The sequence below is a fragment of the Pagrus major genome, chromosome 2 (genome assembly GCF_040436345.1).
Source record: "Pagrus major chromosome 2, Pma_NU_1.0".
Taxonomy (NCBI): Eukaryota; Metazoa; Chordata; class Actinopteri; order Spariformes; family Sparidae; genus Pagrus; species Pagrus major.
The window spans coordinates 30,331,561-30,451,542 of record NC_133216.1 but is presented as its reverse complement, the minus strand read 5'-3'; the positions used below and the strand labels follow the sequence as shown (position 1 = coordinate 30,451,542).

The following is a 119,982-nucleotide window of genomic DNA, read 5'->3' as shown; positions in this document are numbered from 1 at the left end:
TAGTGCCATAGGTAACTTAAATAGGGCCCAAAATCTGCATAAATAATCTGCCCCAAAATAAGGTTTAAAATTGCTTTTTTTCCCCACAGGTTATACTATGCATGCACACGGTTTGACAACAGCAAATTGTTGTGAAACCCAGACTGCATGTAGTGAGGCACCTGTGTGTCCCAATTGACCAGTTTCAAAGAGCCACCTAATTAAAATCCAGGGCTCTGACCAGATTGATTCATGCAACTAACTAACTAGTCTTTTGGAGTGGATGATAATGAACAATTTCCTCTCATCACTCTGTGATTGGGGAGGTTTGTCACACAAGAACACCCCGTCATGTTTATCTTTCCACAAGCTCCCAGTCATTCACACTTGGCTCCATATCGAGCTGAAGCACGATTGTCCCTCCTCTCCTGTCCCCTGCTGGCCTGCACTCACATTGCTCCAGCCGCAACCAGGCCTGAGCCCGGTTACCTCTTGTACATACGTCATCACGTTGTAGCTCGGTCACAGCACAATGGAGAACAACACAGAGAACATGACTTTACTGACTGTTTTGTTGCTTCTTTTGTGTTGTTTTGGTCATAGACAGCCCTCTCACATTCCTGGATTTCTTGATTATGCAAGGCAGCATAACACACATGATCATACTTCACGTCCATGTTGTGCACCTGTGCTTGCTTGAGCAACTGTAACGTGCCGAAGCACACCTCTTCCAACCCTTGTCCCTTGTCAGGGCCAAGAAAGTGTACCTTGCTCGGGCATGGTACAGATTGCCTAGTGTGAGTGCACCCTTAGTCTTCTGTCCTGGATCTGTGCATGCATCTCACACTGAAAGCAGTTCAAAGCAGGGGAAGTACATGAGTACAGTGTTTCTATCTTCACTGATAATTCAGCAAGCCAAGCAGACAAAGTACATGTTGTTAGGAAACAATGTATTTTGAAGAACTGGTTATACAGAGCATCAAGGACCACATACCTGTCCCTCAGTAAAGATGAGTACCACTGTTTGGATCGCAATGTGCTCCTTGCAGGTGCACCTGGCTCTTAAAGGGAATGAGAGATGACACTTTGCACCATAGATTGTTGAAATAGGGCCAGCAGTGTCTGTCAGGTCCGAAAAGGTCAGACTCTTAAACAGATGATGAAAAGCAGAAAACATAAACGTCGACATACAGACACAGCAGATTACAGAGGTCACGGCGTCACAATATTCTCCAAACCTTCAATCATTGTCACATTTTGCATATCTTTCAAAATGATCCTCTATCATTCTGTGACATGCTCTTTTTTCTTTCAGAATGCAAATTCAATTTACAGTTTTACTTTGACGACAACAGATATGGAAAGAAGGGGAGGGCAGTCATTCTGTATGCCACTACAGCCAACGGCAAGATGAAGATGGTGTCATGCAATGAGAGGGATGAAATTGATCCTGAGGAAATGGTGAGTATCATCAAATCATAAACAGTTTGTTACAGTGTGTGATGGGAAGGTCCACTTTGAGTGGCTCTGTTATCACAGCAACCAAATAAATATTTATTTATTTCTCCTTATTCTTAGCTATGTATTATTTATTTTTCAGTGCATGTACTATTTTTGTACAAAACAATTAATTTTGTTCCCATATACACTGTCACTCTTTTTTGTTTTGTTTTGTTTTATATCATGTCTCATTCTGTATGTCATTATTTTCCCTTTCTGTCCATGAACATTGAATCCATGTTTATGACAGAATTGAGACACTTTCTTCGGAAAGTGTGAGTCACACTATAACTTATGATATGTGAACAGTATCATGTCTGTGTGGTTACATTTGAGTTATGAGTGACTCAGTGGTGATAAATGGGCCAAATGACTTCCTGTTGTTTGTAGTATACCAACATACGCCCTCCCCCACACCACCCCCTCCAGCACTCTCACATTATGAAAACCTCTACTGTGGGAAGTCTAAACCGGTTTTGTTCCATTTTGCTGTCACAGGGCCAGGGTTATGTAAAGTATACCTGCTGTATGTTTGCAAAGTTTTGTCGGAAAACAGGCTTTAACTGAATGAGGAAGTTAAACCTACACATTCTCCAGGGAGGGAAGTTAGGACGAGTTTATCTTATCTGGACAAAAGCAACATAGTGTCATTAACATCAGTTTATACCTGAACAATTACTTTCTTTGTTTAACATTGGCTGTTTCCAAGGGAGGGCAAGTTTACCAACAGAAGAATTACCAAAAGGCGTTATGGGAAAAATACATAACAACAAACTGAATCACAGGTAGATGAGGCTGGTTGGGACCAGGCCTTGGTTGGGGGGGCAGTAAAAAATGTTGATTGGTCACCAACTGCTACTGTGTTGAGTGCCATAGGGATGACGTTTTTTAGTATGCCTACCAGTCTATGATGCCATCCCAAATGTAAGCATCGCTAATTCGCTGTGGTTCCATCGGCAAAGCTCTAATGGGAATCCTTTTTCTGGATTGATGAAGAAAACAAAGTCTGTGGCCAACAAATTCTTGATGTCAGTTTACTAACATATTGTGGTGAGCGATCTTCAGTTCAACGCAGATTTATTGACATTAGACACACCCCTTAGACACAAACATTTGATGAACGTCATTACCCGCTATATCATATTCGGCCATGGTGGCACAATGTAAAACTTATATTTATGCTAATTTAACACACACATCCTTAGAACATAACAGGACACAACCACAACCTCATTGCGCCACATAGCCCTCACTGTCCGTGACTGGTACTCCTCCAGTCACTACAATATTTTCTATTTAAATGTGAAGCTACAATGTTATTGGCATTGTCAATTTTAAATGTTAAACCCACCTCCACCCCCCCTCTTATAGGAGGACAACTTCATTTATGTTATATCTAATTGTTAGAAAGGTCTAGACTGTAATGGGACTATGAAAATGGAAAGTTTATAATTTATTGTTCTATAGTAGTTTTTACTGTATATTAGTTGCAGCTCTCTCGTTCAGATAGCCTACCGGTATGTGGGTGCTGGTAGATGTGAAAGGAGGATGGGAAATTTGGTGGTGGGGCAAAATGCAGGTTTCTTTGTAATCTGTGAAGTAATCTGTGACAACGCAATTTTGTAAACAGCGCTATAAAAATAAATCTTGAATGATTGATTGATGCTATATTATTGTGCACCACTTTCTCGTGCTTCAGAAAGTCGTGTGTGCCTGCCTGGGTTCCCTGTTTCTCCCTGCTTGATGCCAGCACCCTCAGATTAGCCACTGTCGGAGGCTCTGGCCCCAGGAAGTAAACAGTGGCCAGCGGCGCTAACCTGAATTTACGGGTAATGGAGTCCCCTATCACTAACGTGTGTTGTTTAATCCTGTCGGCGGGGGTGGGGGAGGCTCGCGGGTCAACAGGACTAACAGAGGGGCTAGCAAGGGTTGAAAGTTGAAACCCGCTTAACAACCGGTACGTAGCCTGCCCTTGTGAGGCTTCCCATGCCTCAGGGAAGACAGAGACAAACTCTGCAGCAGCTGCCAATGGGACTATGCTACTACTAGCAGTTGCTAGCAGGCATACTAACAACTAACAAGCCTGTGGCTAAAACTATCAGGAGTGCCCGTGGTATCTAATGTGATGCTAGCCGAGAGAAGCTGCTACTGACTGTATGCACGGTGCAAGAGAGAGAGAGACCCCGGCTCTGATGGCAGAAGAGCCGTGGACTGTGATTACTCTGAGCAGCATTTATGGGAATAAATTACAATATAATATATTTAAATATACTTTAATTTATTTATTTTTTTTTGATTTTTGGAATGAAGCGGGGTTGGTTTGGTGGGGCAGTCGAAGCATTTGGGGGGGCATTGCCCCCCCGTGCCCATGCCTAGAACCGGGCCCGGTTGGGACTAGTATAACCAAAGGGGTAATTCCATACCAACTCACCTAGGGCCTCCCAGTTCATACAGGTGACATGCTGCACACCCCCAACTTATCATATGGGTAACAACTGCTTTTCCCTCATTAATGTGATCAGGTTATGACTGAGTTTAAATCTGACACGTTGCCAAAAAGGCGCTTTTGCATCTCGCTTTGACAACAAGTCCCACTCTTCCATTTTTGTGTCAACTCCCAGCTCTTTCAGTGTTGGTTGAGCCTCCCACAGTGACGGGAACACTTTCACCTCTGTTTTCAGAAAAAGTTTAAGTTGAGCTGGGTACAGAGAATTAGCTCTGATGTTCATCTCCCTTCATTTTTAATTTTTTAATCACCCTCGCATTTTTTTTCTCTTTCTTTGTACCTCTGGCAAGTAGTCCTGATCGAAATACACCCGCCGACCCTGGAAAGTAATATCTCGTTGTTTCCAAGCCTGCTGCAGTGCTACTTGTTTCACGCTGAAATCCAGAAATCTTACTATTATGAACCTCTGGGTGCTGTTGCTTTCAGCTTCGGTGTGGTAGCCCTGTGTGCTCTCTCCAGTTTAATATCCACCCCTTCTTACAGCTCCAGCGTTGTACTTAAGAAGTTGGTTATGAACGGTACCATCTATTTCCCCCCGATGTCTTCTGGTATCCCTGTTACGTGTGGGCCTGTAGGGGCGCTGTTGTGCCCGGCTGGTTTTCTCTCTCCCTCTGCCTTTTTCTCTCCCGCTGCCTTTCTCTCTGGCTGTGTCCAAAATCACTCACTCATTCCCTACTCCCTAGTCACTACATAGGGAGACCAACATAGTGGACTATATAGGGAGCTTATCAGCAGAAAGAAAAAAGCCCTTTAGGACACTACGCAGGCGCCATTCGGACAGCACTACAAAATGGCGTATTCACTATGTAGTGCACTATATAGGGAGTAGTGAGTGATTTCGGACACAGTCCGTATCTCTCTCCCTCTGTTGCTCTCTGGCGCCCTCTCTTCCTTTGTCTGTGTTTTTATCTTCCAGGAAGTCACACCTGCCCAGGTGTGTTGCAATCACCTGATGACAGCATTTAAAATAAACCTTTGTTCCACTGTTTATTTGGTGTCTGAACGTCCTTTTTAAATATGTTAGAGGGTCCGTAACAATCCCGTACACCCTGATGTTGGTCCGCAGGAGTCTATTCTCCATTTCGCTTTGTTTAGCCATTAGCTTAGCCTCTCTCCTCAACAGGTAGCCTACAGCCCTCTCCTGATGCAAGCTTCTGTCTTCAGTGGCCCTCACACGGTGTTCAACTGTAGATTTTCTCTCGTCCAGTTTTTCCATTTGCTGCTTTTTCACCCACAGCTGTCTCTGGCCTGTTTAGGGATTATTTGGCGTCCCGGAAGGATTCACCATTCTCCTGCCAAAGTTTCTTTAGCTCTGCTAGCAGCTCTGATTCACCCCCGTTCTTGTTGTTAGCCATGCCAGCTTCCAGCAGTAACTGCTTCTGGCTATTCTTTGCTTCATTGCATTTTCCTGATTTATTGTCTTTCTTGTGTTGTCTCTGACTTGCACTCATCGTAGTAGAAGTTCTGTCATTCAACCATCTGTTCATCTCTTGTGTTTCTCTGAGTTTTAGGCTTTTTTATTTATTTTTTATCACAGAAATATTGCGCTTTCTTGTAGTACTTAAATGCTGTACTGACCCTCCTATGAAATGACAACACTAACAGTGGCCCCCAGATAATTTGAGTTTGAGACCCCTGGTCTAAGGAAACTTCTATTAATTTAAATAGTTGTTGCTGAATGGTTACAGGAATCCAATTAATAACAGGAAGTCATTTTTTACCAGAACAAAGAATCTGTCGTTTTCACTTTCTTGCAACCAGACTATGGTTCTGTGAAATATGAATGTAGTTCTGTCACATGTAGAAGTTATTTGGTCTGTAATGACATAATGATACTGACATGCTTATATCTGCAGTCATACTGCCAACTCAGATTATTTTAACACAAATAAGTTTTTAAGTTTAATTTTGTTGACGAGAATAAACTGAATGTGTATTAAACAAATGATGAATATGTAATGAATTATGGGAAAATCAACCTTGGCACATGTGTTTGTCTGTAGGAACTTCCAGCTTCCATTGGGGAAGATGCACACAGGGCTGTGTTCTACCGGACTGAAGTCTCAACATCCAAGTATACGCTTGAGTCCTCGATGTACCCAAATAAATTCCTGGGATTTAAGAATGATGAGGACGACCACACTCTGAGCAAACTGGTCCTGATTCCAGTAGGTAAAGATGAAGTCGATGATGATTGCGAGTTAAATTTTTCTCCAAAATCGTAAGAAAACCACTGTAACCACATTAAATGTACTACAAGGAACTTTTTACTGGTTATGAAACAGTCTCAACTTAAAGCTAATGCCTTTTATATAACCTACATAAGCAACTAGACCATCAGAATATTGGCTATTCCTGTATAATAATAGTTATGCTTAAAGCCTGTCACCAGGTCAGACTCTGACTTACCTAACTTGGATAAGTGATGAATTAAAACAATTTTCTACAGCAGAGTGCTGAGGATGAATTCAGTGTTGAAGCCTGAGGAAGAAACAGAGTTTACTTCATCACTGTCATCTTTTGTGCAAAGGGGCCGGCAGAATCAACAAAAAGTGAAAGTTCCTTGTGGTATCTTTAAGGATAAATTGCTATATGGACAACCTGCGGTCATTCTTCTTTACATTTTTTTTCTATATTCCATTCAAGAGTTATACAGACACAGTGTGGAGTATAATTACTGTATAGTCAAAGCTAGGGTTGGTAAATCATTCCGACAACCATCAATAAATTAAATGCTCTGATAAGAGAACATTCCGGTATCCGTGGCTGGGTGGAGCTAGTTGCACAAGAATGGAAGATGTGTACACCAAAATTCTGTAATGCTAACATGTTATCTTTACAGCATTGTGTACTAACATGTTTGTTAGTACACAATTATACTAACTACTTGTACTAACTAATTATGATAATGTTAGCTGAATGAGACATGAAGAAGTTATACGGTTAGCGATGACAACAATGCGCTACACACAATACGAAACCTCTGGGCCTGTTGTTCAGCAGCTAACCCACGGTATCTTTCCATTACAACTGCCAGCCTGGAGCGATTATAGATCCTCGTCCTCCCCGCAGTACTATTGAAAAATTGCTAAGCTCCGTTAATTCGATGGCAAACACGTTTAATTTCCTAGAAATTCTTCATAATAAAAGTTCTCCTTTATTTAGATATTTAAAACATTTATTATGAAGCACCAAAATCAGTAACTTAAATGTACAATGAAGGCTGCAGTTGACAGTAAATAAAGGCTTTTCAAGACCAAGCTGAAGACTTCCATGAGCTGCTGGTAAAAGTGAACGAGTAAAGCACAAACAGCTTCAACCCAGGAGGAGAACAGGGATCTTCCCTGTACCCCAACTACAGTCTGGACACAAAGCAGGAGAAGGCTAACACAAAGATCCAGTAATACCCCTTTCGCACTGGCCAAAATGCACTTAGACCCGCCAACATCTGGCTTTTGGGTAAAATGTGAACGTGTATTATCAGGATTTACTCCCTGGTCAATTAACCCTGCAGTAGTCACCGGTATTTATCACCTCCAGCTCAGCTCGGCTGTGATGTGAACACAACTACCAGGTGAACACGCTAATTTTACTCTGCTTCTCAGGCGCGATGTGATGACTTGTTGAAGTTAAGGCCGTTGTCTGGATGTAGACGGGACACACAAGGGGGAATAAAACAGGATGGGAAACTCGTCCACTGGCAATGTGAAAGGAGTTAAATGCTGATTATTAGCGGGTTTACCTGTGTTTAAAAGACCTGCGTATACGAAGCTACAAAATTACTGAGAGCTGAAACCCAGACTTTTAAAAACGCCTTTCTCTCAGGTTTCCTGCACAGACACGAGAAGAGTCTCAGGACAACACAGGCTCATTTAAAAGAGAAGGGAGTTGTCACAGGTTGGTCACAGACGCAAGACGTCACTTTCACTTTGGCTGTACTCCAGAGAGTCCATCCCGGGCATCCCCTTAACCTAGCGCGGTAAACCCTGTAATGGAAATGCAAATCAGGGTGCTGTGGTTTGACTCACCATGGCCAAAACAACAGTAAAGAGTAAGGCCCAGTCCCAAACCACTCAGCATGACTCCCCTTCATTTTGACATATTTCAATGTTGCATTCACCCCCTTTGTTGACATAGGTTGTTGAAAGTTGCTGCACCGCTCCACTAATATCAATGCAGGGTCTTGACGGGTTGTCCTGCTTTATAGGGTTTCAACCACTACCCCTTGTAACTCTGAACTGAGGGGCAAGGGAGCTCAAATATAAGGTTGAGGTAAACAATGGAAATTGGATTAAGTCTATGTTGGGCTGGGTAGTCTTTATGGACTGAGGTATGCTCTTGACAGCTATTTTGCTTGTTTTATGTGATTTAAGAGTTGTTTTTTTTATGTTTTTATTATACTCAAAAAGCTAAGAGAACCTGTGGAACATAGTGAATGTGAAGTTTGGCTGCTCTTGCTTGTTTCCACAATCTTACCAACCCAAGCTTTAATAGTAAAAATACAAAAAAAGACAGAATCCATCAGAATGAGTGTAAATATCTTGTGTATCAGTCAGCACAGTTCAGCAAGTCTACTGTTGTGTATTTTCTAGAAACTGGAGTTTTGACTTATTTTCCTTCACTGTCAGTCACTTTTGAACATATGGAAGTCTAAAGTTGTCAATATTGATAATAAAAAATAAGACATTATGTAATTCTTATCAACAAGCTATGTTAAATATCTATGTGAAATAATTGAGAAAATTGTTCAAACTCAATGTGGCATTCATTTGTATTCAGTTTTATGGGACAGTTTTTATTTTATTAGTCATTTTTGTTCCAAAATTTTCAAGTCTGTTTTTATTTCTTGCTAGTTTGTAGATGTGTTTTTATACTTTTCTAGTATCACTGAATTGTATACCTTTTGTACTCTTCTGTCATTGTACTCATCGTTTTTATTGTTTGGTAATAAAATATGAAAACAAATGTAAAGCCAACTTTATTTTGCAGAGGCAGGAAAAGCACAATTGTTTTGCCACATTGTATTTTGTGCGTATAATGAATTCAAATGACATTAGCGGGACAGAGAATACAAATTGAAAATTGCTGTAAGAAGCAAACAGACCAACCAAGTTTGTAAGCTCTCATCGACAGACTGAACGCAGAACTCAATGAACTCGACCTGTGATGCTCATTCCAGCAGTACACAAAAAAATTGCTGGTATTAAAATAACTGCATGCAAGGAGCTGCGTGTGTGATTGCCAATTAAATACTATGAATAAATGTTCCAAAATCACATGATAACATCAACAGCTTTTGATTAGCCAGCCATATTGAATGTTGAATATCATACAGGCTCGCAATGATTTCAGAACAGTGCCTGAAAGTTTTTGCCTCGTTTGCCAAGAGGTTGAAAAACTTAGAAGAACTGCCAAGAATCTAGAATTGGTCAAAATAAATAAGTGGAAGGAGTTTGTAATTCATGCATGAAGTACATGACTCAATATGTAACAGAGAGATTCTTACGAACGTCACTGTTACTGTCTTGAGAGATATTTTATTGGCAGAGGACGGCATTGTGCAGCTGTTACTTTCAGACTCTGCGTATACACTGTTAGTTGACAGGAGTTTGTACACTGCTAGACTTCATAGTAGGCTGAGTATTGCTGGATGGCTTTAAATTATGATACCCTTCATATCTAGCCTCCCTTACCATAAATGAACCTTCAGTAGAGCAGCAGAGCAGATCTCCTCACTGCACAAACAACAGTACTGCACACTTGACTTCAAAATACAACCTCTGACTTTAAGTTGCTTACAACATAGCCAGTCAAGACACGGGAGTACACTGAGGCTGCGTGAAAAGATGAGGCTGTGATAACAAAAGACACATTAAGTGGACATGTTGAATCATTTGTAAACTGGGGGTGGAGTGGAGGGTGGTGTCAACTCTTCTATGAACACTGCTCTAATCTGTAGTGCTGCTCTGTTAATCCTGATGGGTTCAAGAGCAAAAGGTAGTATGTAGACATATTGTGATGGAAACGAGACATTTAAGAAATCTTCCACAAAAAGGACCTGAACATGAAAAAATAAATTAGATGTCAAACAGCATTGTCCTGTAAGACTTGCTAGAAGTCATGGCTGTCTTGTTGAAAACATGCATGTGCCCAGTAAATAGAACAAGTACATGTCTCGACACTGGATCTCTTATTTGTGAATCTGGAATTGACATTTTCAAAAACTGGACATCCTGTTGCTTGGGATCAAAACTATAGGGAAACGTAGCTTTAAGTCCACAGTGAACACTAGAAGACGCTAATTTCCCACATATTTCAACAGAAAATGGATCCCAGTCGCAAACCATTGTATTGATCGACGTTACAATTACACAATTGTGAATCACCGTAATATTGTCAAAATGATATATTTATAAGAATTTACATAGAACACCTTGAATTTTTACAATCAGCCAGGACAAGATTGCTCCCGTCCCAGTGTCTAGGTCCTCCTAAGTTTTCCAGTCCACACTTATATTTATTTGCTCCAGAGCAGGGCAATAGCTTTGCAGATGCCCACGTCGTTGTAGTTGAAGTAGCAAAGGCCAGCGAAGGTGACCGTGGACAGGAGGAAGAGACCTGCATTGGCCATCTTGACCTTTGCATCACCGTGAACGTAGTCTGTTAACACCTGCCCGATACCCCTACAAGACAAAATACATGCAAACACAGAAAAAGTGAGCAGTCACTGAAGAGACGAACAGATCTTGTTTTCAGAAAAGGCCTCAGTGTGCTTCATATGAACAAGGTAACACAATGTCATCAAGAAAAGTGTGTATGACCATCCACACAAACTTTTAACAACGCAACCAATCTGTGCTAAAGTGGGTGTGATTGTAGAGCCAAGATATGTTTGGGTCAAGTGCTGTAAAGCGCTTTGAACGGTCAGTAGACTTGAAAAGAGCTGTAGAAATGCAGGTCCATATTTGCTGAACTCTATTTCAGAAGTGGCAAAGACCGCTTAAGCTGCTTAAGTGGAGAAGCCACTGATCCAGATCCCAATTCACTCGAGCATCCCTGCTACGTGCTGGGGTTGTATGCCTGGCTGATCGTCTTCATTTCTCGCCCCTCTGAACCTACTTTTACCAGCGACACTGCCTTCAGAGATTACAGCAATCATTTTGGTGAGTGTAATAGTTTTTTACCCAATAAAAGCTACAACCAACAACTTAAACTGGCAATAGACAAGTTTTTTGCTTACAGCCTGGCACCACTTCTATCTGCTTTGTGTCTCCATTATAGACTAAATGAATGAATAAAACCATTTTGCCACCTAAATTCAAAAGGCTTAATGACTTCTTGAAGCCATGTTTAACAAGTTGGCATTCAGTTCCAACATTCCTTAGAGCTTATAAAATCCTATTAGGCACCGACGATGCTTATGCTTCAACTTATGTCACCACTGACACTAAATGACATTATTCATCAAACTGGTTTTTGTCGAAGAGGGCATGGCTTGACCCTTCAAGATATGCACCCGCCTTAAAGCTGTCAGCCACAGACTTATCACTACTCATGACTGGGATTTATGGCCTACACCTGCCATGCTGTTTAGTCTGTGCTCTAACTGATGGAAGAACACATCACTGTGACACTAAGCTAAAGCCACCTTCTCAAGTCTGCAAACAGAGCCGGAACTAACCAGGGCTGGATTAATAGGTGCTGACAGGTAAGGCAACGTGGCTGAATTCCCCCCACCAAACCCCCGTGGTACAAACTTTGCCTTTTGTCCTGTAAGGGTCCGTGAAAAAGCTACATCTTTGTACTAGCTGGAGACATTTGGGAAATAACAGGGTTCCCGCTCTTTTCATTTTCCAGGACTTTTCCAGGACATTTTCAGTGACGATCTAACTGGTACGACAGACAGGGAGTGCGGCCATATACTATTATCTTCCTTAATTAATCAATTTACAACCCCAATGCCTTTTTCTCTTGGGAATTACAGTGTATTATCCATGGCTGCCTGAACACCAATAACCAAGGGTTACTTAAAAGGGAGTTTAAATAATGTTTCAGGACATTCTGCTTTTTCTCTCATTGTGTTCTCCCATGTGTTTTCCATGACTGGAAAACTGGTCAACTGTTTTCCAGGTTCTCCAGGACACGTGGGAACCCTGAATAAGTTTACAGTGGGTTCAGAGCGTTTTGACTCATACTCCCCAAAAGCCTGTGATCTATTAAATCACAATCTGCTAGTGTGTGACCACAGAGGTGAGGATTGACAAGTCTGACAAGTCACTGACAAGTCAAATTACTGCCCCAATTTGCACTGGTGACTACAACTACCTGTGGAGCTTGTCATGAAGTTATTTACCCATCACGTTTGCATTTATGAGGGTTTACTCATGGGGGAAGAACTGAACTGATAACATTGCCAGAGATCCTTTATTGATTTGTTTGTGAAGAAGGTTTACTCTGGACAGATTTGAGAAAACAAATTTGTAATAAACTGAATTTTTATATTTTGTTGTTTATTGTTGAATCTCTGATGGATGCTATTTTTTGTTGAACTCAGGAATCTTTATTTTTGGTATGTATTATTTGAACTTGTCTAACCCTAGACTGCAAAAAGCCACCAGGATAGAGTGAAGCTGTTGTAAGTTTCCCATTTTCTTTTTAAAGAAGAAATGAAAATGTAAATAACAGTAATGACCGGGCACAAAACCATACACATACAGATGCAATAGTCAAACAAAGACATAACCAATCAGTGTGATAAAAGTGTTAAAATCAAAAATCAAAGTGTGACCTTAATCAAAACTAATCATGGATTTGGAGAATTGTGACACCTAATCAATTAGGACTCTTTAATGAATTTTTGATCCATGGAGGTTTTATGTGTAAAACTTTCCTCAAGTAGAGGAAAGCCATTTAAAAATGTGTACATATATACAAAACTTTAACTAATGCAACCAGGGTTCAGGTTAGTGTTTGCCAGTCGTACCAGTGTCCATGCAGGGTCAAGGCAGCAGCCAGGGAATAGTCAATGGCAGGACTGGGGTTAAAATAGGCTACAGGTCCCATGGCCAGCAGCAAGATGCTCAGCACTCGCTCTGCTGTCCAGTGCAGGGAGGCAGCTTTGGAGCCAGAGCCAGCTATGGAGGAAGAGAAACAGCAGATTATCAGCAGACTTAATAATCACCACCGTTAAAGCAAACACTGTCAGATCCCAAAAACTCTCCAAATAAAGTCCTAAAGTAGGGAATCTGACTAATTATTTTCATTTCAACACGTCCTGATTGATCAGCAACTGAAAAGACAATGGATAGTGAAAATCCAGGAAACATTTGGTCACATTTTAAAGGTAAAACAGCATGTTTGATAACCTGTTAGCTTTGGTTGGACAACAGCTAACGTTAGCATTCAGCCACTTAACATTACTGTTTGATAGTGGTACATGATACGATAGGAAAGGTGTAAATTTATTCTAAAATATCAACACACATCTAGGACACATGTACTTAAACCTGGATGTGAAACACACTGGATTTAATCAAACTAGGAAGTGACTGAATGCTAACGTTAGCTAGTGGGTTATCAAATATGTTGATCTACCTTAAAATATGGCCAGATTATCACCATCCATCACCGTTTCAGTTGCTGATCAATCGGGAAGCAGTGAAATGATCATTTGTCAGATTCTCTACATTTGGACTTCTTCCCACCCCGAGCGTGACCTCAGAGGAAAATGGCCGCTGTGTGAAAGTGGTCTGTGGGCCTCTGAGCACAGACATGTTCATACATAGGAGCGAGACCCCAGACTATAATGGCATCACAAGGCTGTGTCACTGTTATACAGAAGTGATGAAGGGTGCAAAGAGGTCTTATGTTCTTGACTGAAGCCTCATATTTAACAGGTAAGTGAGTGGTATCAATCTTATCTAATCAACAAAGAAGCGAATAAACATAGTCTACTTCCAAAATTGTTGAACTATTCCTTTAATATGTGACTGGTAGAAGTTAAGACAAAGGCAATACTTGTAACTTTATACACATCTTTTACCTGGAGAATGAAGTCTAACGGTGACCCAATACTGCACATGCAGGTGTAAATATAAATTCTAGGTGGTTAGACCATCATCAAAACCATTTAGCCCACATAACCCTGATGATGCCATCAGGGTGCTGACATGATAACCGAGTTTTGGTGCCAATAAATCAGACCTTTTTTAGATATTGTTTGCTAGTAAATATATACAGTCCTGGTCTGAAGTTTACATACTGTTGTTAAGAACATGTATATCATGGCCGTCTTTACTTCCAATGATTTCTCCAGCTCTCATTTTTCTGTGATGTAATGAGTGTAACACAAACTACTTTGTCACAAAAACATTCATGAAGTTTGGTTCAGTAATTAATTTATTATAGGTCTTCTGACAATGTGACCAAATCTGCTGGATCATAAATACCCACACCCACTGGACTCAGCCACAAACACTACAATGGGAAAGTCTAAGGAGCTCAGCATTGATCTGAAAGAGCACATTATTGATTTGAACAAGTCAGGAGAGTCACTTGGATCCATTTCAAAGCAGTTACAGGTCCCAGGTCAACTGTACAAACAGCTGTTTGTAAGTATAAAGTGGATGGCACAGTTGTGTCACTGCCACATCAGGAAGAAAACACCAACTATCACCTGCTGCTGACAGAAAACTGGTCAGGATGGTCAAGAGTCAACCAAAAACCACCAACAAGCAAGTCTGCAATGAATTAGAAGCTGCTGGCAGACAGGTGTCAGTGTCCACAGTCAAGTGTGTTTTATACCAACATGAGCTGAGAGGCTGCTGTGGAAGAAAGAAGCCCAAAGACATAGATCCAAATATCTGATCAAATATCAACCAATTTGAGAATGTAACCATTGACACACTGATAGTCAGTGCTGCAAACATATTGAGCTTTGGTAATGTTGGTTTGGTGTTATCAATTCATTAAGTTTATTGATGCTAGTGCCAACTTAACACCAAACGTTTTTTATTTAACAATAAAAAGATTATACTTCAGTATCTTGGAGATTTGATGAGTTTTTTCTTTTTACAAAACAAGACTGAAGACTTGGTGAACAAGAATAAGAATTTGCCGAAGCTGAGCCAGCCTTTGGTTTCTGACAGATACATCTAGCTTTCCAGAGAAAGCCTCCACCCTTCTGTCACACTGTTCGTGACTCACTAACCTGAATAGTGGGTCACAGCGGATGAAACCTGCTGCCATGAAGCCGACCTTACATGAACCTGGTGTCAAAATACTACCACCACTGTTATTAGGGCTGCTAAATCTGAACCACAAAACGCCAGTCATACATCATCAAGGCCACCTGCTTTCGTGTTAACCTAGACAAACTGTGCTTCCCGTTATCTGACATGCAACTCTGTAGAAAAACCAACTACACCGACTTTATCACCATAACAACAGAAAAGGTACCAAAATGACCCTGTTAACACACAAATCAGACATTATCTGCAGCTAGAGTACAGTACACCAGACTTTACCGTTTTAACAGGTCACTATCACGTCTTATATTATGCATAGTTGGACTGAATATTGCTTGGTTTAATGAGATCTCATTTACAAATACTTTCGCAGTGATAATGGAGTTCAGTTAAGTCAAAGGTGGAGAAAGTGTAGCTAATAATGTTAACGTGACGAAACTGTCAGAAATGTTAATAATTCAGCTTAGTGGTCCTTCCTGAGGCTGTGGTATGTCACACCACCAATTTGCAAGACATATTAAGGTTTTTCTGTTCTCTATACATCCCGTATAGGGATCAAAGACAAGATGTGTTCATTTTATTTTGCAGGGTATTAACTTTTTGGTAAAAATTTAAACACACACAAAAATACTCAAATTAATTTATTGTTTGCTCTTATACATTAATATATTAAAAGTGAAAGGCAGAGTTGTCTCATGAGAAACAATATTTTAAAAATGTACAAAAATATTTAAAGAAAACTTAAATGAATGCTGCTGAAAGTGTTTTCATAAACATATATTTTTATTTAAATTGTTATAAAAACATTACAATATGTGATATAGGAGTGTATCTAATATCACATTTTTGAAAATTCTTACTTGTAAATGAAAAGTAAAATTAACTTTAGAGGTCATGGTCATCACTTGACATAAGTGGACAGTTAACTGCCTATTTTCAAATAAAAAGGTTTGTCATTCAGTGCAACAAAAATGTGATGTTATGCCCCAATACCCTTTCTCATGCTAAATGACAAAAGCTACCATATAATGGGTTTTTGATGATTAGATCACTGTTTGGATCAATAAAGCTTTTTCCCTTTTGTAAGAAAGACAACATTAATATTTAATTAATTCAAGGTACATTTAGTCATTTTAAAGCACTTTTGTATTCATAGATGTTACTGCCTGAATACATACATACATACACTTAGGGATGTACAATATGGCCTTTTATCAGCCAATACCGATAAGATGACCGATAATTTGCACACCTGAGGGTAAGAAAAGATGAGATGTAGTGAGCAAGATGGATGATTTAACATTTCATGGCTCAAATAAGATTTGTTGTGCTGTAACTCGTACACCTTTTATCCCCACTTGGAACCCTTGAGGGACATGCATTACATTCTTTTATTTCTTGTTTATTCTTGTTGCATAGCACCACCTACTGTAGCAGATGTTGTGCTTGTGAAGTCCATGAATGTAATTTGGTTTGAGTATTACTACCTGTAATGATCAGCTTTAATTTCTCCAATACTGATAAATAGCCGACAATATAAATTTCCAAATATTGAGCCAATAATTTATCAGGTCGGTATATATGGTGCATCTCTAACTATACAGGAGTGTAACACTAAAAAAGGGTCATTTTTTCTGGTCTTTGTTAATTGCAAATGTCTTGCATATGTTTTAAACAGCTCATTTTGAAAATATGACTTAAATCAGTTTTATCTGACTGAATTGTTTGTTCACTTATTGTAAGAGAAGCTTATGAAAAGTTCATCTCTATAAACAGATATCTGTATATTCATGCAGAATATGTGGGCAAGGGATACGATTTTGGTATTGTGTTCTGAAAGAGTAATTTGTGTCACTGTGTCCGTTAGATTTCTCCACACTGGTCGATCATCTGAATTTGCAGCAGCATATAGTTTTAAGCACATTAAAATCTGACATAGGGAATGTAAAAGTCCAGTCCCTTGATACTTCACTGTTTTTCAGATCTATAGACCTGATCTACAGCATACTCCCATCTGTCAGCACTGACCGTACAGAGCCTGCGACGCATGGATCCTTGCTGTCAGCATGTACGGCTGCTCCTGATGTTTGTGTGGTATAACCAGCGGCCTGGCCAGCAAAGTGGTTTGGTAGAATAGAGCTGAAGAAAGAAGACAAAAATATGTTTTCGTACAGGCACAAATGACGAAATTCAAGCACAACGTTTCTGGAGTTATGTTGTTAAATACATTTTACCTTAAAAGATAAAAACTCTGCCAACACATGATTCCATTATATCAAAAACGTACAAAAATTAGTCGATTTTCCCCCTCTTTTTGCTTTCTTCACTCCTCTGTGACAGTAAACTGAGTATGTTTGGGTCGTGGACACAACAAGACAACAGAGGACGTCATCTTGGTCTTTGGTAAAGACTGATCGACACTGACATTTTATAGACCAAACAACTCATCTCTTTAACAAGGAAAATAATCAGCCCTATGTAAACAACAATTATCTTGAAAACTTCTCACTCCAGCAATACAAGGAACTCTATCAGCATTCAATCAGATTAGGTGACACGGGGTCAAAACTATCTTATTGTTCTTGTGCAACTACGGCAGCCTCGGTAGGACAATATGTATCTCATACTTTCATTTGGACTGGATGGCATCTTGTTTGCTTTTATAAAACCGTATGCTTGGACTTCAATCAACAGTGGTGACAAAATAACGTGTTCAACGAATCTTGTTTCCACACATCCGATCTGAGGGTTGGTCACCGTCGACCCAAACAGTCAAATGAGGGCGGTGGCGTGCAGTCTTAGCCTGACCTAACATGAACTTTAAGAGCTACTATGCTCTTTGGCTTGTGTTATATACGCCGAATTACAAACTGGGTCTTTACGTCTCAGAAAATGTCATTACTAAAGTTTTTACTGTAGGCGATTCATTCTATATGTATGTTAACCTACAATTCACAAAGTTCTGAATAGTGTTTGGCGTACAGTTCTGCTTCTATCGTGCGGCAATAACGTCATGGTCGGACAGTCTGATGTCATCGGTGAAAAAAAAAATCAGTTCCCCGTCAGTGCGCCTCACTGTTAAAGCGTGTGAGAGGATGGAGCCCACAAGCTAACTAACGCCAAATACACACATACACGGAAGATTTGCTTCACTAAAGTCGTGAACTTGAAAGTAGTAGTCACTGCCCGCCGTGGTTTGTTCGTATACAGCTAATATTCGTCCTCCCCTCTGTTAGAACAACCTGGTCTCAAACCACAACACGTAAGTAAGCACACACATTGAAACACAGACAGAAACACTGAGAACAGACAGAAATACTCACGTTTGACTCCTCTGCGACACACAGCACTCAACCTGACGATAGCCGCCATGATGATCAACCAACCAAGGTCACCACAGTTACCCGGATGTAGTTGTTGAGTCGTCAGCAGCACAAAGATGTTGGATGTTTGAGAAGATCAGCAAAACACTGTCATCTCAGAATATCACGGCCTGCTACATGCAGAAGTAGCGTCAGAAACAGGATGAAGTTATGCTGTAGTCGTGGTGTTACAGATCCTGCACAACGCTGCTGTGCTTATTACGGACACTCTCTAGTTACAGGGCTCGGGGCCCCTCAAGTCAAACTAGAAAAGAAAATCTCCAGTGAAGTCACTTACTACTTCGGTGTTGGACGTACTCCAAAAAGTCTCACATGATATCATTACTAACTGCCCTGGGCACAGTGTTCAGTTTAAAGCCAGTCTACAATGACTTTATTATAGCCATCATTAATAAATGGTAAAATTATAGTTAATTGATTTCACTGTGAACAAACAATGAATACTTTATAAACCATTTGTTAAGTAATTATTTATGGTAAAGTTGCAACTGATGTTTATAACACGTTGTAAATGTAAAAGTACTGTTACTAAAGTTTAAATAACTATAAATGTACAGTTTATCAATGAAGCCACTGCATTATACTTTATTAATACTCTTGTCTGATATGAACTGAACAACGAAATTATTTTAAATCTACTTCCTTTTTCAATAAACTTAAAAAAAAACGGTATAAAAAGTATACAGCAAGTAAGCAGTATTATAACTTTGGCACACAGAACGTGGAACAAGATGATCACATTAAAAACATTTTTTATTAAAGGAGCACTCTGTAGTTTTGTTGAAGAAATGTTAATGAGCAGAGAAAGATCTTCATTTCATTTCTGTCTAAACAAACTAAATAATCAAACTCTCTTTGTTTTCATGACTGAATAAACTGAATAAACAAACTGACCTTAAAGACAACACAAATTATACTGTTTTACTTTATTTATATGTGGCGGACCCTGCCACCTTTCTAGCTTTAAACAGTGTTCTGGGACCTTATTTTCCTCTGAGAACAGCTTGGTTATTTACTTATGGAAAAAAAATATATTGATGAGTTTGTATTATTACCTTATTAATATTTGAATTTCTTGTCTGAAGTTACATAGTGCTCCTTTAAAGAGTGCAGGTGTTTCAGCAGCTGATCCTTTTGTTGATACAAGCAGCTCAAGATGAAACGCACTATTTCCGAGTCAGCTCGTGTTAAACATTAAATATCTTTGTGAGCGTCACTTCTTGCGTCACATTTAGTACGTGGATCTACAAATGGCGGAGGCAGGAGCCGCCGCTGTGTGCGGCGCGTCATGTGATGTTTACATCAGCGGTGTTTCACACGCTGCAGCGCTTACTGGTGGTGAAACCGAAGGTCACCTCACCTCCTCTAGCAGCTTGTCAGCGGGAATACAGAGTCGTCCTGTAACTGTTCAACGACACCATGGACGGTTTTGATAATCTCAGTGCGTCGGAGAAAGCCGAGGCGTCGGAGCTTCAGCGTATGATCGCTATAGAGCAACAGAAAGCGCAGTTCCAGGCCCAGGTTTGTATGCTAACCATGCTAATCTGTACCCAGTCCGTTAGCATTCATCTGTGGAGCATGAACCACATGCAGAGGAATGAACCACCCTCTGTTGGTGAGACCAAACTCCCCTGGAACAACCTACAATTCAAGGTTTCTTACTTTTTGATAAATAAAAAAGCAGCTCGGTTATGTACGAAGGTCACACCTAAAACGTTTTTCGAATTTAAGCTTTCAAATGGAAGGTGGCATGACCAGCAGCTCGTATTAGCACCATAAATTATGTATTCATGTCTCATAGTGGAGGCCTTACTGCCCGTGAAGACATTAAAGTGTGTTTACAGGTGTGGGGGGAGTACTACTGCATATGTGAAGAAAGTAGTATAAAGTCTGTTGAGGCTCCAGGAAGCTGCATCTATTCTGATAAACTGCCTCCAGTGATGTCACTCAGTGATTATGTTGCATTGTGGGTAGGGAAGCACAATATGGATTTTTTTCAACCAATACCAATAACTGATAATCACCTGCTTCTCCGGGCCAATACCAATATGATAACTGCTAGTCTCGCGTTTTGTATTTTTTTTTTAAAAAGTTCCTTTCCTGTAGTTTATTCACAGTCGAGGGTGAGGAAGGCTCAGATGTAGTGAGCAAACATGGATGTTTTCAGTCCACAAGGCGAGGTTCTTCCCAGGTGCAGCAGTTTTATGTCATGATCTCGAAAATAGTGTGTTGCACTTTTTCTTTTTCTTCTTCTTCTTCTCTGCTAATTGACAAAATGCAATTCAATTTCAGAGGAGCTGCCACCTCCTGTATTGGAGAGCGGGGATGCTGTGCTTGTTAAGTCGTTGAAAGCAATTTGACTTCGTATCATCAGGTCCATTTATGGGCTATAATTTTAGCTTGGCCGTATATATATATCATGCATCACTCATTGTGGGTAATGTAGGCACCAGGTTTTGAAAAGGAAGAATGTGTGTGGAATAAAAAGGTGATATCTCTGTTCTGCTGTTTCGATTCTGATCATTTGTTTTTCCACCGTCCATAATGAGTCCAACAGTGTTAGAGGAGTGTTATGATAGACCAGTGGACTGGGTTTCAAAGCCTGCTACCTACATTACCCACAATTGCCCACAACATCACTGGAGGTAATTAACAGATTATATGCAGCTTCATCTAATCGATATCAAAGTAGTTGGGGATTAATTCCTTTTCAATCACCGATGATTAATCAAGTAATTGTTGCCATTCATATGTGAATTCATAATGTATACTCTCCCCATGTGCTATTTATTATCAAAAGCCTGTTGATAAGAATACGGTGGTATTAGCTCATGGACCGTGGAGTAGTCCTATATAGAACCTGAGCCATCAGTATTACAGGCCAACATTTAACAGCATATCACAGAGATATTTCATCAGCATAATTTATTAATCCTACAGATTTATCTTTTCATATTTCTTCCAGGTGCACACTTTCACTGACGTCTGCTGGGACAAGTGTGTGGACAGTCCGGGATCCAAGCTGGACTACCGGACCGAGACGTGTCTGCAGAGCTGTGTTGAGCGTTTCATCGACACCACCCTGGCCATCACCAACCGCTTCACACAGATGGTGCAGAAGGGCGCTCATTAATAATGGACTATAGATGCCAAATGGACTGTGTAATGACATAAATAAAATGTATTCTTAGCACGTTGTTATAAGATAATGTGGAGAGGACAAGTTTTTTTTAATAAAACTTACTGTTTAAGCTTTCAACTGGTGGTGCTTTAAGGGAGTCTGCGTGGTTTCAGCTGCAAATGGCAGCAAGAAGTGTCTGTTTGAATTGAGAAGCCATTTAATGTGACAACGGTAAAGTGACAGCTCACCATCCTGTCTGTTATCCTTCATGCACTAAACAAAATGGAGAATGAAGCAGGAAAGAACTCGGCTAATATACAACCACTGTTTGGAGGACAGATCTGGGTTTGGTGACACTTTTGTCACTTTCTGTATCAAACTTTTAGAGTTCAGGAAGAGACAATCCCATATACATGATACATAACATATGGGCCCGATACTGATGTTAAGGAGTGAAAAATTCCGACATCAATACAGCGGCTGATTTAGACACTTTTTTTTTGTAATGATCTCTCAAACGTGGTTATCAAACAGCTGTGACAAAGATCTGTAACAGAGGCAGGATATTTTACAGCTTAACAATAAACTTTATGTCTGAAATGACGTCAGAGCACTGAAGCAGTAAATTTCACTGGGAATTATGTAATTATAAAAAACCCTGAGTGTCTTTTTCTTTATAATAATAATGATTAAAAAAAAGGAAATCCTATCGGTGCATATCAGACAACATATGCACTGATACCTACATATCTGTGATAGGCCAGTATCACTCAATAATATCGGTTTAACGGTTTATTGATCAGGCTTTAATTCATTCACAAAAGCTTAATGATGACAGCACACATCAAGGCATTCCTAAATGTCATGTAACACTTCCTCTATACTTGACAGTCAAATCTCTGCTATGCAAGTATTGACGTAACTTCATCCTGATTAAAGTAAAATGGAATAAATGTTGTACGCTAATGCAATAATGTTTAATATTATACACAAGAAACCCTTCTGGGGAATGTTGATACAAAATACTTGGGCATTATCCTATGGCCTGTATGAAAACTAACAGGGAAGGGATTTTGAAACAAATCTTTACATTAAAGCAGTTTGATCAAAGAGAGTGCACAGTATTTACTGCGCACTTTATTCTACATCTTCAAAAAAAAACAACTTGTTTCGTCGATGTGTGATATCGGGCTGGGCAAAATATCCACTCTACATTGTTATCGTGATATGAGACTATTTATGATCTTAGATTTTGGATATCATTATATGATGATAAGTCATCAGTGTCGTCTTCTCCTGTTTTAAAGGCTCATTACAGTAAAGTGATGTTATTTTCTGAACTCACCAGACTGTTCTACTTGTTCCAATACTTGTCCTTACCCACTGAGTCATTATCTCCACATTACTGATGATTATTGATCAGAAATCTCATTGTGTTAATATTGAAAATACCAATAGTCATCCCTACAATATGGGCAAAATATATAGAGAGGTATTTGTTAAAAAATATGATATTTGGTTTTGTCGCCACATCCTACCATTCATGAAGTGCTTTGAGGAGATTTCTATCATTGAGAAATCAGAAAATATCACAACATTATTTTCAGGCCGTTTCAGCCTACAAAAGTGTGACATAATGTTAGCCATTAAAAGTACCCTATTATTCTGCCAAATCAGGAGGTTTTCTGTCTGCTGCTCATCACTGACCTGCAGTGGTGTCAAAGTTAAAATGACCCAGTAAGACCCAGTGCAGTGTTAAAGATTAAAGCGGTGGTTCCCAGCCCCCTTTGACCTGTGACCTCTTGTAAAAAACAGCTGCTAGTGAGACTCATTGTCACAGGTTTCTGAGTTGTTAGCAGTTCCACTCAAGAGACACATGGTTTCATTTAAATAACTGTCTGAAGCCCCCCAAAAGGTCCAAAAATAAAATCTGATTTGTGTTTCAGTGGTCCAGCCTGTGGGTTGGACTGCACCATTGAACCCAACACCTGACTGTATATATAGTAGATAAAAGTAGCTCCGCCTAAACCAGCTACAACAGTACCATGTTACAGATGTATTCATGCATCACAATTATCAATCTAATAATATGAAATACAGAAATATATCAGTTATAGAGGCCCTTTTTTTAGCAGAAAGAAATAGGATACTTTTGATACTTAAAGTACACATATGCTGGTCTGTTCATTCATTTAAGTATGATTGTTGATGCCTTGAAACGTTTTTTTCATATATATATATATATATATATATATATATATATATATATATATATATATATATATATATATATATATATATATAAATGATTGGTACGTTTATTTGAGAAAAGGATCTGAGTACTTCCTCCACTTCCTGTCCAAACCATGGAAATATGTTCCAGGGTCTTAATAAGAGGGATTCAGACATTGGAACAACATGCTGACATGCAGCTCACACTTTAAGAAATAAAGACTGTTTTCTTGTAAAATGACGATCAAGATTAGTACTGCATTTCCAGTGTAGCTCAGAAGTTTTAATTTAATAATAATTCCTCTATAGACCTATATCAACAAATGAGACCATCAGCCAGAAGATTGGCTATTTCTGTGTAATTATTGTGGTTATTCATAATGCCTGTCATCAGGGGGAATTCCCACGTATCAGTGTCGGATAAGTCATATAAGTAAAAGTGTTTTTTATGAGGAGTCTCAGCCTGAGGAAAGAAGCTGCTCTGTAGTCGGGTGGTAAAACAAAGTTTACTTTGTCTGACATGTGACTTGCTTTATGACTTTTTACCAAGTGACTTAAGTCACGTGTCAGCCTGGAAAACCATTTTCACAAAATGGGGCAGACGTGTGTCTAATTGGTGAGGAGACTTCCGTTTGTTCATAGATGTTTACATATTTTCCTCTTTAGTAACACATCATCTTTTAAAGCACATGTTTTATTCTTAATTTTTTTCTTTCTTGTTGAATAAAACAAAAAAAGTTAGGGTGCAGAGAATCAGGATATCCACTGAAACGTTGCATACAACAAGTAATAATAAAATACTGTGAATCACTATCACAATGAAATGACATTTGTATTTATGATCATCTTTGAGGAATCTGGTCAGAATGTCAGTTTATGGGCACACATTAGTCAAGTGTGTACTGCTGATCAGTAGATATGGACGCAAATCAATAAATATGTACATTACACAAAAATATCAGAGGGGGTTAATGCTGATAGATCACAGAATACACTGGTAAACCAAAATATCAAACCCTGTAAGACTGAATATACAGGAACATGTATATATAAAAACAATTACAGACAAAACTAAACAGTAAGCAGGTTAATATGTTTAGCTGCTCTGAGTGCAGACTTCATTGCAGTTTCAATCCACCCATGTGGTGTGGCTGTGTGTTCTCCTGCAAAGTGCACCCGGCCCTCCCTCTGGAACAGTTCTCTGGCATAGTGTCCCTGCTGGTAGGGAGTGAAGAGGGCGAACGCTCCCAGACTGTGAGGATCTAAGCCCCACTTCTTCACCAGGCCCCCTGTACACAGAGGCCTGATGTACTCCCCGTGGATCTTCACCAAGTCCTCCAGGACCACGGCCATCAGCTCCTCCTCGCTCATCCCCTGGAAGAGGGTGGAGTCGTCGGAGCAGGTGTAAGAAGCCAGGAGGGCTCCTGCGGCTGTACCAGAGAAGCTGTGGCTGGGGTAGTAGATGAAGCGAGAGGGACGGTCGGTGACGCTCTTCCCTCCTTTGATGCCCTCTTTCTCCCAGAAGCGATCCCTGAAGCTGAGTATCACCTTGGTGGAGCTGGCGTAATGAACAGAGCGCAGGGCCTCCATCTTGTCCCCAGAGAGAGGGGGCTGGAAGTCAATGAAGAGGGTGGCCTTCGCCGTAGAAGTAACCAGGGCATAGTCCACTGTTAGGTTGGTCAGGGAGCCTGAATTACGCCAGTCCTGGAATGTGACCGTCACATTGCTGCCGCCTGTTTGGTTGATCAGCTTCACCTTGGAGTTGAGGAGGATGGTGGCATTTAACAGCTGGTAGAAAGCCCTCGGGAGGTGGTCAAAGCCACCTGTCACTTCAAAGTACCTGGAAGAAACCCCCATTATAAACCTCTCATCATAGTACAACATTAAAGCTGCACCAAGCAGTATTTTTATATCAACAATTGATTAAATGACTGTGTTTAATGTGGTGCAAACCCGCAGAGATCCCCTGACTGCAGTTCCACTCAGCTCTCCTGTGAGTTGTAGCGTCTTTCAGCTCATTGTTTTGGTTTTAATCCAGCCATATCAGGCAGCTGTTTCCAGTAACACAGTCTTACTTACAATTGTGTGCTAACTGTGTCACTAAACAGCAGACAAAGTTAGTGACTAGCCTGTGAACACAGTGGAGAGTGAAACTGTTCGCTAACACTCGCTAAGAAGAGATCGGCCACTTCAGGTCACTCCGCAGAGAGGAATAGGTGAATCTCTTTGACAGACACGTCATCAGGTTAGTTAATAATGTACATTAGAGGTGGGCGATACCACAAAATTCAGTTTTGATCCGATACCAAGTAACACAAGACCAATATCACCGATAAATACTTTTTATTACTATAAAACAGGGCAGTTTTTTACGTTTATTATTTTTTTTAAATGTTGGGCTCTCAGGGAATCACCTGGGTAAAATGCCAAAATAATGAGGTCTATAGCCTATGATAGACTACATGTAGCCTTAACATAGGAATCCTTTATCTTCCACAGTTACACAAAAAGGTTATTATATTCAGGCATTTTCATGTTTCAGGTTTGAGGTATATTATTTTTTTCCGTTTCATTAACATAATTTATGTAGTTAACACGTTGCAATGGGCTGAATGTTATTTAGATGTCTGAATATAGTGTGCTATATTTAATCAGTTTGACTAAGATATTTATTCCACTGTATATGCTGGATATTCCTGCCTCTGACAGACTCTGCCTGTCAGACCTGTCTGTAGGGTCTGGGTGCTGATGAGGCATTTTCCTCCTCCTCCTCCTCCTCCTCCTCCTCCTCCTCCTCCTCCTCCTCCCAGCCTGATACACACATCACAGTAACTGTAAAATAGCTCCATATGAGTCATGCACACGACAACAGGAAAGCAGCACAGCAGTGGAGAAGCAAAGAGAAGGCTTACATGTGTTCAAGACAACGTTTTTAGACAGCTCCACTCATTGATAAAATACGAATATGGGGTACAGTGTACAGGACACAACGTTAAAACAAGTCTCCAGCTACTTCAGTTGTTTAGGAGAATGTTGCAACTCTGTTTAACTGTGAAGCTCCAGAAATTTTTTGTGTACTACAAAACTTCCCCTGACTTTCCATCAGCATGGGGGGAGGAGATAATGACTGAGTTTTCCTTTTTGGGTGAACTGTTCCTTTAATGGTAACTTAACCTACTGTATCTATCCTTCCATGTGTTGGTATCATTTTTTGCTTTTCAGATCTCCCTCTAAATTACAACAACATGTCTCTTCTTATTTTCCACTCTGCTCCTAAAATAGATTAGATAAAAACAACTGCAAAGTAAGTAAGTAAATTGTGGATTTTAACACTGTAGGTTATTTATTTTGTGGTTGTTTTCTACTTTTGTATTCTACTGGCTTGTTTTATTAAAGAACGAATGTCTTATATGACACAGAAGACTAAAAAGGTAATCCATCCTTGAGAGGACTCTTCACCGATAAAAGAGAAAAACAACTTTTCAACCAATGAGATTATTTCTGCCTCCAGAGAACCAGCACCAAGCCAAAGTTAGGTCTGCAGGCTGCGTGCTGCCAGCAGACACATAATAAAATATGAATATTTCTTACTCAGTGTTGTCATTGATGTCTGACTGTATGTACAGCATCTCAATCAGTGACGTGTAGAAGAGGCTGTTTTCATTCAGGATGTCCCCGACCATCCTCAAGGCACCACGACTCAGGTTGCCCTCCTTCACCAGATATTCCTGTCAGCAGTGAAACATAGCCAGTTATTCATACTGTGAACATTTTCAATCACATTCAAGCTATGACCTGTTGTGAGTCAGGTCGAAATAAATAAATCTTTACCTTTACTGTGTAGGAATCATATTTATCCAACATGGCGCTGCAGCCCATTGTCTTCAGGTCATCTCTCACCTGTGCACATATTACATATCTTTTACTTAGATATCCTTGTGCAGTAAATAATACTTATATATACAAAAGTAATAACTATACTATCAGTGAGTGGAATGTGTACAAACCTTCCAGAGTGTCTGACTGAACAGTTGAGCTGCTGACTTCCCCCTCTCTCTGTCATTCAGGCTGTAGTTGAGCACAGCAGGGTTGTCTTCCACAGCGTACGTTTTCTGAAGCACACCATTAACCAAGTAGTAGGTGTTGATGTCGTCTTGGATGAAGTGGTTTAAGGAAATGTGTAATTTGGAGGCGAAAGACAGCAAAATCCTGTGGAATAGATACTACATATTAATATATATAATATGTATGTAAGATATACTGTATGTTCTAGGTAACACCTAGTGTCCAAACTTTTTACCTTGGCTAAAACTGAAACTTAATCAAGAGCCATGGGCCAAAAGTAAACACCTATTGTATTGTATTGTATTGTGTTGTTTTGGTAAGATGCAAAAATTCCCACACTTGACTGACTTCCTGTGTCACTGTGCACTGTGATTAGCATTTTTTACTTCATAAAACTGTTACAGTACAGTTTTTTTTTTAAATCAATTTTTATTTATTGATCATTTTTCACTAGAAACATGGGGTGGATGAAACCACACCTTATGACAGGCCAACTTTGTCCCACAGGCCCCATTTTGAGCAGCTCTGATTAGATCCCCTCCTCCAAGTTATGAGACTTACATAAAATAATCTCCATTGAATTATAACTGAAATGGATTTTCCACAAAAAAGTTCTATTATCTTAAAATCATTATAATGACATCGGTTCCCTTGCCTCGTTAAATATTTCAGAATCTATGAAAATGTACTTTGTACTTTAATTTCCAAAGTCTGCTGAATAGTGGACCACGATTTCCTTCGATCTATTTGCGATGTCACAAATCATATATTATGCCATTATGATATTATGAGTAGGAGAGTGTTGTTGCCCTTGTTAGCAAACTCTTCATTTCTCACACCAATGGCAGGGCACACTCTGACCTACAAAGCCACAAAGGAAACTAAAGTGGCACAACAAAGCGTGGGAATGTCTTCTTGCTGTAACCTGCAGAGCACTTCAGCTATTATCATATTAAAAAAGTGTCACTCCATAACTCAGTGTTGTTGACTTCTGGACCTGAACAATTTAAAGCAAAATTTGCCTGTTAAAATCAGATTCTCAATGAGCACAGAGAAAATGTACACTTTGAGCACTTAACATGAAAACAGCCTGGAGTCAAACCCAGCACATACAGTACGTCAGTCTGCACTGTGAGGCTCAGACATTCTACTGTAAACACATTTTTGACTGAACGGGGACTTCATTAGTAGATATGTTGCCACTTGGGGGCAGCGCAATTAGCTGTAAACTCAATACTGACATATTATCAAAGTTGATTTGAAATGTGTTCCCAAACAGTTGCCTAATTACACATGAAGTCATATTTCTGGGCACCTGCTCGAGAGCCTAAATTGATTTGAAAATAAGTTATTTACACTATTTAAAGGCAGAAATCTTCACTGTGGCTGCTCAGTTTATGTCCAACCACTCATCAAAGGTGTAAATAACGTCTTTCGAAGTCAATTTGGGATCGTTTGGCTTCCTGAGACTTGGATTACACTTGACCAGCTGTACAGAGCCATTTTATATACATTTATGTTTGTTTTTTGGGTAGTTTTTTTTACATTTAAGTCCCCAGCTACTTCAGTTGTTTAGGAGAATGCTTCAATGCTGTTTTACTGTGAAGCTCCAGAAATGTTTTTCAACTTTCCATCAGCATGGGGGTGAGGAGGTGATGACTGTATTTTCATTTTTGGGTGAACTGTTCCTTTAAGTATCGTACTTAATTGAGTAGTGGCTTTAATTTTTTGTTGATGGAACAAAGTGTCTTAAATCATCAGTCCATTAATGTCAGTGTCATGTTACAGCCCAGCAGACATTCCTGTACTCACTTATGAAAGCTGGGGATCCTCATGGCACCCAATTCAGCGTACCAGCCTTCTTTTCTGTTCCTGAAGGTCTCCACACGGCCTCCAATACGCTCACTGGCTTCTATTATGGTCACCTTGTTGTGCATGAGGATACACAATCGCCATGTCAAACAAACTTTGAGGCAAGTATCCACTCAGAAAACAGATGTTGACAATAATAATTCAATCACTATTTCCTCACTATAAATGACTTTACCTTATGCCCGGCATCTTCTAAAAACTTTGCAGCGGTGAGTCCAGCGATGCCCCCGCCGATAATTGCTACATGACGGGGTGTCTTAGTGGGAGGGAGACCTTTATCCACAATGTCAAGGAGCTCACTGTAGTCAGTGTCCTGGAGGCACTCATACAGAGGGTCTCCAAAGATCCCACTCACAGCGAACACCACAACCCCGACTAGAACCAGAGGAACTGACGGAGGAGGAAAATATCAGTTCAAGTGATGAATTCAAAGCATCATATTCTCAAATACTAACAGTCATACATCATCAAAACCCCCTCGGTAATCACCAAGCAAACACAAACTTCTAGTTCCCGTTGTCTAGTGTTGAGCCGACAAACATCACATCTCCAAGCAGAACTAACGGCTTATGACAAATCAGATAAAAATACCCTGGTCACACACTTGTATTACACAATCAGCTCTCCCTTTCATAATGCAGATGTATTATCATTGTATTCATGTACATGTCAAAGATGAATTCATCCAAATAGCAGCATGACTTTTGTGAACGTGTTATATGATAACGGTTTATGTAACACTTACAGAATTTGCACAGTGCCATGTGAGGGATCATCTTGAGTACGGAGCTCCACAGTCTGGACTTCCCTCTGCTGTTGATACTGACACTATGAGAGGAAAAGGAAACCTACAAAAGACAAGCAGGTTACATGTTTAGTGGAAATGCTCAGACAAATATAAGTTAAACATTCCCCTGAACTGAATGTGTTCTTTTTCTAAAAACACAGAAAAAAATACATAAAATTTGGTACGCACATGTTAAATAAATGCAGATAATGAATGTATACACATAAGTAACTCATCTAAAATTAGAAAAGAAACAGATGCAGCTCAGACAAGACTATCATTCCACTCACCTGTATCAAAGGTAAAGTCTCGTAAGTTGTTGTAAGCCTATGCATGACTGAGGACAAATGACAGAGTCCCTGATAAAGCTAAACTTTCATTGCTGTTCTCTCCATACCTAAGTCGCCTGGAAAACCTGGAAGTGTGGTATGTGTGAAATTGCACACAACGTAATTTTAATGAGACTGTGTGGCTCCTCAGGTCTTCCAGAAATATTTTCCCACACCGGCTCGAGAGTCAACCACACTGAACAAATCAGATTAGTGAGGTTATACTAGTCATCAGCATACCTCATTTCCTCCATCTTCACTCATTTCAATATCTGACCTGAAAGAGCTCATTCAGTGGTCTCCAAAAAAGCCCAAGCCAAACTTAAAGCATCACATCAAACATACTTTACAAAACACAATACAATGTAAGATTTGATTTGTTCTATTACAGAGATCCTTTCATTTGTATTCACTTAAAAAAGTTTTTAACTACTTACTTGTAAGAATGTATCGGAGGAAAGCAGCCACAACTTCCACAACCTGTTTTCTGTGTCCTACAGACATCAGCACAGGGACATCCTTTGTAGCCTGCAGTAAATGAAACCAAAAGCCAGAGGAAGGAGAAAAAGTTTCATCTTCCTGACATCATAGAGCATTGTAATGTATTGTACACAAAGCTGAGTAAATGCTCAATAAGCACTTTGGTGCAAACTTGAAGTGATAGCTGACAAAAACAAAGGAAGAGAAAAGACAGAACTCCCAACCTCAAGAAAACCTTTTCTCACAAAAAACACACACAGGAGTGGGAGATATCTGTGATTCAGATTCCCAAGAATTCCAGTGGGCTGCTGTCTTGTGGCAGAGCTCGATGTGGACCTGAACAGTCTGGTTGCTCAGAGAGAATGACACTCACCTGACCTGCCTAATGTGGCTCAGGTAAGATTCTGCATCAAAGGTTACAAAACTATCGAGCAGTATACAGATGATGCATAGCTGACTGCAGCACTGTGTGAGGTCAACGGGCAGGTTTTATTTTACATTTTTATCAACGTATGTAAAAATACTGAGTTCACTGAACTCATGAGTCTTTAGGAGTTAAGTCAGCCATGTTAATGTATAATGTGTAGGATACAGCTCCTCAAACACCCTGAGAAATCACAGAGGTCTTAACTACAGAGTCAGTTTGTGGGAACTGCTGAATGAAAAGTGTCAAAGTATGGAGAATAGTTTGGTAGTTGTGGGAGATGTGAGAGTGGAAAAGAAAAAAAGAATATAGACATAATTAACACAAAGCAGGCAGCTGTTTTCAGTAAACACCGTCTGATGCTTCCAACAGCAGACACAGCTCGTTCAGTGGTCTCCAAAAAGCCAAGTCAAACTTTAAGCATCACACCAAACATACTTTACAAAACACAGTTCAGTGTAAGATTTGATTTGTTCTATTACAGAGATCCTTTCATTTGTATTCACTTAAAAAAGTTTTTAACTACTTACTTGTAAGAATGGATTGTCTTTATTGCCAGAAGAAAGCAGCCACAACTTCCTCAACCTGTTTTCTGTGTCCTACAGACATCAGCACAGGGACATCCTTTGTAGCCTGCAGTAAATGAAACCAAAAGCCAGAAGAAGGAGAAAAAGTTTCATTTTCCTGACATCATAGAGCATTGTAATGTATTGTACACAAAGCTGAGTAAATGCTCAATAAGCACTTTGGTGCAAACTGGAAGTGATGGCTGACAAAAACAAAGGAAGAGAAAAGACAGAACTCCCAACCTCAAGAAAACCTTTTCTCAGGAAAAACACACACAGGAGCGGGAGATATCTGTGATTCAGATTCCCAAGAATTCCAGTGGTCTGCTGTCTTGTGGCAGAGCTCGATGTGGACCTGAACAGAGATGATTAGCTTAGCAAAGCACAAACAATGTCAGCAGGGGAAAACTGCTAACCTGGCTCTGTCTCAAGTCCAAAAATCTGTCAACCAGCACCCCTAAAGTTCTCTAAGTAACACATACCTCATATAAAGGAACAGTTCACTCAAACATGAAAATTCAGTCAATACCAACTCCCCCCACTTACAGCATTGTCCTAAGCAATTGAAGTAGATGGGGACTTGTTTTAAAACTTAAAAAACAACAGGAAAAAACAAAACAAAACAACAACAAAAAATGGCTCCATCCAGCTCGAATGGTGTAATCCAAATCTTGGGAAGTCCTAAGACCCTTGACGCGGGGGAGAGCACATAAACCCACTTCAGACGGGGTGCACGCTAACACTTTTAGCTGAGCAGCTACAGTGAAGATTTCAGCTTTTAAAAAGTGTGTAAAAAAGTTTTCTTTAAAAAAATCAATTTGGGATTTTTTTTTTTACGTTTTAAAACAAGTCCCCAGCCACTTCAGCTGTTTAGGAGAATGCTGCAATGCTGTTTTACTGTGAAGCTCCAGAAATGTTTTGTTGAATACTAAACTTTTACGAGACTTTCCATTGGCATTGGGGTTGAGAAGGTCATGACTGAATTTTCACTTTTGGGTGAACTATCCTTTAATCTATACACAAAAGCAGTAATGCAAGCAGTTACACCGCACTATTTCCTGTCAAACCCTTATTGTCCTTTTTACATTTCTGTTTGTAGTGAGCCTCAGAGGTGCTAACAGGCCGACTCTAGCTTAACTTTGGAGAGATCTAGCTGTTTGTGCCTGCTCCCGGTGTTTATGCTAAGATAAGACAAATTAAGCTAAATTAAGCTATGCGAATCATGTTCCGGCTCCGGCTCTGAACTTGGCACACAGATATGAGAGTGATGCTGTATCTTCTCATTCCACTCTAATAAAAGGGGAGAAGTGTTTACCCAAATTGTCCTAATAGTTTTATCAGATTAGTGATTGGGTGTTTAATTAGGTTGCTAAATTGCATTATGTGAAATTTTGTGAATGTAAGATTTTGGCAGCATCATACTTTAAATTGTTCAGGTCCAGAAGTCAACAACACAGAGTTATGGAGTGACACTTATTTAATATGATAATAGCTGAAGGTAATTCATGTGCTCTGCAGGTTACAGCAAGAAGACATTCCCACGCTTTGTTGTGCCACTTTAGTTTCCTTTGTGGCTTTGTAGGTCAGAGTGTGCCCTGCCATCGATGTGAGAAATGAAGAATTTGCTAACAAGGGCAACAATACTCTCCTACTCATAATATCATAATGGCATAATATAAAAGACATTTGGAGGGCTATAAATCTGTCAATAATTGAATATATAAATAGGTAAATGAATATATAAATGCATATAAACATATATAAATGAATGAATAAACACATTTAACATTTATTTATATTATTAATTTCTCATTGAACTTGTGATTTATTTATGGTGAACATTTAGCATAAAATCATCTTACTATTTATGTATTCATTTATTTTTTTACATTTTATTGTATAATTATATATTTATTCATTTATTTAAGCATTTGATTATGTTCTAATTATGTTCATGTACTTGAAGCATTTAGTTTCAGCTCTTATAGCCTGTCAGCCCATTCATCTCAGTGTCCTCAGCTGTCTATCAGTGTCTTTTTGACGGAACCACTGGAGATTCCAAGGTGGTTTCCAAAAGTCAGCTCACTCTCACACAATATTTATCAACAGGCTCATTTATGCCACTTCACTCTCCATAAACAGAGCTCACACCATCTGCCATCACTTATGGCATGTTTGATACGGGCCTATTTATTGGAGCATTTTTTTCTGAATAATGTTTAGACTACTCCTTGTAAGTCTGTTATCAAGTGTACAGCTCTCAGTTGCAGACTTTATAAACACTGCAGCAGGCGACACTCTTTGACAAAGAATTACACAAGACTGAGTGTTCTGACTGTGTACATTTAGAGACAAACTCCTCATATTAGCTGTTGTTAGGAGATCATCGGCACCAAAAAGTTGCTCAATGAAACAACATATCCCATGAGCCTTAGCCGCTGACAAAGCCTCATGGGAGCTGTAGTTGTTGACGCCAGCAAAACAACCCACGTTTTATCCCAATCTTTTTACAGCAGCATAAAGTCATATTTTTACGTCCCGCTTTTGTATTTCTCTGCCGACCTCACTGTCTCTCTTCCAAAGCGTTCACAGGTGCGTCGGAGTCACGGGGAGGCTTTGTTATGACGTATACGTCATGGTACAGGAAGTAAACAAACCAGACGCTCACGAGACCTCCTCGTACTGCCATGACAGCTCGTGCAGGTTCAATATTTTCTTCCTCTGTTTAAATTAGCCAGCATCCAGGGGACATTTCTCTACGATAGGAAGCTACTTTACTTGTTGCACTGTGCTACGATGTGTTTTGTAGCCGGCTAAGAGAAGCCTGATCTAACTTACTTCAGTCGGTTGGTCCTAGCCTAACGTCACATATCTCCGCTAAAATATTTGACGATTTAAGGAAAACATGCTTATTGGTAAAGTGTGACACCTCACAGGACATTATTGAAGACCTCAAAGAAATCGCTAGGATCTTCTCTTCACTTCGGCATTAATGTAGTAAACGAAAAAGCAATGTAGTCGTTCATATTTCGACTTTTTATCTCCCCGCCTTTCATTTGTAGTCTTCCTCTACTCCTAATGAACCGTGAAGGGTAGAGACGGACAGCGTGCTATAGCGTGATCTTATTCATACAGTAGATGTTATGTTGAAACATATCGCTCCAGGTCGAACAGTCTGTGGGCCGAATGTTCTTCTGATGCGTGCAATGCAGTCAGTGAGCATTAAAAACATGTATATCGCGCGTATATTTGTCATGCAACAGATGAACAGTAGATTTGTCAAATTTGTGAGCGGGGTCTGGTGTCGCGTTTTCTCACAAGAGCAGATAACGGTGTGCGTCAGGGGCCAATGTTAGTCAAACTTCTTACCCAGCCACTGGAGGTTATAGGAACTGATATATACAGATAAACAAATAATAATAGTGTGACTGAACTCTGGCTGGGTTCATAATAAAGCTGTTAAACACTCGTTTACTGCCGAGACATCGTGCAGACTAACGTTAGCAGCTAGCATAAATATGTTTTGGCTTTGCCATTAAATCCAATTAAATGGGTTGCTTATCAATAAAGAGGCCAATCGAAGTTTGGCACATTATGCAGTGTTTACTAAAACTAGTTATGTAATCAGGTTTAATATATTACAACTATGTAGTAACTATTTAAGTTAAACTACACAAGCACTTGAATAGTGTTTGTTTCTGTGGCGTTGGTCATAATACTGTTTTATACTCTATCTTTGATATTGACACACGAACACAATTAATTGAAAACACTCAATTCATTTTTGCCCCTGGACCTCTTTGCAGGTTAATGAATTCATCCTCTTGAATTCACATTGATCACATACTGACATGAGTGCAGCTTCTCAGTCTGTTTCAAATGATGTACCTAATCTGTGTTCTCCATTGGTTTTGTTTCTGAAGATGTGATGTTACCCTGGCATGCATGATCTCCACATCTCGTCTTGAGAGTGTCACGCGAGACAGTAACCCCCACAGTGCCATGGCTGAGGTGTTGGGACAGAGGAGCTTGTTGGGCTTTGGTGTGGTTTTGGCATGGTTGGTGCTGTTTCACCTGCTGGTCAACATCTGGCTGCTGTGCGTGTTCACCAGCCTGCTGGTAGTGCTCGGTGGCTGGCTCGGCTCGCAGGCCGTCCTGGAGTCCAACAGTGTGGTCCACCTGGAGAGGTTTATCACCCTGGAGCAGGTACAGTTAACTGTGGTCTAAGTTCCAGTGTAGGCACGGTTGTAAGCATTTTATTGGGTTTACTTGGCAGAGATAATCTAAGCCTTGCTTGCTTTTGCTTGGAATGGGGGCCCATATGTATATCAGTATTGTTTAATTTATTTTTTATTGCTAAATTTCAGGTTCCACCAACTGTGGAGGATGAGCATCACTTGGACCAAGAGATTCACAACACAGTGAGGAAAATCATCAGGGACTTTGTCTCGTCCTGGTACTCCACTGTGTCCTCCGAGAGCGGTTTTGAAACAGAGGTTCAGGAGGCCATGATCTCTATGGCCATGGAGCTGAAAATACGTGCAAGACAGGTGGACAGGAAGGTACTTTGACTCAAGACATCAGTATTGGGAACTTTTGCCGAGTGTTGCCGTGCCTTTGCCTACACTGTGTGTAATTGTGTTATAGTTTCTGCAGTGACCTAATTTCATAAACGTCACGTTAATGTAAACATCTGTTCTTTTAATTAAATTGAAGTCTTTGAGAAAACAAGGGTACAGTAACAACTAAAAAATTGATCATGGAGAGTTTTTGATTGTTTATTACTTAATACAGAACAGGACACTTATGATTCTTGATAATTAGTTTAGACGCATTGAAAAGCACGGGACCGTCCTCAAAATATTCAGTTGTTTCTTTCACATGCGCTGTTATGCATTACAGTATGTAATAACTTACAAAGATCTGTAATTGATAAAACATATAGTTATTTTTTTTATAATTAATATCTATAAATATGAGGAATTTGGAGGTTTTACTGGCTCAAAACTGTTGACCTGCAGAGCCATCAATTTTATAACAGTTTATAACAGATGCACAAGGCCACATCTTTCTGTTCTGCCAATTGTTCCCCACATTTTTAACCTGTGACTACTCATTACATGTCATGGCCTCAGTTTGGAAATTAACTGTGATCAGTTAAACCCAAATATTGTATTTTATATCTTTGAATCACTGCAGGAGCTGACCCAAAGGATCCTGGATCTGTTTGGCTGCCACCTGCAGGACTACATCAGAGCCAAGGAGCTGGTAAGCAGCCAGCAGACTCCTCCGGCAGCAGAGTGGACCGGTGAGAATGAGCAGTTGTGGAAAGCATATTCCAAGGTTACCGCGCCTCATCTCGCCATGACCAGTGACACAGTGGAAGTAAACTACGTCAGAGCAGTTGGAGATATGTTGCTGCATGTTTTGGTTCCATCACCGCACTTGGAGACCCGCACAGGACGGTTTGTTGTTGGAGAACTCATCACCTGCAACGTTCTGCTCCCTCTCATTGCCAAATTGTCTGACCCTGACTGGTTAAACAGTCTCATGATCGAAATATTCAGCAAGTCTAGCAAACCACAGGAGCCAGTTACAACAGAGACTTCATCACCACCACTGCCACCTCCACCTGCTCAATCAGAGCCCGCTCCACTACAAGAGATAACGCACGCACCTCAAAATAATAATGAAGTTCCTCCACCTCGAGCTGAGACTGAAATGTTTAATGAGACAGAAGTGGCCACGCCTGAGCTTGCTGCCTATGATGTGAATGACTCAGAGGAAGTTGACTGTCCACAAAACACTGAGGAAGAAGAACCGACTCAACCCTTTTTAAGGCATTACATAAGAGGAGGCAAATCAAACCCATTTTACCAGGAAAATGACTCTGACCTGGACTCTCCTTTGACTGACTATAAACAAAGTCCCATTGATTCCCTGCTCATGATAGGCCAAGAGGAGGGTGTGTATGACAGACTGACAGAATGTGCCACACCTGCTGAGAACAATAATGGCATGGACATGGAGGATGTTTGCCCCAGTCCAGTGGATGGCTCCTGCCCTAAAGTCCTGGTGAATTCACAACCAGTAGAGTATCGTAATGGCTGCGGCCCTTCACCAGGTCGGACAGCAGAGGGGACTCCTACTATGAGCGGCCTGGAGATTGAGAGCAGTTCCCCTTCTGTAAACCCAGCCAGAGAGCTCCTACTGGGTGTAGAACAGAGTGGGCTGGTGACCCACAGTGAGCTGACTGAAGTCAGTCCATTGCAGGCCTCTTCTCCCATGGCCTCATTCAGTTTTGAGCCCCTCAGCAGCCCTGATGGACCAGTCATCATCCAGAACCTGCGCATCACTGGCACCATCACAGCAAAGGAACACCGTGGCACAGGCTCACACCCCTACACTCTTTACACTATCAAAGTAAGTAGATGACATCACCTCTATCTGTTTCTCCTTCCTCTGTTCGTTAATAATTACTGCACTTTTCCTAGTGCAACATGTTGGCAGAAATGTTATCTTTGCAATCCAGTTGTTCCATGGTGTGCTCTACGCCGTGGTTCTAGTGGCACTAGGCTGAAAGATAACTAGACATAGAGATTTTCAAAGACATCTTCAAAAGTTATCAATGACGAAGGCAGTAGTTTTTGACTACTAGTAGCCCTTGCTATGAGTGGGTTCGACCTGTGTCTCAACTAAAAGCTGCACCCAATGGAAAGACTACAGCCAAGCTAACTAGCTTGTACCTTCTGTGCCTGTGTGAGAGCAGATACCTCTCCGTACCACCAGGCAGTGTTAGCAAGCCCCCAGGAAGAGCGCTAGGTTTTGAAGCCAATTTGACATAGTGGCCAAATGGTGTAATTACAACGTGATACACAGGGGCCCACAAGTTACTTTCTCCCCTAAACCTACATTGTGAAAGAAGCGGCTGTAAACTGTGGATACATTTTATTGAGCATAACAATACCTTAAAAAAATCACTTATTTCACCGTCAAGTCAAGAAGAGCCACAGGATTAAATCATTTCATCTCAATTCAAGTTGGCCAGGGGCTACAGGGGAAGCTCAGCCTGCAAAAGTTTCTAGTGTTCACGCTCTATTGACCCCACAATGCACAAGATCTTGGTACTTTACAGCCAGGAAGATGGGCTTTTTTGGCTTCATGCATGAGCAGCTTTCATAGGCAGACCAGGGCTCCGCCTCCGACACCGTGTCCAGTTTTCATCATTCAAAAAGGGAAACTGTAAGACTGCAGATATGCAAACCGTTGTTATCATAAAGTAGGTTTTTTTTAACACCACTGCTATAATAAACACTTCCAATTGAGAATATGTCTGTAAACAAAAGAGAAACCGAACTAAATGGGTGAGATCATGGTTACTACAGCGTCCCTGTTTCCCTGTTTCTCTTCTCATACACGGATTCACTTAGCTGAACAGTCAGTCAGGGCGTTCTCTCTCACTGACTTGTTCCACTGCGATTCTACACACTCAGATGGCCAAAATGCCGCTGACAAGGGCTGACTTGTGCCAACGGTGCAGTACACACCACAAAAACTAGGGCAACAGACGCACTCCTACAGGTACAACACCTTTGGCCAGTGTCGGGTCCCATTGTCAGTTGTTGGTGGAAGCACATCGACAGACAGAGAAATGCACCAACAAAAGCAGTGAAGAAGACTGTAAGAAAATATTGAAAAATGTCCATAAATTTTTTACAAGAGCCCAAGTTGTCATATTTAAATTACATGACTAAACACTGGGTTTCCCCTGCTTCACCTCCACAATGTTAGCATTGTCCAACCACAACAGCCCGTGTTAATTCCCTGGTTGTGATGACACTAGTTTGGTCATGTATAGGGATGGGAAGATATGAGGTCTTACATCATGATCATGGTAAATTTCCATTATTGAGATAATCGTGAATATCCTCACATGTGACTTGATAAAGCTCTCTAGCTTGCCAACATACAGTCCTACATTGATTTCCTGATTTATTTTTAAATTTAAATTACATGTTTTATCCGACTATTTGTCCAAACCTTAAAGATATTCAGTTTACTATCATAAGGGTAACTGTGTGTTGAATCAGATAGAGATTGTTTACATTGTAATACATTTTTATCTTTTTGCTGAATAGCCCCAGGGAATTTTGTCATTATCGCAGTCCTACAATCCTTGAACTATGTTGAATCTTGGCACAAGCCTTATACTGTGTTGTGTTGGTTTTCAGTATGAGACAGCGATGGGCTGTGAGAACCCAGGAAGCATCCAGCCAGATGCTGAGGAGGCTGAAGTTGTACTCTCAGGTGGTGAGAATCCATCATCAGTTCAGCCGGTAGCCTATCACATGGTCAACAGACGATACAGCGAGTTCCTCAACCTGCAGACGCGGCTGGAAGAAAAAACAGAACTACGGAAACTCATCAAAGGTAGGACGGATGGACTCTTTTTCTAGTTTGATACGCTGTGGCTGTTCTGAGCCGCTAGTCCTAACAGTGGCCAGTTTAGCTTTAGCCTGGCTAGAGACGTACAAACAGACGTACATCAATGATTTTTTTGTCTGTAATCTGTGTTTCAGGTGTGAAAGGTCCAAAGAAAGTATTTCCAGACATGCCTTTTGGAAACATGGACAGTGACAAGATAGAGGCCAGGAAAGGACTTCTGGAGACCTTTCTAAAGGTGAATTGATTGATATTTAATTACATTAATTAAGTATTTGTAGGCCTAATGTAACATTTTACATTGTTGTCCTCTATTTCAGCAACTCTGTATCATCTCTGAAATAGCCAACAGTGAAGAGATGCAGGAGTTTCTGGCTCTCAATACAGATGCCAGGATCGCCTTTGTCAAGAAACCTTTTATTGTGTCACGCATAGATAAGGTTTGATCCTGAATTATGTTTATTTGTAAGATAATTATGCCTAAGCCTCTATTGGGTTCACAGTGAGTTTGTAATGCAGTGCTTGTGTGTTTTTGTGTATAGATTGTGGTGAATGCTATCGTGGACACTCTGAAGACGGCGTTTCCTCGTTCAGAACCTCAGAGCCCAACAGAGGAGAATGAAGGAGAGGTGGATGGAGGGAAAATAAGTGGTGACAAGAAGAACAAGTATGACTCCAGAGATCCAGTTTTGCCAGGGAACACAAACCCATATAGAGGGAGGTGTTACACAAGGGGCAAAGCTTTTGCAGACTTGCAGAAACGCTGGGTTTCCCCTGCTTTACCTCCACAATGTTAGCACTGTCCACCCGAAAAATCCCGTGTTAATTCCCTAGTTGTGATGACACCAGTTTTGTCATGTATAGGGATGGGAAGATATGAGGTCTTATATCATGATCATGGTAAATTTCCATTATTGAGATAATCGTGAATATCCTCACGTGACTTGATAAAGCTGTCTAGCTTGCCAACATACAGTCCTACATTGATTTCCTGATTTATTTTTAATAGCCACAAAGGGGATCCTACATCTTTCCAGTCATTACAATTACATTATATTTTGAAGCCTGCTACCATGTCTAAAGGCTCGGCTTGCCCATTGTATCCCTATTTGGATTATTTTGGCCATGATAACCAGGACATAAAATGTTAATATTAATAGTCTAGTCATGCGTTTTTATGAACATTATTGGCGTTTGACACAACCTCAAAGTATGTTTAGTTGCTGTTGTGGAGCTTCATATAATATCACATAGAGCGTGAACTTCTGCTGGCAGGTGAAAAGAGCACCATTGTCTTTGTAGCAGTACGAGTTATGTGTTTTAACATATAAAATATTTTGTACATGGGATTATTGTCACATTTTGAAATCAGAATCACACAGATTTAATTATTGACAATTAATAAATTATATTTCATTAATTTTATAGATTTTTTTTCATATAAACATTAAATTGTTTGTATGATTTGTATGATCCTAGGTCTCGTCTGAAGTTCTCCAGTAAAAACGTCCCCTTTATGAACGGCTCAGACATTAAACCACAGGTTTTGTTCAGTTTTGAGCAAACCAGCACAGTAAGTAACTGCACTTTGATGAGCACCAGTGATTCAGTAATACAGTGACTTTTTAAGGGATGGTTCAAGTTTTTCTTTCATCTTGAAGGTGTTTAACGGGATGTCTTTTGGAGATCTACAAACCTTTATCACCGAACAAGAGAAACTGTCCATGAGAGGCGAGCCAGAGAGGGACGACAGTCCAGTAGTGACAGAATTCAGAGGCCAAATTATTGACAGCCTGAGTGGAAAGCCGTGTCAGGAAGCAGGTAAGAACATGGCAAGGGGGATACATTGTGAGATAAAATATTTACTCTGTTTGATCTCAAGTGGTAGTTGGTACATGTCTTAAAGCTGCTGTATGTAAGTTTAAAGTCAACAAAGGAGTTTAAAGTGTACTGATGTAAAAGAAACATACCTATCACCATTCGCCATCTCAGCATACCATGCAGTAGAGTTATTGCTCGTAGTCTGCTGGACCCAGTGGAGAGATCATTATACCAGTGTTGGCACTAGCACATAAGCTTATTACAAATAAAGAAAGCTGGTATTGCAGTTATATGGATTTATTCAAATATTTTAATTGAGCCAAAAGTCAATTTTGAACTTGAATCCTAGCCTGTGAGCCTCTTAGTTTTATCTCTGCAATCATCATGTCTGCTCGTCTGACTCACCCTGGCTTGTCTGCTTTCGTTTTCCTTTGTGTCAGACCAACTCGCTGACTCACTGACTGTTGTCTTCCTACTTTCCTGTCTGCTTCACTCTACCACTTTCCATTCAGTAACTCACCATGATTACAGCGGGACAGTCTGATCGACTGCGGCTTGTTCCATCTTTCAGTCATCTTGCACACACAGGAATGTGACTTGGTGTGACTGTCCTTTTAGTTTTTCTTTCCAAACCTAAAACCTCATCCACTGACATGGGTGACAGCTGTGTTGCCGGTTGGATGAATGTAAATCTGCCATTGAAGGCAGTGTGGACACTGAACTCTGGTTTTAGTTAACTCAAGCAACTCTGTTAGTGATGGAAACTTGATGTTTGAGTGTTATATAAGATGACCCCTTTAAGAGAGAGTGTGACAATATGAGGGAGTGGATTAGTGTGAGTAGAGAAAGCCAGAACTGAAAGTGAAACTTTGTCACTTAGGTATTTCTTTGTAAAAGTCTTCGGTGTATGGATACACATTTTTAAGCAGGTTCTTTAATTAATAGTTGGCTTAACTATCTAATATTAGTTATTCATTAATGATATATTAAATATGACATTTTTACATTACAAAATTACTTGAATGATAAACTTAATGACTCTGAATAATGACCTAATTTTAACTGCAAAGCTCCATCTATCAATATTCAACAAATAGCCCGACAGGAACTAACCCATACTGTGGTTACTAAAAGGCTAAATGTGTATATCAGTGTACATATTATGTAATAATATCAGTGTGTACAGAAGATTTCGTAATATAGATATAGATATGCAAAAAATAGATATTGCAATAATATTGTTATCATGAATTCTTTTGGCCACGATAATCATGTATGTATTGTGTCAGCCCTATTTTAAACACCGCTTCTCCATTCACCCTCATGAATGGAACCATGTCTAGTTTGTTTGCAACTATCTGTGAATTTGCTTGACATTGGTGTGAGACATTCTTCATTTATTGCATTTCTTTCTTGTTAAGCAGCTGGTCATTGTCTTTATGAAGGAATGTGCTTTTTTCCCGGGCGATCAGTGTAAATTAAATTGTGATCAGAACCTCAAAAGTTCCACCTTAAAAGTTACCAGACAGAATACAGAATGCTAATATGCTACTTCAGCGTGGCAAATTATCTGGGCGGATATTGCAGTCCAGTCCAACAGCTTCAGAAAGATGTATTTCTTGTGTACATGACATTTAATAAATCAAGTTACTGCAGAAAGCTGTCAGTAAACATGTTACTCTGTGTATGTGTATGCATGGTTGCAGCTGTGGTCCTCTTGAATTCTTGTCAGTTATTATATCAGTATTACGAAAACTGCTAAAGCGTAACGGACCGAAGACTAAAGAGAGGTGTGTGTTTGATTCCCAGAGAACTATTGTGTTGTGATGCCATCAATATGTTTTCTGTTTCCTGATCAGGCCTTTCACTCAGACAGCATTGAAGGATTGTGCTTACCAAAAAGATGGCTTTGACTAAACCATTGCACTTGTAATGTAGAAGAACATTTGTGAGTGCTAGAATAAAAAATCACACTCCGCAGAACCAGCAGCACCTAGGTCTATCCACATGAGGGCAGTGTTAATAAATGTATGAGGTGGACGATGTGATAACTGGACCTGCATGTTGATCAGATGCACACAGAAGAAATGTATTTCTCTGAAACAGATAATAATGTTTGTTTTGAGATGTATATTCTTGTCTGTCAGATGCAGCTTTTTCATGCTACCTGATCTGCTAAATCTGATTGAGATGATCTCTTGTAGTTTGTCATGGTGAGTTGTGTATTTATGTGTCTTGCATTGTGTGACCGCAGCATCTGAGACGGCGCTGGCTGAGGTGGCTCTGAACATCCTGTGTCTGCTGATGAGGAAGCAGTGGAGCTGGCTGTGCACTGAAAACATTCAGAGGACCATCAGACTCCTGTTTGGGACACTTATTAACAGGTGACACACTGCATTAATGTAACAGTCGTGAGATGCCACTAAAGAGTACTTTAAAAACTAAATATCAATATCACTTGTTAAACCGCAATCCAGGAAGTTATCAATAGATATATAGATTTAGATGAATGCATTAAATTATGAAATGAAATCAATAGGGATGTAACGATACCAAAATATCACAGTACGATATTTATCACGATATTTTTTTTTGTAGACAATTTGTTTTTACTTGTACTTGAGGTTCTTCTGCTTTCCTTCTTTAGTACAAAAAAGCGGCCATGACCTACGCATGTGTAAAAAGCAGCAATGAATTGTCGTTGGCAATTAATGATTGGAATATGTACAACTGCAAAACAATACAGCAGCCAGCAGCAGTCCCTCCCTCCCTCTGGTTGTACAGTGGGACTACCAGGGCACCCGGGGGGTGTGACACGGGAAGACAGCAGAGAACAGGCACTTGGCTGCAGGTCCATCCGATCTCCCTTTCTCTTGTTACAGCACATGACCAGGGCCACAAAAATCTCGTTATTATTTCCTGATTGTATGTGCAGTGTTGTTGTCGGGTGTTAACAGGTTGCAGTTGTGTTTTTCTCGCAGTTGGTTTGTAAAAACAAACAGCTAGTAGCAGAGCTGATGCAGCGGATTGTGAGCCATAGTTTCCCCGCTGGTAAAGTGTCTGAAGTGTCTCTTGGTTTGTTAGATGAAGCAGACAGGCCAGGTGGCGGAACAGTGACAGGACAGCCCGCACTGCGATCATTCTTGAGAATGGCTGAACAGGTCGGTGGTTACTACAGCTCGACTGTAGCACAGAATCTTTGATCGTGACATTGTGAAATTCTGTATTTCATTACATCCCTACAAATAAAACAACCAAAACAAATTGGCAAAATCAACTGAATTAGTATATACAATAAAGGTTTAGCCATGCTAACAATGTGGCTCTCACAACTGCCCTTGTTCAGTGACCATCAGGCAGGTCTTTGGCCCCTCAGCTGCAAAAGTAAGGGAGCAGAAATTCTTTCCCATCAGCCATCGTACTCTATAACAAATGTTTGAGTTGCAGCACTAGGGGTCAACTCATGTTGACACTGCAAACTAAAGTCTAAAGTACTCACTGCAGACTCACATGTCCCATTAAAATACCCACAACCTTGTTTTCTTTAGTTTTGTTGTGTTTGCTTGTCCTTGTACACCTTGGATATAGGCTAATTTAGATTTTAAAGAATTTGAAAGTAAAAATATTTAACATATTAGTATATTGTTTTGTATTTGTTACATATTTTAGCTAAACATTTGTATTTCTCTTGACATTTATCCTGACTTGTCATTGTAGCATCCACAGCTGAGAAAAATTAAACTTTACCATCCTGTAATATCCTGATAGAATATATCACTATCGGCCTAAAAAGTTCTTATAATGTTCAACTTAAACTCTGTTATAAAGGTGAGATTGATAATGAATCAACATTACCATTTGTGCAATAATGAAATAACACTTTTTTATCTTAGCAAAATGACAAGTTGTGAATGTTGTAGGTAATAATAATTTACTTAAAATGAAATGATAAGTCGCTTTTTATGCTACGATCAACATAATACATTTGAGAAATAGTATGAAAATCCTACATAAACTACATCTTTAACTATCCCATTTCAAGTATGAACTGCAGTACACACTTTGCATAGTACAGCAGTTCTGCAGACTACATGTAAGTTAGCTAAGGAATGCTAATTGCTTGTTCACATGATTGGAATTACAGTACACGGAGCCAACATAGCATCTATAAACACACACTCACCCTCCAACTAGGTAAAACTGCAAACAAACATTATGAAGTCACTCAATATTAATCACTAAAAGAACTGAAATATTCACAAACGTTGGCCATTTTTTTGGAAGAGACAAAGCTAATCATTTGTGGAAAGCCCCTTGCCAGTGTAGGATTAACTTTTCTCATTATAAGACATTTAATAAAACTGATACAGTCCTTCTCATAAAGTAAAATGTTGCAGAATCAGAAACCTGTTGTTGATAGATTACCAAACAACAATCTGTCTGCACATCAGTCCAGGTGATACTGCTCCCACATCTGAGCAATACACAGGCCTATAAAAGAATTTGCACTTCATCATTGCTGTGCTAAGGTATGTGTGGTCAGTGGTTTGCTGGTGGCAAACACATGGTATGTGAACTGTAAGTAGACTGTGAAGCAGAGTCTTGGTATTTTTGGCAGCCTGTCAGTTTTTAAACTGTGCATACTGTGCGGCCCAATGGTTTATGTCTGACTCCAAAATCTATTATTTTGATCAGCACTACGGAGTTGAATGGTCCGACAGCAATTCTACAGTTTGCTTTTAGTGTATAAGGTCAATAGTAGTTCCAAAACAGAAATGAGTTCATTCTCTGGGGAGCATGAAGGTGCTCAGAAAGTTGTTCCTTTCATTTATCACCCACCTGTGCCTTCATCTGCACCAAAATGTTGGGATACCCTTTGGCCATTGCTGCTTTCCCAGGGCAAATGGGATGAGTTTGCACAACGTGTCTTTTAACACATCTCAAGATGTAAGTGTTTCTATCTGTCACAAATGGCCACACTCAGTTAAAACCTGCTATCATAGAGCAGCATAACGTGATGTTCTTAATAGGGACTATGGAGCTCATTTTAGGACTGTCTCCTTGAAGATATTCAGAGTGTTGCACTTGGTTGTTTACACGAACAGACAAAAGTAATTGTGTTAAAGGTGCAATACTCTATGCAAGAACTGGCCACCTGTGAAAGTCATACTGCGAACAAATAGGGGACAGCAGATCACCAAAAGTAACCACCAACAGCTGCTAACTGTAGCTGCCGATACCTAATTAGCTCTGTTAGCCGTGTAGCTAGCTTTGATGGTTTTAGTTAATATTTCAATGCTTTACAGTCAAATTTTTTACATGTTGCACCTTTTAAAAATGAAAAAAAAAATAGCTTGAAAGAGAATTTCAAAGCTTCTTACTGTCTCACCTTTACAAATCTAATAATCGCTGCACAAAGTGAGCATGATTGTCAGATTATCTGCCTCAGAAACTACAGAAACTGTCTGACACAGCTACCTAGATTCCACCCCAACATGGGAATGGTGTGGGAGGTAATGACACCTGCACAGATCTCCTCTGTCCGAAGGAAATTCATTTTGATCTTTTTGGTCCATGATGTTGGTGAAGATTCTCAGTCATCCAGGTCATGGTAATTCTAAGTGCTGTATCGTAGGCAGCTGGACTTGTTTCAGTTCCTTGAATACGTTTCACCTCTCATCCAAGAGGCTTCTTCAGTTCTTCAGGTCAGTTGTATCCTTGATCTCTTTCTTTTGGTTACAGCCTTAAGCCACATGACCATAGGTGAGGGTTGGAATGACTGCACCATGTCCCTCAGGTACAACACTAGCATAAGTACCAATGTGTTGGTCTCCAGGTCCATCTTACCATAATTTGTGATCAAGACTGCAACCACCTATAAACCCGAGGTGGGTAATCCATACAGTTGCATCAAGTCCTTCCAATAGTACATTTGCTGTAAAATATAGTGTACGTGCATACGTGTGTATGTATGTATGCTTGCACTATTTGACCCTCATGAGAATGCTTGACATCAACTCCCCAAACATTTGTCACAGATAGGTATAGCTCCTGCTGCCAGTAAACTGAACATGCAGACAATGTTCTCAGGTTCTAGTGTTTGCGCTGTTAGTGCTGTGACCTCACGTTCCCTGGGGTGTCAGTACCAGAATATAATTTCTTCACATTGATACTGGGCACTCTATTTTAAGGAGGTCAACCAGCCAAGTATGAAAGGCCTTGTGCTTTTCGTTTGGCCTCGTCTAAATTAGGCAGCAGTCTGTCAACATGGCAGTGACAGCTCTCAGTGTGGCAGGTATCCTCTCATCAAGTGGTTTCTCTGTACAGTGGAGACGAGATGCTCTGGCTGTGAACTGCTGTTGATAGAAAAACTACGTCTGAAATTGTGTTACTAAGATAGCTCTGCTCATGTACACTCTTTCATCAGAGTTGAAAACAAATGCAAAGTTATGAACAGTATAGACAGTGAAACAACAGTAAAAAAAATCCAAGCATAGATATTATAGCTATTTAAAAGAAAAATTCAAACAAAAGCAGCAATAGCATACATAAAAATGACAACTATATAAAAGGCTTATATAAGCAAGCTACTCAACTAAAAGAAAAAAAGTGATGGAAGAATGATGGAAATCGTATCTAATGTGTGATTAATGTCGTATGATGTATGTTTTTAGATTTGCTTGTAGTGTGCTGCTTTTATGATATTTGTTTCTAGTGTATTGCTTTTATGTTCACATGTCAAATATCTTTGAGTCTCTTGAAAAGCGCTGTACAAAAAATAATATATTTTAATTGTTAGTATCAAAAAACTTAATATGGTGAAGCATAAAATCCAAATCTCAAGAAGCTGCAGTTTTTTGATAAAGGTAAAATGTGTTCTTGTTCTCCAGATGGAAGAAAACATGTTTGTTTGGTACAGACTACAACAAAGGTCACATCATCATGACTATGATAGTTTTTTCAGTGAAAATCAAAAGTGAGTGATGCTAAAATGACCATTCCTACTTATTGTGAATCATATCACAATCACAATATCTGTCAAAGTAATCGCAGTTTGATTTTTAACCATATTGTGCGGCCCTTTAGGTAGCCCAGATTGTTGGACCAGCATTTGTGTTTTAAATTGTCTTGGCCACCACCTTCAGGGTTTTGCCAGGATTTATAGATAGTTACCCAAATCGTACCTGAAGCATTACGGGATGTACACCATCTAATTAAGAGATCTTCTAGTTCCTATTCCTTGCTAAGCCTGAATGTGCAGCCAAACAGTATTTATGAATTTCATTCCCATCCCCCAAACTATGATCATAAACATTACACCTGCTAAACATCAGCATGCAAGCATTGTTGTTGTAAATATATCACAATGCTGAAATATCAGCATTTTGCTCTTTAATATTGGAATTGAACCAAATGACTCTGCCATTTGTAGCTCATTGTTTGGTTTTCCAACAACAGTGATAATAACAGTGTGATAACCTGATGGTGTATCAGGGCTGTATGTCAGTGATTTGTCTGGTAGTTTTTTTTGCCCCTGGTTGGTCAAAAGTCATCTGGATTATTTAGGAGAAAGTGATAAAATAAAAAATCAAAAATGTAAATTTTCCAAACCCATTTCAGCTAAGATATGAAATATATATTTATACCATTGCTGTGAAATATATTTGATTTGGAGAAACAAAAGCTCTGTAAAATCAGGTAGTGGGACCTCACAATCACATTTTAACAGCCACAGCTGAACTACCACCTTTATATCAGTGCACAAATGGTATTAAGCCACAGATAACCTCAGCCTCAATAATGATGCTTCACACTGTCATACCAGTTAAGTCGCTGGTGTTCTGACTAACTGGATGTGGACTGTGGGTATAAGCCTCTGAACTTGCAGCCTACATGCTGAAAACATCAAATTTCCCCAACCCTAACCTGGTTGCCAACTGTACAAACGTAAGGAAGCCAGCAGCTGTTAAGTTTTGTTTCATGGGGATTTAACCATTTTAATGCAAGAGCTTAACCTCCCTACATGCAAAGCCAGTTTCCTCCCAGCGCCAACACTGTTTTGGTAGGGCACTGTCACTGAATACTGGACTTTGTGCCACCCAGGACCAGTAGACGATTGCACACCACAGTGTTTTTTCACAAGAGAAGAATAATCATGGGTCAAGCCCATCCTTTTCTCCTGCTTTGGCACAGCTCTGTGGAGATCTGGTGATTCAGAACTAACTCATTGACGGACCACTCCAACCATGTATACCATAATTACATGGTTGATTTTGTATATTAAGAATAATTCAATGTTTTTTTAAGTTTTGTTCATTTATTCTTAAATTGATCCACATATTAGTCTTAAAATCCCATTGAGAGCATTTTTAGTGGGACTGACTGACTGAGGTTATATCAAGTGCTTTGAAGGTTTTATATAATCTGACAGCTGATTGGTGAGAGGCAAGAGAAGCTGCTGGCGGCAAAAACTTTATCCATGCCAGTCTACAATCCAGTGTGGTGAATGCACGTCTGTCACAATTCTGAGTGGACAGAGAAAGTGTGTGCTTGTGTGTGGAGGATGAAACCAGGACCAAACAGGGTGTGTGTGTGTGTGTGTGTTTGTGTTTGTGTTTGTGTGTGACAGGTCTGGCTGGAAGAGCCGGCTCTCTGCTCCTATAAATGGGGTCCAAGGCGAGGCTCTGGTTTGGGAGATGTCTGATTTTTATGGACTGGAAAGTGGGACAGTTTAAAATGAATATAGTCTCTTTCTCTTAGACAGCAGTCTGGACGGAAAATTCAGCTGGAGCCAGATTGTTGTCAGTGTCTAGATGTACTGTAGATGTAACAGAGTGCAGCCACTTGATGTTGACATCACAAGCATTTGTACGTTCACTTCATGGGTTTTCTTTGTTAAATGTGTCTGTTAACATGATGCTGCCTTTATTTGGCAAATAAAAGGCTGAGTAAACTCCAGTTGGTGATTATTATTGAGGCAAACATCCGTCAATACAAATAAATACAAATTACACTTTCACAAAAGCAAGCTGACACTTATGTCAGTCTTTAAAATGTGTTAAGGCAACTTCATAAGTGCATGCAAGTGTTGAGGTGGGTTTGCCCGAGAACTAAATGAAATATGGCCTTTGAGACTCCTGTACTCACTTACATGCACTGAACAACATTGGCTGCAATCATATGGAGGAGAAAGTGGGTCAGTGGTGGCGATGATACAATATAATGTTTGTAATGAATATAATTGAATCAAGTTGTTCAGATGTTCTCTGTGAGCTGTTTGGCCATTGGACTTTGGTCAGTAACACTCTGTAAGTGTGGAACATTCCCTCTGTTAGTCCAGAGGACACGTCATATCTGCTGATAGACTGACATTTTTACCACTCCACCTACTCTGAGAATGCACAGGTGCTCTTTGTCAGTGCACCTGTACTACCTACTACTTTTTCTGGTTTGTCAGTGTGCTGCTTGTTGGTCTTAAGGGCTTCTTTGTTGGTTTACAGCACCTCTACACGTGGCACCTCTGCTCTGCCAGTCTTTTGCTGCACCTGTCACAGAATGACATGATTCTTTATTTTTACTCCCTAAAATGGCATATTACTACATACGTAAACAATTCAAATGGTACCACAAGTCCTCGCTGACAGCTTGATGATGGAGGTGAGGATGAAGAGCAGTTTGGAGGATTTAAAGCTTGTCAGCAGCTGTCAAAGAGAACACTTTGACTCTCTCGGTCTTCTTATTTTGCTCTTTCTGTCTCCGCTTCAGCTACACTGTTAATTAATACCCAGGGATCTCCATCTGACATGCAGTGGCCTGCTTGGGTTTCACCAGTGGTGAACAACAAGTTGTTTGGCTTCAGGGAAAGTGGTTTCTGCCTCACTGCTGCACTATTTAGCCAATGACCACATTGTGGCATTTGGAGAGAACTCTGGAGATGTGGTCAGAACTCCAACATTAACAAAATATATAACGGTGGCTTTTCTAAGTAGTATATTTTATTAACCATGTGTCCACTTGCATGCTATTTCATGGTTTGTTTTTCAATTTTAAGAGCTGGCGGTTTGCCTTTGAATGCAGAAGGTTATGCAAAGAGTCTGGGCAGGTGGATTGCTTCAGAGCACTGGAGTGGGCTGTATCCAAGAACAACAGTACTGAATGATAATCTGGTCATTATAGCCATTCCTAATATGATGTTTTTTGCTACAGGCTCGTTGAGATGAAATTGTCAATGCAGTGTCATCAAAAACAGTTTGTATGGAAAATCATAACAACAAAAGATCCTATGACTTTCAGACAACCAGATGGTTATAAAGGTACAGCAAAACCATATTCAGGGTTTTGATAAAAACAATCTTAACTCATCTTTCACTTACTAGGTTTTTTTCTGCGCTTTCAGACACATCTCATAGTCTTCGTGAGCAGATGGGAGTGTGCTCTGTTGTCATTGATATGGCTCAGTGACGTATAGGAAGTGATCACAACTGAGCCATTTCCATTACAAAATACAGTAGAAAGAGGACATGGACGACAGGACATGACAAAAAATTATTACGTCCACCAAAGAGGTTATGTTTTCACCTGTGTGTGTTTGCTTGTTGGTTGGTTTGTCAGCAGGATTACACAAAAACTACTGAACAGATTTCCACAAAACTTGATGGAAGATGGATCTCAGCCCAGAATAGACCCCATTAACTTTTGGTGTGAATCCAGATAAAGGGATGGATCCAGGAATTTGTTCTTAGGTTCTTTAACATTGAGTTTTCCAATATTTTCATCATTGTCTCAGGGAACAATGCATGGATCTTAATGAAAAAAAATCAGGTGTATTTAGTTGAGTACAATTTGATGCAGATCGTAGGTCCGCTGAGCTTAAATTCTGGTTAAGCAGTTATGGGTGGTTTAAAGTTTTCGGGTGATACAGGACTATGAAGGCTTGTTCTGCTGCCCCCAAGTGGCCAATGAAGCAATTGATGACGCCTTAAGAAATATTTAAGCATGTGAACGACAGTAAACATACATGACTTGAAAAATGAAATGCCTTATTTTGCTCTGTGGAAACTTTGTAGCTACAGAAGGGCATGACATAGGTCAGTGATTTGCAAACATTTTGTCCAAGGCACACTGGAGGGCCAGCCAAAGTCTCAAGGTACACCTGTGCTCATATCTGTTCAAAATATCCTCTATAAGACATGCTATCTAATCACTCTGTGCACATTTATGTTTTTTCTACACCTATATAGCTCATCTAAAAATATTTATTAACAAAATTATTCAAGAATTTATTTGAAACTTTGTAAAATTGCATAAAAGCAGCAACACGCAGATTTAAATCAGATAGATTACAAAATTAAGAATGAGGGTAACTGCTCAATAAACCTTGTTATCCTCTGTCACACTGGCTGTCAACTGTGGCCTTTGATGTGTCACTAATAATTTCTGCCACCCGACAATCTGCATAAACAGCAAAACACTGGAGTTTCCTGGAGGGTTTTTAAAGTTTTTTTTAGGGTATAGAATTTGCCGCTGTGTTGGGAACTGAATGCGGACAAAGCCACCGATAAAGTAAATTTAAAAACTCATTCGTTTCTTGTTGTATAGTTGTATATTGTAATAATAGTGTATGGTTGTAACAAAATCCCCATGGCATACCAATATGCCGGCATCCATTTGGATACCACGGAAATAGATTGAACAGAAGACTGAAAAACAAGTGCAATTATTTTCAGATTTGATATTGCTTCACTGTTGTTATTCATCCTTACACAGGCCACAGCACTAGCAATACCATTGAGGCACAACTCAGGACTTGAGCTTGTTCCATGCTGCTGTAATGTGTTCAGCAGATCCATATGTAGAGATGTTTACCCACGTCGACCAACTCATTTGCCTGGTAGTCTGAGGTGGGCAAGCCAACGTCTCCACCAGAGAGAAACAAATACTGGCCAAATTAATTAGCTGAGGCAGTCTGGTCTAAAATTACTGCATGTACCAATGTGTATCAGCAGATATTTAGTTTGAGATATTAAAAGTATGAGAGAATAGTCATGTGTGTCTGGCTCTGAAGACAAGACTATTTTAATCTTCTCATCTTTAGTAGCTGGTGTTTTTAGAATTTATTCTTTTGGACATCGTGTTTTATTTGGCACCTCTGTCTGACTTTGCAAGTGTCAGAGTTCATTTTTTATCATGTCTTAGCATAACAGAAGACTTCATGCTGTGTTACTGTATGAAGACCCAGTGATTATCAGTGACAGTGATGTGGAGAATCAAGGCACTCTCTCCCTTCTAAATGATTGGCTCCAAAACAGAGACCCCTCCACATCTCTGGATTTTCGACTCCACTGGTTGTTTTCACAGTAAGGAGGTGATATCAGAGTCCTCTGCTGTTTTTTTTTCTGGTTCTGTTCCTTGACGTATGGATCCTGGGGCCAGGCATGAGGTATAAACAGAAGATCCCACTTGGAAGCTCCTTGCTACTTCTGTCAGCGCGCATTCACTCTCAGGCAGTGAGTGTGGTGGTGGCCAGATGGGTGGGCCATTCATGACAGATTTGGTATTGGTGGAAGAAGAGGACAGAGTGTTGGCTGGAAAAGATGCTTGTTACATAATTGTGCGGGCTATCTATCAGCCTCTATAGAGTGGAGGAGGTGTGACATCTCTGGACAGGCTGTTCCTGAGATGAGACAAAGTCAGACGCACTCCTCACAGTGGGATCAGGCTGTCTGAGTGGTTTATATCTCACCCTGTGTTTCATTTGGATGGTTGCCCTGTGTCATGTCACTGTCACGTTTGGTGGAGGCATATTTCCCTTTTTACATCTACAGACGTGTATGAAATCTAAATATTGACTTCTATTACTGGCTAATAGTAGTCTGCAGTTGCTTTCCAATTCCTACAGACCTATGTAATCGTCTCAAGGGGACTTTATAGGTCAAATACCCAGATCACTCCTCGTGAGGGTTATGAAACACACTCCTTCCCAGCCACAGTGTGCCATCAGTTAAAGCCTAGTGAGTTGTAGGGACACCATAACCCGTGGCCAGACATGAAAGATGATATGGCTCATTATTGTCCACACTCTTGATAAAGTTAGATGGAGGACAAGTGCTGCATGCTAAAATGCTGTCGTGATGTTTGCAGAATGAACTTGATAAGTGACCCCTTGGCCTCTTCTCCACTCTGGTGTCTGTTTTCACCACTCACCTGAGCCTGGGGCTGGAGATGTGGCTCCACAGTCATGGTCCATCTTCTGTCTCCAGAGACATACTTGTGCAATGACATCTTGTCTGTTGAAAACTGGCTGAAGGCTTATTTTAGCTTAAACAGGACCTGGTTATACTTGTCTGTGTTTACCTTAAAAGGAAACTAAGATAAATCCCCCTCGAGTCCAACTCATACACAGTTGTTGGCCAGCTCGGTTGATGTTTCACATGTATTTGGATACTCTTGCGTCACTGATTTTTGATTTTCTTGCCAAGTATTCAAACCATCTCCCCTTTATCTTGATTGTCATTGATTGTGTCAAGTTGAGTGTTGGACTTATGCCTAGTAGTTTTTAGTCAGTTGATTCAGACTGCTGAGCTTGTGCGTGCAACTGGACTTACTTTTACAACTCTCAATGAGCATCTCACAGGCCAGAGGCTAAAAGTTTGCAGTGTATCTCAAAGCTAAGGAATTTAAAGAATGAATTCAGCATTGTTTCCTTAGTGTTTGTTTTCATTCGTGTACTTTGGTCAACACTGGGATTTTTTGACTCAGACAATGAGTGTGTTTTGATAAAGTTTGAATGAACTGAACTGAACTGAACTGAACTGAACTGAATGAAATGTTTTTGGATATTATGATGTGTTTATTATATTGCATTTTTAACATGTGATGTGAGTTGGACTGTTTGGCTGTTGACTACTTGAATGTTTTTATGTTGTTGTTATCTGTATCCGGAGAGCCTACGGCAAATTTCCATTTCACAACATGGTTGTTATTATAATTATTCGCCTGTTTCAGCAGCATGTCCTCGTCAGTCAATGAAATGGGCATGCGACCTGAGTGTCTATTGAAGCTTCTGTTTCACTGAAGAGACATCAAATCTGTATGGATGGATAAGGAGACTGTAACATTCCTAGTCTTGGTACATGAAACAAACAGAAATGCCATTTCTACATGAATGTAGCTAATATTTACAAATGGTGAATGTATTATTATCTTTATATTTCGGTAATAGGTCGGTGTAGAAGCAACATAATAAGTAAAGTCACTGGCAAAACATTATTTGAAATGCACCTCTCTGATGCCCTCTTAACGTTAATTCACATTTTCTCTACTCTGTCATTATGAACCAAACTCTGACCAGAAACGCCCTTTCTTGCTTAACGTTATCAAAATGTTTTTTTAGTGTATAAGGGTCACAAGCAGTCAAGAGATCACAATATGTCACCTGCACTGTAAATGTGCCTTTCCTGGCAGGCCCAACAGAGGAGCTGGACTAATCACTACCTCAGAGGGTAGCTGTCCAGCTACCTCTGCTCACTCATGCGAGCAGCGTGTTTTTCACCCAGGCAGTCTTGGGTCGGCAACAACCATCAAGTGTACCGTACTGCTAGACTGCTAGAGTAGATTATATCAGCCTTGCTGTGATATACTGTATCTATCTTTTTGTTTATGATTATGATTATGTATACTTTTAAAATGCCAATAAAGAGCCAGATCTGCCAGATGTTACGTAAAATTAGCAGGCTGATAAAACTGACTGTTGACATACACGTACTTTGCAAACTTGCCCTGAGTTGATCCACACTTGTGTATCAATGTGACTTTACTACAGTTACACGACATGTTTTGTTGAATTTAAACCACAATAAGCCCACAGGCATGGAGCAGAACATTGGTTGGACACTCTCCTCTTGCTTGAAAAATATCTCTGACAGAGACGGCCTGGAAAACAACTCTGGTGGTTTTCATGGTAGCAATAATGCTGTACAGTCTAAGGCTCTACTAGACCACAATCTCTCATATAGAATTACTTGGCATTTGTCAGCTCTAATTGGTTGAAAGTACTCTGCTGTATATGTGTGCGCAGAGTCTAAATCTGTGTGTGGTTGTATGCGCCAAGAGGAAAAGTAATCTCTTTGGTGATTCGTAAGACTGCAATGGTGATGACAGCAGAGACTCAGTTCAATGGATGTTTTTGTAGCATAAGCAGGGTCCTTGACTGCTGTCTGTGTATGTGCAAGAGCGTGTGTGCATCTTAATGTTTGCATACACTCACCTATCTGTAAGTGTTTGTCCTGCATGCTAAGTGTATGAATTTGTGCATTGATGTGACATGTATGGAACCGAGACAAGGTTAATGTCAACCTCTGTGGGCCACATGTGTTCAAGTTCTGGCTCAGGGCTGTAACGTCACATGTCTGTGTTATGGCCAGCCATGGGGAACGAGGCGCCACAACAGACCTAATAAAACCCGGCCCCAGCACGTATGTGCCCACACTCAAACATCGGCAGAGAAACAGAGCTGACCTTAGACAGCAAGGCAGACGGCTGTAAGACGGCACCAGGACCTGAATGGAGCTGGTGATGTGATGAGCCCTGAGCCAGAGGGCTGGACTGAGGTGTACGCCTCACTGGGAGCAGACACATCACACAGTTTAGTTTGTTGAAAACAATGGCATACATTGGATGTCTGGTAGGTTGCTTTCTGTTACGACTGGTGTAAGTCAGCAGGAATGAATCTTATTATTAAATGATGATGATGATGAAACCCAGCTCCCTGTTATTCCGTTGCCTTTTACCTATAGTTTTGAAGTCTAATTAGGCCTCGGTGATATGGCTGAAAAGTCATCACAATAGTGAAGTTTCATATTGGCCGATATGGATAATTATTGATAATGATTTTAATGACCTGTCCTATTTTTATTATTTGTCCAGGTGAAAAAATGTTGAATTCAACTTCTTTATTTTGAATAAAAACACTTCACCAAGGCACAAAGGTTATAATTATGTTAACACAACACTGAAAAACACACAAATAAAATCACACAATCTGGTGCAGTGGATTGTGAGTTGTAGTTACCCAGGTGGTTGCGCCGACCACTTTGACCGGCACAACTGCAGTGTCTCTGGGCTCACAGGCAGCGCAAACAGGCCGGGTGGCAGAGCAGCGGCAGCCAGAGCCGGCCTGTCGGCTCTACCTAAGCAGCCTGGAGACACTCTGGCAGCAAAGAGCGACTCCGGAGGATGAGTGAAATTGAGAGTAGCAGCTGTAGACCGGGACAGAGGCCGAATGGGTTGGTGTGTTTGCCGGTGGGGCTGTGGCTCATAGGTATGATAACTGATAAATGATTGGCTGCTCACGTGTCACTCATAGCACGCTCCATTATTAAGGGATATGAGAGGCTTTTTATAAATTGGGGAGTTATCGCTTTGTGATGTCAAGTTGGTTTGCATTTAATGCATACACGTAAAACTTTCGAACATTTTATCAAACTATTTTCTAATTGCTATTGATGCAGGCCTAGGCCTAGTGGTCTCATCATGCCATTTACATCTGTTTGTATGTGATGGTGTTGCACAACCATTGATATATTTACATACTTTCATCCTTGCTGTAGTTGCCCATAAGCTGGTGTGTTGTGGCTGCTGATGACAAAGCAACAGGCCACAAGTCATTTAATGGAACACTTTGGTCAGCACTGTGTAGAAATTAAGAGCAATCCACAGATTCATTTTTCCAATGTAGATTTATATTTTAAACTTTAAGATGGCCTATAATGGACCCTCTAATTCTAACAAATGAAGAGATGCATAAAGCAATGTTAGAGCCCCTGAAAAACTTGATGCTCAAAAACTCAACGCTAAAAAACAAATGTGTAACTGTAAACCAATGTAACTGTCATCACATTTTGATTCAAATATTGCTAAACTCTGATGGGTACAAGAAGGTGTGTTACAATACCCTTTTCCAACTGAGCCTTGCCCTATTCAAACCAGTGAAAAGAGCTCCAAGAGTAACACCAATAAAGACATAATTTGAAATACCTCAAACTGCTCTAACTCTGGAAGAAAACTTTATCATAATGTTTGGACCCCATCACAATTAAAAAGGAGCTGATTGAGAAATTATGTTTTCAGCAGAGATGCACTGTTGGATGAGCCAGGGACAGGAATCAACTGATTTTCAGCATGACCAGCCATAACTGGCACCTGGGCCTTCAGTGACAGATATATCTAATTCTGTGCCCATCACATTTACACACATGCTGCCCAACCCCAACAGGGCCACCAGCTGGAATCAAAAGAAAGAAACGTAATATTTGTAGCTGAGGCAGCGACCTTTATATTCCGCTCACATGTCAACTGCAGCGCATTACAGACAAACTCCTTCCATTTTTACCTTTCACAATAAGAGTACTGGTTATACCAATATACACTGTGTAAATAATTATTAGAGCCGAGAAAATTGCAATCAGTGGATCGCTAGTTTTCAGGGCCTTTAAGGTGTTCCCTTACACTGATTAGTCACAACATTAAATCTACTGACCACAAACAGGTGAAGTGAATGATCATTGATCATCTTGTTATAATGCAGTGTTCTGCTGGGTAACCTTGTATCCTGACATTCATGTGGATACCACTTGACATATACCCCCCACTGGCACTGGCACTCCCAGATGGCAGTGGTGCCCCCAGCAGGACAATGAGTGCTGCCACAACAGCAAAAACAGCTAGGAATAGCCCAAGGAACTTAATAAAGAGTTCAATGTGTTGACCTGGTCTTCAAATTCCCCAGACCCCTGTCTGATCTAGCATCTGTGGGATGTGTTGGAACAAGTCTGATCAATGCAGACCCCACCTCCCAACCCACAGGTCCGCCACCAACACCCTGGTGCCAGGCACCACAAGACACCCCAGGTGGTCCTGTTTCTAAGTCTCTGCAGTCCATGGATCGGACCTGTTCCAGCACATCAAATCAATGCTCAATCTGATTTGGATGTGGGGAATTTAGTGGGCAGGTCGACACCTTGAGCTCTTTGTCATGTTCCTCGGGCCATCTGTGTATGTTGAGGATTGTGCCATCCGTTTCTGCGTTGTCAACAGTACTTTGCAGGATGCATTTGAAAGGGAAAAAATCTATTTTCTGGTGGGAGCAAATCTATTTTTGAGTGGGATGTCCAAATGCATGTGCTTATGGGAAACATGTTTTTTTTGATACTCATGCTACTATATCTAGAAATAGTACAAGTTGTATATAAACAGTCTCTCCTTCTGTCTGCAGCTATAACTGTTCTAAGTAAATTTGGCTGTGAATGCTGGACAGTTAACACTTCATCATACTGACTGACCTCTAATGTTACCGCTGCTGCTTTTGTTGATCACCTGGCTCTGACTTTATTTATTACCACCAGTTTCTTCTTGAAGAAACAGTGGAATGTGCTGTCATTTTTAAAGCTGTGTCATTGATATTGGAGATAAGGATAAAAACTGCTATGAATGTGTTGCAGTGTCTGTAATTAATCATTGTTGTTGTAGTGCTCAGTTACTTAAGAATACACAATCAGTTAATCTTTGTCCTGCCTTAACGGGCATCTGGGGAGCTATTCTTTAGAAGTGATGACCCAATTTGGACAGGATTTATTTCTGAAAGAGTGAATTGGATTATTTTTTAATAATGTGTGTGCTGATTAGTGGTTTCAGTATGTGTGATATTTCCCCCTCTATTTCCGTATTAAATGCCAAATACTTGGTGTGTTTTTTGGATAGTCATCCTATTCAAATGTCTGTCCAGACAGGAGCTGGATATGAAGGCTTTCTAGGGGCTTTCTAACTCATTACTTCGTAAAATAATAACTAGTTTTGTCACACACTCTTTATTAAAGGTACCTTGTGGGGTTTTCTTGTGAACAAACAAAGCTGTGTTTTAGGGGTGTGAAGATTAATGGATATCATCTTTTAACATTCATGATGCATGTACATCGATGTGCTGGTCCTGCATCAGTATAAATGTACTATGAATCGGCCAATGGAATGATTTTAAAGTTAATAATTGGTTGACTGAGGCTTAGTTTAGCTGCCAAATCTGCACAGTGTCTCCAAATGTTGTTCAACAAGAGTTACATTAGCGCACTGCCTCCGTTGCTATTTGATCCATGCTTTTGAAGGATAAACAAAAACAACATGTCCGACATCACTGACACAGTTCACAGTGCAAGTCTAAAGTTTGGAAGACATTTGGATTTTAAAAGAAAGAAGGAAAGCTGGATAAACCTCTGTCCACTCGATTAAGTTCACCGGTAGCGCGATGGTAACACTCACCTGGAGAGATTGTATGATGAAACGTATGTAGGTAGCGAGGAGTAATTATGTGGGTGCTAGTCCGGCTTTTCTCGAGCAAGAAAATGCAAGACAAAGACACAGATGTCAGACAGTTTCTTCTGCTACAACTCAGCTAGGTCTAAGGTAATCATAATGTAATTATTTCATACTTCTCCCCTTTTGTTTTTTGGAATATTTTTGAAGCCATGATTCAGTCATCTTTCCTTCTTTTGCTGATTTATCCCAACTTGGCACATCACACCATCAACTGTCAATCAGAGAAATGGCATGAAAGGATCCGTTTGTCCAAAAAGGAATATTAAGTCATCATCTCCTCCTTCCATGCTGATGGAAAGTCAGGTGAAGTTTGGTAGCCAACGAAACATTTCTGGAGCTTCACAGCAAAACAGCGTTGCAGCATTCTCCTAAACAACTGAAGTATCTGGAGACTTCAAATGTGAAAGGACAACTGGCGCCATACAACTCGTCCGGGATAATCCAAGTCATCCAGAAGCCCTGAGATCCCAAGCTGATTTTCAAAGACATTATAAACACCTTGCAGTCGACCTGCATTCTCTTCAGACAGGATGCGCACTTTTAGCTACAGTGAAGATTTCAGCTTAAAAAAGGCTGTAATTAACGTCTTTGCAAATCAATTTGGCATCTAAAGCTTCTGGAGACTTGGACTACGCAGGACAAACTGTATGGAGCCATTTGATGTTTTTTTTGTTGTTTTTTAGTCCCCAGCTACTTCAGTTGTTTAGCAGAATGCTGCAACACTGTTTACTGGGAGGCTCCAGAAATGTTTTGTGGACTACAAAACTCCCCCTGACTTTCCATCAGCATGGGGGGAGGAGATAATGACTGGATTTTCAATTTTTGGTGAGCAGTTCCTTTAAAACATGGCCAGGAATGTGTATCGTTTTGTGTGATATGCTTGTCTGCGAGCATATCGGCAGAGTAAAAAAATAATGGGGACTCGCTCTTTAAAACATACTACTAGTGGTCAAAAACGCCACAAGGTGCCCTGATGGAATATGAAGGCTTGGCAGGACATAATTCGCCTGTCCATTAGTCTGAGACACTCTCATACACTACTAGCATACTCTCTTGTCTTAGGAGTTTTTGGTATTTATTTTAAGAAACTTAGCTTGTCCTTTTATCCAGGACTTGTTTGGTCAAGGTGTTGTATGAAACTTATCTCAACTATTACCTTATCATGCCTGGGAAATTGCTCCTTATTGCTCACATGCTCCTGATAAATGATCTCATCTTTGGAGATGTAAACTGCTGGCATGATGTCCATGTTCCTGTTTTTCTCGCTGATGTAAGACCATTTACTGACAATGGAACCGGGGTAAACAGTACGAGCTCACAGCCTCCACAGTTCAGTGCTCATCTCACACTGAGGTCACAATTCAGCAGATTTATTGTGCAGCGGCAGAAAATCACTACCTGAACGTTGCAGTCTTCCAGATGACAATCTGGATGCAGTTTCACCTCTACAAACTGAGTGTTCTATCCGGTCTGCTCAGAACACTGCATAGTTATATCTGAGGAATTCAAAGCATGTACTGTATTATCATCACTCCTTTGTCTATTAGCATAGAGTATTATCAGCACTGATTAGTTGTTTGGTATATAATCATTTTAAACAGACATTTGCAATGCAATATGAAAAAAAACACAGTGAAAGCTTTCCTTTAAATTGAATAACTGTAGTTTGCTTTGCAATATAAATACACAGCTACAGCAGCTAAATGCAAAACACTAATGCTGCCAAATTATCTGAAATATACTACAAGTCCATAAACTGGTGATATTAAAACATAAACAGTTTTGTTTAAAAAGACCATTTGTGAAAATTGGCACCTTTCTTTGACACCTTGTGTGTAGTTCCTACAGGCAGAGCTTAGGACAAACGGGAGAGCTGCAGCAGATGTTGTGCTCGCTTCCATAGCGCTGTTGTTATTTGTGGCTGCGCACCAGATGTGTAAAGTTAAGCATGAGGGAATGACGTTCAGCTCTTCACACATTTTCTCAATGTTGATGCGCCAAAAAATAAAGATTGTTCACAAGTCCCTAACCTCGAGTCGAGTCGAGTCTCAAGTCAAGTCTCAAGTCACTGAGTGTGCAACTTAATTAGTTCATCGTGGTTTTCGGGCTGTCTGTTGTATGTACCCATGCTTGTGAACGCTTTACCTTAGGAACACATTGACTGAATTTCCTCAAATTTGGCACAAGCATCTACTTGGATTCAAGGATCAACTGGTGATCAAATAGTCTCTGAGTGAGTAAAGACAGCATGTTTCTCACTGGAAATGATTCAATATACTGAAAATTTCCATTTCACATAGAACTACATTTGTAACTTTTTATCTATATTCCTTCAAAGTCTTCACTACATAAATGATAGGAGTCTGTACAGACATGGATATAAACTGCAGGTTGACTGGTATGCGGAGGCTTACAACTGAGAGGCAGTTATAATCACTGATAGTTGGGGATAATATCAGATAGAAAAAACTGATGCATTACCTGAAGGCATGCCACCCACAGATCTATTATGCAACGCTGGAAACTCTGAAGAAATAAATTGGACGTCAAATGGTGTAAATCAAATCAAGTTATATAAAATTTCAGGAAATTGTATTTTTTCCAGGAACGTAATATTTTCACAACACATCTGCTGCAGTTACAACACAACTTTAGACCACTGGCATGTGGAGTGAAGTTTGTTGTGCATCATCAGCGCTATAATGATTACAATCTTTATATGGAAGCAACAGTGACTGAGGATCCTGTTCAGACAAGGTTGTACGTGTTCATCGTGGTTATTGTCTCCACGTGTTCAGCTCTGAGAAGAAGTCTGAGGTTTTTGTTACAGAAGTGTACTTTACTCAAGAGATTCAGCCTGCAGCTGAAACATACGGAGGTGATTTAAGATAACAGACAGACTTGTCTGTGAGCGGTGATGCACTCACTTAGACCACAACCATTAAAAATGTGTTTACATGCTGTGTTTGACTCCACATCCTGTCTGCATAACCAAGGCATGAGTACATACGTCTGTCTCATGAATCCTGAAAGTCTCTCTTTGGACCTCCACCGTACGTAGTTTGAGGGGAAACATGTCTTAATGAATGAAAACGCTGTCCTGCGAAAACCGATGCTGTCCATTCCTGTGAGATAAAACAGGCAACATGGAGCTTCCAAACTATTGCATACCTGCCAACATTTCTGTTTAAGTACAGAAGTATTTTCTGAAGACTTTGTAGGTGGAAAGTTTGGAACATTTTGACAACAGTGATCCTGTCTGCCTGCACAGCTGTGCACACACCCCTTCAATCAGGTTGTTGGCTGTCAGGTTGCAGTGACAGTTGGGTTGAAATTGCATGTAGTGTGTGGATTTGTGTGTAGATTGTTTCATATATGATCTGGCAACTTGACTGATGTCAGACAAATATTAAAAACTTATGTGTCGTTATTCGAAATCTTTTATTCTCTCAGCGATTTGTCTTAAATTCTCTGTAGATGTTTTTTATTGATTTTACAGGTTTTTTTATTTTTATAGAATTAATCGAATTAATTGATGAACAAACTATTTATTACCGTCTTCTCTGTATTATAGATTCCTTTATTCCACCTATGTCTTTTTATTGCACTTTATTCTTATTATTTATTACTCATCTATTTTTGTGTCTACATGTTACTGTAAGTTTTGTGTGTGCAGGATTTGTGCAAGGCAAGCTGTTAAAAAAAAAAATGCCCCTGGTGGAATTGATAAAGTTGACTGAATCTGAATCAATTATCCAAAAAGCTGTGATCAAGCTGTGGTCAGGGCCATCATCTATGCAGTTGGAGTACACATAAACTGTATGGAGGGAGCGCTGGTCTGATTACCGCTGTGGTTGTATGAGTCGGTTCTTTTCAGCTGAATATTTCCCTCACTGCGAGAGGAAAAACACATTTTATAGACTGATCTGACACGAGGAGAATCTCCTCAACAACATCCTATTGGCTCATTCACACTGTTTCCTGGTTTCTTAAAGTGATTTGAATGTTATTGTGCATAACATATGATAATTGAGTGCTACATTTATTACAGTGGTCTAAATAAGGAAGAAGAATGTTTGGTGAAGCACGTTGTCCTTCTCATATTGTCCTTCTACCATGTGGTTTGGTATGAAGGACGTTACACCGCAGCGGCATATTGTTGCTGATGTGAGATCCACTTACAGGAAATGCTGTTGAGAATGTGACTGCTTTGTAGACAGAAAAAAATAGGATTGATGATTTGATCTGATTCCCAATCAGCTTTCACTTATGAAGGTAACATTCAGGATTGGTATTTTGTAGATAGCAATGTAATGAAATGATCCCAAGTTTGGGATAGATTAGATTATATTAGATTTGCATCTTTTAAACTTGCATTCACAGTGCAGCCATGATTATTATTTCCTGCTTGGCCTTGACAGATTGCTGCCAGACATTCTTGGCTCATATTTATTATTTTGTTTTTCTTGATCATATTCTGATTGGTCTCAGTAGAATGCCTTAGCCCAGAACATTTTCAATAGCCTGTTGGCTGCGTGCCTTCAATTAAATCAGATCCCAGACCTGACAGTATCATGGCTGCAAGCTCTATGATGGCAGATGTGGGTTAATCATGCAAATTGAGCGATGGAAGTTTATTACTCAACAAACAAACAAAGAGATGGACAACAGACAGACAACAAAAACATCTCAGACATTGATTACAAATAAAAATTGCAAACAAATTAGATTTGCCATTACAGTTTGTATAATAGGCTCCCATTACAGCAACAAGAGGCCTGGTGTGAAGTAGCAGCATTTCAGCCTCATCAGACGCACTTCTGTTATCTTTCTTGAGACACACTCCGCTCATCATCCTTCGGCTTCTTCTGTCAGCTTACACACACTTCATTAATTGATTCAGTCACTCGTCCAAATGAACGTTGGCTTCTTGTCTCTTTGCTCACACATCCACCCAACCTCACTCCTTTGCCTCTGTCACTTTTTCCCCTCTATTTGTCAATTAGCAAAGTCATTTTCCAGCTGGGATATACTGACTTTGTTCATATTTTGGCGGTGTCGGTATAAATCACAGTGCAAAGTAAAAAGTGAACAACCCACTCACTCCAGTCGAAATGAGTATCAAAAGACATACTGTACGAGTCTTCTTCTGTCTTGCGTGTGTTTTTGCATCTATCCAGTCTTGAATTGTATGTTTTCAGTCATTCAGTGTCACACAATCCTCAACTGGACATTTTAGTTTGTTGTTGCAGGAGTCCACAGCTGTAGCCCATTAATCATCATTGCTACAGGATCATTTTGCTTTTGTATCATTACTGATGTTTGTACTAGTTGTAAATGCCTCAGTAATTGTCATGCAGTCAAGTAAAGTGTTTTGTTCTGTCATTACCCACCAGCAGAATGTACAGTAAAGAGATTCAGCCTCGTCAGAGACGTCATTTACAGTATCGTGCTCGTCTGTACCTCAGAATTTAGTTTAAATGCTTAGAAATGTAAAAATCTAATCACGCCTATTCTCTCCGTGAGGATTGTTATCATGAGTGAGAACTGTATGTTGCCCTCATTCTATGATGTTGCTGTATGACAACCATATAATATATAATACTGGAAGGTGTACTACATACAGGGATATGTAGGGTTTTTTTCAGGGCTGATATTGATAATTAGTAATCAAAGAGACAAATAACCAAGATTTGGAAGCAATATACATTTGCAGTAAAAGTTAACATCTTTGAATAACCAGTGATAGAATGTAGCTAAGTGCAATTTGCTCAAGTACTGTACTTGAGTGACTACTTGACTACAGACAAAGAAATTATTAATTAATTAATTAATTAATTGATTTTATCTTTGGTGAAGATAAAATAAAATTGATCAGACACAAAACGCAGATGATGATAGTCAGAGAAATGCCGATAATCGTCACATTCTGAATCCTGCTATGTTTAAATCTATATGCTTGTGTTTTCTTCTTCCCTGCCTTTGTTGGCACATTGCTCCATATCTGCTCTGTGAAATAATTTTGTTCGGATCAAAGAGGATGAGTGTATGATATTTCTCTTGGGGGCTCCTTCTCTCTGTTGTAGCCCAATGATTTACTCTGATAATTTAATTTCTTGTGTTTCAAGATTGAAACTATAACATGTCTCAATGTGCAGCTTCCTTTGACTGTAAATATATCAGTAAAGGAGGCAACTGCAGTTCAACCTTTACAGTTCGTCATCTGTCACATCTCAGTCAGTGCACTGTACAAAACCATGAAGGAGAATGTCCTTAAATGTATGATGTCTATGATGTTATGTATGCCCCTTTCATTCCTATGAAAGCTGCTCAGTGACACTAAAAAAGCTTGACTTTCTGGTCTGGCTAACTTCTGGTTTAGACCCCGGCTAACTTGTATGGGGATACAATTATTTCATCCTTCAGCTCTTCCGTAAGAAATGGAACGAATGGATCAAACAAACTCAAAAAATGGATCCACAGTTTTACAGACCCTCTTTCACAATGTTAACATTGTTTTTTTTGTCTCTTTCCTGTGTACATTTGGTTTTGTTCCAGGAAGCAAGACATCAAAATTAATGTGATGCAGTTACCGAAACATGGCGAGCCCTTTGAGGAACGCTAAAAATCTTTTGTCCTGTATCTGTAAGGAGATTTAATCATTGTTAAGATGTTAAGGAATCCCTGACAAACTGTAAATGAGCCCTAATAATGTCACAGTGCTCCAGCTCTTTATTGCATCTGGCTGTCAGTGGCTGCAGGTCTCTGTGTCCACTATGTTCCTGTTCATAACTCATTGTGATTTATTGAGCTCGTCTCTGACTGGTATGAGCTAGTGAAGAGACAAACTTTATTGTTCACCTGCCGAACTTTAAGCAGCCTGGACTAAAATACACTCCTGTTACTGGAGATGAGGCGGTAGAATTTCTTTTCAGATCAAAACCATAAAGCAGTAGTTACAGTGTGCACTGGTATTTGCAATTTAAGCTAAACATTCAGTGTTTGGGAGATTCCAGCATGCTGTTAAGTTTGTATACCACTTGAGTAAAAAAGTAGCTTGCAGCTTGTTAGTCCAGCTTGCTAATGTTAGCAGTGTTTCCCACTAGACGTTACTTTTTGTTCAGGTTCTTTCAACACCTGCTGAGTCATCAGCAGCTCCATCACTCTTAGTGAATTGATCTAACCACATTATACAACAGGAGGGAGTGTAGCTAGCATTAGCTGTCCCTTTTACCCTTGTGGTGACAGCAAATGACCAGACTGTCAAAACCCACAGCAGCGGGTGGTTCTGTGACCTCAGTACAGTGACAATTCAAATCGGGACACACAGGGTGTAGAGTGCTAGAATCACCTGTCAGGCAGAGCAAAGGCTAACACTGCTGGGTCCCAGGCTGGTTAATTAGTTGTATTAGTTGTTTGTTGGAATTTAAGTGATATTATAAAATGTTATTAGTGCCTGCCCACACAGATATTACACCAATTAAATTACAGTACCAACATTGTATGAAGCAAAAGATTGATGCCCTCTTATCAACGCTAATTGAGAAGGCAGTAATACTTTTTTTCAGCAGTCTCTCACAACTAAGCAGCAAGAACCAGGGATTGTCTGTTTTATTTATTTATTTTTTGTTTATTTTTTAAATGGCTAAATAATTAGTTGCTTGTCAAAATAGTTGATCATTAATTCTCTGTTGATTTGACCAAGCGATTATTCGTTTCAACTCTCATTTCAGATTTCATACGTATAATTTTATTCACATCCTCAAATTCAGCCTGTCAGTTTGGTATCTTTGGAAAGTTTGGGATCCTACGCACCAACTGGTGGGCTGTCCCAGTGGGCTGTCCCGTTACATAAATTAATTTCCGAGCGTCTCTCGACCTGTTTTTCCTCTGCAGTTGTACATCTTGAGGCAACCAAAATTTGTGGCTGGCATAACTTGTCCATTGAGAGCAGCTCAGCAGTGTGGTAACTGGCCAGCACAAGCTAATGAAATAACTTCATTAGAGGCCACAAGAAGTGAGCAAAAGAAGCAGAATTTTAGGCCCAGAGGGAGGTCACTGGTTCTTTTTAAGCTCTGAGGTTTTGAGCAATGTTGCATAACAGCATCTGCATGGTGTTAAACATTTTTAGGGTGTCTGCAAGTCTTGGAAATCTCCTACAGTATCTGAAATGATCTTATATAAGGCCTTATATGGTATTGAACACTGCAGTTTTGTGCATCCTTAGTTACTTAATACTACTACCAACTTGCATGTATCTTTTATAGCTTTACGGGCCTGACCCGTACAATGCTTGAATACTTGAGCTCCACTGAGATGTTGTTTTTAGCTTTTACTTTGTGCTTTAAATAACCCTCTCATCCAGTCTGGATGGCGACTGGCTGTGTTTCCACCCCTCAGATGGTAAATCTTGGTGTGAAAAAGGTCAGGTCAGAACAGAATGGTCAACGTCTCCCAGCTACACACAGCCTGTTGAATTTACTCATCACAAGACCTTAAATCCAGCAGTTAAGTGGAAGACTTGAGGGAAATGGGCTCAGTTTGAGATCAGCTCCAGTGTGAGACTGTGCCAGGCCAGACTTCTCTGCTGCACTTCGAGTTTCAAATCCGTGTGGGAATGCAATGAGGCGTGGGCCACATTTAAAAGGATTGGCTGGTCTGAGGCCAGGATCATTCAGTACTGGTCAGGTCAGGCATGATGAAAAGGTCACCACACATTAAACTTAAAGTGACTTAAAGTCAGGAGGTCATTTTACCTTCATATGAGATGCACTTTTATGTTAAGCGCCGTACACCCTATCTTGGCCGGACACTCCATCTTGTGATGCAGGGCTAATTGGGGAACTGTTGTACGGTAGCTAGCATGCTAACCGCTAACATGCTAGCTGGCCTGGCCACCCAGGTTTTCTCTGCACTGTTCTGTTTACTTCCCCCTGGCATTTTGTTCACCACTGTGCACAATTAAAATAAAGCTCTTTGAGCTAACAAACTTGCTAAAGGCAGTAAACTGGTTAGCTTGTGAGCTAAATTAAAGTGAATCGTGCAGCACAGCTAAGAAGCTACGACAGCTTCTTCCATTTTGCTTTCTGTCCCCTTAAAGAAGTGTAATTTAAATAGCTGGTGTAACCAGGCATCAAGAGATTGTTTCAGTCAATCCAAATCACAAACACAACACGGATATCTTAAAACCTGAATAACAGACACTGTCTGTCATCTCAGGCACAAACCACTTTTAGACGCCTAACTCGAAACCACTGTTGTGTGTTTGTATATTTCAGATGGCTGGATGTGAGCGTAGCCAACCTGACATGCACCAGGTACTGGGTGGTGTACCTGCAGGTCATCCAGGAGGCTGTGTGGCCAGGAGGAACTCTGCCTACGGCTCCTCAACTTGAGCGCAGTCAGCAGCAGAAGGACAGCACCAGGCAGCAAGCTTTACACTGTCTGATGAGACTCCTGCCAGGTACATGTACACAGACAAGCAGCCGCAATGTTGAGAACAAAAGGTGTAACTTAGAGCCCAACAAATACATTGCATGGCCAGTATTATTGGACTTTTGAACATTCCTACTCAGATATATTGATATTAGTATTGGGGAACATGTAGGCCGTTAACAGAAAATGGTGGTGTGAAAATTGCAAACATGTTTGAGTAATTTAGCAATTGTATCACCATCATATAGTTTGTCCCACAGATCACACTGACAAGATTCATTTTCAATTGTGAAATTTCCAGCTTTGCACGTTTTTCAGTTAATACTATCCAATATACTGTTTGTTATCAGATGATTATCATGCTTTCTAATATAATCTAATATAATTCTTTCAATCTCTTCAACTCTTAGTTATGAGAGAGGAACAGACACGCACTGGTTACACACTGTTTCATAATTCTCCATGTCTTTGTGTCTCTAGAGCTCGTCTCTGACATGTTGGGCTCAGACAAGTACAAACTCAGCTGGCAGACTGCACTGGACTCTCTTCAAGACCCCTACATTAACCGGTAAATATATACTATACACTCAATCGCCACTTTAATACAGTCAGGTATAGGCAACAAAGGCAATATGCCTTGGGCATCGGTGCATGCGGTGTACATGGAGATGGGTTAAAAAAAATAAAAAGCACTTAAAAGGTCCTTTTGCACCCATTCAGATTCTCTTAAGTCAGTCTGAATGCACAGACATGGTAAACACAGGGGTTGTGGTGTGTCTGATTCCCATTACTGATAAACATCCATTAACGTGCTTAGAAATCAAAGAAGAAAGACTTTTTGGATTCGTCTAATCTTATCGATCTTGTTTGTACAACCATAGTTACAGTGTAAAAAGAAACCGCTAGAAGTTATTCGGCACGACTTTCCATGACTCTCTGTAGTGTGAACAAATATCACACAAAAACAAAATAATAATAATAATATGGTGCTCAAGGTCCAACACAGCTTTCATACCTCAAAGCATCATAGCAGTGTGGCTCTAGGGTCAGACGGAAATATCTCTACTATTTGATGGATTTCCAACACATTTTGTACAGATATTCATGGATCCCAGATGATGAATTCTACTAATTTTGGACAACCACTGACCTTTCATCTAGCCTCACCATCAATTCAGTTATTTTGTGAAACAGCACGATGAAAAAAAATGTATGTGGTGATATGTTGTGGTGTACTTATTTTAAGTCCCTTTGGACAAAAGCGTCTGCTAAAAGCCCTAATTCTAAATCTAAATCTAAATCTATTCTGGTGGCTCCTGTGGACAAAAGTGGCATGACGACCACTGCCTCCTGTGGTAAAGATTTTGATCTTGCAGAATGTGCTCGTTTGTGTTAGAAGCGAGTGGAAGAAAGAGGCAACATATTTTTCACACTATTTTTTTTGGTGTAAACGCAGCAGTTTCCATCTTAAAAAAAATGTTTTATGACTTATCCAACCCACATAAGCTGGTGGCAGGCATTAAGAGTGATGTTTTGTTTGCTTATGTAGGGTATGTAGGTCATATAGAGGCATCAGTATTAAATTGAGACTGTTAAACGTTTCTTGTAGTACGTTTAATGATTCGTAAATAAACACAGTTCGGCTTAGTTTGGACTGGAGCTGGTGCAGTTTGTTCCATAGGCTGAATGTAATAACTTTAGATTTAAAATGAAGTGTGGTTCAGTAGATCACTTTGAAGCAAAGCAACATGCAACTACACTGTGTATCTACCAGCTAAAATGTCCTGATCACCTACAGCCTGAAATAGCCTCAACTTTATATGTTAACCTACATGACCTATAGAAAGACATAGACACCAACAAAAATAAGATGATATTAGGTTTTTTATAAGTTACAAAGCTTCAAGTCAAACCAGGGCGACTCACATCAGCTACATCCTCATCCAGTCTCATTCACATGAAGTCACTAAAGAAAAGATGCTGACTGTTTTCTCTCAGACACCTGGTCTACTGCATATTTGATCTTCTGCTGGAGTTCCTGGTTCCTGAAATACCTGATGAGGACTTCCAGAGGAGCTTGTTGCAGACCCTCTCCAAGAACCCAGAGAAGCTGCTGGCTTGAGAGGAAACCCCAGGGGAACACCTGCAAACCCAGCTGTGATTTTCCACTGATCATTCACCACTGATGATTTGTTGAAAAAGAAGTGTGCCAGTGAGGCTGCTCCTGTTCTACTAATGCTCTGCGATGAGAGTGAAAAAGTGAATGTGTGTGGTGAGGCTGAATATTCTCTGTCCCTACTTTAAACTCTGAGGTCTGTCTTTAGTTAGGTGTTGATGTATTAACACATGAGGCTCTTGAACATGGTGTCCTGTACACACACACTTTAACACAAACTACATTTGAAGCAGCTTTGATTACATGAGAGCACCTGGTTTGTGTTTAATCTCAGAACGTGTCTGACGTGTTTTCAGATCTAAACATGTGGGAAAGCCTCCTTCGATCTCCACGTCCTGCCTCTTCCTGCTCACTAAACTCTCCGGCTTTGACTAAACTCACTTCAGATGGTCTTCACACTCTGCCCTCATCCCCTCTTGCAGTTTCTTGATAGAAAAACCCAGACCTGTTGCTCGAATCTGGAGAAGCAGGATTTGCTTTTTCCTCCCAACTTAAATCCCCCCATGCTCTGTGGGGATTTAGCATCAGTGTTTTACTCTCTGTTGACCTGTTCTTTAACATCCCACTGGCTCTGTATAGAGCCACACATGTGATTCTGACATAATGTGAGCTATACTTCCTAAGTCTGAGCCTTCCTGAGGGATCACGTGTCTCTGGCAGGGATTTTTTTTAACTTGCATGTGTCCAGGTGTTGAAAAAGTACATACTGTCGTGTAGTGTTGTGAAGAGTTGGCTATAAGGTATTTTACTGGCTTCACAGATGCGTCACAGTTCTCTTAACAAGTCCCTTGGAGGATTATCTGTGCAGTTAATGTCTAAATCATATAAGAACTGTACTCCACAAAAACAGGTATATGAAGGCTGCAGGAGCGGTGTTGGCCCAGGTCCATTCAGTAACTTCACAGGTTTATTTGTAGGTAAAAACAGTAAACTGCTGGACTCTACTACACACTAGGAATAGGCAAATGTTTTGCTTTAACATATCATTATGAAGTAAATGTTGACAGCACAATCTAATGGCTTTAGAGTAATAACAACATTAGCTTTTAGATTAGTTCCCTGTAAACTTTGCTCTCACTCTGTAATTCTGCTACCGGGTGCAAAATCACCTGAGAAAATGAAGGCTGGCTGTTGATCCAGTCAGGCAGGCAGCCTGGCTGATTTTTATCTGCTTCCACGTGCCCATCATAGACTAAATGAGTGAATGAACATGTTTTGTGTTGTTGGTAGTTGCGACTCTGAGAGAAATGAAAAACTAACACTAATACCACTTGGAAACACTAAGAGGGAAAGGTGTTTCCTCTTTAAGGTCAGTTATCTGTGATAGATGGCTAATTAAACTGCAGGCTGAGAGGGTCGGTAAATTACAGAGAAGCACAATGTCTCACGTACTTTTAGTGGTATCCGTCCATGCTGATATATTCGGGTTAGGATGCAAGATATATATTGGCCTGATAATTGAAAATGTTGATTATCAGCTATATATCAGTAACAGCTGATAAATGAAGCCCATAATATGAATTCAAAATGACTTTCCTTGAAGTGAAGTGGACACTCTGATACAGTAAGTGAAGTGGTGGTATGCACCTTTAAAGTTGGTTTGCGATCATCATTGAATACAGAAAAGAAGATTAAGGCGAAGAAGAACAAGCGCAGCACATTTTTGTGCTCATGTTGACAAACTGCTGCGTCGATGTGGAGGCACGCAGCGTAGAGCCAAACATGTTTTTACAGTTTCGGAGGAAAAACAACTCGATTGTAATTTGCAATAGTTGTTTTACAGGGCTTCAGAGAGGAGGGGACACGTCTAGGAGACTTAACACAACAGATTTCATTAGAGTTATGGAATATTAAATCATCCATTTTTGCTCACTACATTTGAGCCTTTAAAATGATTGGTTATGTTATCAGTATCAACCATGAGACGCAGGTAATTATCAGTTATCGGCTCAAAAAAACTACATATTATGCATCCCTGAATAGTGTTTATTTGGCAGGAATTGAGTTATTCTCTGACATTGCTGAGGCGATATACTGCATTCTAGTCAAAGCTGAAGGTTGGAATCTCCTAGTTGAAATTTCCAACTATTTATTATTTTTCAGGAAAAACTATACATGATGCAACAGATGCCAATATTCCATTCAGTAGCCTGATAAAAAAAACTGTCTTCTCCAAATACATCCTAACCCTCCCCGTGGCTGCTGCCACTGTTTTGTGACGTCAGACTTGTGCTTCGTTATTAACGATGGCTCTGTTTTCCCTCAGAGGTGGCAAGTGAGAAAGCCAGAGTATACAGTATATTTTTAATGGTTTATCCCAGACGTCCTCCTCTGCTGCCTGAGGAGCATGTGGTCAGTCAGTCATCCTTTAGTCACATTAGAGACCATCTGAAGAGAGATTTAGTGATGTCTACATTCACTTTAAACATATTGTTGAAGGTTTTTGCACTTTGTGACTCTGCCTTAGCATCTTATTGCCTTCACGGTGGCAACACAACAATCAGTGCTGAGCTCCTAGTTGGATAAAGACAATGAAGAGAAAACTGTTGTTTACTGAGAACATTCTCTGTATGTATCCATGTTAAAGCACAGATCATTATTTATGTCCATGGCAGACATGTGCAGCCCAGATGTCTTAACACAGACTGTCTTAAAATGCTGTTTAGTTGATCTCCCGATGCGGCTGGCCAGGATGATGATGTAGTCTCGGGTAAATCAGTTTTCTGCCAACATTTAAATGTTCCAAAATGTCGTGACTTAAATTTAGAGACGCTCTTCTGTGGATACTGCACACTTGGATTTTTTATTTGTAGGAGCATGGAGTAAGCTCCAAATGGGTTATATTAAGACTGAGATATCTCATCTGAAATACATCAAATATTAAATATGTCTTGTTCAACTAAATCTGCACATTCACTGATGTGTTACGTTCCATATTGTACTTAAGAAGTCCTGATGTTACTGTTACTGTTACTGTGAGTATCATTCCAGTGTTTTGCACTTGCACCCTGGCTTAGTGGTCATATCCTTTTTTCCCCCTTTCCATTGTGTTAACTTGTGATTCAGCCTATTTATTAACCTATTGAATTGCTTGATTTATTAAACTATGACCTGTTCTCAATTCCGTCCATTAAAGAATGAGCGAAGTACCAGTCCTGACAGAGAGGCCCGTCCTCTCGTATGAAGTGCTTTAAGTGGACTTTGCCTTACAAGGTGACTAGATGAAGTTTGGTGTGCCTGTCCTGCAGTGATGCAGCTGCAGTGTAGCCACTGACCTGCCTTAGTAGAACATAAGCACCCAGTTCCAGCTCTCTGTAGTGAATCTGTGAACATGTGTTCTGTTTATTGTGCAAACTGTGCTGAATGTTGCCACTATTACAGTCTTTGTTGTGAAGAGATTGTGAGATACCTGTTAATTCTGTTGTTTACTGCTGCATATTGCTGTCACTGTCTCCGCTCTGTATATTATTATTATTACACTAAATCAATCTTGTTAAAGGGGCAATTTGTAAGATATGGCTGTTTTAATTTAAGGCATTTAAAAAATTAACAGTGTATGAAGACGTCTCTGTTCTGTGTTGCAGAGATGTCCGCTAAAGTTAGCATGCTAACCAGCTAGCCCCGGCACGTCGTGTCTCCTAATACAACTTTGTACCTCAAGAGGTGCTGGAAGATGTGACAGTCTGCCACTTAGTTGAATAAGTAGACAAAAGAAACTCAAGAAAGAAGGAAATATTTTGACATCTATTTTCATTACTAAACATAAATTACAGCTGTACATCGTCTGAATTCAAGTTTCTCTCATTTACTGAACTCAGACGAGCTTAATCGCCTCGTTAACTCACCATGAAACACACTTCATTTAAACTTGACATAAAGAAAATAAAACTCACTAAAACAGTTTTGGTCCAAATAAATCTGTTGATTTTGTGTAATAATGAAAGATTTTCATGAGACAAGATGAAGGATAAAAAAACAAAACCTTGTTATGTCATTAAAATGATCTTGATGAAGCAAAAAAAGAAAAGATTAAAATAGTATTTGTAAAGTGGCATCAATATGCTGCTGTACTAATCTGCTTTTATCAATGATAGATGTTTAATGTTACATTATTCATGGTTAAAAAATGCACTGTGCTGTTTGTCTTTGGAACTTCTGTATTCATGCCAAATGTTAATCAGAACATTTTTATAGATGGTGACAACAAGGACACTAAAGCTTGATCTGTTTCAGAGATGTGTATTTATTGTACAGCTCCACTGTTAACTCTAATCCTGTTCTCTATCACTCTGCTCCACCTTCCCTTTTCTATCAGATCATTTCTGCTGTTTCTCTTCACGTGGAGTCGTGTTGTGCATGTTACCGCTGTGAATCTCTCTGTCGGTTAGCTCAGACTGTGTGTCAGTCTGTTCAACATTTGCTGGTTAGATATTTGCAAAAACAATAAAGTTACCAAACATGAGTTATTAAATCTTCAACTGTTGTTCACACTCATTATTTTCTTGGCCTGAGGTGGGCGATACATTTTACAAGAGGCTGGTGAGCTGTTCGCTTATCTTTTATGAGATTTTGCTTTAAATTTATCCCAGGCATGCTTTAACTTTCTGGAGGTTCACCAGAAATCTACTCAGCCTCTTCAGGGTCATTTATGTGTTCCATATTATGAGTTTTTACCCCTTTGTATGGAGCTCTATCAGCTCCCCACTAATTTGCTGTAGCCTGCAGACTCATGGTTCTCGTCCAACAACAACAAAAAGTGTGTGGATGAAATCGCCCATAATAAAGATCAGAACCATTTCTTGGAACGGTGACTGTTGAGCTCCACTTCTCAAACAACGGGGGGAGCCGGTGTTGGAAGCCGGCTTTGCATTGCTGAGAAATCTTCTTAAATTGGATTTACAGATAAAACTGTAAGCAACACTTCAGATTAGTCAAGCACTGAGGGACACGGATGGATCAATGTGATCAAACATTTACATAGATCACTTTTTTTTTGTATTTTCATTGTTTAACAAAATTCTCCAGGAAAGTGTTGAGAGACACTTGAAAAAATGACATTTCTGTCGGGTGACACTCACCCTACCATAATTCAGGCTTATCCCTTCACAAAACAATCCAAACTTTTACCCTAATGTTAAAATGGTCGATGATTGAATTTCTGCACACTGACTCATCAAATTGTTTCAGCAAAAGCTAAACCCCTAACCCCCAATTTTCAAACTGATTAAGACCTGAGATGGCCTGAGACTTTATTGTCCCATTGTGATTACACTGTATATGAGCGAGTATCAGAGAGTCCTCATAGTTTAGAGAACAAAGTGCCAAAAGGGGAAACAGTGCCAGTAAAAGCCTCTGTGTCGGGGAGGAGCCTCGATTCCTGGAAAGCTATTCAGAGAGCTGTCTTACTGATCAGGGGTCTGTGACTGAGCTGTGGCCCACGCAGCAACAGTGATATCTGTTCCGGCAGTTGCCAGTACAACCCTGAATTCAAAAAGGAGGGACACTCTGTGACACAAAACATAATGGGGTTAGGGTTAGCTAATCTCCTTTGACACAACAGGTTCATTGGTAACAGGTGATAGAATCATGATTGAGTATGAAGACGCGTCAGTGAAACGCTAAGTCCCTCACAAGCAAGGATCACACATGATTGTAGGACGTTAGTACGTGGGCTCAGGAACACTTCAGAAACTGTTGTTGTAAAAACAGTTTGTTGGCATTTCGTTCATGAAGACTTAATGGTCTTTATTGTCCTCAAATTTAATGAGCAGAAATCATAAGTATTCCATGTTCTCTCAGCGTTTTCATCATCAGGCAGGACAACGCTAAACTGAACTGAAAGGATACTTTGGTGGTTTGGCAGATCACCATTCAGTAGCAGCGGACCTCTGGGAGTCATAACTGCCTTTAAATGAACCACTCTAATTCCCCCAAACAATATTGGACAATTAAATTAATAAATGTTATGTCCAATGAAAATAACATTTCATTATGAGAGTCCCAGACGGTTTTAATGTGATTGTGGTTCAGGAGGCGCCACATGTCACCATGGAGGACAGACTGAGTGATGTCAGGACTGCCTCTGAAGACGTTGACAGGGACAGAGCGTGAGGAGGAGACAGATCTGCATCACTTCTGGACCACTGGAGGAGTTGCTCTGAATCGACTTTGCATGGTCCGCATTGACAGTGGCTGAGTGCTCTTTGTGTTTCAGGACAGTGTTTGGGTGGAAGCCAGGACTACCGCCGTCACACATGCATGACCAGACCGACTCACAGTGTCGCTGTAGCAACTACAGCACAGTGGGAGGTGAGCTTTAACCTACCGCTGCTGCTGACATTACCTAGAGAAAGTCATGGGTTGCTATGACGACCCATCCCAGTTTAGTGTCTTTATTATTATTATAATTACCTCCATGTACAAGATCATCCCATGAGACTGTTGATGACCTGAATGTGATGTAAGAAATGTTAATTAGCTGAAATAAAACTATGAGAGACAAATAAAATCACTTAAATAAAATTGTTTAGCTGTTTAATGGTGTCACATGATCTTCATCAACACGCTGAGTTTCCTCAGTTGTCATCGTGAAATATTGGATGTTCAACTTTGAGGCCAATAAGGACGAGATCATCGTCGAAAGCTCCACAGCAGCCAGCACATGGATCTTCAGGTGAGCTGAATACAGATCTGAGCGGCAGATCAAGAGTCTGTAAATGAAAACTATGACCTCAAGTTCATAGAATTTCAAGATTAAAGCAAAAAATAATGTACATGACATCTATAAGTACATCTATCTACAAATCTGAGCTCTCACAACCAACGCTGGACTCACCTGTTTGAGGACCCTTTTTATCCAAGTCTCCAACAGTGTACATATATCAGACTGTAGATAGCAGCTTCTATAACTTAATAGAGTTTGGATGTTGGGTTCCTCTTAACGACGGGGTCATGAGAGACACTAATAATGCAGAATCTGGTTAATTTTGTTCTTCAGTGGTGCAAAACATGGAATTCATCAATAATTACACAATGAACTTGGGGGGCCCTGAAGGTCAGGGGCCGCAGGGTAGATGCAAGGTTGGTCATCCATCGTTGCTCAGTCAATACCGACTGAGCCATCTGCTACTAGTTTATATCAAATATAGCAGCTAAATGAACCCCGGGGTAAGATTTTCTCAACAGTCAGATCAATAAGCCATCTAAACATCTACAACAGACAAACAGCCTGCGTATTGAGCACGATAAGAAACTATCAAACATGAATCCCTCAAATAACCACTTTAAGTAATGACATGAAGAGACAACAAGCTGTGGTGCAGCACCCTCACGGCCTTCTGACCGGCAGCACGCAGCCGCGCTGGCTTCTAGAGAAGTAAATGAATTTAAAGTTTTCTTTCACATCAGCGTCAGTCTGCAACACGGGCTGATTTACATGGAAACCACATGTTCTCCATCCTCAGCAGGTTACGCAATCTGCTCCAATCACCCCACCCCCCCTCCACACACACACACACACACACACACACACACACACACACACACACATGCACACACACATTCTCCAACACTGTTTGACACGCTTTGGTCTCCACTCCACCTTCATTCCCTGTCTAACTCTTGTTTTCTTTTCTTTCTTACATAATAAAATGCAGACACACACACACACACACACACACACACACACGCTCCTGCAGCTCTGAGGACATACGTACATGTTTGAGCTGACTGCCCTTTAAAGGACAAGAATCTGAGATACAACCCCCAAAAATATTTTGTCCTCCAACAGGCTTTTCAAAATGACATCAGCTTTAATACAAAGCGTAGATGTTGGAGTTGTTTCTTTGACAGTCTCACGATGGTTTTAACATCTCAAAATGAATCAACACATTTTATCTTGGGATGTTGTGCAAATTCTCTCTCACATACAAAAAATAACTTCTTGCAGTGAAGCTGTGAGCATTTTATTACTTTTCTCCCCGAGGTGAGAGCAGGTTTCAGCAGAAACCTGCATTAGAAGCTTTCTCTTTTAGGATCATATGTAAACTGATGTTATACTGGCACTCTTTGCTCTTCTGCTCCTGAAACATATCTGCAAATATCACCTGTTCTGAAGCTACAAAATGCAGCTTGATGGCAGTCACCTCACCTGCTTTAACAACATGCAGATATGTCCTTTTTATGAGCAATTAAATGAATTAATCTACAGTCAAATGTTCAGTAATAGTACATCACAGTCACTGTGCTGCAGTACAGTGCCCTCTAGTGGCTCATGGGCAAGGCATCTTTAATTGTATAGCACCTTTCAACATAGGCAAAGTGCTTTACATTAACATTTGCACATCAGATCCCTCTGAAGCAAAACACTGAAAACTTCAAATAGAAAACAATGAGATGGAAAATAATCTCAGAAGACAGATTCAACCGTATGTGTGCATACAAATCTATTGATAGTTAATCATCTGCTGATTTGTATGATTATAGTGATGATTACATATAAAATATAAATATAATGTACATCCCTCACTTCACATCTTTCACACAAAAAAGTGTATCATGTAATGATTCAGGGTTTTTTAGAGAAAGTGTGACGTGTGAATCCTTCACCTTTAGATGGCAACATAACCAAACAGATAGTTTAGTGTCCATTTTTGAAGAGACCACAGGGAGGTGCTGCATGTGTTTAAAGTAACAGGGATCCACCTGTTACCGGTCTGAGCAGGAGGCTGTGGAAGGATGATGAGAGTAGGCTCAGGGTGCTGTCTGCTCAGACCCAGATCCATCTTCATTATAACAGAAACACAGGTGGTGGTGTGTTAAACGACAAACATGGACTTTATTTTGGTTCTCAGTTGTGGGGTTGGATGTCTGTGATGGTGAAGTTGACTGTCAGTATCACTTCAAAGTTGCTGAGGAAATGCATCAGTTTAAATGAGTCAAATAATAAGGCAGGTGTGGCAGTACATAAATATATAAACTATGACCTCTAGTCAGATTGAGGAATGTGGAGGAAAAATGAGAAGAAAGGAGCACCAACAGCTGGAGGGGGTTAACTCCCAGTCCAGCCAGTTGTTTGCTGGTAACCAGCTCTCCGCCTCGCTGTCGCAATGCAGCTGAACTGCTAAGCAGTCACAACAGCCTCCACAGCTGTATTTGCCACCAGAATCCTCCTCTGCCTAATTAATTTCCCCCGCCCGTACGACTGGCTCGTGCTGTGTTTGTTATTGTTTCCCTGCCGAGCAGTGTGGAGCTGTGTGAGACCTCCAGCCTCCATTTGTTAAACCACACCAAACTTCTTTAAATGGTGAATTTAACAGTGCTGCGTGGCTGGATTCTGACATTAAGACTTTGTTTCAGACGCTGAGGTCATGGTTTATAAAGAGACGAGGAAACAATGACATCCTGGCAGCGTGCATCAATAATTAAATCTGCCAAAACGATGAATAAGCATTTTTTATGCTTCGAGAAGGACAGTAATTTAGGCTGTTTTTCCCTCAACAGGCCCTGACCTCATGTTTGAGAGGCCTTTCATACTGACAAGGATGCAGTTCAGGGGTTATCTTGGTTCTTAAAATTATTTTTATCAAAAGTTACGTCCGGCAGCTCAAATTCATAAAAATATTAGCAACAATATCTGCTGTTTGAATAACTGTTGTTTCTCATATCTGTGCGTTAGATGCACAATATGCAAATGTGTCCGCCAGGGCACGATCAAAACAAAACATACGATATTTTCCGAGTGTTGTGTGGGGACGGCAGGGCAGAGTGGAAGGGGAAGTGAAAAAGTGGATTTATCTTCACTCCTGTTTATCAACCTGACTGCAGCAGCGATTCGGAGGTGACCTCCATTGTCAGGTGTTTCTGTTCTGTAATGTTGACTGCTGACTGGAGCTGGAGGGGAAATGTACTTTACTTCATGAACATAACGTTACAGAGAGGAGAGAGAGAACCAGAACCAGAACCAGAGTCTCTGCTGAGTGCTGACTTCACTCAGTTGATCTTATTCTTTTTTGGGTGAACTGTTCCTTTAAACCCCAATTGAAGACAATTAAATAAACAATTGAAAACAATTAAAAATAAGTAGTTGCCTGTTGTAAAGAAACAGACTGTAATACTGTCATTAATCCTGGAATATGTCTGTTGTTACTATGATTAGATATCTGTGTGACAGTTGCATGATGACGAGGTGCCTCTCCGTCTATTTTACATCATATAACCTTCATCTCAACATTGAATCTGGAGGCAGATGCTCCTCTTGTATTATTGTGCCTGTATCAGATTTAATGTGCAGCTGTCCTCAGCAGCATGACTCTGTTTGCCTCCACAGAAAGTCAACAGAGTTCTCTTTGTTGCACAAGTTGCTGATTTCCTGAAGCGAATAGGAAATAAAACATCGTTGGCTGCCAAAAGAAGACTGAGTGTGACACGTCGCTGCCATTCCAGACCTCTAAACAATGCTGGCTATGAAAACGCAACCACGGGACTGATACGACACACCCTTCACACTCAGACGCACACACAGAGTACACACCAACACGCCTCCAGAACTGCAAAAGAAATATACACTGGCTCTGTGTACGCTGTGTGAACTTCAAGTGAATACAGTCTGCTCGTCACATGGGGATATCTGCAGAGATAGAGCAACACACACACACACATGTGCGCACACACACACACACACACACACACACCTCCAGGGACTGCTAGAATAATTTGTGAAAACACTCTCTCCTAATTGTGCAGTAGGGTTCAGAGTGGAGGTGAACGGGAGGTTAACTAACAGTCAGTCAACCTCAGGGACAGGAAGTGATCTGACCTAATGCCACTGCAGCCCTGAGGGGCCGACAGCATCAATAAATCAATAATTCTGAGACATTTTAATATTCATTCTGACAACAATGACCGTCACAGAGAGCCACTGTCAGGAGTTTATAGGATGTCGTTGTTTCACAGCTGGCAGGAGCAGATGATAGAAGGTAAGACAGAAACATGACTGTATTCTCTTCAAACGAGCCAAAGATGGTGACAGAAGGGGACAGTGTTTTTATAAGAAATAGATATTTAAATAATTTAACAACATTATAAAGCATTAGTGTAATTAACATAGCAGATGTAGAAGCCACCAGCCTGATGTCACATCATATTTTACCAGTTTGCATGTTATCTCTTAAAGCGACATTATGTTACTACAGTGAGTAGGTGGGATCACAGTGTGTGACACTTTTCGGCAGTACAGCACCAACTATCAGAGATTCTGGTGAAACTGGATTGTATTCTGTTGCTCTGCAGCTTCTACAGAAATGATGAGAGAGGTGAAGACACCGAAGCGGACTGACGGAGGAAAAGAGAGAGAAAAAGAGACAGTGACCAAGTGAGAGACAAGAGACAAGAGTAAATCTCAGACTGGCTTTGAGTCGTTGGCGACAGCTTCTCTAAATAAAAGGCTGCAGACAGACAGCTGGACTGTTGAAGAGTCAGTGATATTAGCTGCTTGCTAAGTTATACAGTCGCGGTCAAAAGTTTTAAATTCACTTGTAATGAACATGTATATCATGTCAGTCTTCAGTTCCATTGATTTCTCTAACTCTCAGTTTGGTTCAGGAATGAATTTATTATAGGTCTTCTGACAATGTGACCAAATCTGCTGGATCATAAATATACATACAGTAATTCTAATACTTGGTTAAATGTCTCTCGGCCATTTTCACCTCAATAAGGTGCTTTTGATCTCCATCCACAAGCTTCTGGTCGTCCTCTGGATGAATTTTGAACCACTCCTCTTGACAGTAATGGTGAAGTTCAACTAAACTTGTTGTCTTCCTTCATTCCACCACAGAAACATGAGAGCTGTTGTGATATACATGTTCTATACAAGTGTATGTAAACTTTTGACCTCGACTGTATGTCTTGTGTTGCTGCACTTGCTTGATATTTGGTAATGCTAGCAAAGTTGTCAACTTGCTAGTTATTGATCGTAAGCCAGGTCAGCCCATTTCAACAGAGGTTTAGCCGGTAGCATGTTACAGCCAGGTGTACTGTCTGTGGTTCAGGTTACGTTAGCTTGTTGGCTGTTACTGTTCCGAGTCGTGTGCAAAGCATGGCAAATATACCAGAGCATGTATATTAGACATTAGATTTCAAGGCATAACATCGTTACGACGTGCCGAGTTTTGTTTGTTTGCTTTTCTTTTTAATCACTATGTTAAGCAACACCTGTGGACCCTGTAGAGTCAATTAAGGCCATAACTTAATGATCAAGTCAGAAAAGCCTGACCAACACTAATATAATGAGGTAAATCGTAACCAACACAACATAATTTAGAATCAAAACCAAAAAGCCAAGATTTAACAAAAAACATGCGGCTGCAGTAATTAAAGAAAAGAAATAAAAACCATAGTATTGTTCAGAGAAATGGGGCCATCCCCTTTTTATATGATCCAAAAGAGTTTAGAGAGAAAGAGTTTATGTCTGCTGCATTTAAGTTTACATTTATAACACTGGTTTAATGTGAGGTGTCACTCTTTATTTGGCAGTTGTACATTGATTCTTAAGTCAGGCCACACTTGGAGCCTTTGGGAATATCACTTCTAGATGAAATGATTTGATCTTTATGTTACATTGAAGCAGACATGACATCAGAGATGCATCAGCAGTTTAGTGAAGAACTGGTCCCTCTTGGTCCGATATGGACTGGGTCTACTGGGTTTCTTCGTTTACCTGAAGCTCCTCACACTGCTTCAGCTGGCAGCTGACTGTACTGCTCTTTGTATGGGTGGGTGATTAAAGGCTGTGTGACCTCTCATACTGCAGTCTGATCCCTGCACACTGCAGGTTAACGTTGAGATACAGTCCAGTGAGGCAGACTGAATGGTAAATTAGCAGTGATTTGTCTCTCTGGAGGCCTGATGTTCCAGTCATAGAAACAGGGTGATAAAAGTTTTACAAATGCAAAGGACTGTATTTAACAAAAAGTAAGAGAAATCCATCCTTGTAGCTCATAAATGCTAAGAACACTGTTTCAGTTGAAAAATGCCTTGTGTAGTTTGAATTGTCTTATGCAGATTTCAGCATTTGAATATTATATATATACTTAAAGTGACAACAGACAACTTTTTGCTTTAACTTATCATTCTGAGGTAAATACTGATTGCAGTATCATGGCTGCAAAAAGATGACAACGTTTGTGTTTTAGATTGGTTCCCTATGAAACTCGCTTTCACTGTCATTCGGTCCCACCAGGCTGGATTTTTGCCACAAAAACTGAAGGTCAGATTACAGCACAAACGCAGCATATCTGCTATTGCGAAACCGAAACAGAAAAATGTCAATATCATCGGGTAACAGTGGGACAACTGTAATAACTGTGGAAACTCTACACTGCAAAAGAAAAAGAAGGCCGCTGATGGAGGAGGCAAAGAAGGTGAAGAGGGAGAGAGACAGAAACCAAGGTAAAACAATAATGAATAGATGGACATTCACTGGATGGAGAGCGCTCCGGTGTTGTGTCAAAGTCTGTTCCCCTGTTGATATGTGTTTCCTCTTACTGTACTTACTACTGATATATATTAGAGGAGTTAGAGAAAACCAAAATACAGTTAAAGGAGAGTAAATAATAGACATTTGTCAGGTGGTCAAAAGCACAACTCCAAATGAATGCTAATGTTCCTGCTAGCATGTTAGCCAAGATAAGAGGATTTAATTCATGTGTGAGAGTGAGCATTTAATTCTACATTAAGGTATAAAATGTAATTGTTTACTGCAGATCACATGAGGACTTCTGCAAGCTCAGTGGCACAGAAACACTGGGTGACAGGTGGAAGTTACTCTTTGGACACTTGGCGGTGTCAGTGACTGTACGTACTGGGTTGATCTGGCTGTCCAACAGTGAAACCTCCACTGATTTACTGTAAGCTGATTAGCATTTACAAGCCTGTAAATGATATTAGTTAGGATCCTTCACTGCATGCCTTCATTACGCTTACTTTTGTTTCAAATGTCATTTTAAGGCTTCTTAACAATTGAATTATTTAAAACCTAATTATGGGTATAATCAGCTTATAATCAGAGATGCTTGATTGATGGAGTTCTCATCAGCAGATTCTGAGTTGAACAAGATGATCAGCAGAGGTGGAACACATTTGCAGCGAGCCATGATTTGAATTCAGGATGGTTGCTGCCTGTCCTGCCCGTTCTTTTGCATTTTAATAGATTCTCTCTGTGTGTCTCCTCGTACTATTTCTTTTTCTCTTTCTCTCTCATTACCAGAAGCACTCTCATTTCTGCCTGGCTACACTAACCATCCTTCAGGCCTCAGCTGGTCTCTCAGATCTAATCATTCAAGAGGGATTGGAAGGTTCATGTCGAGCTCCTAATTTAAAATGTGCAGATTAGATAATGAAGGACAACCCTTGGAGAAAGACCAGCCCACCCACCATCTCCCATCCATCCATCCATCCATCCATCCATCCATCCATCCACGATCCACGACTTGAGTGGAAGCAGTTGTTTTCTTCCCTCTACCTATTATCATTGCTAGTTAATAGAAGGAGGGTATGTGAAATTTATATCCAGTCATCATTGTAATCTCTGTGGATGTGATTTATGCAAAACATGAGAGGATTTTGTTCTCCCAGAAAGTGGTCCATCTGCTTCTTTCTAAACAAGAGATAATGAGGTAAAACCTCGTCATCCTCCAGCAGGGTACACGTCAGTTGATGCTGTGATGCTCCTGCAGAAGGCAACATGACCTTTAAACTGAAGTGCTGCAAATATTTCTGATGTGAGTCAAGGCCCTAGTATGTTTCAAACAAAGTTGTATGACTTGTTGTCTGACGTCTGACAGAAAAGTGTTTTACTTGCTATACTTCCTATGAATGCTGTGCGCTCTGCTGTGATTGGTTGTTACGTCATCAGTAGCTTACAGTGAAATTCCCTAGAGAACCTCCATTCTAGCATCAACCCTACGCTAACCTCCTCTCTCAAACAGTTGCTTCTGACAATGTTAGATGATCCAACAAGCATTTTTTTTAATGAAACAAGCCATACAATCCCAAAATTCCACCAGATCCGTGTTCGGTCCATCTCCAATCTGCCATGACAGCAGAGCTGATAGGTTTCACTCTAGTCTATGTGTACTTCCTCTGGCTCCGCTGCGCTGTGTATCTACTCTGTTGCAGCTCCAGCCCTTCTGGAGCAGATACGCAGGCCTTCTACTTCTGCCGGACAACGCATCAATTCAGCCAAATTCAGCACAGAGCAGACAGAAAGTCACACACCGAAACAACAACATAACATCCGGTCATTTTCAGAATAAAACACTCAGTGTTGACGCCAGTACAAAAATCTCAAAAAAGAGACAAATACAAGCACTTCTTCTAATCCTTCTGTTGGGAACACTTCTTGTTGTTGTGTTTCTAACACATACCTATAACTGCAGTTGTGCGTGATTCTGTAATTATTGCTAGAACTCCTCAGTCTCGCAACTCCAGCTGTTTGGCGGTGCTGCCCTGTGCTGCACTCAAAACGCAACCAGTGGGGGTTGACGGACGACGTAGCAAAACCGTAGTGGATTTGTTCCGCAACGTACATGCAACCAGTGGAGTTCCTGGTATAGTCTGGATGTTCTAGGTTTTTCTTATAGCTGCTGTAAGCATCCTATTATATAGCTTCGTTGAGCAGTTAGCATTCCCCTGCCTCCTGTCTACATCACCACGTGAACATGGACACGTCACGGACTGGTTAGGGCCCCGTCACAGAGGAACGTGAAGTTTAAAGAGGCTTCATCTGTAGGTAAAAAAGGCTAATGGGACTAACATTAACTTGGTTTTGCAGATATTTGGTCGTTAAAGCTGCTCTAAATGTTGTCTTCATTTTAACTAACTGCATGAGCAGGATATCTTAACTTATGGCAGCTTTAACAGGAAAATCCGGTTTGGCTGATATGAGTTTCTAAATTAATATCCATGTCGTCACTATTGGTGATCTCTTTAACACAATGTAGAAAATGTGATTTATGTTTCTTTTAGCAGCAACAGCAGTTTGTTTAGAAGAAACTTATGATAAGATGGTGAGCAGTGAGCAGATCTGCAGAGGTCAGTAACAAACTCTTGTTGGCTTTACACTTGCCAACAATGACAAGCTGATTTGTCGCATGTTGCAGCGTCACAGAGGTTTTACAGCCTCTGTGGGTGAATATACGAGCACCCTCACATGTTTAATGCATCACTGAGCGTTTTCTCATCTCCTTTGGCGCACACAGCCAGGTCGTGGGTTGATGTCCGTCTGCAGTATTTCTTATTATATCCTTGAAATGACACTGATTTTCTCATTACACCACTATTTCATCTGTCAGTGTAGAGATGTATGTACATGGATAATAGTAGTAGTGGTATTGATATCAGTGGAGGTTGTGCTGTTTGAGAGGCTACACACTGCCAACAATCGTAAGATGTATTACTTATGGAGAAAAATAGAAGAAAAAGGAGATGATTCAAAATGTAGGACCAGCTTCAAATGTCAAAATCTTTATCAGCACTAATCTAGTGTTTCTGTATTGTTGCTTTCTTGTTGCTTCATATTCTCTCACCACTAACATTCCTTTCAGGATTGAACTCATTCACAAAGGGCCACTGTGAAGCCATCTCACATTCTTTTGTTCAGTAAGATAACATCAACTTCGGAGCAACACACACAGAGGTCACGGAGACATGAACAACATTTATGACCTTTCAGTATCAATAAATCACTGCCAGTCACTCTGGGACATCAGTGTAATGACCATGAAACCGACCAGACCATCACTGAGAAGATTAGCGGTCAATACCAGCCTCTCCATTTGCTTTTATGCAGAGCAGCTTTTAGCCGTAAGGCTTAATAACATCCACTTAAGGCTGGTCATAACTCTGTAGGGGAAGACAACGTGAAGTGAAACTGCCCCACAGCAAGCATGAGGGGTGTAGCTGGCAGTTGAGACTGACTGTTCCCAGAGCCAGCCTGAATGTTAATAAAGTTTTTGCTCAAGTTTTTAAAGGCAGTAGTGGCCCCAGCAACGACATTCAAGCTATCACCCTGACAAGCACAGAGCGCTGTGGACATTTTGACGTGGATCACTCGGGATGGGTCATAAAAAGTATCATCCTGATCAATAACAGGTGGGATGAGAGGGGAGAAATACGGACTTAATGAGGAAAATATTATTGACATCACCTGCAGAGATCCTCCAGCAACATTTGCATACGAGGAACAGCTGATAAACTTAATTAATTATTAAAGCTCCTGACTCGCCGATGGGATCAGTTAGTATTTCATGTTCATTTATGTTCTGTGTTCTTCTACACATTGAAAGGTCACACACGGTCCAGATTCATACAGTACAATAGTGTGACATGAAGCAGCTGTCCTGATAAATCCTGAGATTTGATCTAAAGATTTTGTCTTCAGAAGATAAAAGTTAAATTCTGTTTGTCTTGAGAGTTTCCTCTTCAGCTTTTGCTGATTAAATGTACCATGATATTTGTTCCAGTGACATTACTGTGCATGGAAATATGTAAAATAACTGAAAGCAGCCTCTCAAATGTGGATGAATGGTGTGGACCCTCCTATGTAGGCCCATCTTATTCTCTGAATAATGTGTCCTTTACATATCAGGAAACAGACTGTGCCTTTGACTTTAGACCAGCTTTTTGTTGGTCTACGGTGCAGTCGCTTTCTGCTGCCTCAAGCAGCAAGCACAATGTTTTACAATGCAAAACTAACAGCAAAAAGGACTCGACTGTCCACAAACTCACTAATAAATGTATCTTAAAAGCATACAAATACATGCTATAAATGTCTAGTATCTGCCCAGACACTAAATAAGCCTCACTTGTGGCCACACTTGTGTCCATCCGCCTCCTTAATCCAGCTCGTTTCCTCTGCATGGATAAATGGTGTTGTAGAGCTCACTTCTGCAGGGATGAGAAAGGCTAGGTTGCGCAGCATCTTATCTGGATCCCGAACATGTTTGGTAGACATGAGGCAGTCTTGGCTTGTCCAGTGAGGTAAAAGACGGCGGCCTAGGTGAAGGTAAAATCCAAACGTTAGGTTGCTCCCCTTGTAGTAACCGTATCCCCTTGTAAGTTAACAGTTTTCTGGAATAAGATCCCCAGATACCCTGGTTAGGTTTGGTCTCCTGATTAAGGCTAAGATGTACGAATGCTGATCAACCATACTTAATTATCATTGACCATGATGGTTGACTTAGTTTTAATTGCTATAAAATATAATATTATATAATATATATTTAAATATAGAATTGCTTTAAAATTGTAAATTTAGGTGCTGAACATTTTGGACAACATTCCCGGGGATTGAGGAGTGCCGCCCCGACCCTGTGGATAGTAATGTCACAGAAGGCCCGCTCGTAAAATGCACTGACTTCACCAACATCCAACCTCACCCCAAACTAAAGTGAATAGTTGGCCACCCTGAGATAGTGTTCTGGGATAGTGTTTCCCACAAATTTGTGAATGAAATTAATGTGAATTGTAAACATTAATGATATCTTACTTCAAAGGACAATTACAGTTGCTTATAGCTGATGTACAGTCTGTTGAACCCTACTTGGCGCTCAGACAGACCTCACAGCAGCCATTTTGATAACAGGGAGAGTACAGATACAACAACAAATTATATGTATATATACATACATATACATATATATGTTAGCGACTAATACAATAATTTTCTGAAACCTGTACAAACCCTTACACCTGTGATTGACAGGTAATTAAAGTAAACATGTGGAAATAAAGTGGGTAATATTGATCCTGGCATCCATGTCAACATTTTTGCAGCTGGTTTTCAGTGATGGAAAAATACTTCTCTATACGATATATAACATTTACAATTGTCCTGATTTGAAAGACAGAAAAGTAACCTTAGTTATCTCACTTAATATTTGCAACATGTGTCCATCTAGCAAAGCCAAGCACCTTGTCATTCAAGCGCAAAAGCAGATGAAGATAATGAACACTGAGAATGGGTTTTCCTATTTTTCCTATCATCTTCCTAACATTACAGCAGGGAACCATACCCAAACTGCATACTGGAAAGCAACATTATGACCAGGAATCGGCCACAACAGTCACATCATGCTGGCTCTTTAAGTGGCACAAAACTGATGCAGATGCAAAATGGCTTCCAACATCACGTTCAGTGTCGCCAACTAGAAGCCTTAAGGTTAACACGAGCAAGAAACAGTGCTACAGGAAGAGACAAAGGCTGTGGGAAAAATGGACAATGCCATGTCTTTAGGTTTTAGATCATCTATTAGAGCTGCACTTGGTGCCAAAAACAAAAGCAACGTCAGTTATCTGGAATTATTTCGGCTACAAGAAGGATGATATTGACCAAACACGTGTTCTGTGTCGACAGTGCCTTGCATCTGTTGCCACAACGAGAGGTAACACAACTAATTTGTTTGACCATTTACGTCGGTACCACACAGCTCAGTACGACAAATGCAAAGCCAGATATTATATATTATATAATATTGTTTTGTTAAAGCTTGTTTACTTATTTTCTACTATTTACAAAACAAGGGGTTGTGGACCACTCAGGAATCTGATGTAGAGCTGCTCTTATTATTATTATTTTTTTAAATCATTTTTGATAAAAATAAAGATGTTTAGTTTTCAGTTGTTGAATAAAAGGTTGAATAACCTGTTTATCACTCATTGTTAGTTACTTAATGTAATTATGAAGCTAGAATGTTCCATTTTAAGATGGAGAGCTCAAAAGGTTCAAAGGTTTGTTTATTGTCATTCAATTCACGTTTGCACATGACAGAACGAAACATGTACTCAGGTCCCAGCACAATAAAAGCAAGCAATAAAAGATAACAATAAGAATATCTCTAAAACACAGACAGAAGCCATACTCGTAACTTTCACAAAAAAAGTGCAGGTTAATTGTCCACAAGATAGCAGCAGTGCAGCATAACATAAAGTGCTATTCAGGTCATCTGATGAAAATTCCTGTATTTTTTCATATCGCAATATATATCGCAGGGTTAAAAAAAATCGCAATGTGGGTTTTTTCCAATATCGTGCAGCCCTATCATCTATATCGTGATATTTTACAGTCATACAATAAGAGAATGTGGACTTGCTGTTTTTGGTTTAAGACATTTCATTAGTTTTGTCAGTTCTGCTGAAAGGTGGGAACACTGGTGAGGCCAAACAACCACTCACCAAAACACCAAGACAGGACTCATCACGACTCACAATGCACCTTACTGACCCACACACCCTGGTTTAAAAGAGGCATGTTGTGTAGAATATATTGCACGTAATGCACTGAAACATTAACTGTCTACTGCATAGTGTACACAAATGGGCAGTTTCACATTGATTTACACCTTCCCACATTACGTGCATGTCGGGATCTCATGTCACTATCACACAAGTTAAAACAATAAGCAGTTTGATAATATCCATGAATGAATATGTATAACGTCAAAGAGGTCACTTGTTGTGGCAAACTTGCTCTCAACAAACAAGCTCCTTGGCCGAGATTTTGCTCCTTGCCATCACAGATGAACTCCACATTGCTATAGCAGCCTTGCCGTCCTACATCATCCTCCTGCTGGACTTTTCAGCGGAGTTCGATACAGTGACCCACTAGATCCTCCTTTCCACCCTGCAAGAACTTGGGGTCTCAGGCACAAGGATGTTACATTAAATCCGGTCACAGCGGAAAGCTGCTCAGCTGAAGCCAAAACAGCTTCCCGGCGATAAAAATACCTGGATCTTCCATGTAGTGTGTCCCATAGAGCGTGATAATTTCCAAATTTTATTGAACCTAATGGCTTCAATCATGACAGTGTTATGGGTAGTAACACTGTCATAATAATGTGTCCCCCGTTTTACAGCTGCTTCTTTCACCATGTAAGCTTATGGGGAAAAGTATTTTTTGGCCCTCAGTGCATCACATGAAGATGTAATTACACAGTTTGGCCACTAGGAAAACTGGCTTCTTAGCCTGATGCTCTTCCTGGGGGCTTGCTCAGGCACTGCACTCTTCTTGTGGGTCCCCTCCTCTTTTGTCTTCACACTGAGTCCGTTGACTTAGTTATTCACTTACATGACTTTTCCTACCACAGCTACGCAGATGACACTCTAAACTTTTTCTTTCTTTTCCTCGGTCTGAAACCCAGGCGGCAACATGAATCTCTGCATATCTGGTGACATCTCTCAGTGGGTGTCTGGACACCACCTGAGGCTCAATCTTCACAAGAACCGCTCCTCTTTCCAGGGAAGGACCATCTTCCATCTATGACCTGTGATGAACTCAGCTAAATAAATGTAATGTAATGTAGTGGTGTTAAAATTAGCCAAACCAATTGTATTTACGTTTAAATGGGATCTTTACTCACCTTAGTGCTATTGGCGTGTAGGGCAGCAACAAAGGATCTCCTCTCCTGTTGTTTATTATTAGGGCAAACTTTTGGATGGTACTCCAGGTCTTACATGGCATTCAGTCTTATCCATCTAAGTTTTCTTGGGTCTTACGTGCTCCTACAGTAGAGGTCAGTTCTTGCGATGTCATCCTGTTCTCTTTGCATAATGTGTTCAGTCCATCTCCACTGCTTTCTCATGATGATGGTGTTTCCCCTGATTGGACCAAGCATTTAGATGTAGCTGCCAGCACTTTGCAGGCATTTTTATTAGTGTTTAAAGTAGTTGTTTTAAAGAAGTGGGATATATCGTACCTGTGAGAATTTTGCAATATCTCTTTCACTAGGAGGCTGACGAGAGTGATTTTCCCCACATGACCTATATATGTATATATATATATATATATATATATATAGATATACACACACATATATATATATATATATATATATATATATATATATATAGATATACACACACACATATATATATATGTATATAAATATATATATATATATATATATATATATATATATATATATATATATATATATATATATATATATATATAGATATACACACACATATATATATATATGTCTGTGTAATGACTGTGCAATTGACCTGCTTCCTGGTGTCACTCTCCCCACAATCACTCTAGAACCTCTCCTGTCCTGAACAAGATGCCATGGAGGTCTACTTAAATGTCTCACTCACTGCTGGACTCATGCACCCCTCCTCCTCTCCTGTAGAAGCAGGTTTTTTCTTTGTGGAGAAGAAGGACAGCTCACTTCACCCATGTATTGACTACAGAAGCTTCAACGACATAACAGTAAAGAATAAATACACCTTACCTCTCATCGACTCAGCTTTTGGCCCCCTTCACCAGGCCACCATCTTTTCCAAGCTCAACCTTCGTAATGCCTATCATCTGGTGCATATCCGGCAGGGAGATGAGTGGAAGACAAACTTCAACACCCCTCTGGTGGTCAAAGTGGCCACTTTGAATACCTAGTCATGCCGTTTGGACTCACCAAGGCCCCGGCAGTTTTCCAAACAACTCCAACGTTTTCTTGGTTTTGCCGACTTTTACCAGCAGTTCATCCACAGCTACAGCCGTGTGGCAGCCCCCCTTACTGAGTTCACCTCCACCAAACTCCCTTATCTCTGGTCCCCTGAAGCTGAAGAGGCCTTTGTTCAATTAAAAAATTGTTCTCCTCTGCGCCAGTCCTCTCTCACCCTGACCCCAGTCTGCAGTTTGTGGTATCAGTAGATGCCTCCAACACTGGATTGGGAGTCGTTCTCTCTCAGGGTTCACCTACAGATCAAAGACTGCAATCTGTGTGTAAGCAGTGCTTGCTTTTGTGAAACAGGCCCCTGGAAAACAAGGAAGTGACAGCTCAGCACTGACAGCTCAGTGGATGGTTTTCTCAGGGAAAGATACAGAAACTCATCAGTTCACAGTCATATTACACATATCAACACTGGATATGTATACTGGATGTATATATTATCATTCACAAAGTGAGGGCTCTTGTTCCAGAGCTGGTTTCAGGTAATGACTTCACCACCAGTTGTAGTAGAACAAACAAGGAAGAAGTAGGAGGAGGAAGCAGTGGGAGGAAGGAACAAGGAGAAGAGTTTACAGCAAGAGGAGAAGAGCTGGAGGAGGGAAACGATCCGCTGAAACATTCCTCCCCACATCCCTCGGTGAATGACTGGGCTGTAGGTTAATTAACAGTCATTTGTAAGTTAAGGCACCCTTCTCGTCTGGTCTTACCAAGGCCCAGGATTATCAGCAAAGTCATTCATTTTCCTCTATATCATGTTACCTTTTGTTATTCTTTAAAGAGTCCCATAGAGTGTGATGTCTCGCAGGAAATTTCACATTCATGAGTCCATTGTTAGTTGAGGCCTCGTTGATCTCTGCTGTGCCAACACTGCTCTGTGATTTGTGGCTTGTGTCAAATACAAGAGAATGAATGGTACGTGCCATTGTATCCAAAACAGTTTCCTCTCACCCCCTCCTAATCAGCCGACCTTAACTAATGACCCTGAACATTATTTTGCTAAAAGCTGTCAGTCCTCCCCTGACGAACTCACACAGATTACAGCAATGAATAAGGAGATTGGGCACTCTTCCAGATTCAGCCAATCCAAACTTTTTCGTTGGAATATTGGGCTTTCATTTTCAGACTGTGTTTTGGAACATATAATGAAGTGCAGGATAACTAGCAGGACTGCTTTTCTCACAAACGAGAGCCACAAAACATTTAGCTTGCCCTCAGAGAAAAATATATCATATAGGACTCATGGGACTTTCCCAAACTGATTTTTAGACAAAAAGTTGATATTCTTCTTTCTACCGCTATGGCACCAGACCGAAAGTCGTCTGACACATAACTCCAAAACCACATTGTGTTGTTTGAAAGTGAATAAGGACCCGCGTCCATACAATTATTTTTTTCAGTTGTTCCTAATAAGGAGAGAGTATCTGCGTCTCTTAACACACTGCTGCGCACTTTTTGTTCAACTGCTCGGAGTGCGTCTAGTTTAAAATCAGAAAAAATATTATCCTATTATCATCCTCTAACCCCCAAAAATATAGGGGAGAAGCTTGTCCTGGCTGTGTCTATCTATTCTGAGCTTTATCAGACAGAAACTGTCATTACAGAGACAGAAAAGTCCATTTGTGGGAGCAGTGGACAATGTTGATGGTGAGCGTTGTGCTTTTATCACCCTACGTGTCGTGAGCTTGTTATTAGCTGTGTAATCAACCCTCTGTTAGCATAGCATTAGCTAATGTCAATCAAAACCAACGTCCAGTGTTTTTTCTCTTACCAAAAAAAAAGCACTTCACCTGCGCCCTCAGGTGTACTGCCAGCACTTCTCTGGTCGACAGAAATGTCATGTGGACGCGGGCCCTCAATAAGTCAGATATAGCATGTGTGTAAGATTTAGTGGTGCTGTTGAGCAGCTTCTCCCTCACTTCCAGTCTTTATGCTAAGCTAAACTAACCGGCTGTTGGCTCTTGCTTCATACTTACTGTTAAAACATGGGAGTGCTATCAATCTTTTCATCTAACTCTCACAAAAATGTTTTTGTAAATTTGTGTTACAGATCAGTTTGTCTTTCTACACTAGATGCTTAATATTTTATTATCTCCATTTTTTATAATTTCCGTAACTCTTCCTCACATTGTAAGCCTGATCATACTTGCTGCTGCGAGTGATATTTTCTTATTAAAATAAGCGTTAAACATTTCCTGCATTGGCACTGGATGTTGGCAGTGAACATAAATCACGGGCTGCATAAATGTCCAATTTGAACATAATTACTTTGCATATTGGCTGAGTTTAATGATCATTCATGTCTAAAATTGTTTTTTTTTTAAAACACAATCCGTACAGGTCAGAGAGGTTTCTCAACCAATAAAACAGCTTGTCATTTGTAATCCAACAGCATCACCACTAATGTTCACCTCAGAGGTCCTTGCTTTTCATCAAGAGACACTGTGTCCCTGGCGTCATCACTCTGAAACAGAGGTCTGTCAACACAGTTTTAAACCAAAACCACATGAGCCTCCTGGATTGCCTGAAATCACTGACAACAATACGATTTTAACGAGGCCTCAGCGTTGATCCAGCTTGGCTGCAAAAAATACAGGCTTGTCCAGTAAATTTACTGCAGTGTGATCAAGTTTACCCAGCGATGCACTTAAGATCGGACTGTTGTCATTTTCACCCAACCGTGTGAAAAGCCCTAAAACTCCCTTCTGTTTGCAGTCCAAAGATTCTGTGCTAGCAGCGTAAAACCGTCAACAAGCCCTCTGAGCTCAGAGTTCAAGAAATGGGTGTTGGCAGAGTCAGCTAGCTGCATGGCTAATTTAGGTCACTAGCTAACAGCAGCCTTGAGGCAGAGCACCTGGAGGACGTCAGAGGGGAAACCAGGAGACATTTTCTCTATTAAACATGATCCTGTTTCACCGCCATTGTTGGAGGTGCGTGATGTGCCGTTTCAATCACTTGTAAAGCACTTTGATTTGTTTCAAAAGATGCTTTTGTTTTATTTTTTTATTTTAAATTTTAAGTTGTGTTGTTTTTTTGTCAAATCAAAGCACAAATTCAGCTATTATAATAAGTACCTCTGGTTTAAGCAGAAGTAGCTGCATCAGTCAGACAAGATGTATTACTTTATCTTGCATTTAAGTGTGACTGTGTAAATACTTGATTTTAGTAATAAATGGTAAGATTCTGATTAACACTTGATCCAATCAAAAAATCTGTATCAGCCTGCCAGAAGCCATACATTCAAAATGTCAAAGTTTCTGGTTTACGTTATAGCAGAACCCTTGGCAAACAACAGGATCTGTATTGTTAGTAAAGCATCATAAAACACTGTTGGAATAAGTTGTAACGTGTAGGTTTATTGAAAAGCTTTGATATCAACAGAGTGACGGCCACACTTAAACCAATTACGGACTCCAGCTTTGAGTCTGGGGTTCTGGAGGCTGATGGATGAGGCGCGTCTATCCATAGAGCAGCTGAGATCTCTCTATTCTGTCTGGACCCGAGCCAAATGGACAAAAAGCAAATGTTCCCACTGGGAGAGGAGCAGAGTGCACTTTTTCCTCTCGCAAAATTCCTCGAAGAGAGAGGGGGATTAGTTAATCAGCTGCACCTGTTGCAGACTGGGACCGCTTGGTGGGAATACACACACACACATTCGCACAGAAATGTATGTCCACACACCCTTATGCATGTAAAAACACGCACAAGAGCAGACAGCCAAAAACACACACACACACACACACAGATCCAGAGGCTGGTGGGAACATGCCTGTGTGATTGGTCAGCCTCTCTGGAGGTAACTGAGGTCAGAGGTGAGTGTTACGCAGCGTGGTGATCATTACTTTCACATCTCGCCAGAAACTGAGGGACTTTCCACTGCAGAGGGCTCCAACACAAAATGGTTTATGCATTCATGATGTCATCTTTCAGTGTGTCACAGCACATTTGGAAGACGTTAACGCTTCAATCCAGCTACAGCCCGGCTTCAACACTTTCATGACAAAGCGCAAGTGCATATTTTAATCGCCTATTTGTGTCTCTGAAAAATATTCGGAGATACTTTTCAAGAACGATGCCTGCGTTGGCCCATACAGAGCTTTGTTTAATGCTTTGCTTGGGCTCAAGCCACATGACAACAAGCCAGGGGAGGAATAGAGGAGGCATATGATTTTGATGATAACGTCTCCAAACAGTTGTGCGTTTGTTCATGCTCAGACCGAGGGGCTAATGCGGGGCAGCACTTTCCTGCCCCCTATTAATCCGATTATCTGATTGGTCATTGTAGTATTTCTCTCATGAGATTAACATTCCTCTTCTGTTTGACTTGATTGTCACCATCGATTCTGGTCAATACATCGTCCAAAGTGCTGAGAAATTTCTCACAATGACAATGAAATGTCCAAGGGTGGGAGAGGAGGCTCTGTTGTCAGTGTTGGGCCCATAAGCGAGCTATTTCCTGGAGAATACTCGTGCCATGTATATGAATATAAACATTATGTAACCACATTACTGCATGTAAAGTCAGTATAGACTGTAATAATGAGCCTGAAGCTATACTGTGCTCACTTTACGCCACAATGATCACACTGTGGTTATCATATAATTACATATCAAATGTATCATCTATTGAGTTACATAATGAAAGTATGGCCTTATACAGGAACATGTTTGTTGTTTTATGTTGTTTTAAATGTAAAAACAAGACCACATTTTCTTAGAGGTCATATGTGGACCTGAGACAGCACTGTGTTTCTAGCTAGCAGAGATGCTAATGCAGAACATCTGCTCCTGCTCAGGTCCTGCACTCCAACATACTGGAAACAACACTATGATGTAATCGACTACACCAAGGAAAAGTGTGCAAACGTAGTGTGAGTATTGCATCTATATTTGGAGAGCCGGAAAGCTCTGACCTGTCAGGATACATGTGGCTGATGCAGTTAGCGCTAAGCAACAATGCAGCAAAAAACAAGAACACTGGCTCCATGTGAGCCTTGTAAAAGTGTAGCGTCACCTGGAACGTGCAGATCGCAAGATGGAGAGAGAGAGGGAGGTAGAGAAAGGGGATTTTGTGGCTGCTCTGGGTGTGGTGGTTGGATGATGGTGTCTAACTGAGCATTAAACCCAGCGAGGCGTTTCAGCTGTTAGTGTTGGCCAACATGCTGTGTGGTTACTAACTAATGTGGTGGGTCCGGCCTCGAGGGGAGATTTTCTTTCTCTCTCCCCATTTCTCACTCACTTCTCTCTCACTCTGACACACACACACACACACACACACACACACACACACACACACACACAATCATGCCCCCCACCTCAGATGTACACATGGTACACACATGGCACACAGTCATGCTCACACTCTCACAAAAAGAATCAGGGCTGTAGAATTGAAAGGTGAATCCAGTTCATGCTTTAAATTGCCCCACTGCACTTGATAATTAGTTTTTAATTATGTGTAATAAATATGATGCTGTTGATACTTTCGACATGATGAATTATGATTTTTAAATTATTTATCGGTTTGATAATCAGAAACTGGAAGTCGTCCATCATGATGTTTTTAGCTGTCGAAACAACACTGCTTTTTTTGACATCACTTGTCCCACATAAGTTGTCCATTAATGATGTAATGGCGACAGAGATCATGTCATTTGTTATGAATGCACTCTAGATACAAGTACAACATTTCAGTCAGTACAAAGGATTCAGCAACTTAGCTTTTTGTCTTACTGAGTTTGATTATCATCAGCGCTGCACTGATTTTTTCAGACACTTGGTAAAGCTCCACGAGCAAAGAAAAAAAATCTATCTATAAATGTTTTCAATGCATATTATTTTATCATTTCAAATGACATTTTTCCAATGGTTTTGGCTATGGAGGGGACAACTCTGTGTTTTTCCCAGGAAGGGGAGTCCGTAATTTTCACGTATGGGCCTGTGTAGACAGCTATACTGATTAAAATAGGGAAATTCTGTCAGGCGTAGAGAGACGGATGACTAAAATAAACATGACTAAAGTGCTTCAGTGTAGACGCCGTCAGGTGCAGTGAGCAAACACTGCGTCCAGCTGTTGGTCAAGAAATGGCTCCAATGAGTCAGACAACTGCTAAATGGTACATTTTCCTTTTCTATTTTACATAATAATTGTAAAACAAAAGCTAAACCATATGAATGAAACAGTTTTACATCACCCATTTCCTGAAATTTGTACAAGCACAATCACATTTACAAAATCAGGGCACACACCACAGTGTAACAACTGTCCTGGTGCAGTGAGGTGCAAACTGAAGAAGAAGACGTTGGAGCAGGATGAGTACTTCATCACTACGAGGTGGAGGTGTTTAAAGATGAACCAATATGTATCACAAGGGACCTGACTCTTTCGTCACAGTTAGCTCTTTGACGTGGGTTTGGTGTGTCTGGGCCTTAGAACTAAGAGTCAGAACCACATTTAACCACAGATTCTACTTTGAGCCAAAACAATGTAATACAAGGGGCTAAAAAGCTCCACAGTGCTGCAGAGGTGAGAGACGATCCTCTGTGATTTCGACATTACAAGAGAACCATTTACCATCACACAGCCATTTGATTCAGTGTTCATATGAAAATGTTTTTTAACTGGGATTTAAATAAACATCCTAAACTAAGATTAATCTCAGTTAATACGGGTGATGACTCAACAGTATCAGTGCATAACTGCATACACTCATATCCACCCACCACATGCACACACATCTTCACCCACGCTTCACTTCTCTGCACCTGGGCTGTGATTGACAGCTGGGTGGTGGGTGACTCTCGGTGACAGCAGCGGTGACCTCAGACTGGGTGACGTCGCAGTGGCGGCGGCTGGCTGATGCTGCCAGATGTGGGGCCGCTGCAGGTTTTCACAGCTGTACAGGGATAGAGGCATGGACAGTGTCCAGTAACAACCTGCCCTAGTCCTATATTCCCTGGTGAGTCGTGGCCATGAGAAAATAAATTCTTACAAGAGCTGGAGTGAAGGGAAGCAACTGTTACTGCACTGTTAGCTACACTGTGCTCCAACAAACAAGCCTGGCTTTGTTATGTGTTTGGGTTTATCCAGTTTGGCTTTAGAGGCCAAAAACCAAAAACATATCTCACCTCTCACCTGTCGTGTTATTTATCATCTAGACTGTTGATTGGTGTGAGTTGCCAAGTTTTATAGACACCAACTGTAGAGATGTCTGCCTTCTCTCTAATATTGATAGATGGCACTCAGTTTGCGGTGCTCAAAGTGCCAAAACAAACTTTGAAAAAGTCAATCTTGTTTCTTTAAAGAAATCCTGACCTGGTTACTGAAAATAATCCACAGAGCTTGTTGTGTGCAGTTTTATGAAGGATCTATTTTCTTTTAACCGTATCACCGTGCAGAAGGAAACATTAGGCTTGTGCCTGTGAGAGCACCAGATGTAAACATTAATGGTGTCCTCCTTACCTGAGCTGTAACAGTAGTTAGCTTCGTTAGCTAGCTGCTAGTCCATAGGTAGGTGCACATTTCCTTCTGAGCGGTTGGTGTGATCCAGTTGAAAGAAAATAGTTCCTTCATGAAACTGCTCACAACAAGCTCTGTGGGTTGTCTTCAGTAAGCAGGTCAGGATTGCTGGAAAGTAACAAACATTGCTAAACATTTTTTTTTTTTGACACTTTGTGCACCGAATGCCATCTAGTTCCATTATGTTGGAGAGAAATCAGACATCTCTACAGCTGATACCTCCCAAACTCTGCAGCTCTCACCTAAACAATCTAGATGGAGAGAAGGTAGGGAAGAGGAAATATATGTACTTTTGATTTGATGGAGAACTGTCTCTTTGAAAGTGAACACACACAAAATATTATTTCATTTATAAACTTTCCACCAAAGATCACATTCAGAACTATTGTTGGCTGAATGTATTTCAGATATCCTGCATCACATCCACCACGTCTGAGGTGAACAGTATTGACTGACCTTCTACTTCTTAGTATGTTTTGACTTTGAAGAGGCCAACGTCAGTAATATTTCAGAGTCATCCATTGTTTTTGAGGGTGGGAGCTTTGCACCGCACAGTGTTTCCTGGGACAAAGCCTCGATGATTCCAAACAATGTTCTCTCTCCGATGATCGCCAATGAATTATAGGTTGTTTATTTGATCAGGGTGTGTGAATGGAACTTAGCAGAGCTGATTGTAATGTAAATACTTCGCACTATGGCTCCTTCCCAGAGTGAATATTTTGTTAATTAGATGTCCTTTTGTATGTAAGGCTTTTGAAGAAAGTCTCACATTCACATACTGAAAACAGTGTGTGTGTGTGTGTGTGTGTGTGTGTGTGTGTGTGTGTGTGTGCATACTATTGTATGCATGTGTCTGATTTGTGATGTGTTTTTAATGGAGGGTGGTGTAAAAGGTTCATGTTTCTTATTCAGTACCGAGTGGATGAGATATGGACCACGCCATCAGCTTGTATTTAGACAGCTGACTTAATTTAGACACCTCTCCCTCTCTCTCTCCTTCTGCATGACATCATGTGATTGATTCTGAAGTGTTCTGCACATTGCTGTGCGTGTTCTTTTCTACTGGACTCAACATGTTCGCAGAAGAGTTCTGCCAGATAATAAGTGCCTTTAACCTTTGACCTGTCAACTTGAACCCATCACCATTATAACTCCATCTTTAGCTTAAACGGTTCAGCCATTACAATCACTGACAAGAACCTCTTCCATTCATCCTTTACAATGATTCATTACCTACTAATAAAGTTCTGAGTTGTAACTTATAAACATTTAACAAAGTATACCTTGTTAGAAAGTCTTACAATAGACCAGTTCTGTGCAACAAGTTGTTAGTGTTTTTAAGTTGCTCAGTCAGCTGTTGTATGTTCTCCTTCATAATCACATGCTTTGTCTGCTCTTTAATTCATTAATTTGGAAAAGAGCTGCAGAGCTCTGGAACCCAAACTCATTTGTTAAAAAACGTGTTAACATTTCCAGCTGCAGACTTGATGGATTATTTTATGGTTGATGACCTACAAACATTTATAACTGTTTTTTTTTTGGATCCCAATATACCGGTAGTGGGAGGGAGGGAAGTGACAAGAGTCACAATAGTCTAACAGAACAGACAGAGTGTCTACAGTCACAGCTCTGTGAGGCTGTGATGCTCACTGTGAAGAAAACCAAATCTAAATGTTGGACAAATGGCACAACATGACAAGTTAGAGGATCACCAAAATTACCAAAGTGATGATGATTCTTCATCTGGAGAACATGACACATGTACAAATCTTGTAGATGGAGAGATATTTCACTGAGTGAGGGAACATTAACATCTGGACAAGACTATACAGCAAGCCATCCAAAAGCTATTGAGATAGCTCGGTCTGGACAAAAACCCAGATTCAGCCCTGCCATCTGAGCTAATATGACCAGCCAGGCGCAGAGCCTCAGCATGCAGGCAGCAGCAACTGTCTACAAAGAGTAAACTTCATCATTGTCAGGTTGTAAAAACTCCACTGTACACTTGAATGGATATGAGTGAATATTACTGTGGCAGGCAAGCATGAATGCAGTAAGTTGATGCAAGTGAGACTTCAGTGCTCTGCCTGAATGAATGCAATGCTGGCATTGTTTAAGATTTCCTGTAAAATATAAAGCATATCTAAAATCAACAATGATGAAATACGGAAAAGTGTCAAATTAAGAAAAAACCCTGATAAATGTGTGGAAAAACTTAAGATGCTTCCAACAGGACACAAGCATCACTGAGCTGTTTAACAAGGATGAAAATACAGGTCAGACAGGTCAGGCTCAGACTACACAAGTTTTAAAATCCTGACTAAAGTTTTTAAATTAATGGCAAATCACACACTACAGGATAATATGAAGATCATTGTGTCAGAGGGAGTGATGCACCACCTCACATGATCTCATGGGGAAGCAGATGTAAACAAACAGAGACTCTGGCACAACGACTTGCTGTAGTACCACCAGACTACAGAGCAGCGTCTTTCCCCGAGCTGTGAGACTCCTCAATTCATCCTTCACACTCCACTTTATAAAATAGTTTGTTTTTTCTTATGTAGCATAAAGGGCCTTAAACTCAAAATTGGTTCTGCAACCCTGTTGTTAACCTTTAGTAGCACATGAACACATTGCAGTGAGAAAAAACAACGACAAGTAGAAGAGAGAAGTCTGGATGAGAAATATTTGGAGAGACGTGGTCAACTTTAACTCATTTTTAATATCCATCAACAGCAGCATGCTAGCTAACGTCAGCCTCAGAAGCCTGGATGTTTATTGTTCCCTGTCTCTGTCACTGGCTGTCTACCTGTAATCACCCAGGTTTTGTAAATATCAAATGTGATATAATCGTGGCCCCGATGAGTCTGTGAGCAGCTCAGGAGGTTTAACCACTCACATTACCAGATCATCTGGACTGATAGAGTGCTTATCAGCAAATGTAACATACTAAACTTTGATGATGAACATCATATCTGCTTAGCATCAGCATGTTTGTTAGTATTGTCATTATACACATTTTAGCAAGCTGACATTTAGCTCAAAGCACCTCTGTGCTTTCATACAACCTCACAGAGATGCTAGCTGCTTTACACTTGTTCCATTCATTCGTCTCCCGTCTGTTTGCCTTAAGGAGCAGAGAAAAAACATCTGCGCCAAACACAATAGGTAATATTAAGAGAGGCTAATGTGTTACAACTTTGGTTAAACGTGGATCTCTGACATCATCAGCCTAAAGGCAATATAATGGTGCACCTAAAGAAACATTTCAGACAGTTATTATGTGTCCAGAGCTGGACAAGGTGTTGAGGTACTGTTCCCTTACAGAGAGGCTCTTTCTCATTCTGTGGGATCAGCCTGGTGTCACCACATGACGTTCTGCTGTTCATATGCCAGCTCATGGTATCGTTTAGTAGGACACAAAGTAAACGTCATTGGGCTGTAATCAAATTTCATTTGTTACAGATGATAACTTGAATGGTGACAATAATAATGGATGCAGGGTGCAACTCTAATCAAAAGCATCCAATGTCTTAAACAGGGATTTTGGGTGATATTTAATTTTGATGACCTGCTGGTTGGATGAGTTATGGCCTGAATGACGTTGCACACAAGCAGAAGACGTTGTGCTCTAATGCCTTCTTGTCCTTTCTGTCGATCTAATGCTGTTTATAGAGTCCCCGATGATGTAACAATATTAGCATTACATGGCCTCCTCCAGGGACATGTTAGCCCTCCAGTTAGCGTCTCTTGAAAACATTTACACAATGTTTCACAGGGTATCAGGTGACCGGAGGACTTCAGTCACATGTTGAGTGAAGGTGAGCTCTAAAGTTGTGCACCTTATTAAAATCAACAACATACGACATGGGTGAAGTCAGAAAAAAAAAAGCTTGTGGTTCTTTGTTTTTCACATTTCAAAGAGAGGACATGATCTCATTTCATCTTCACCACCCACATGTGGTAATATGTTTTCATCATTAGGCCTATTACAAATATAAACAGACTATCTGAGTGTGCAGCCAAATTCTGTTCTTCCATTTTGTCACCTCTGTAACGCCTCAATGTGACGCTGGAGAAGTCAAAAATAGAATCTTTTGTGTGTTTCATTCATGACAGATGTTAAAACTGCATCCAAAAGAACCCAGTAACCCCAGAATAAAAATACAGTACATGTACTGCACACCGTCTATTTATTTATTCCAAAAACTAAAAATGAGTTCCCTACCTTTTTTCAGGTATCAAGACTGACCCTCACCTCACCAATTTAATTATATTGGCCATGTCATGTTTCGGCTACACAGCAAGGAGAAATTATTAAAGACATTTTAGCCGAACCACAAGAAACTGCTGCACAAATAATAATTAACTGCAAACTTGAGACAAAGGTTGAGTGTGTGGGATTTAGTGGCATCAAGCAGAGAGGTTGCAGATTGCAACTAATTGAATAGCCTTGTCTCACATAAAAGGCCCTCTTTAACGCTTGTTTGGTTTGTCTCTTCTGGGGTACTGTAGATCATGGTAGTACAACATGACAGACTCTCTTGAAAAGGACTCTGTAGATATAAAACGCTCATTGTAAAGTGACGATAACACAACAATTCTTAGTTTTATGGAAACATAATTATAGTGTTATATTCCATTGCTGCCCCTAAATCCTACGCACTGGACCTTTAAATGACTTTTAGTATGGTCGAGTATACACAAAGAATTAGTTGTCTTTCATCCTGAGTCACTTCAGGTCTTTTCATAGGCAGTGTTGCCCTTTTGATTATATTTTGAAGGTTCTTATTTTGGGAGGCATAATGCACACCAAAACAGCAAGAAAATTTCAGAAACTAATATTTTGTCTTTTCTTTTTGCACCTGGGTAATAAGAGCTCAAGGTTTGTGAGTATTAAGTTTCCTCTTCTGATCAATATTGGATGACACTGTAACATATTTTCGTAAGTCAGAAAGTGAGTGTATGTAAGCTAGCAATAATGCTATATTACCTCAATGCAGCAATTTCGGTCGGTTTACAACGTGGGACTTTTTTCCTGGAATGGTGGCGGAAAGTCACGTTTGTTCAAAAATATTATATATATTATAGTTTTCCACAACTGACAGTGAGTTCTCTTAGTTTTGAATGAAGGCATACAAAATACATTAGTAATGTTGTCAGATAATTTGTATATTTGGTCTTATACCTATGTGAATATGTATAAGGTAGTAGAATTAGGTTGATAAAGCACTTTTTAGTTTATGGTTGCTTAACCAAAAATTGAAGAGATGGCCCAATGTGAGCCAACGAGAACATACATCAGGCACGCAAAGCTCTGAAGCAGGACGTAAGGCACCACTCCTGGAAGAAATACTACGCTTTTAGGGAGTCTCCTGGAGACATGCTGTACTATGAAAGTGTGTATTGTTGTAGCAACAGTATATAAGGGAAGCATGGCTACTTAAACATTGTAAAGCTTCACTTTATTCCTGATTGTCATTAGCTTGTTAATTTTATGCTGATTGTAGTTGGAAGTTAAGTTCAAGGGCAAACTCCATGTAAACAGAGAGGGCAGGCAGGAGCCGCTCCAGCAGCAACGCTGACTGTGTGAACACACACATGAGTGAGCAGCAGCAGCTCAGCAACGCAGCTGCCACGCAGTACACAAGCAGCCAGTGTGGCCAGTTAGCCAGCTTGTCATTTTGTTTAGTTAAAAAGTTGTTTCCTGATTGGAGTATAAGTACTCATTCATTATCAGTTAGAGGTTTATAATACAAGATTTTAGAAGTTTGTGATCAAATATTATATGAAGATTTTAGTACTAATGTGTTACATGCTGTTAGGATGTTAAAACACTGAACAGAACCTTGTACTTTATGTGACATTGAAACTTTGGTGAACCACCAGTTGAAGAGTCAGAACATCTCTCAGATGAACATGATTAGCCCTAAAAACTTTGCATGCATGTTTGGTGAATGTCCAAAACAAAGTTTTGCATCATTTGTACACATCTTGCAGATTTTTCTGTCTGTCAGTGGAATAAATATGTCACTGATGCAAGTATGTGTGTCAGAATAGTTTAAATCATCAGGTCAGTTAGTGAGTCAGTTAATGACCTGCAGGTTAACTGGTCCTGACACATTACATGACAGTTACGCAACACAGGAATGAAACAGTATGTGCAGGATGAAACCTAACAGGACCTCCTCGCACAGACCAGGCAGCAGACTAAACATGCTGAGGCCCATGTCACCTCATCATCCACAGAGTGGTTCGCCCTGTAGGCAGACTATAGTGGGCCCAGCTGTGTGTTATTGTGGCATTTTCATATATTCAGTTTCCTGCATCCTGTGTAGATCCTACCACTGACATGTCCATCATTATGCACCCTGAGACTACTCTGTACCATGAACACAAGCTTACTGACAAAACTAACATGTGTGATGTTAACTATTAGCACAGCTTACAATGAGCAGCAACTTTCTTCTGGTGGTGTGGAGGTGTTCAAAAACAGTGAGGCTTATTCAATATATACAGCGGTTGATAAAACTGCACTGTATCCAATCTAGTTTTGTGAAATCTGTGACAATACAAAAAATGTTTCCGTTCTATGTCCAAGTTGTTTGTCTCTGAGAATCTGTTACTGAGAATGACCATGAGACTTAAAAGGATAGCAAACAACATATCTGAGTTGTGTTTTTGTGTCAGAGTTCTGGTTCAAATTATTACTGAGACACAAAACTAGAGACCACATGGGATCACAGCAGCCACGACACCCATCAACATGTTCATGTTCTGACCCGTGACTAAACACCAGTCATTACTATATTTTTCACGTGAGCTCTCAGTAACTGGGGTTGAACCACACCCATTTTTGAACTCATTTATATTTCAACTACACACCGGTGCATCTTGCACGCTTATGGCACTATCGCAATGACAAATACCTGCACACCGACAGAGAGACGGACATGTAAAGTACTCAAAACTGCTTCTGTGTTAGTTCTTGCCACTAAAGGTGTCTCCAGGACCACATATTGCCATGATGACACAGACTCATAACAAAACATTACCAGCTGACGCTGTCGTGGCTGGTTTACACAGCAAACACTGACACGGTGTCTTTCTTTCCAATGTAGGAGGAGTGGGAGCGTTATAGCTGTCTGTGCCCAGGGACTCATTGTCTCATAATCCATCCATGCTGAGATGTTCAGGTGGTTTCAGACAAATGTAGGTCTCTGTTGCAGGAGGTCAAGGGCACCCCACCTTTTCCTTCTTATGAACAGGATCCCTACAGTGGACAATAAAGGTCAGCCGAGGAAACTTCATAAGACATCATCTCTGGCGTTTTTCCCTCTGTGGTGGAAAGAGGCGATTGAATGAGGTGAAGATTTATAGAATCTGGAATCCGTTGAATTAGAACACAGAGACACCACCAAGTTTTCACAACTGCATCCGATTCTGGGAGATGATGTGACGTGAAATTACCTATTTCACAGTCTGCTGCATGTGTTGCACAACACTTTGGTGGGTCTGAGGTACAGCACAAAGACAGGGAGATGAGCAAAATCCTTAAAACCACAGACGAGTAGTTTCCTTTGGTATGACATCGCCAGGCACTGGGTTGTTTTCCCTCTGAGGCTGTGAGTATGTGGGCAGGTGAGTGCATGCACACGTGTGACTGGTTGGTGTCCTGCACATATTACAGCCCCCAATTCCCCCCCAACTCCTCAGCCAGACAGTATCTGTCAGCGAACAGAGCCAGGACTGCAGTCATCTACCCCATGGTGGGTTACCATGGTTCTGAGATACACTGGAGAGAAACAGTGTTGTGGTCCCTACAGAGGCTGTGCTGTCGACTGTTAGCACATTCCTCATAGAAGTTCCTCTCAGGCACAGGGAATTAACTAAGTCAATACTGAAGAGAGGAAAAAGAAAAACTAATCATCACGTCTTGCCCTCACAAAGCTTTATTTGGTTTAAGTTTCAACCCAAGGTAGTTCTTTGTCAAACAATACCCCTTTTACAATTTTACTACCATCACGTAACTGTACGGGGGGTTGAAATGTTGCACCAGGGGATAGCTGTGGAGTGCAGGTATACCTTTTCCTTGTTGACTTTAATTTAAGGTAGTAGTTAGAAAGGAAGTTCTTGAATATTTGCACATGCATTTCCCTGTGTGGCATCAGAAATTCATTTTCTTTATTGGGTTTCAAGTAAAAGAGCAGGAAGAGGCCAATTTGAACAGGAGCTCAAATGGGCACAATGTTTACACAACATAATCTTATGGCTCAAAACTATATTGTAGAAATGAGACGTTTGAGCTCCTGACTGCACCGAATGACACCGGTGGCAGTTACTGATGGCTACGACAGCATGTGACTCTCACTTTGCAGCTGTGTTTACACAGGTTTCCAGGGTTGGTACAGGCGGTCTCATTAACTTTAAGAGTCTGCTGCTGATCCTGGACATTACCTTTAGATGGTAGTGACTAGTGGTTCCTCCTCCTCCTCTTTCAGAAATGTTATTGCTGCGTAGATTTTGTTCATTAACAGCGTTTTTTCTTGAGTTTACAGAATGCCAAGTTGTTGGATGACATGATGATGTGGAGGTGGCTGGTGGGTGTACAAAGTGCAAGACTCTGACTCTAAATATAGAGAAAGTAAATGAGACCTGTCTTGTGTCACTGATGACTTTTTAAACACTTAAACAGCATTGTTTATAAAGTTTATGGTGAATGTGTTCAAAACACTTTGCTATTTACACACCCAGCAACATTAGCATTTATTATCTGTTTCTGTCCTCCTGTTGAACGTCCAATATTATTTTCCACCTCCTGAGAGAACATTTCTGTTTAGCTGTTGAATGCTAATACAGATAGTTCATCAGAGCTGCCTGCTGTGGCTGAAAACAAAGTTAATGAGAGCAGTGAGAGTGAACCAAGAGGCAAAAATTAAGCCAACACAGAAGTGCCAAAAACAGTTCCTAAAAAGGCCACTTGAGGCTCCAACAGTGAGTCAATCCCTCTAAGAGCCCATGTTAAAATGCCCTATTTTACAGCAGAAATAAATATGTTTGCAGCCTGGTACAAATAACTGTTTTGGTTTCCCTGTTCATGACAACTGTACGTGAAGTTTTATATAACTTACTCAGTGAATTCATATTAAGGCTTAAAGTTATGCACCATTTCGGGCCTGGGCATTTTAGGGCCCCTGCGTTTTTTTCGAGCAGAAAAGCGCTGGCTTTGAGCTCAGTAGCACTGAAGAAATGTTTGATGCTTGCCCCTGATTGGGAACAATTGAAAAAAGCCCTTAAGTGACAGCTAACTACAAGCTGCTTGGCGTCATCTTAGCTGATTCCAGTCACAGATTCTCACCTCTCGGCCGTATTCATGGTGTGGTCTTTTTTCATCCACAGAGTTGTAAATATACTTTACTTCATGAATGTACAGAGAGGAGATGGGAGAAAGAAAAGACACGAGAGGAACAGGAGGAGGAAGACAAAGAACCAAAGTCTGTGGTGAGTGACAGAATATGAACACACAGACACAAACAGTCTTGGTGCTCGCTTTTGCTAGCAACTTTGCAGCTAATGTGCATACAGTTAGGTATTCTATTCACTGTTGCCAACTCCTCAGTAAGGAAAGTCACTATTGGCTGTCCTAAAAGTCGCTAGAAGTCGCTAAATGATGTCATCACCTAATTTGCATAACTGGCCATGTGCGTTTAATTGTAATGGACGCTGTAGGAGAGAGGAATAACGTCGTGGGAGAGATAAGAAGTGAGTAAAAAACACCCTTAATATGTTTAGAACTACAAATGAACTTATTTTAGTGCAGTGATTTATTTTGGACAAAGAACATTTTACATTTACATCCAGCCCTGACTGTAAACCAGGGTGGGATCAGCCAGCGGCGGCTTCACGCATGTGCGAGTCGCAGTCTGGGCCCACGGCAGCACCTGCTGCTCGTTGAACGATACGTGCTTTCACGTCAGAGTCTCCACAAGTCTCCAATAACACCAGAAAAAGTCGCTAGATTTGTCACTTTTTTGGCTTTTTTGAAAAAGAGTTGCTAGAGGCATGGGCGTAGGTTTCTATATAGATGGTCGTGACATGTCACAACCAATGTTCGAGGATTGCAAAATAGTCACTACCAATATTTGTCATTTTAATTTTATATAGGAAAAATCTACATTCATTGACAATGTTGAAATACTATTTCAAATTTTCAATATAGTACACATATGGTAGCATTAATAAAAACTATTTTACATTTGTTCACGTTTTGTTTTTTTGCCACGTTCCGACATTGATTCCGTGCTATGACGACCCATATCCGCTGTTTTTATTGGCTGCGACAGAGTGATGGTTAGTGGGCCACTGCTGATCTGGTGTCAGTCAGGTAAACCCCGCGGCCCCACATGCGACTCAGAAGAACAACAAACGTCCATGTGCTGAAATTAAAACGCCCCGCATCTGTCAATCGGGACTGGGGACTCCTACTTCAATGCAGTAGGCTAAGCTCCGGAGACAATGCCACCTCCAAAAAAGAAAAGGGACATTCGAACGTATTTCACTACCGCGGCTGTAAGTATAGTGTGCACAGAATCACGTAAAAAAACGAATAGCATTCAGAGTGCGATGTTTAGCTAAGTGTGTCTTCCCCGTTTCCCACCCTCGTGTAAAGGCTCTTTTATACCCTCCGTTAATAACCCGGATTTAGTAATAGCTCAAGGTAAGCATGGACATAGTGTTTGTACTAGGCCTACTGTGTTTTAACTCAATAACACCAACAGCCTTCACATCATTATTTTCCCCCCTCCAGCATACATTGTGCAGTTATTTGGCTTTTAAAAATGTCTCAGATGATCAGATCAGACTTAAATTCTCAAAATGACTTAACATAATGTTGTCAAATGAGCCCATTGAATTGACAGTTTCTCATCTCTTTGAACTATATGCATTGCCATGAGTCTCTGGATATTTTAATGCGTAGTCATTTTGTTTGTAGTACTGGGGCTGCTGTGCTGGTCTAAATATCCATAGGCCTATCCATTATGATCTTGGATACCGTTAATGTTTTGCCTGTTATTTGCGGTGCACAGTCGCCATTAGTGATGTGTCGTTCACGAACGAGCCGGTTCAAAGAGCCGGCTCTTTGCCGTGAACGATTAGAACCGGTTCTCCAATGAGAGCCGTTTGTTGGGAGCCGTTTTTTTTTCTTCAGTATATCGCTGTCTCTCCACTTCCCTGTACTGTGCGTGTGCTCTGTTGTTTCCCACGTCGTTTTTTTACCCTGCGGTGCCTCCTTGCTCTCTCTCCCCTCCCCCTCCCCTCCTCCTTCTCGAACGCCAATCTGTAAGTCTTTGAGTGATACAGTAAGTTCCTTAACTCTATAGTGGTTCAAAACTGGTGTTGTTCACGTTGTGACATGTTAATAGTTTTATACTTTAATTTAATAGCACTGTATTTAATATTTGTATTGGGGCACCTTTTCTGTTATGAAGCTGCTTTGACAGCCTACTTTTTTGTATTGTGGTGGGTGTTTCTAGGCCCTATTTATATTTAACTATTTATTTTTTAAGTTATTTTTATGGAAGTGGTGCTATTTTGTGATAATTGAATTGGTTTAAATAAAAGTTTTATTCATAAAGCATTGTTGTGCTGCATTTTTACTCATATAAGTGCTTAACAATGTCAATAATGAAACAAAATGACGTAAAATTAGGTTTACACTATTAATTAATTAATAATGTAAAAAAATGCGTATGTGAGCCGTTTGGGAGCCGAAAGAGCCGGCTCTCCACATCAAGAAGAGCCGTTAGAGCCGGATCTCGCAAAGGAGCCGAAAATCCCATCACTAGTCGCCATCTACTGACCACTTAGTGGTAATGAAATGCGTGGTATTACCGTTTCGACTTCCTATTCAAGAAGCGGGTGGGGTGAGGTTGGTAATGTCACTACCAAAGCTGAGACCAAACCTACGCCCTTGGCTAGAGGGGTCTGAGAACTCGCTAAATATAGCAACAAAGTCGCTAGGTTGGCAACACTGATTCTGTTTGGGGTGAATAATCCCACTGTCAACCTTGCACAAGTTACTCAAAGAAACACAAAAGATCCCACAATCAAACTCACCCGTTTATGGAGTAAACCAAACAATAAGGTTGCATTTTCCCATCATACAAAGACATCACATACAACATAAGGATGTGCGACTTTAAGACGACAAACTTTCCTTTACCTTGGCCAAGTGCCTAAACCTAAAACTTAGTTCTCGTGTCCACGAGTGGATGCTGTAGGAAAAAAAGATGTGACAGATTGATAATGAATGTTTTGTACATACCATAATCCAGATTCTGCAATTACAAACCTTTCCTTATTATGTTGCTACAAACATATTCCAGACCTCATTATTTCAAAATGTGTTTTCTCTTGCAAAGCGCATAAATAAACTTTTTAGGAGACAGGGTTGTTGCTGGGAGTCATTTGTCTACTTCAGCTCTGTTAACACTCTTACTGAACTAAACACAGCCCTAAAAATGTGTCATCTCCAAAAAATGTTCTTCTGTTTGCTGTGCTGCATACCTCAGGAATCCTATTGAGAAAGAAAAAAAGGCACATAACTCAAAGAGCATGCCTTTGTGCCACAATAAAATATCCATCATTAGTTACTGTCTGTCCTGGGGTATAGTTAGATATGGTTCTGACTGTGAATTCTTCGATGGCATTGCTTTATTCTTGATGTATTAGGTCTGGGTGCCAAACAAGGTTTAGACCATGAGGGAAAATAGTTCAAGGCTGAGAGCAAGGGTAAAAAAATGAGATATTTTGGCAAACACAAAATAGAACACACTCAGAGTCAACAGTTCTGCTTTATCTGTTAGTTAAACATGGTCACACACAGGCAGGCCTGGACACAGACACAGACACACACACACGCACACAGACACACACTTAATTTCCTCTCTATTTGTCCACTTAAGTTGCTCAGTATTTGCACCATGTCAACAAGTCTTTATACACTACTTGTAGTGCTGTAAACAGCTGAAGTGGAGCACTGTGGTGAGAAGAAGCTGACATTTCCTGAGGTTTCAGCACACTGACATGCAGAGCAGCTGCAGCTCCAAGCTGGCTCAGTCTGAGACAGAAAAGAATGGCGGCATCTGCAGGATAGATCAAATCAGGAGCCACCATCCACAGCCAAGTTTATTTGTCTTTGGTGTCAGTGAGTATCAGCCATGAGAGGGGAGTAAGTCACCGACAAATAGTACATAATGCAACACAATATATAACAATACAAGAAATGCACACTAATGATTGCACTCATTTGCACTTTTATTTGTCAGCATTTACATATCTGTTGCACATGGATAATATTAATGAACTGCATATTAGGGCTTGACTTATACTGGATTTTTTTAGGCTGATATCAACAGTGTTGTGTTAGTTTACACTTCACAAGCGCAACAGTAGCTCAAAGTTCAGTTCACACAGATTAAGATGAACTAGTTGAAGTTCATAGTTCACAATTTTGAACTTTAAGTTCACAGCCCCAAAAAATGAACTGGTTTATGGTAAGTTCTTACTTTTTATTTTATTTTTTTTAAATGAGCTATTCTTTTTAATAGAACCTAGAACCTGACCATCTCCAGGCCCAATCATTGCACTGCCCCACTCACCAAAATCAATGAAATACTGGTTACTACTATAGAATCAAGACAGAGGTCACCTTTAAAAGCCAAGAAAAACAAAGTCTACTTGTTATCGGAAAACAAAGGTAACCTGTCCTTTTAGAAATGCCGTGAGTTTGACTTAAATGTTGGAACTTTGTGGCTGTTGGTTGCATGCTCCAACCCAATGTGTTGTTTCTAATTAATTGACAATCAGACTTGTTTTTACAGCCCCAGTGGGCACAGTTTGCATGACATAAGATTTGTTTCCCTTGTAATCTTTACTGATTTGTTCATAAAACTTGTTTAAATATAGATATGAACTGGCTTCAGCAGTGCAGATAGCAGCTTTTAAATTGCCAGTTCCACCAGCCTGACATGCCTGGTGTGGTACAACACAGTGCAAGAGCTTCGTTAACTGACGAAGGAGTAATGTTCACGTTCATTAGTTTTTGTCACAATTAAATGGAGATCAAAATGGAGCTGCAAGAAGAGCGGCTATTGGACTTTGCCAAGTAAAGAGACACTTGACTCCAAATCAGTGCTAATGCTGTTCTGTGTCTGCTGGATGTGTTGATATACATTTTTTGCTCACATGTTAGCCATAACATCTTTATACAGTGATAATATGTCAGTGATTTCCCTTCCAAGTGATCAAAGAGTCAATTCATCTTGCTTTAAGGAGTCAACATGGTTTCAGGAAAATCTGTTTTCCTTCTGAATATGAATGTGAGAGCAATCTGCTCCCAAATCTGAATACATCAACTGCTTAACATGATGTATGTGAGGTGTAAATATAAAGCCAAGTCTGTTCACACAGACATGCACATAAATATCACTTTTATGATTTCATGTAAAGCATGATGAGGATTAACTGCATTTAATGTCTCTGGTGGAAGAAAACAACTTTTTACATCACGTTTACGTTTGTATTCAACTAACCAGCCTGTTTGTCGGAGTTTGACTTTGAGAGTCTGAACATTGACTCAAAATGTTTCTGTGGTTGTCAGCAGTTTTCCTCCATAAAGGTTCACGAACTGCAGCAGCTTTCTGACACCATCTAGAAAACGTCTTCATTAATATACAGACTAGTGTGTCACAAGCTGTTCCATTAATGCACACAATGAACACTCAGCCAGACAATGAAACCCAATTCTCATTAAGAGTATTGGTCTTGACAGGAATTGGTGCCATGTCAGTACACCATGGATGATGAAATATATCCATAGTTAACTTCCTCTGTACCACTTGCTATTTTTTAAATGATGAATGACTCATTAGGGATCATCTAAACCCAGCTGACCATGTTCTGCCCCTTTGACTCCATTCCATCGTTCAGACAACTGCTGCGACTCGTCTGCTTTTCTTCCTAACTGCTATCACCTACTCCTCACTGACATCTGCTCACATGTGAGCTCCTACAGAAACCTCAGTCCATTTGATGAGGAAAATTAGTGTTTTTTTGTATTTTTCCTCTTACAAACTGGACTACAACCTGTGTGATTTTGAGAACACAAGCACTCTGTTAGCCATTAGCTGATCTTTATTCTGTCTCTGTTGCCTCAGAGAGACACAGGGACCACTACATGCCATGCTGCTCTACACCAAAGTCTGGGTGTGAATCTTTGGCAATCTCACGATTTGATTTGATACGATTCAGAATCGATTTTTGATTCAAAACGATTCTTGATCCAAAATTGATTATCAATTGAATGAATAGAAAAGGGGGCACTATTTCCAGTCTTTTGCTCCAGTTTACTGTGTGCGAAACTATTAATTGGTGTCCTTGATCTGCTGAAATACAATATGAGACACAACTGGAAATTCAAATAATCGGGTAAGGGTAAGTTAACAGCAATAATTAATGAATTAACTAATGAAAGCATGCATGCATGTATGTGGATAACAAAATAAGGGGCTGTGCTCCACTGTGTTATTAACGTTATAAGTCCAGCAGTGAGAGCAGCCTCTCTGCTGCACTGTTAGCTCCAGAGGGTCCATCGTTGTACAAGACACTGAGCAGAAGCAGTTTTTGAGCAGAGTTATTTTCTTCACCTCAGAGTTTGTTTAACGTGTTGAATGCTGCGGTGTGTGTTTGTTAGCTTGTTAGCGGCTGTCAGCCTCTCATGTTTTGTTTTTTTAATGCTGTAAGTGGCCACCGCAGGTTATCCTACTGGCTCGGAAGGGGAAAGTGAGGTGAGGGGTATTCAGTTGGTTGCAATCTGCAAACTAACTAAATCCTACACACTGGACCTTTAAGTGAAATATCGCTATTGGATGTGTTACGAACCTGGCTCAAAGGTTCACAACAAAAGGAGATGAGTCCACACACCAATATAGTGCAACAAAACATTTATTTAACTAAACATAACACAACCTAAACTGTGCGAATGTTATTCATCAGTGGTGTAGAGCGGGTGTATGTGTGAGTGGCAAATAAATGAACAAACTCAAAACAAACTGAATTTCCCATGGCTGCCAGAACAAAAAAGAGAGACTCTAAGATGGCCGCCCTTTATATATCATCCAGCTCCACCCTCTCAAGGTGTAACCAACCAGCTGACGGCCTGG

General features: G+C 40.4%; 4 protein-coding genes across 4 annotated transcripts; 2 read left to right on the top strand and 2 right to left on the bottom strand.

Moving 5' to 3' along the window:
• Positions 1–8,946: 8,946 nt before the first annotated feature.
• LOC141013448 (succinate dehydrogenase [ubiquinone] cytochrome b small subunit B, mitochondrial-like) lies at positions 8,947–18,639 on the bottom strand. The gene is made up of 4 exons (XM_073487190.1): positions 18,555–18,639; positions 17,260–17,370; positions 12,969–13,119; positions 8,947–10,668 (listed from the first exon to the last, which is right to left on the bottom strand). The coding sequence occupies exons 1-4, from the start codon at positions 18,601–18,603 to the stop codon at positions 10,503–10,505; spliced, it is 477 nt and encodes a 158-aa protein (XP_073343291.1). The 5' UTR covers positions 18,604–18,639; the 3' UTR covers positions 8,947–10,502.
• Positions 18,640–19,938: 1,299 nt separating this feature from the next.
• On the top strand, positions 19,939–21,873 carry timm8b (translocase of inner mitochondrial membrane 8 homolog B (yeast)). The gene is made up of 2 exons (XM_073487722.1): positions 19,939–20,135; positions 21,580–21,873. Exons 1-2 carry the CDS (start codon positions 20,034–20,036, stop codon positions 21,745–21,747), a joined length of 270 nt encoding a protein of 89 aa, XP_073343823.1. The 5' UTR covers positions 19,939–20,033; the 3' UTR covers positions 21,748–21,873.
• Positions 21,874–24,649: 2,776 nt separating this feature from the next.
• Positions 24,650–32,531, bottom strand: il4i1 (interleukin 4 induced 1). The gene is made up of 9 exons (XM_073490049.1): positions 32,455–32,531; positions 31,458–31,548; positions 30,650–30,752; positions 30,080–30,294; positions 29,845–29,957; positions 27,975–28,176; positions 27,799–27,867; positions 27,559–27,695; positions 24,650–25,807 (listed from the first exon to the last, which is right to left on the bottom strand). The coding sequence occupies exons 3-9, from the start codon at positions 30,678–30,680 to the stop codon at positions 25,039–25,041; spliced, it is 1,536 nt and encodes a 511-aa protein (XP_073346150.1). The 5' UTR covers positions 30,681–30,752; positions 31,458–31,548; positions 32,455–32,531; the 3' UTR covers positions 24,650–25,038.
• A 2,654-nt stretch (positions 32,532–35,185) lies between these two features.
• On the top strand, positions 35,186–78,207 carry LOC141013187 (sorting nexin-19-like). The gene is made up of 14 exons (XM_073486798.1): positions 35,186–35,193; positions 36,414–36,696; positions 36,858–37,052; positions 37,690–38,913; positions 40,722–40,920; positions 41,070–41,170; positions 41,253–41,372; positions 41,475–41,599; positions 42,412–42,505; positions 42,594–42,753; positions 45,008–45,137; positions 71,397–71,581; positions 72,034–72,121; positions 73,552–78,207. Exons 2-14 carry the CDS (start codon positions 36,436–36,438, stop codon positions 73,673–73,675), a joined length of 3,006 nt encoding a protein of 1,001 aa, XP_073342899.1. The 5' UTR covers positions 35,186–35,193; positions 36,414–36,435; the 3' UTR covers positions 73,676–78,207.
• Positions 78,208–119,982: the final 41,775 nt, after the last annotated feature.

What these genes read in the sequence shown, in the direction of transcription:
- il4i1 (XM_073490049.1), bottom strand. Translation starts at nt 30,680, where the DNA reads ATGATCCCTCACATGGCACTGTGCAAATTCT. An exon ending in TAGAAGATGCCGGGCATAAG is followed by an intron (nt 29,958 to 30,079) that starts GTAAAGTCATTT and finishes ATGCACAACAAG; the next exon opens with GTGACCATAATAGAAGCCAG. An exon ending in GACATCAATGACAACACTGA is followed by an intron (nt 25,808 to 27,558) that starts GTAAGAAATATT and finishes GGTTTCTTCCAG; the next exon opens with GTACTTTGAAGTGACAGGTG.
- timm8b (XM_073487722.1), top strand. Translation starts at nt 20,034, where the DNA reads ATGGACGGTTTTGATAATCTCAGTGCGTCGGAGAAAGCCGAGGCGTCG. An exon ending in AAGCGCAGTTCCAGGCCCAG is followed by an intron (nt 20,136 to 21,579) that starts GTTTGTATGCTA and finishes TATTTCTTCCAG; the next exon opens with GTGCACACTTTCACTGACGT.
- LOC141013187 (XM_073486798.1), top strand. Translation starts at nt 36,436, where the DNA reads ATGATCTCCACATCTCGTCTTGAGAGTGTCACGCGAGACAGTAACCCC. An exon ending in AAAGCCGTGTCAGGAAGCAG is followed by an intron (nt 42,754 to 45,007) that starts GTAAGAACATGG and finishes GTGTGACCGCAG; the next exon opens with CATCTGAGACGGCGCTGGCT. An exon ending in TTTGGGACACTTATTAACAG is followed by an intron (nt 45,138 to 71,396) that starts GTGACACACTGC and finishes TGTATATTTCAG; the next exon opens with ATGGCTGGATGTGAGCGTAG.
- LOC141013448 (XM_073487190.1), bottom strand. Translation starts at nt 18,603, where the DNA reads ATGGCGGCTATCGTCAGGTTGAGTGCTGTGTGTCGCAGAGGAGTCAAA. An exon ending in GTGTCGCAGAGGAGTCAAAC is followed by an intron (nt 17,371 to 18,554) that starts GTGAGTATTTCT and finishes TTCTTTCTTCAG; the next exon opens with CTCTATTCTACCAAACCACT. An exon ending in TGCGTCGCAGGCTCTGTACG is followed by an intron (nt 13,120 to 17,259) that starts GTCAGTGCTGAC and finishes CTTCCTCCATAG; the next exon opens with CTGGCTCTGGCTCCAAAGCT.